The sequence below is a fragment of the Cynocephalus volans genome, chromosome 4, assembly GCF_027409185.1.
Source record: "Cynocephalus volans isolate mCynVol1 chromosome 4, mCynVol1.pri, whole genome shotgun sequence".
Classification (NCBI taxonomy): Eukaryota; Metazoa; Chordata; class Mammalia; order Dermoptera; family Cynocephalidae; genus Cynocephalus; species Cynocephalus volans.
In genome coordinates this window covers 20,927,584-21,071,762 of record NC_084463.1, presented here as the reverse complement: position 1 = coordinate 21,071,762, position 144,179 = coordinate 20,927,584, and the positions used below count along the sequence as shown (strand labels likewise).

The following is a 144,179-nucleotide window of genomic DNA, read 5'->3' as shown; positions in this document are numbered from 1 at the left end:
TAGTATTTTGAATATATCATCCCATTCCTATCTGGCTTTTAGGGTTTGTGATGAAAAGTCTGATGTTAGTCTGATTGGGGCTCTCTTACAGGTGATTTGATGCTTCTCTCTTGCAGCTTTTAAGATTCTTTGTCTTTGAGTTTTGCCAATTGGACTAGAACATGTCTTGGAGAAGACCTTTTTGAGTTGAATACAGTTGGGGATCTGAGCTTCCTGAATCTGGAGATCTGTGCCTTTTCCTATACCTGGGATGTTTTCTGCCACTATTTTGTTGAATATGTTTTCAATGCAATCTGCTTTTTCCTCCCCTTCTGGAATACCCATGACTCGGATATTTGAGCGTTTAAGGTTGTCTGATATCTCTCTTAGATTTTCCTCAATGTTTTTAATTCTTTTTTCTTTTTTTTGTCTGCCTGTGTTATTTCAAACAGCCCATCTTCAAGATCAGAAGTTCTCTCTTCTGCTTCTGCAAGCCTGCTGGTTAAACTCTCTGTTGTGTTTTTTGTTTCATTGAATGAATTCTTTGGCTCGGCAAGCTCTGCTACATTCTTTTTCAGGGCATTGATTTCCTTGTACATTTCTTCTTTCAGGTCCTGTATACTTTTCCACATTTCATTGTGTTGTCTAGCTGAGTTTTCTTGTATCTCACTTAGTTTCCTTAGAATTATCACTCAAAATTCCTTGTCAGACATTTTAAGGGCTTCTTGTTCTATAGGATCTAGAGTTTGAGAAATATTACCTTTTGGTGGTGTACTTTCTTGATTTTTCATATTTCTGGTATCTTTCCTTTGATGTTTAGTCATCGTTGCAAGGGATTTCATGGTCCACTAGTTTGACACTGTCGTCTGGCTAAGATGCTACCAGGGCTGCCAATTTGGCATGGCTGCCTCAGTGTCTGTTCGGTCACCCACTGTCGCCTCGGGTGTTTGGTCTCCACAGATCTTGGGCCTCTCCAGAGGGGTGCCTCTCTGGTTGGTACGCACTCGGCCAGGCCTGGAATGGGGTCTGGCGGCGGCAAGGCCTACCTGCTCGGTCGTGTGCTGGCCCTGCGGGGCGCATGGTCTCCGTGGGACTCAGGTCTCTCCAGCGGGGTGCCTGTCTGGTTGGCATGCACTCAGCCAGGCTGGGGATTATATACAATATATATTAACATATGTCTATATATACACATGACTTAAAAAATGACTGGAAGCAAAAACTTCAAGATGTTGAAAATGTTTATCTCATGATGGCAGGTTTAAAATTATATTTTTAAAGATGTCTTTGCATAATTTTCTGAAATATTATAATGCACTTATAATACAAATGTTGATTAAAACGAAAAATTTCAAGTGGTAATATGCTCATCTGTTCAGGAAGGGCCCATCTCTATAACCGTGGGGAGAGGGCCTGAAGTCATGTATCTCAGCTGTGATAATCCATTTGTGTCCCATATGGACCCCCGGGCAGCCTCTAGCCTCCTCCTGTTTAGGAGAATGGATGTCCCACACCCACCTCTATCATCCCTATCACCAAATCTCTAGTTACTCTTGGCTTATTAGATAGGTCTACTGACCCCAATCCACATCTCTTTGGATATTTTTAAGTAGGAAATTTCCTTTGTCTACTCCACATGCACTCCAAATCTGTTTCACCTTCATTAAAGAGAAAATAAAACATCATTTTCTTGTAGTTCTATAAAAGTGTGGTTGCTCAGGTACCCCTTTTCTTTTTTTTCTCGTCATTTTATTCTCTTCCTATGGATTTGTGTCTTTGTGCTTCTCATGTATTTCTCAAGAGGAAGAATGTACTGATTTCCCAGGTCCCAGCCTAACTTCATGGATGGGGATTACTATGGAAAAATTATATCTTTTCCTGGTGACTACCTAGTCTGGAGTGTTTCTTAGCATCATTTCTCAACCGTTCTTGGTTACTCTGATGCTAATGGGAATTTTTTTTAAGTAATTTCATTGTCAGACTTTCAACTACATATAAAACTACTTGCATTGTCCCCCTGTCTTTGGTCCAGGTTCAATGATCAAATGACACCCACATATAAAATGAAGAAATAGAAACTTAGTTACCTACATGTATTTTTCTAGAGGAATTTGGGATGCCAAATGCCTAGACACAATAATGTAACACACAGCTCTTAAGTTTCTGAGTGGGGTGCACTTTGATACCTGAAATGAGCAAAAATATTTCCAAGAAAGTAGTGAAGGCAATGGGGACCCAGAGGCCTGGGGCTCAACATGGTGTGGGTAACTCAGCTCCCTTGTGTGGCTGCTGACTCCTATCTCAATAGGATTTTCTCATTAGCAGACAACTTTTATCTCTACTTCATCCCAACCTTAAAAGCCAGGGATAGGAGTAGTAGCAGATGGAAAAAACAAAAGGAAAAGGTTTTTGAGTAATGTATCCAGCCATTTCCTCAGATAACCCCCCACCCCTAATGGATCCCTTTAAGTACGAAGGGAAAAAAACTCACTTGGTATCTTAGGGACCCCAAGGAAAAGGTTCTGGAAAGCAATCATGTAGGAAAGGAACAACTTGTAGAATTAAGCATTGCAGACATTTACACAAATAAACAATAGTAAGAAAACAGTCATTGATGGGGTCTCTCCTCTGCCATCTCCATCATTGGTTGCATCTCATTTCCACACCTCACATTCTCGAATCCCCCAGGGCTCAGTCTTGATCCTCCTCTTTATCCAAACTCACACCCTTGGTGATGATAGACATTCTGTGGCTTTAAACACAATCTTTATGTCAAAATTCCTAAATTTTTGTCTCTTGCCCAGACCTCTCTCCTGAATCCAGGCTTACGCTGATCTGCCAGCTCGACCCTCCACTTGCATGTATAAAATGCAACACACCTCAAACTCCCCACAAAACATCTGACTCCACTGTCTTCCCTTCTCCGTGTACAGCACACTCCACCATTCCATGCGCTGAGGCCAGACACCGGGGACGACTCTCGAGTCACTACTTGTCCTGACACACCACAGCTGACCCATCAGCGAGCCTTGTCCCTGTGCATTCAGTCTGTAACCAGCAACTAACCAGTTCTCATCATCACTGCCCCTTCCACCTTTCTTCCCCATCTTTTAATAGTCTCAATGCAGAAGCCAGATCTTTTTATAATCTATCAGCCAAATCCTTATAACAGCCTACATAGTCCTGCACAACCTGTCCCCAGCCCCTTCCTCTCTGGCTCACTTACTCCCACCCCTCCTCGCATTCCTTCCTCTATGTCCATTCTGGTTTCCTGGCTGTTTCTTGAATTTACCCGCATGCTCTTCGGGGCCTTTGCATTTTCTGTTTCCTCTGATTGGAATACCCTTCCCCAGAAATCTACATGTGTGAGTCCAGCCTCCTCCAAGTCCACGTTACCCTGTTGAAAACTGTCACTTGCTCTGTCTGTCTTAGCCTCATGGTACCCTCCATACACCACTCTCTTTTCTAAATCACTTGCCACCTTTGAGTACATGGCATAATGTGTTTACTTCTGTTGTATTATTTATCATTTAGTGCATTATTTATTATCTCTACCACCCCACAGAATGTAAGCTTTATGAAGATAGTGATTTCCAGTTTTGTTTTGTTCTGTTCTGTTCCCTGATAAATCCCAAAGCACCTAGAACAAACAGTACCTGGCTCATAGTGGATGCTCAATAGCTGCTTAATGAATGAAAGAAGTTTCTGTAGCTGTGGTCTCTATTTTAAGCGAGTATATTTTCATCACTTTAAGTTGAAAACTTCCAGAAAGGGAGAATATTAATTTTCAAAAACAATCCACCCAGTATGCATAAACTTGGGACTTCTTAAATAAAATGTGTTTGGTGAAAAAGAGGATGTTATTGGACTGAGATGGAAGAGTTTCCCAACAGGGCACCACGTGGCCTTGGGCAACATGTTTACGAGCGTGATACGATGAAGACCAATACACTGCACAAGGATATATGGTTTTGTGCTATATATTTTATGATCTATTGTGATATTGTTACAGGGCATATCAGCTCCTGACCAAGGCTCCCCAAATTGGTACCAAACTCACAGGTCCAGCTGCCTGCCCTCAGAGGAAAAACAAACAATCCAAACCCAAATGTTCGTGAAAATGGAAGTCAGCTTTTACTCAGGAATACCGGTGACCTGAGGAGAGATGTCAGGATAACCCATTTCCCCAGGAAACCTGAAGGAGAACAGCCAGGCTAAAGCCATCTCAAAGCTCAGGTTTACTGAGAAGATTTTAAAGAGGGGGCTGAGGGAATGGAACGTGGGAAAATGAAAAGCAGAAGGGAGGACCACATGAGCAGAAAGGGCTTCATGCAAGCTCTCAGGTGCAAAGTCTCACCAGGACTCCTGGTTTCTGCTCTCATCCTTAGCTCAGGGTCTGTGTAGTACATGCAAGTCAGCAGCTTCAGGCTGGCTGGAGAACAACTTTATGTTCATGTATATAATGTCATCTTGCCCCATAACCAAAGTTCAACATATCAGATAACCACGGGAAAAGAGGAAACTCAGAAAAATGCATGCCAAGGAAAAAAAGAAACAGAAACCAAAAAAAAAAAAAAAAAAAAACACCCAAACCAAAAACCAACTGTGTCTTTTGAAAATTTGCCTACAGAACATATGGTTTTAGGTACCAGTATGGCTTCAGTCCTGCTCACTCCAACAATATTTTTAAGCTCTTGGGTAACTAGGTAAAGCACCTTTCCGTGGAGAATATTAAAATTAATAAAACAAATGTATTTCACAGGACCTAACTTTTTAAAATTACACATGGAAATGTTAAGCTTTCAAAAGACAGGAAACTTTCCCCAGGCTAAAGTCTCTGTTGTAGATAAAGAATTTTAGCACAGCAAAATTGCTGGCTCAAAGGGCAGATGTCCTTGGTACAGGTTAACCTACTGATTGATATGTTGAGAAAGTTGCTTGATTGTTGTTTAAATATACTGAGGAAATTGCTGTAGGAAAAGAAAATATTTGCTAAGAACAAGCTTTTGTTGGTGGGTCAACTTAACCTTTAACAAATTGCATTATGGAATGTCACTTTGTTTATTTCACTCATGTTACTAGTTTCCATTGTTAAAACTATACTTGGGAATGAAACTAGATCCATACCTCTCGCCGTATACTAAAATCAACTCAAAATGGATTAAGGATTTAAATATACACCCTGAAACAATAAAACTTCTTAAAGAAAACATAGGAGAAACACTTCAAGAAATAGGACTGGGCACAGACTTCATGAATACGACCCCAAAAGCACGGGCAACCAAAGGAAAAATAAACAAATGGGATTATATCAAACTAAAAAGCTTCTGCACAGCCAAAGAAACAATTAACAGAGTTAAAAGACAACCAACAGAGTGGGAGAAAATATTTGCAAAATATATATCTGACAAAGGATTAATATCCAGAATATATAAGGAACTCAAACAACTGTACAAGAAGAAAACAAGCAACCCAATTAAAAAATGGGCAAAAGAGCTAAGTAGGCATTTCTCTAAGGAAGATATACAAATGGCCAACAGACATATGAAAAAGTGCTCAACATCACTCAGCATCCGGGAAATGCAAATCAAAACCACATTGAGATACCATCTAACCCCAGTTAGGATGGCTAAAATCCAAAAGACTATGAACGATAAATGCTGGCGAGGCTGTGGAGAAAAAGGAACTCTCATACATTGTTGGTGGGACTGCAAAATGGTGCAGCCTCTATGGAAAATGGTATGGAGGTTCCTCAAACAATTGCAGATAGATCTACCATACGACCCAGCTATCCCACTGTTGGGAATATACCCAGAGGAATGGAAATCATCAAGTCGAAGGTATACCTGTTCCCCAATGTTCATCGCAGCACTCTTTACAATAGCCAAGAGTTGGAACCAGCCCAAATGCCCATCATCGGATGAGTGGATACGGAAAATGTGGTACATCTACACAATGGAATACTACTCAGCTATAAAAACGAATGAAATACTGCCATTTGCAACAACATGGATGGACCTTGAGAGAATTATATTAAGTGAAACAAGTCAGGCACAGAAAGAGAAATACCACATGTTCTCACTTATTGGTGGGAGCTAAAAATTAATATATAAATTCACACACACACACACACACAAACCGGGGGGGGGGAAGAAGATATAACAACTACAATTATTTGAAGTTGATACGACAAGCAAACAGAAAGGACATTGTTGGGGGGGAGGGGGGGAGGGAGGAGGGAGGGAGGTTTTGGTGATGGGGAGCAATAATCAGCCACAATGTATATCGACAAAATAAAATTAAAAAAAAAAAAAACAACTATACTTGGCCATAACTCTGCTCATGCCCTTGTGTTCTTCATAATGATTAAATCAACCTGAATTTTCTTGTGAAACTTTCTTGCTTTACAATAAAAGGGAGAAGCTAACTTTGAATCAGGACTGTCACATTCAGCTTTCTCCTCCTAATGGGGAAATTATTGAAGTGCAATCATTCTGGGCTTCTCAATGCATTCATAGTGCTTTGAGTAATCGAGTAATTCTTTTTTACATCTCTGTTACACAAGGGGAAGCGTAACACCTTTCCTGTTGTATTTTCTATCTCAATGTTCTGTTCTCCTTAGAAAATCATTATATTCGTCTTTTGTTTTCACTTGTGTGTTTCCTTCTTTAGCCTTTTACAATGTTAAAGCAGAACGGACCAGGTGTAGTCAGCCAACATTACAGTTATTTTACTAGCACCTGGTCATGTGGGCTGATGTGGACACCTAACTTCTAATTAAACTCTTTATTTATCTTTCAGTCATCAGACAGAAAACATTTTGATTCTTCTTGCATGGCCCAGACACTAGGCTAATTGTCAGGGACACAAAGAGGGATAAAGTGATAGAGTCTGTCCCCAAAATGTGGATTAGCTCATTTCTAGAACACAACATATGTGGGACAGGAAATGCTAAGCACAGAGAGAATGTGGGAAGTTCCTTGACCTTAGTAAGATATGATAGAAAAAATCCATAAAAAGCAGACCCAAGAAATAAGAAATATTGGCTGTCTAGTGTCATTAAGTGCTGGGTAAACAGCTGCACATACTTCTGTAGGTCATCACTGTATTTTATAATATCCATAATCATAACCCCAAACCTATATTCTCTACTCTTTCTAGAATACATTTTAGAAACTATTTCACGTAAAATTATCTTTAAATTTTATATATCTGGAAATTTCACAATGCCATCACATTAGGAAAGAACATATCAAATGTTTGAACTCCCTTTTTTCTGTTCACATGTTTGATATCCTGAAGACAAAGTTTCTCAATTATTTTTTTTCTTGAAAATCAGCTCTAAAAAGTTTCAAAATTTTCTTTTTGTTAAAGCTTTTGAGCAAGCAGTTTAAGGAGATTATTTGAGTTCAATATTTTTCGTTGCCCAGAAACATCTTTCTAATTCACAAGCATTCACAGTGTAAATTCACCACAAGGCTATATACTTTTATGTTTTGAAGATGCAAAATGTTGACATCAAATACTCTCTATCTTGGATGAGATACTTGGATGACTTACTCCTCTATCTTGGATGACCTGTGGAATGTTCCACCCCATGTGTTTTGGATATTTATTTTTGAGACTCTACTAGAAATTTATCATTTGAACACAAGCTTCTCATAAAAAGGCATGATAGCTAGTAGGACATGTGCGCTTGAAGCTTCGAGACTCGGGATTGCAGCTGACTTTGTTGAAATTGGAGCAGCTACTGAAGGTCTTCTTGCTGGGCCTGGCCACGTCCTCCCTTGTCCTGCTCTTGGTTGTGGTCTGCCTGGTGTCACTCCATAGGGCATATAACTCATGAGACATCACCTTCTTCCACGGGGAAACAAACATTAGCAGCACTGAAGGTATTCAAACTGGCCAAAAGTTTAAAGTTGGGATAATTATAGTTATCTGATGCTGTAGGCTCACATTCCCAGATGAACCACAACTAACACGATGGGATGCAAATACCTCACGTTATTCTCATGTTTGCTAGCTTGCATTGTCATTCCACATGGCAAGTGCAAAAATAGCATGAAAAATTTCCTCCCGAAGTGCACTCTTTGAAAGTGTTCTGTTAGCCAATAACAGATACTCCAAGATGCTCCAACGTTCATTCTAATGTACCTAAGTGATATCACCTCCTCCCCTTTTATAAAAAGTTTGGATATTAAAATGCTTCATTTCAGCAAATTGCTGGTTGTTATTAATGTCATTATTGGTTGCTTGCAAAGGACTCTCTCCTGCCCCTTAAGGAATACCTGGGTGTTTTACTCCTAGAATCTGCATTCATTATAGTAGGAGGATTTCCAGAGTGACAGAAACGTGAAGGACTCAGTTAATATGAAAGTGGAACTGCTCACATCTGATTACCATGTTTGATAAAGTGTTGCATTTATTTGCAAGATGACATGATGAATCACAGTACAATTTCCATAAATCAGCTCATAAAAGTGGACAAATGGTTTAATAAAGTGATACATTTACAAAATTAAGACAAAGAGATTAGAACTCATTCTAATATTTCCTGCTTTTTAAAAAATGCTATTTTGAGTTCAGCCCAGGAATTAAACTTGATGATTTGTTTCTTAAAATCTTTCAATTTCTTCTACCTCTGGGAGCCTGAATCCTGTCTTGGCCTCAACTTGCATCTTGCAGTGACTGGAAATCTCATTCCCTTCAACCTTCTCAGCATCTGCACCTGCAAACATAGCTCCATCACTGTACAAGCAAACCCACTCCCCAGGCTCCCGAGCTTCCACAGAGAAGGCAGAAAATCACTGTGATGTCTAACAGGACAGAACTGCTGGGGCCACTGGCTACTCCTGTCTTCGCTTTTCAAAAAATCTGCCTGACAGAAAACTGTGAATAACTTCTCAGATCACAGGGTGAATAGCCACTTCTACTTGGCGTGAGTTCATACCTATATTCTCCATGGGGAAAGTGAAGTTTCTTATGTGTAGATCGAGCGAATGTGGAATTAGAGGTTGAGACTGAGCCTGGGCGATGTTGTCTCTTGTCACCACTGGTGAAGGAAATTCCCTTCCATTTCCTCCTCTGTCCAGTTGCCTATGACTACAGCTGTGGGGCAATGGAAAGAAACTGAGTAGGTGACACTGGCTTGGATCCAGGTGAGCATTAGCAGCTATGTCACGTCCACCACCTCCTTTGATCTCTGAATCTCGACTCCTTCAGGAGTGGATTGGGGTGGATGAGGAGGCAGCAATATTATCTGTCCAACCTAACTAAGCTGAAAGAATAAAAATGCTCATATAATGACAGCACTGCAGAGTGGATAGCAGGGGATTTGCAGAATAGGACCTCTTCTTTTGTACTCATGAAAGACATGCTGCATGGAGATGATGGAAGAAAAATAGCAAAAATTCATTCGCTGGTAATTATGATTTGCCACAACCAACAGTGAACAGCAAGTGTTTGATGCTTTTCAAGTTCATTTCCCCCTAGTAGGCTAGGCCTGTGTTAATCTGATATAGTGAAAATGGATTGCAGGTTTGGGTTAGAAGACTTGGTTTCATAATCGAGCTCTATTGTTTACTAACTGCGTAGTGAGGACAAATGACTAGTCTTCTCATCTACAAATTGGGGATACTGACACCTAACTTCCCAAGGTCATCCTGAGGTTAAATGAGACAAGGAAACTGCAGAGGGCTGATACAGGCAATCATTGGTGAAGGATAACCACTTCCTCCCTTGTTCTCTCCCTTCTTCCCTTCATCGCTTCTCCCTGGTCTCTTTTCTGCCAGCATACCAGGAGAACACACACACACACCAAACCCATACACTACCCCCACAACACATACATTTTTGTGTATAGTGTTTACAGTATGCTCAAAACTACTCTCTGTGAATCTTAATTGGCTATATACTTGAAGCACATTTCTTTTTTGACCTGTAAGGGGATTGCAGCCCTCGGCACGGTGTGGTCTGCACCACGCTCAGCCAGTGAGCTAACCGGCCATCCCCATATAGGATCCGAACCCATGGCCTCGGGGCTACCAGCACCGCACTCTCCTGAGTGAGCCACAGGGCCGGCCCTAAAGCACTTTTTGAGTTTGGCTCATGGAAAAAAAATGGGGGAGGTACTTAAGTTTAATTCTACAGGAATATAGTTTACAGAGGTTTTGATTTCAGTCACGAAAGGTAAATAGAAGCATTTTTGATTCTGTCCTTCTGGATTTTCTTACCAGGCAAACAGATAACTTAAATCTCAGGTCCCTGGGGCCTGGATAGAGTTTTTAAAAAGGGGGGAGGGGGGTGAAGTGGAAGAAATTTGAAGCTATTTTGACCTTTTAAATAGTACCCAAACCAACATCTTAAGGAGCAAGTTATATAGGAAATTGGTGGAAAGAGCCTCTGGGAAGAATCGGTGTGGACTGATGGTCTAAAAGTCGAAAAATCTGAATATTTTGTATATATTAGTGATAAAAATACTATGAGCAGCACGATTTCAATCTCACACTCTGGGGTCTCTAGAGCACGTGGAAGGTGGTGTGTGTCAGATCCCCTCCCCCCGACAGTATCTCCTGAGAGCAGCATCTGCCTGCCCGCCCCTGCCATCCCCCAACGCCCAGCCAGAGGGGAAAAACGACTAGATTTCCAAGCCCTGTTCGGTGCTTTGAATCCACAATGGAACTTCTTTCTTTAACAAGAAGCCTTGGAGGTGTTTTCTTTATCTCTTTGATAACGTTGAAATAATCACCCGCTGAGGTCTAGGAAGGTCCCCAACTTAGAAATCCACCCTTCAATCTCGTGCCTAATAGTATATCGTTTACTTCGGCTGGAAGGAAATGATTGCGATTGGAGCTCCAGTTCTGCAAGGGAGCCCTCTCAGCAGCTTCGTCTCCCGGCAGCTGGTTCCTGCTCTCTGCTGGCCCTGCCGACGTGCTGGCAGAGCTGCCAGCATTGACACGAGGGGCTTTCACGCACATGTGGCCACCACAGCCGTCCCTTGTGGTGGCGGGAGGGGCTCTGGGACGCATCTCTGTGTGCAGGGCGCCGGGTGGGGGTGGGGAAAGGAGGGAACGTCGGCGTGCCCGCCACATCTGCAGGCGGCGCCACTTGACAGGGGCACACGATGCTGCATCTGCTGCCAACGTGTGGCGAGACCATGGTAACAGCCACTCATCTCCAGGAGGCGAGGCCGCTTCGTTCTTCACGATCACACATGAAAGAAATAATTTCAGGTGCCAGAAAAGGATCTCTGAAAAAAGAAAACATTTCATTCAGCTTTCGTGGCACTGGAGTCTGCCCTGAAGCAATAGCTTTAATATATATATTTTTAAGTCTCTTTCTTTATGTACAATTGATCCATGATTATCTCTAAACAAACTTTTGTAACCTATTGGATCAAAGGTGAATTGGGGGAATATTTCAGATGAATATGGGCAAATCCCACTCCGCTTTCCTCTCTCCTTCCCTCCCTGAATTCACCCATAACCGCGGAGGTTTCTCCCTGCAGGTGTCAAGAGCCAGGTACACAGTCACGATAAAGCTTCCGGGAGCCCATAAAGATTCACTAATTGTGTCCCCAGGAGAACTAATATTTCTCTTAAGCTTCGTTGGCTCCTGAGAGGATGTTTTCATTATTCTCACTCCTCCTGGGAATGAGCCCAGCCTGTTCCCTGGTCAGGCTGGTTTGTCCCCAGGGAGCACTTGAGGTTACAAGGCCGGAGGAATGGAATTTGGGAGGAGTCAGGACGTGGGTCTCTCGCCTTCGCCTCCAGGACCAAGCCTTCCGTGGGGCCAGGTCCCTGTCATTGCCCCTGAGTATGTCCCTGCAAGAAAACAGGCGGGATCTGCTGTGAAGTGCAATATTTTGTCGAGCATGTTTTACTCTGCTCATGCCAAGATCGAGTCCGATTTAGCCTGGCTGCCCAGCACGTCCAGCGGGTGTGCAGACAGGCAGAGCTGGGTGCCGCCGCCTCATGGAGGACACGACGGCCGCGGGCCTGGCTGAGCGTGGGCTCCCACCCCATGCCCAAGCGGCTCCTCCTCCAGAAATGGGGCCTTGATTAGTCCTGTAGCTGGAGTCCAGTGGAGGGTCCCTGTTTCTGGCGCCAGTGTCACCTGTCGCTCTCCTTCCCGGCTCTCTCCACGCTGGGGCGAGGGCATGTGGATTTAGCTCCGTCGTCTTCATCCCTCTCGGCCTCTTCTGGCTGCCCTCGGCCTCGGCGGGCTCCTCGCCTGGCTCCCTCCCTGGCCCTTCTTCCTCTGGGTCCACTTTGCCTCTCTGTCTTTTCCTGGGACTCTCACTATTAACCACCCCTTCAATTTCCAGCCAACTTTTTTTAACCTTGTAGTTATTAGAGCAAGATAGGACTTCAAAAATTAAAATTTAAACAAAAATGTTAAAAAATCTGTTTTGCCTCAAAAACATTGCCTAATGGAGCTGTACACAATGGGGATGAAGGACAGCCTGTGTGGGAACAAACCTACTGTGTGACCCTGGGCAATGACTTCTCTGTGCCTCAGTTTCTCCATTTGTAAGCTGGGGACAAAAACAGTAACCACCTCATAGGGCTGATGGGCAGCTCGTCTCTGACAACGGGCTGGTATGGTGAGTGCTCTGGAGACATTTGCTCCTATTGTTTTGGATGTTGACCCTTCTGCTGGCTTGTGCTTAGAAAAATCTGGACAAGCGTTGACACTACCTCAGTGGACAGCACTGCACAGTAGACCAGGCTTAGGCCCCGCTCAGAAGGAGCCCACCCAATAATCTGGGGCTGTAGACCACATTCTATATGCTGAGTAGGTTGCATATATTGACTTGAAAGAATTAGTATATAAAGGAAACACATTATATACACGGGGAAAGTCCTAATTTCTCAGTAACACGCCCTTCATGTTTTTAGATTTTTGCAGCTTTATATCATTCTCCCCTCAGGTGGCAAAAGTTCAGTTTTGCACACCTTGTTGCTTTTATTTAACTAAAAGGAAAAGAAACCATGAAGTGCAAAGTAATTCTTTCTTCCTTTCTTTTTTCCCCTTGTTTATTCCTTCAGGAAACTTCCTCTCACCAAGACGCATTTTGGAAATTTCCTTTCCAGGAATTATTTATGAAGTCACAAGAGGCAAATTAGGTGATTTGAATAAGTCAACATTGTATTTGCCGCTTTGAAGATCACAGTACAGAGTGTAAGTAATATATGCTACTTCACTTGTGAGTGCTACAAAACTTTATTAGTTGAGATTTTGTAAAATATTTGCAGATCCTTAATCAAGACACCATTCTCGAAGAACAGGCAGTATGGTAAGTAACACTTAGCTGATAGTAAATATGTAAATTTATTTATTTATTTATTTATTTATTTATTTATTTATTTTTGTTTTCACTTGTTGATTGTGTATTTCTTTTTTTTTTTTAATTTTATTTTGTCTATATACATTGTGGCTGATTATTGCTCCCCATCACCAAAACCTCCCTCCCTTCTCCCTCCCCCCCTCCCCACCAACAATGTCCTTTCTGTTTGCTTGTTGTACCAACTTCAAGTAATTGTGGTTGTGATATCTTCTCCCCCCCCGTTTTTTTTTTGTGTGTGTGTGTGTGTATTTATATATTAATTTTTAGCTCCCACCAATAAGTGAGAACATGTGGTATTTCTCTTTCTGTGCCTGACTTGTTTCACTTAATATAATTCTCTCAAGGTCCATCCATGTTGTTGCAAATGGCAGTATTTCATTCGTTTTTATAGCTGAGTAGTATTCCATTGTGTAGATGTATCACATTTTCCGTATCCACTCATCCGATGATGGGCATTTGGGCTGGTTCCAACTCTTGGCTATTGTAAAGAGTGCTGCGATGAACATTGGGGAACAGGTATACCTTCGACTTGATGATTTCCATTCCTCTGGGTATATTCCCAACAGTGGGATAGCTGGGTCGTATGGTAGATCTATCTGCAATTGTTTGAGGAACCTCCATACCATTTTCCATAGAGGCTGCACCATTTTGCAGTCCCACCAACAGTGTATGAGAGTTCCTTTTTCTCCGCAACCTCGCCAGCATTTATCGTTCAGAGTCTTTTGGATTTTAGCCATCCTAACTGGGGTTAGATGGTATCTCAATGTGGTTTTGATTTGCATTTCCCGGATGCTGAGTGATGTTGAGCATTTTTTCATATGTCTGTTGGCCATTTGTTTTTTTTTTTTTTTTTTTTATTTTTTTTTTTATTTTTTATTTTTTTTATTTTTTTAATTTTATTTTGTCGATATACATTGTAGCTGATTAATGCTCCCCATCACCAAAACCTCCCTCCCTTCTCCCTCCCCCCCCTCCCCCCCAACAATGTCCTTTCTGTTTGCTTGTCGTATCAACTTCAAGTAATTGTGGTTGTTATATCTTCTTCCCTCCCCCCCCTCCCCCCCAACAATGTCCTTTCTGTTTGCTTGTCGTATCAACTTCAAGTAATTGTGGTTGTTATATCTTCTTCCCTCCCCCCCCCGATTTGTGTGTGTGTGTGTGTGTGTGTGAATTTATATATTAATGTTTAGCTCCCTCCAATAAGTGAGAACATGTGGTATTTCTCTTTCTCTGCCTGACTTGTTTCACTTAATATAATTCTCTCAAGGTCCATCCATGTTGTTGCAAATGGCAGTATTTCATTCGTTTTTATAGCTGAGTAGTATTCCATCGTGTATATGTACCACATTTTCCGTATCCACTCATCTGATGATGGGCATTTGGGCTGGTTCCAACTCTTGGCTATTGTAAAGAGTGCTGCGATGAACATTGGGGAACAGGTATACCTTCGACTTGATGATTTCCATTCCTCTGGGTATATTCCCAACAGTGGGATGGCTGGGTCGTATGGTAGATCTATTTGCAATTGTTTAAGGAACCTCCATACCATTTTCCATAGAGGCTGCACCATTTTGCAGTCCCACCAACAATGTATGAGAGTTCCTTTTTCTCCGCAGCCTCGCCAGCATTTATCGTTCATAGTCTTTTGGATTTTAGCCATCCTAACTGGGGTTAGATGGTATCTCAATGTGGTTTTGATTTGCATTTCCCGGATGCTGAGTGATGTTGAGCATTTTTTCATATGTCTGTTGGCCATTTGGATATCTTCCTTAGAGAAATGCCTACTTAGCTCTTTTGCCCATTTTTTAATTGGGTTGCTTGTTTTCTTCTTGTAAAGTTGTTTGAGTTCCTTATATATTCTGGATATTAATCCTTTGTCAGATGTATATTTTGCAAATATTTTCTCCCACTCTGTTGGTTGTCTTTTAACTCTTTTAATTGTTTCTTTTGCTGTGCAGAAGCTTTTTAGTTTGATATAATCCCATTTGTTTATTTTTCCTTTGGTTGCCCGTGCTTTTGGGGTCGTATTCATGAAGTCTGTGCCCAGTCCTATTTCCTGAAGTGTTTCCCCTATGTTTTCTTTAAGAAGTTTTATTGTCTCAGGGTGTATATTTAAATCCTTAATCCATTTTGAGTTGATTTTAGTATACGGTGAGAGGTATGGATCTAGTTTCATTCTCCTGCATATCGATATCCAGTTATCCCAACACCACTTGCTGAAGAGGCAGTCCCTTCCCCAGTGAATAGGCTTGGTGCCTTTGTCAAAGATCAGATGGCAGTAAGTGTGTGGGTTGATTTCTGGATTCTCTATTCTATTCCATTGGTCAGTGTGTCTGTTTTTATGCCAGTACCATACTGTTTTGGTTATTATAGCTTTGTAGTATAGCTTAAAGTCAGGTAGTGTTATGCCTCCAGCTTTATTTTTTTTGCTGAGCATTGCTTTGGCTATTCGTGGTCTTTTATTGTTCCATATAAATGTCTGAATAGTTTTTTCCATTTCTGAGAAAAATGTCTTTGGAATTTTGATGGGGATTGCATTGAATTTGTATATCACTTTGGGTAGTATGGACATTTTCACTATGTTGATTCTTCCAATCCAAGAGCATGGAATATCTTTCCATCTTCTTGTATCCTCTCTAATTTCTCTCAGCAGTGGTTTGTAGTTCTCATTATAGAGATTTTTCACCTCCTTGGTTAACTCAATTCCTAAGTATTTTATTTTCTTGGTGGCTATTGTAAATGGGCAGGCTTTCTTGATTTCTCCTTCTGCATGTTCACTATTGGAGAAAAGAAATGCTACTGATTTTTGTGTGTTGATTTTGTATCCTGCTACTGTGCTGAAATCATTTATCAATTCCAACAGTTTTTTTGTAGAGGTTTTAGGCTGTTCGATATATAGGATCATGTCATCTGCAAACAGGGACAGTTTGACTTCATCTTTTCCAATCTGGATGCCCTTTATTTCCTTCTCTTCTCTGATTGCTCTGGCTAGTACTTCCAACACTATGTTGAATAGGAGTGGTGAGAGTGGGCATCCTTGTCTAGTTCCTGTTCTTAAAGGAAAAGCTTTCAGCTTTTCCCCATTCAGGATGATATTGGCAGTGGGTTTGTCATATATGGCTTTAATTATGTTGAGATACTTTCCCTCTATACCTAACTTATAGAGGGTCTTTGTCATGAATGAGTGCTGAACTTTATCAAATGCTTTTTCAGCATCTATAGAGATGATCATATGGTCCTGGTGTTTGAGTTTATTAATATGGTGTATCACATTTATTGATTTGCGTATGTTGAACCAACCTTGCATCCCTGGGATGAATCCCACTTGATCATGATGAATAATTTTTCGTATGTGTTGCTGTATTCTGTTTGCTAGTATTTTAGTGAGGATTTTTGCATCTATATTCATCAAGGATATCGGCCTGTAGTTTTCTTTTTTGGTTATATCTTTACCTGGTTTTGGTATCAGGATGATGTTTGCTTCATAGAATGAGTTTGGGAGATTTGCGTCCGTTTCAATCTTTTGGAATAGTTTGTAAAGAATCGGTGTCAATTCCTCTTTGAATGTTTGGTAAAATTCTGCTGTGAATCCATCTGGTCCTGGGCTTTTCTTTGTTGGGAGCCTTCTGATAACAGCTTCAATCTCCTTTATTGTTATTGGTCTGTTCAAATTTTCTACGTCTTCACGGTTCAGTTTTGGGAGCTTGTGTGTGTCCAGAAATTTATCCATTTCCTCCAGATTTTCAAATTTGTTGGCGTATAGTTGTTTATAGTAGTCTCTGATGATTCTTTGTATTTCAGATGAATCAGTTGTAATATCACCTTTTTCATTTCTAATTTTTGTTATTTGAGTCTTCTCTGTTCTTTTTTTTGTTAGCCATGCTAATGGTTTGTCAATTTTATTTATCTTTTCAAAAAACCAACTTTTTGATTCGTTGATCTTTTGAATTGTTTTTTGGTTTTCAATTTCATTCAGTTCTGCTCTGATCTTAATGATTTCTTTCCGTCTGCTAACTTTAGGTTTGGATTGTTCTTGTTTTTCTAGTTCTTTAAGGTGAAGTGTTAGGTTGTTCACTTGCCATCTTTCCATTCTTCTGAAGTGAGCATTTAATGCAATAAATTTTCCCCTCGATACTGCTTTTGCAGTATCCCACAGGTTTTGGTATGATGTATCATTGTTTTCATTAGTTTCAATAAATTTTTTGATTTCCTGCTTGATTTCTTCTTGGACCCATATGTCATTAAGTAGAATGCTGTTTAATTTCCATGTGTTTGAATAGTTTCCAGAGTTTCGTTTGTTATTAATTTCTAGTTTTAATCCATTGTGGTCTGAGAAGATACATGGGATAATTCCAATTTTTTTGAATTTATTGAGACTTGATTTGTGACCTAATATGTGATCTATCCTGGAGAATGATCCATGTGCTGATGAGAAGAATGAATATTCTGAGGTTGTTGGGTGGAATGTTCTGTAGATATCTGCCAATTCCAATTGGTCTAGAGTCTTGTTGAGATCTTGTGTTTCTCTGCTGATTCTTTGCCTAGATGATCTGTCTAATATTGACAGTGGGGTGTTCAGGTCCCCTGCTATTATGGTATTAGTGTCTATTTCCTTCTTTAGGTCTAATAGAGTTTGTTTTATAAATCTGGCTGCTCCAACATTGGGTGCATACATATTTATGATTGTTATGTCTTCTTGATGGATCAGTCCTTTTATCATTAAGTAGTGTCCCTCATTGTCTCTTTTTATGGTTTTTAGTTTAAAGTCTATTTTGTCAGATATAAGAATAGCTACTCCAGCTCGTTTTTCTTTTCTGTTTGCATGGTATATCTTTTTCCATCCTTTCACTCTGTGTGAATCTTTATGGGTGAGGTGGGTCTCTTGTAGGCAGCATATAGTTGGGTCCTCCTTTTTGATCCAGTCAGCCAGTCTGTGTCTTTTGATTGGGGAATTTAAGCCTTTTACATTAAGAGTTGTTATTGAAAGGTGTTGATTTATTCCTAGCATTTTCTTGGTTGTTTGGTTGTCTTAGGTGTCTTTTGTTCCTTGCTTTCTGATTTACTGTTTGTTTTCTGTGTTTGTTGGTTCCTTAGGTTGTAGATAGTGTTTTTGTTAGCTTGTTTTCTCTTCATGAATGCCATTTTTATTATACTAGCGGGTTTAGATTTTTCTTGGGTTTTTATGGCAGTGGTAGTTATTTTTCAGGAACCAAACCCAGTACTCCCTTGAGGATTTCTTGTAAGGGTGGTCGTGTGGTAGTGAACTCCCGCAGTTTTTGTTTGTCTGAGAAATATACTATTTGCCCTTCATTTCAGAAGGATAGCCTTGCAGGGTAGAGTATTCTTGGCTGGCAATCTTTGTCTTTTAGTATTTTGAAAATATCATTCCATTCCTTTCTAGCTTTTAGGGTTTGTGATGAGAATTCTGATGTTAGCCTGATTGGGGCTCCCTTATATGTTATTTGATGCCTCTCTCTTGCAGCTTTTAAGATTCTCTCTTTGTCTCTGAGTTTTGCCAATTTGACTATGACATGTCTTGGAGAAGGCCTTTTTGGGTTGAATACATTTGGAGATCGTTGAGCTTCCTGGATCTGAAGATCTGTGATTTTTCCTATACCTGGGAAGTTTTCTGCCACTGTTTTGTTGAATATGTTTTCAATGGAATCTCCATTTTCCTCCCCTTCTGGAATACCCATGACTCGGATATTTGAGCGCTTGAGGTTGTCTGATATCTCTCTCAGATTTTCTTCAATGTCCTTGATTCTTTTTTGTTTCTTTTTGTCTGCTTGTGTTATTTCAAACAGCCCATCTTCAAGTTCAGAGGTTCTCTCTTCAACTTCGACAAGCCTGCTGGTTAAACTCTCCATTGTGTTTTTTATTTCGCTGAATAACTTCTTCAGTTCAGCAAGTTCTGCTACATTTTTTTTCAGGACATTGATTTCCTTGTACATTTCCTCTTTCAGATCCTGTATACTTTTCCTCCTTTCATCATGATGTCTAGCTGAGTTTTCTTGTATCTCATTCAGTTTCCTTAGAATTATCACTCGAAATTCCTTGTCAGTTATTTCAGTGGCTTCTTGTTCTATAGGATCTAGAGTTTGAAATTTATTAACTTTTGGTGGTGTACTTTCTTGATTTTTTGTATTTCTGGTATATTTTTTTTGGTGTTTATTCATTGTGGCAGGGGGTTTCACAGACCACCGGTTTGAGACTAATGACTAACTAGGATGTTGCTGTGGTTGCCAATTTCGTATGGCTCCCTCTGTGACTGCTCAGTTGGCCTCTAGCGCCTTGTGTGTGTGGTTGCCTTGGGTCTTGGGCTTCTCCGGGGAGCCACCTTTCTGGTCTGCTTGGACTCTGCTGGGCTCGTGGATCACGTACCACAGGGTGTGTGATCTCTGTTGAGCTTTCACTTCCTGTGCAGGACTTCTCCCTGTTCCGTTTGCTCTGGCCCAGGCTGTTGGATCGTGCAGTGGCGACCCCACAGGGTGTGTGCTTTCTGTCGAGTCTCCGCCTCCCAGGCCGCACGTCTCCCCCCTCTGTGCACACTGTGCTGGGCTGGGGCGTGTCTTCTGTGCCCCTCTTCTATCAGCTGGGCCTTCAAGACCCTGCTCGGCACCGCCTTGCCCAGGAAGTCTACCAGGTTTCTGGTAGGCACAGACGACTGGTCTCTCTGAGTGCCTTTGTAGCACTGTGTAGATCTTTCTCGGGTCTTGTTCACCTTTGTATCCCCCCGGCATAGACCAAATCTAGCGCCCACCTGCAGCCTGCTCTCCGGCAGGTTCAAGTGGACCTGGGAACTCTCCTACCACACTATTCCCAACCAGACATTAGTTAGGCTTTTTTCCGAACTGGTGGCTGCAGAAATGGTATCTGCCTCCCAGTAACAGGAAGTTTACTGGGGGCCGGAGTCCAGGGTGTGGGGGAGTGACAGTCGGCCCGCAGTACTTCCTTGCCCTCCCGACACTGGCCGGGGATGCCCCCAGCCACCAGCCCCGCCAGAGAACCGCGGAGGGAGTGGGAGGGGAGGCCAGCCCGCAGGCTCCAGAAAGCCCCGCCTTATCTGGAACTTTTTAAGCAAGTCTATGTCATCAGTCAATTTGTACTGGGGAGTATTAGGGACATTCCAGGGAGAGAAATAGTGAGTCCTGGTCATGTGATTGACAGTGACTCTTTATGTCAGTGCTTGGCAGATAAAGTGGGGAGACTGATGGTACTTTTGTCCTGACACCTCATGGCTATGACACTGAGCCATATCTAGCGTATGATCCATATTACATATATTATATATACATGACTGTGTGTGTGTGGTGGTGGTGGGGTTTGTAGTAAAGATTAAATGGCGTAATGCTTGGCACTTCAACATGGTTTATTAATGATTATTATCAGTTGAAGGCTACCCTTAGCTTCATGATAGAAAGACAGTTATCACATGTTTTGGCTGTCTAAGGGGAGCAGGTTCAGACTGTCCAGTGGAGGAGCCTGAGACTGCTAAAAAATGTTTCTCTAAAACCCCCTTATTGCTCTGATAACACCAAGGTCCATTTTTAACACATGTGGAGGGTATTACTGTTATTAACATTAAGGCAACTGAGCAAATGCTAATCCTAGAAATAATATTATGGGACCCTGAATTTTTATTAAACTCAAAATAGCAGGAAAGTACCTGAAACCAAGGAATTTGGGGGGAAACTAAGGCGAGGCACAGGTTTTCGGTTCTGGTTTTGTTTCCTACTCCTTCTGTGGGGGAGGCGCAGGTCTCACCTCTGGTCTTGCACGAAGCTGGCCTTGGGCGTGGATCCACCTCACAGTCGGTGCTCCCCTGGTTCGTTATCCTGCTCCTCTGATGCAGACTCAGGGAGCCGCCCAGGGCTGCAGGAGGGCTCCCCAGGCCGAGGATTCAGTTAAGTCTGGGGGAGGGACACTGCATCTGAGGTCAGGTTTCTCCCAGATGGGACGTGGAGCTGGGGGAACTGAAGCCTTGTTTCTGAGCAACGCGGGCAAAGGAAGCGGCGGGTGCAGGGAGGGGTCGAACGAGCGCTGAGGTCAGACGGGGAAAGGAGGAGAAAGAAAGAGGCGAATAGAAATCACAGGGCGCCTGTGCCGAGCTGTAATCTAACACGACTTCCCCTCTGCTGGCAAAGGGGGGCACACGATGTTAACATTCATTATCATGTCATATTCGATTGACTGCCAGAATTTATTATACTTTCTGCTGCTACACACTGAATACTGACAAAACCCATTCCCTTGGCCAAGAAAGGTCTCTGCTTTCTAATCTTCCCAGAATAACAGGGAGGTGGGAGGCCATCAATACCAGCGTAATGAGTGTCAGAGTGAGGGCAGGGCTGCAGCACCTTAGTTCCAGAAACAGCAGGAAAAGGAGGGAAGAAGAGGCGCTGGAGGTGGTGCGCCCGCCTCAGGGTTAGAGGCGCCGAGGCGCGGGGCGTCCAGCGAGGCGCAGCGGTGCCGCCGGCGGGGTCCTTCCCTGTGGGGTGTCAGGGCTGACGGTCGGCCACGGGGCTTCAGACCATCTTCTACTAAGTACCGAGGACAGCGATACTGGAAGGAGGGGAAGCCATTTCCCCCAGCATCCAGCTTACAGGTGAAGGTGCATGTTGCTGTCAATTCATTAATTCCAGAATTATTTATTGAGCGCCCCCTATGGGCCAGGCACTGTGCTGAGCTGCCAGGGATACAGGAATAACTAACAATTCTCCAGAATACAGATGGCTTTTTTTTTTTTAGGAAAACAAAGCATTTTATTAAAATAAAAATAAAAATAAAACCCAGTATATGTATCTATGAGCAGCATTCTTTTGTTTTCCTCTCTTTTGGTGACACATCTAACTGGTGTCTAACTGGTGTTTAAATCTATATCATCCTTTCTAGGCCAGCACTGTGAAGAACGTGTTGTATTTTTCAAACAGTTTTTTGGAGACCAAGCTCTAATGAAGCCTACAACGTTCTAAATTAACTTGTTTTGTGTGTGTGTGTGTGTGTGTGTGTGTGTGTGTGTGTTTGTGTGTGTGTGTGTGTGTTTATATATGTGTGTGTGTGTACAAAGTTAATTTACTGCATTAATAAAGCTCTTTAGACTACAAAATGTTATAATAAAATATATCTAAAACATCTTCAAATGTTACCAAAAATATTTTATAGAACTTGTGTGATGGCTTATTCCTTTAAAAAAGGGAGAAACAGTACATTGATTAGTCTTTAAAAGGTGTCTAGTTGGAGAGACAATCTAACAGCTATTGGACAATGTGCTAAATTCTGTAATGGAGGTTCATTTAGTCGCTGGATTATTTACTAAAACTGTTTGTTTAAGACATTGATCTAAATGCTGGAAATGTGAAGATACATAACAGGATCACTGTCCTTTGGGACTTCTCAGAGGGGGTTTAGGGGAGCACAGAGCAGGGGGACGATGGCAGGGAGAGCCCTGGAGCTGACCCTTGTAGGGGAGCTGGCAGTCAGGCAGATGCGGGGAAACAAGGGTTCAGGAGCAGGGACCAGCGTGTGAAGAGGCTCAGATCCAGAAAGAGAAAGTCGAGGAGCTGCAGTGAGCACTGGATGTGCTGAGACATAGGGTTCTGTGAGTGGAGAGGGTGTGGAGAAGCCACCAGTCCCATTCTGCAAAGTGCCAAGAGTGGAATGCATGTGGCGTAGGGAAGTCGTTGTTCCAGGCAGCATTTGCCTGTAGCCTGTCCATTTCCCCCTTTAGGGTCTCTTTCCCATTTCTACCTCCCTTCCACTTTATCGTAAAGTGTACTTGCATAAGCATTTTCCTCTGAGTAAAGTATTGAGGGTTAGCAGCTGATGAGCCCAAGGGGACTTACGTTTTAATGGAGACTCCTAAAGATTGGATGGACTTCAGACCTCATATCCCAGAGAACCAGGTAGGAGGTAGGGGGAGGCTATGGATTTTCCTGGCATCTCTCAAAGTAAGATATCTGTTCATAATACTCATCTGTTTGTGGGAGGTGAGAACAGAGAAAGTGAATTCTGGGTGTTCTGAATGCAGGCAGATGCGTGATTAGAGAAATCAGACTGCTAAAGGCCAGAGCTGAGTCCTGGCTTAAATCTCTGAGGATATTTGTAGAGAGAAAATTCCAGAGAGAGGTTTTGTTTTTTACATTTATCTCAACCCTGAAGAACATCATGAGGAGTCTAAAATATCTTTGATGGTGGTCCAGAGACTTCAGAATGTTTTAAATTCTGAAGGAATAGCTCTCATATGTAAAGCTGAGTTTTTATTTATATTATAATGATTCAGATTTGCCAAGTCCTAAGGATGGGTTGATTGAGGTAAAGTTATCCCACCAGTTTCCTATGAACTGAAGGATGCATTTGCATCTTTGTTTGTATAAACTAAAATAGTAATTTAAATGCACATTTGCATACTGTACCAAATCTGTGTACATAGATTAAATTAATTAGTAGCTCTGCTATGTAAGCTGTATGTAACAAGTTCCAACAATGTCATATTGTGGAAAGGACTCAGGTTATGAAATCTTTGAGGTAGAATTGCGTCTAAATCCTACATCTACCACTTAATAGCTATATGACTTTGGTTTGAATCTCAGCTTCTTCACATATAAAAATTGGCATAACAATATTTACCTCAACTATCCATTGTTTAATCATCAGATAGTTAGACACAACGGGCCTAGGGAGATGTCTGGCACAAAGAAGGTGTGCAGCGTAAATGTGAGCTTTTTGCAGCTCAGGGCCGCACCCAAAGCGAGAGGAGCATGGAGAACGACCCTCAGCAGGGCCTCTGCCTTGCTCAGCGTAGTTCTCCCAAGAAGGGGATGGGGATATACTGGCCAGTTGTGAGATAAAAACAAGCTGGCCTGGGTGCACAGCCTACCCCTTGCAACTTTCCAGGGTCCATCAGCATTCTCAGGGTCTCACTCCTCTGCCTAGATGGCTTGGATTCCATGTTCAGAGTTATGTGTGTATCTGGGAGCTCTCCATCCCTTTGCCCTCTGTCACTCCTCCACGTGCACTGGTCAAAGCCCAGCTCTCTGCTTTGCTCATGTGTGGACCATGACTGGAACTGAAAGTGACTGGAGAAAGGAGACTCATAACCATGTTGTGTTAGTTGGAATCTCTAGGAAGCAGAAACCAAAATGCAGTTTGAAGGGGACTGGGACAGGGTGTAATCCCTCTGAAAGATAAAGTTGGGGAGTGAACAGGAATAGGCAAAGAAAACTTGCAGAATACAGGGCAGGTATAACACATGTGAAAAGGAGAGACAGCTTTGGATGATGCTGCAATTCTGAAAAAGTCTTGGCCAACCCAGCGAGAAGACCCAGTGTGATGACTGTCCACGGAGCAGCTCCGTGCTGAGACCCTTCCATGTTCAATCGTGGACACATGTCATTGGATTTAGGGCCTACATGGATAATCAGGATGAATCTCATGTTGAGATCCTCAGTTAACATCTGCAAAAACTCTTTTTCCATGTCAGGTCCTATTCATAGGTTCTAGGTTTTAGGATGTAGATGTATCTTTTGGGGGCTTCATCATTAACCCACTACAATTTGTCCAGTAAGAATTTGGGTCTAAAACTCAGGGGAACAGTTGGATCCCAGCAGCAGTTGCAGTAGCTCTCGTCCTCTCCTGAGGTTTTCCCCCACGGATTGCAATGCTCTATGTGATTGATCTGTGGTTACCACCCTAACTGCATTTCCTCTGCTGTTTTGTTCCAGTCATTCTATCTTTCTTGCTGTTTTTGAATGTTTTTTCAATGCAAGGCATTTGCACTTGCTGGATAATTCCCCAAACATTCTTGCAAATCTGCCCCTCTTCACTCTCGCATCTGCTCAAAGGCTGCTGCTCAGAGACGCCTTCTCTCCCCTGGCCTGGCCTATCTCCACTCCTGCACCCCACATCATTTCTCTTTGTAGTCCTCTCATCAGCTGGCCTTGTGTTACTATGATTTGTTATGCCTCGTCTTTCCATTAGAATGGTTGTTTTTCTATTTTGCTCACCACTGAATCTTCAGCTCCTAGAAGGGTGGAGGGTGCTTAGCAGACCCTTGGAAATGTTTGATCACATTGAGGAAATGAAGTGCCTCCTCTGTCTTCAAGGGACTTAGCAATGACTCTGGAGACTAGGTAAAATAATAAATTCTATTGGGGGTTACATAGGTGGTTTCTGTTGAATTTAAATGCGAAACTTGACTCTGGTGACTACAACTCTGGCCATCCCTAAGGACCACTTATAGGGTGGTCTGGAGGCTGAAGGGTAAAGGGGAGTCCTGGAGAAGTCTTCCAGCCCACCCTGCCTATACATCTGTAAGACAGTTAAGGCTGCTTTGATTGCAAGCAGCAGAGACTCCATGTGGGTTGGCTGGAGCAAGACACCACCTCATAGGTAGTCCTCTGGGCCATCGTACAGAATCCATGGGTCTGAATTCCAAGGCTGGCCAGGAAGGCTAGGGAAGCCAGCTGGGTCTCAGGAAGAAGGCTGCTGGTGCTTGACATGCTGGCAGGACCTCCTTCCTCCTGCCCTTCCATTTTCCTTGCTGTGGGTTAACGTCTTTCTCTCATACTAGATACACATTTTGTACATGTGGCAAAAAATGTGGCCACAAACAAAATTCAAGATTTATGGCTTCAGTGAAAAGAGGTAGGCTCACGTGACCCTCCTGGACTACTTCAGGAAATGAGGAGAAGGGTGCTGTCAGTCCAGCTGCTTAGAGCTGTCACACCCTGAACAAATCCACTGTGGTCAGAGAAGGGGTGGTGGAAGGACACAGTAGTATGAATCATGGGATGGAAAGGTGGGTCCCCAAGAAAGCAGGACACTGTCAAGCAGGCAGTCCCATAGTTGTCTGCTGCAGCGTCTTTCTAGCTGGAGCTAATCCACACATAGTCCCTCCTGAGGGTCAGGAGCTGTGATTTTCTCCACATTGCCACACCTTCCATCTACAGAGGTTTGCACTTTTGCCCAAAGGCCAGCACGTCCCTCTTCTTCATAACTGATGGGCTACTCCAAAAGGAAGTGATGAGACCGATCAGATTATTTTCTAGAAAATCTGGAGTTGGTGAACTGGGAGATTGAGAGTTAGTGGGGCAGAAGCTGAAAGGTTGCATGGGAGATGTCACAAGGTAGATTTGGGCTCAACAGGACAGCCAAAGCCACGTGCGGCTCAAAGTCACGAGGAAGCAGAAGCCACACGTAAGCAAAGGCAGGTTTTCAGTGGCTCGAGCCCCACCGGTGGAAACAGACAGCAGCCGGTTGCCATGATAAAAAGCAGGGGCGAGAGATGTGATGCCTAAGACGGGGACCAGCAGCTGTTTCCCAGCGCTTCCTGGGTTCCTGCTGGCGTTCTAGTTTCAGATCAGTCCACCTGCACCCTCTGAATAAACTTTACACGAGTGATCCTGGGCAAGTGTCCATGTAACCAAACACCCTTTAAGGAAAAGTTTGTTCTTATCATTTTCTGTCTCCACATCCCGTATTGTGTGCTCTTTCCCTGCTCAGACCAAGTTCTGGAGCACTGATTAGAAAATCAAAGGGGCTGGGAGTTCAAGGTAAAAGTTAAGGAGGTGAAGAGGATTTTCCCCCATTTTACAAGTTAGCAAACTGGTGGTCAGGTCGTGAGACATATGGCTGAATGCCAGTGAAAGAGTCCAGGTCACATCCTTTGACTCCAGTGACTCTTTATTCCATCACAGTACCCTCACCTTTGGTTACCTACACCAAAACTGATAGGATCCTAGGACTCCAACAGATTGAAAAAAGTAGCACTTACTGTATATAAGGACTCTACAGAAAGAAAGTATGCTTTTACTTAGGCACTAGTGAAGGTGGCACCTTGCATTACAAAGTTTAAATTTACCAGTTATGTGTCAAACATACACATACATGCACACACACACACACAGAACTCAAGAACAGAAAACATATGCAACTATATACTAAATCATTATTCTCTCTGAAAAATTTTATTGCAATAAATTATCCTACAGTGATTTATTGGCCAACTTTAATACTATTGATATGGGATGTGTTCAGTTTCCCTGGGCTCCAGTTTCAGGACATGCCTCTGAATTTCCAGCCACTCCCTGGGGTCTCAGGCCCCCTTCTCTGAGCTCTCCCCTAGAGGAAAGTTACCATTGCCAGTTAGACCTATTTTCAACACCAACACCAGGAAAACGAGACCACAGGGGCTGACTTATACAATCCAGTGGCTGGGTGTGCTCAATAAAGAGCGCTGAACATTCTGGTGCATATAACTGGTAGCCACCTCCTTAACTGAATATTCATTTGATAGAGAAACTATAAAAGCCAAATTACAGCTGAAGGTGGGGTCGCAGCTCACTGTCCTGGAGGCCACCTGTACTTTGCAGGCTGAGGTGTGTATATTTCACTTTGTATCGAACTTACTTTCAGCAAGCGGCTGCTCATTCTCTGGAGCCAGCCTGCACTTTGTACTGAACGTTAAGGTGTTTTTCTTCCTTTTGTGTTAGACTTGATGTCTGTACTGAGCTTACTTCTGTGTTAGACTTGGTGTGGGCCCTGCTCAGTGTCTGGAGCATGCCACACTCTCTGTGCAACCTGCATTTCTTATCTGTCACAATAAACTAGTTCTCACCATCTACTGTGACTCTGCCCTTGAATTCTTTCCTGGGGCAGAGTCACGAGCCTGGACAGAGGACTGGGTGTGTTGAGGCCAACTACCGGGCCCCCTGGACCCTACCTCTGACATCAAGACCATGCGGTGTTTGTCCTTCTGGGCCTGACTCCCTTCACTGCACATCAAGAACCCCCTTCATACCCAATCAGTAAGAGGAGGAAGATGGATAAAAAGAATTGACGAGATGAGAAAATACTAATAGGACAAGAACATGTCACCCTTCTGATTTGTGTGAGAGGAGACCCTCAGGGAGTGCGTTTGTTTATGTAATGGTGACATCGTGAGGATGGCATCACCAAGTCCAGTATTCACCAGCTGGGAGCCCTGATAGGTCTCTGCAGATGTCAGCAAGGGTACAGGTGGGGTCACTTGGGGTCATGGACAGGGTCTTAGAGCAGAAACCAGGGACGACAGGTGCACACACACACACGTGCACACAAGCACACATGTGCACATGCACATGTGCGAGGTTTCAGTCTGCTCCTGGGTCAGCGCCCCCACCTCCACCAGCCAGATGAGCTGCCGACTCTGACTCCACCACGCTTCCCTCCCTGTCCTTTTCCTTGGCCAGTGGTCAGCAGCATCCATGGTGACCTGCCCCCACACAGGCTCAGGATGCGAGGGTACCAGATGCCAGAAGCAGGAATAGAGAGGAAGAGGAGGAGGAAAAGAGGGAAGGAAGTTCCTCCAGAACTTCCAGAAATAGAGGTGACTGTGGATCATCCCAGGGACGCTTTACACAGATTGTCGTTCCCTGTCCCATATCACCTGGCACCATAATCCTTTACTTCCCCACCAGTCCTCCCTGGGCCCTTGCCAGGCAAAGGTTGAATCACAGTAAATCACTTGATGGCCTTGACCCTGGTGTCAGCTGAGAGTGGGAGGCTGTGGGCCTGTGGCCTCTAATGAGGTATGTGGGAACCTGGGCTCTGGGTGGCCATCGGTCTGCTGAGGCCCTTGCCAGGGGGAGGCCAGGAGAAGCTGGTCTGTGGCCTGGGCTGCAAGACCCTGACCTTTCTCCTGCCCCAGAGTGTCCTGTGCTTCCTACAGAGCTCTGGGAGCCACAGAAACAGGCACATTGTAACTGACAACAATTTATTTTATGGGTTCCTACAAAATAGGAGAGGTGGGCTCAAGCCCTCAGTGAGCCTTCAGTAGGCAAGACAGGACCTGGTAATGGGGCTACCGTGGGGGTGAAGGACTGGGCCTGTTCTATGGCCCTAGGGGTGGCCACAGCTGATGGACAAGTGGCACGGACCCAGCACTCCTGTTGAAAGCTGACGTTGGGGAACCATGGGGCCCCAAAGTCCACATCGCTGGGGAGGTTTGGCAGCGAGCTCCACTGCAGGAGTTTCCATATTACTGGTGGCCTGTCCTGGACTGGGGACAGGCCAGCCACACCCTGATTTCCCCGGGCACCCAGTGAGAGACCCGCAGACCTGGGCTCTGCACAGGCCCCCTCATGCCGCTGGGCCTCGGCCTCCCAAAGCCGCTGGACCTGGCCTGGTGGGCCAGAGACGGCCAGTCCGACATCTCTGGGGTGAATCTCCATGCTTCGGGAGGCCAGCCGAGGCCCGGGTCCTGAGGACACCAGATCCAGGCCCAGGATCTCCCTTGGAAATTCATCTCTTCTCGCTGGAAGAAAAGCAGACATGGTCAGCTTCCACACGGAGCCTATCCGGCCCTTCCAGGACAGGTCCCATGGACCCGGCTCCCTGCAGTGCTCCTGGTTGCTGTGTGGCCTCCCTGGCCTGACACTGAGGACATTCCTGCAGGCTGATGACCCCAAAGCAAAGGGTGTGCTCAGCCTGAGGCTTGGGAACCGGCAGGGCACCTCTAGCTGCTCCTGGGACATCCACGTGGTGTTTGGTTCGGGCTGGCTCAGGCTTTCTGCATCAGGCCCTCACCCCATAGGAGCTGGGCCTGGGCATCAGTTTTGACTCAGAACTCAAGCGTGAGACACCCTGTCACCTGACCCCCTTGCATGGGGGCCTCTCCCCATACTGGCTGAGTACTCTCCCCGTACTTGGCCCCTCTGCTCTCTAGGGCCATCTGCTCCTTGCCAGGACTGGACCATTCCCACACTCAGCAGAACTCTAGGTACTGCCTCAGGCCTGAGGGTCCCATGTGTGCCCTCGCCCTGAGTCCTTTTGAGCTTTGGTACACGATTCTTTTCAGTGTCTGGCTCGGGGCTTGTTGTCCTGACGACGTTGTGTGGGAGTTCAGGATGGGAGGGGTGCCCTGCTGCTCTCTGGGGGGCAGTTGCTGCTCTCAGGTGGGGTCTTCTGCTTGAACACATAGGTCTGAAGGCTGCTGTGGCCACTAGGGGGTCTTGGAGAACAAGAAGTAGAGGGTGTGGGGGAGGAGCTGGTGGCAGATGGAGACATCCCCCTCCTCGCCTCTGAGGCTTCTGAGGACAGCACCTGCCCTGAGGCCCTGCTGGCCTTGCTTTCAGAAGCTTCTTAGAGCAGAGGAGGGGAAAGGAGGCAGAAAGCCCCGAGGGCAGGGCTGGTGGTTCCCGGGACTCCTGATTATTTACTGCCCCCAATGGCGAGTCACCAGGGCACCTACTGCTGCACTCACCTAAGGGGGCCAGGCCACACTTGGCTCCATGCACTTTTTTCATAGAAACGCGAAGTTGCCTCAGCACCTCATCGTCACTGAGAGCCCAGTCCCTGCCGAGGTCTTCGGTGAAAAATTGCACGATGCCCTGTTGGGGCAGCTTCTGGAGGAGTTCTAAACATGGGGGTGGGAGTCAGGCTAGAATAGGTCCCCCCCGGGTGATTCAGTGCCCAGACCTTGCTCTCTTTCAGGGCACCTCCTCCTGGGTGGCTGCGGGGTCCTGCCTCGGCCATACCTGGGTTCCAGGTGCACATGGGACGCCAGGGCCAGAAGCAGACCAGGCCAGGAAAGTGCCCTCCCCGCTCCTGCCCTCTGTCAGTGTCATGTCAGGGGGTGGGCTCGGTGTCTGGAAACACCCACGGTGCCCTGCCCCACCCCCCATGTTTGGCCTGGCTCGACCCCTCCCCCATCCATGACTGGCTCACTTTGGGCTGAGGTGGCCTTGTGGTCAGTGTAAACAGTTGCCCTTGGCAGGCCAGGTCCTGTCCTGCCTGCTTGCCACCCTGAGTTCCCTGGGGAACAGGCGTACTTACTGGCATAGATTTTCATCGTTGTGAATGCCATGCCTGTAAGCACTGGCTCACCCTCCAACATGTACACATCGAAAATCCTCAGGGAGAGGTGGAAAGGGATCTGCAGGAAGAGCAGGTGTGGGAGATGCAGGCCTGGCTGGGCTGAGCCCTGGTGGTTTGAAGTCGGCCCACTGGGGCCTCACTTTGTAGTGTGGAGCCCCAAGCAGGGAGGAGATTCTCCATGAGGCTGCCTGAGACACGGTCCTGCAGCTTCTCAAGGGGTGAACTCAGAGCAGAGAGGCGTGTCTCCCGGACAGAGGGGCTGCTGGGGGCTCAGGGCTTCCTAGGGCTCTTCCAGGATAGGTCATGGCTGGGTTGGCCCGTGATTCTGACCCAGAGGCCTGGCTTCCCACATGGGACAGGCCTCTGCAAGGCCTGGCTTCCCACATGGGACAGGCCTCTGCAAGGCCTGGCCTGTCTGTCTAGCAGGGATGTGTCTATGCATCCTGTGAGGTGGGATCATCTGGGTTCGACCAAGGGAGCCACATGCCCAGGCTGGGGGAGCCAGGTGCTGAGTGGAAGGAGGGTGTCCAGCCCGGGGTGTCCCTGCGCGGCCTTACCTCTTCGATGAAACACTGGCTGAACCAGTAGGTGTATACATCTGCTCTCACTCCCTGGTCGCCCTGACAGAAGGAACACAGGTGCTCAGGGACCCCTGGGTTGGCCTGAGAAGCTGCCAGTTGCAGGGCCCTCTGGCAGGCAGTTTCTCAAGGGGCAACATACCTGGGGGTGGTGGCCAGGGCTCCCTCCAGTCTGGCCCCTGCCCCCTGCACAGATCCTCGGATGACCAAATGTCCTTAGCCCTGGTCAGCCTGAGTCTGCCCCTAGTCCCCGTGCTTTTGTCCCTCCAGGTGAAGGAAAAGGAAACCAAACTTTAAACCCATTGACAGTCACATATTCCAGAAAAGGCTCTGGTGACTATGCCCCTCACCGTGGCAGGAGGGGCTCGGGCTTTCCCTGTCCCCCTGACCTGGCGGGACCCAGGCCCTCCAGGGAGGAGGCGAGGGGAAGGTTCACTCACCAAGTGCTTGTGTAGCTGCGGAAGCATTGTTCTGAGCAACTGCCCATGAAAGGACTGCAGTCTGCGCAGCTTTGGGGCTCCTGGTATGTAGAATCCTGAGAAACACAAGGTCCCCCCACATGAGCACCTGCTTCCCCAGCCAGGTGGAGCCAGCCATGCAAGGCCGTACACTGACGCAGTTTAGGTAACCTGGGAAGGCTGAGGTCCAAGGCTGGAGGAGTTGGGCATTGCAGGGTGCCCCCCAAACTCAAGGTTTCTTCCTCTTCCCACCCAGTGACCCCACTATGTGTCCTCAGCCTTGAGGACAATGGGTGGGGATGTCCTCTCAAGCATGGGTAGAATCGCTGCCCAGCTGTGTCCTGGGATGAGGCCCCAGTAGAACTGGGCCGACTTCTAGGCAGTAAGGAAGGATGATGGCGGATTGAAGGGCCATGTCAGCCACGTTGGAGCTGTGTGCGGCCATCGGGGTGACAGGTGTGAGTGATGGGGTGTGTGTGGCTGTCTCTTAGACTCCAGGTGTGGCTGGGGGACACCAGTTGGGGAGACGCTGCCAACTGAGCTCTGTCTGGTTATTGGAAGGGTGGCTGGCAGGGATGGCCAGTGTGAGGCAGAAGGACCAGCAGAAAGGAAAAAAAGGCCTGGACAAGGACGAGGCCACAGGGCCGTGGCCACAGGAAACAGAAAGCAGGTCACAGCGAGGCTGCGGGTCCCTTCTCTGATGGAGACACAAGGGGTCCAACTCAGGGTTACAGGTCCCTGTCCAGACTTGGGCTGCTGTGGGACTGTCCTTAGCGGACTGTCCTGGAGACTCATAAACCGTTAGAGAGGGACGGTGCCGTGGCTGTAAGCCGCCATCACTTGGCCCGTGTGGCCATCCCCGGCTTCGCTGCACAAGGCACTGTGGGCAGCTGTTCACCTACCGTGCATGTTGTGACGCTGATTTGTCATGAGCTGGACCAGTGCCCAGAAGGCGTCCTCCTCGTTTAGGTGCATGAGCAGGATGGCAGCAATGTGGCTCATTCCCTCACAGTAACCCACCTCCTGCAAGAGCCAAAGTCACCATGCAAGGTTGTGCCCTGAGACAGCTGAGGTCACCTGGGATGGCTGAGGTCAAATGGGAGGACTGAGGTTGCCAGGGAGTACTTTGGTCAGCTGTGAGGGCTGAGGTCACCTGGGAGAACTGATGTCACCTGGGAGGGCCCAGGTCAGCTGGGAAGGCTGAGAATACCTGAGAACACTGAATAAAAGTAACCTGAAAGAGCTGAAGTCACATGGGAGGCTAAGGTCACCTAGGAAGTCTGATGTGAACCAGGGGGACTGAGGGCACCTGAGAATGCTGAGGTCACTGGGGAGGGCCGATGTCACCTGGGAGAGCTAAGATCAATCAGGAGAGCTGGTGAAATCTAGAGGGACTGAAGTCACCTGGAAGGACTGAGGTGACCTGGGAGAGCTAAGGTCACCAGGGAGGCCAACCACAGACTTCCGAGAATGTGGGGTCCAGCCTCTGTGCCCCTCCTGCGACACTGGGCATCAAAACTGAGCATGTCCCACACCTGTCAGGTCACATGGAGCTCCTAGAGGGACTCCTGCAGCGCAGTGGCCAAGCTCTTCTGGCCAGAAAGGTCAGATCAAGAACTGGCGAGAGCCCCCCTCCCACAGGCCGGGCCAGGGAGGCCTCTGCGCCAGGCTCAGGCCAGCACCCACTGTCTGGATTCGCCATGAGGGAAGGCTGTCACTGAGCGCCCCCCGCACAGAGTCCAGAGACGGCCCACAGGCTGCCTGGCACAGGAGGACAGCTAAGTTCAGGCCCCACGTGGGCAGCCTGGGGAGTCCTCTTGGCGGCTTTCTCTTGAAAGAACGGTCTGGAAATCGGGGCAGAGCGACGAGCAGCTGCTCAGGAGCCCCTCCCAGGCTGCCGCACTCTGTGGGGTGCGGGGAAGGGGGACTTTGATCTCTGCCCAGTTTCTCATGAATCATATGGCATTTGTCAATGCATACTCATTTGATGAAAGCCCATGAGGCACCTCGCTCCCCTGGAGAAGATCACTCCAGACACGAGCATCCTGTGACACTGCCAAGCTCTTGGAATTTTGGACACCCCAGCAGGAAGGTGTCTGTCCTTGTTCTAAAGAGCAGTGGTCAGGTCCGCTTGAGGGAGGAGCCTGGACCCACCCTCTCCATCTCAGCTTGAGCTTAGAGACCTTCCTCTCCTTGCTGGGACCTCTGTGAGAGCAGTGACCTCGCACCCTAACTAGGATGTCCTGGGTGCTCATGAATTCCTGGGACACCCAAGCCAGTGACTATGGGAACGGGCCTGGGATGTCGTTGGCCAGGGATACTCACCATGTCATAGGCAGAAAAGGCTACCAGCACATGGAAGAGTTCCTGCTGCCTAGGAAAGGGCGAATAGAGGGTTCTGTTGGCTCCGTGCCCATGCTGTTAGTTTCCTGTGGCCTAACACACCCTGAGATGCACCTGCCCTTCCCAGTCTCCCCTCCCTGGGCACTGGGCCTCCCCTTGTGGCAGTCTGGTAAGGGCAGGAGCACAGCCAGCTGCTCAGACCTGGCCACAGCCTCACCTCGGCACCTGCCTTCTGCCTCCCTCTGGCTGCAGCTGGGTGGCTCCTTTCCTACCCCCGTCCCTGCCTCTCCACACCACACTTGTCCCCTCACTGCTCACTCAGCCTGCTCCCTGTCACCCTTTAGGTCTCCAGTCACAAGCGAAAGGCCAGGAGTCCCTGGTCCTGCCGCCCTCCCATAGGTCCCTAACCCTGATCCTCCTGGCTCACAGAGAACAGTTTTCACCACGTGGCATTACTGTGTTTGCTGCCATCATTCTCGGGAGCCAGCTGGGTTCTGGCCCCACGTGCCTCAGCTCCTGGTTTAGGACTCAGTGCCTGGTAGGCGCTGGGTACATGGTGCAGGCCGCTCCCTGTGCCAGGAGCGAGCTCGGCAGCTGTTCCACCTTCTTCCTCTGGGAACCCTGCCCCTCCCCGGGGAACTCTCCATGTTCCTGGGGCTCCCATGTCCCTCTGGATTTCCTCATCTCCCCTGGGGCCTCCACTCTCCGAGATCCTCACCCCCCCAAGGGGCTTACTTGAGGCCATAGCGGTCCCGAAACATCACATGGTTGGTGAAGGTGCAGCTGACTTCAAGGTCAATTTTCTGTATTTGCTGGCAGAGCATCTTGCCCTGCTCCTTCATTCTCTGCAGGACAGGGCCAAGAGAAGAAAGGGTGTCAGAGCATGTCTGAGACTCGCTGCCATGGGCACCAATCATACAGGGTCAGTGCACGTGGCCAGAATGGGAGTTTTTGCTGCAGAAATGTCCTCATGATTGTTCCCACAGCCAGGGGCAGTCGCCAGAACACAGCATGACCTCAGTACCCATGTCACAGCCTGTGCTCAGCAGTCCTGGTGGGGGCATCACTGAGGACGGCCCACTGCTGATGGGCAGGCCCCAGACCCCTGCCCCTCAAACCCCTTTTAGATACATGGGAACCAGGCCACCCTAGCCCGGACCTCCTGCTCCATCTCCCTGGGGACTCAGTCCTCACCTGGGGTTGCCCCCTCCTGAACATCTGTCACTTTCCTTCTCTCCTTAAGAGGCCTCTCCCCATGGATGAAAGCAAGTGCCCCCCGGGCCCTGAGCTTGCTTCCCCTGGAATGTTTTACTCAGGACCTGTTCCCGGGGTTGCCTGGCCCCTACCCCTCAGGGCTTTCCAGGAGTCCAGGAGGGCAGCTCGTGCCTGGGCTTCCACTTCCTGATGCCAGCCTGTCAGGGTGATAGTATGGAGCTGATGCCAACCCCTGTGTAGGCTCCCGTGCTCAGCTCATTCACTTCTCAGGAGCTCCCGAGAGGAAAGTCTGACAGAGGGACAGGGGCTGCCTGGGGCTCCTGGAGAGCTGCGCCTGGGGACTGTGCTTCTAGGCCTGTGAGCTGTGATGGCTCCAACACTCCCTGCTGCTAAAAATGTCCTGAAGGAGCCCACGCCCCACAGCCCTGACACCCCCAATTTGGGGCTTCGGGCTCTAGATCGGCCCCACTGCTGTGCACATTCCCTCATTTCCACTACTGTTTCCTTACGAAGGTTCCAGATCCCTGCACCTTCTCTTGCAGCCCCCCAACCTGCTAGATTAGATTTTGGAGAATCTTTTGAGTTGTCTTCTATGATCATGTACTTAGAATGCACTGTACTGCAGGTACAGATAAATCCTTCTTGTTTGTTTTTTTATTTGTTTAATTTGTGTAGGTTTCCTTTATTTTCCCCCAAATATTCTGAAATCAAGGAGGGTAAGAAAGTCCTGTGTTTCCTTCTATTTGATTTTCACAGGAATGGCTTTGGGAGTTCATGGCCCTCTAAGGTATTTTCTACTGTTTTTTTCCAAATAGTTTAAAAATAATACTTAGTTTATTTCTACTCAGATATTAGTTAATGCTTTGTAAATGGCTGCTGAGTTTGATGTACCAGCTTTCTGGAATCTCCTGATATCATTTCTGCCTTTTATTTCTTACAGTGTCCATGGGTTACTGAGCACCCATTGCATCCTGCTGAACCTCCTGTGGTTTCTGGAATGTGTCCTCCTTGGTCAGGATATATCCTTTTTTTTTTTTTTGACATCTCCCTACATTCCAGCTGGGAAGAACATATTTAGAATGCCCCTTCTATAAAGTTCCATAGGAAATTCATCCCTGGGTCTTTCTTTCTGGGGACAGGTTTACAAGGTTTGGGTTCTTAGGCTCACAGCTTCAGTGAGCATTTGGGAGCTTTCCCCTTTCATCAGGTCTGGAAGATCCAGGCTGAGGAGCTGCCTGTGTTTAGAAGAGCGTGTGCACCTCAGCCATGACCAGCCCAGCCCTTGACCGATGGTGGCCCCTGTCTTTTCAATCAGTACTTTGGTCATCGTTCTAGGAAGGCTTTTCTTTTTCTTTTGCCTGGTTCAGTGTTGCTTGGGAACTCATGGTTTTCTTGACTTTTAAAAGTGTGCCCAGCAAGTTGCAGGCAGCTTTCCCTCCTAATTCCCTTTATCCTCACCTTGCCTATGCTCAGTGCCCCCTTTCTACAAATTCCTCACATTTTATTCTCCCTCCTTTTCCTGCATTATGCTTGGGAGAAGTTTCGTGCTGAAACTGGCCTTTTCAGGAAACTACTTTTATGTTCTTGTTTTCTTCTCCTAGCTCTTTTGGTTTTCCATCTCATCTTGCATTTTTAAACTCCTTCTTTTTACTGTTTTGATCCACCTGAAATTCAGGTGTCCAGGCATGGCCGGGGCAGGTGCCACGTGGTCTGGGTGCATCCTGGTCCTATCACTGTCAGGTGTGCCCAGAGTGCCCACCACGTGCAGCCTCCGTGCTGGAGGGTCGGGGCTGCCCCACATCCTGGGCACCGCTCGCTCTCACAACGTGTGTGAATCCTGCCGGATGGAGATGACCTGCGTCCACCACCGCTGCCTTCTAGGGCTCCTGCTCTTCTCCCTAACCTGTCAGCTTTCTGACCCTTTCAACATTGGGACGCTTTGATGATACGCCCAAAATGCTGTGACACACCTTGCTGGAAAAGGTGCAGCCTAACTCCCGTTCCTTTGAGTGTTGGCCAGACTTGGCGACATACTACTCATAAAGAGAATGTGCCAGAAGAGAGAGAGAGAAACTTCAAGGCCAGGTTGTAGGAGACATGGCTGTGAAAAAGCAGGATGGGCATGGAGTCCCAGATCCCTGGGATGTGCACCTGAGCACCCTGCAGGCACCACTTTTCCCACATAGGGCACGTGGGCCCCTGACCACACCAGGCCTGTGTGTGCTGTGTGTGCTTGAGTGGAAAAGGGCCACACCTGGTATTTGCCTGGGTTCTGCATCTTGACCTTGTCCACACCCAGTAGAAGAGACCAGGCCCGACCCCGCACTTGGGGGGGAATCCCCTTGTACACCCGGCGAGACATCTGTGGAGAGAAGAATGCTCTGGAGAGAGTCCACAGGGTAACCGTGGAGGGGGAAGGGGGGAATCACAGAGTGATGGTTCTGGAAGATTCCAGTGTTTGTCTTCATGGTTCCTCGGGAGAGGCTAAGTCTACCTAGAACTGGGCCTTTTGTCTTGTGGGTACAGACTGGATGGGGGTTGTGAACTGTGATCGCCATGTCTTCCTCCCTCTGGGGCCAACAGGAGGCATCCCTGTCCCTGACCTACATGTGGCCCAAACTCTGGCATCAGATTCTCTCCCAGCAAGGTGACCTTTGTAGGGATGTGCAGGAAAGCTGGTGACCCAGGCCTGTGGCCCTTCGGCATCAGGACAGTTTGGTGCCCAGCAGCTGAGAGGCAGGCAGTGCCAGGGATCATGTGTGAACACCACTCACCCTCCCTGTGCACAGGGTGGGCACAGAGGCCTCCACTCCCCACATTACCTTTTGGCTGCTTTTATATTTATCCCAATGTTGAAACATCTTCAGCCATTTGTGGCATCGGGCAATTTCCTTCTTTGTTTGCTGTAAAATGAGAGATGATGGACTTAGCTGACCTGCCGCGCTTTTTGGAGTGGCCCATGGATGCCACGTCACTCTTGTGCTTGGGGTCCTAATGGGACGGAACTGGAAAGAGCCAAACAAGGTGCAGAGCCTGGGGCTGAGACCATCTGGCTGGGTGAGCACGAGTGGCCTGGCCTGGTGAACACAGGACATGGTGCCCTCAGGCCACAAACACCCATGCCTTGATGGGGTCCCAACCTCAATGTGGGGTTCTGCTGGCCAGTGGCAGTCACTCCTGAGCTGCGTGTGCAAATCTGGGATGGGCACGTTTGGTAATCATCCCCTGGGATGGAGTCTTTGGATTAGGAGCTCAGAATCTCGGCCCATCCTTGTGACTATGTGTCCTTCCTGTGGACACCTGCCCGTGGCCACAGGCAGGCCAGGCTTGCCGAACAGGTGACCAACCAAGCCCTGGCAGAATGAACAGCTCTTACCTTCACCTCCTGGATGGTGACACGGGGAAGCTCCTTCTCACTAAAAGGCAATGGAGTCAGAGCTGAGTACTTGCTGCAGGCCAGGAGCCATTTCCTTCCCTGAGCGGACCCTATGGAAGGACGGGCTCCCTTCCCATCCACCTGCAAGTTGCAGCCCCAGAGACCACATAGGAAAGGGAGGACAGGGCCTTTTTGCTGGCTGCCAGCCAGGATGGTTTGAGACACAAAAGCAAAGGAGCAGCAGGGCCAGCCAGGGCCGCTCAGGGGCCGTGGGCGCTGGGGATGCAGCGTGCACCTGCCCCTCCTGGGCTGCAGGCAGCGCCCTCTGGAAGAGGCGAGAGAGTCCAGAGCTGCTGAAAAACAGCACTGCCTGAGGGTCGGTTGGCTGGTCTCTGACAGCTGCCCCCAAGGAAGTTACCCCATCACCCTCATGGGGTCCAAGGTGTCTGGGTTGAGACCTTCCGAGTGTGTCAAGGGTGCACCCTGGAGCTGTCCCACGTAGCACCACACCCCGGCCAAGCTCTGAGCATCCAACACCCCCTGCCCGTGTCTGCACCCTGGCCGACGGTCATGCACGTTCCTTGAATTCACCCCATCCCGTCTGGCCCCCAGACCCTGCCGTCACCTCAGCCACTTTGACCCTGCTATTTCCCTTGCCCTGTGAGAGCCTCTGAATGTGGCCCCTCAGCCCCGCGATCAGCCCAAACTCCTGCCTTGTGCCTGTTCTGCCTGTGCTGGGAGACACCACCGAGCGATAACTGAGGGCCCTTCAGGTGGCCGGGATCGCCCTGGGCCAGATCTCCAGCCTCAGCTGGCTCTTGGAGATGTCAGCGCTGTGTCCTCCTGCCTCCCCCTGCAGTGGCTTTCCTCCTCATGCCTTCTTGCCCTGTCTTGGCCCATGGCATCCTCTCCCCGCCCGCAGTGTTCCCGAGCAAGCAGAGAGCGGAGTCTCCAGTGGGCACTGCAGGCCTTGGGAGTGACCAAGGCCCCTGAGGCTCAGGGGTCCCAGGTGGAGCTGCTGTCCCTGGCCCCACCTCATCCAGCCTGTCCACCCCCAGTGCCTTCACTCTATCCCCAGGCTCGCTCAGTCAGACACATCCCCTAGTCACCCGTCACATCTGGTCCCCCGCAGCCCAGCTCCCCCAGGCTCCATCCCTCTCTCCATCCTGTGACCTCAGGAAAGACAGACTCCAGGCTGGCCTCCTCCCCACCAGGCCTCACATGACCTCCCAGCACCAGACCAATGGTTCAGGTGGCCTTCATCTGCCACTCCTGCCTGCCTCCATGGCCTTCCCACTTCCATTCCATGACTGGGGCCCTGTCCCTGCCCCTCATCTCACTACATGGCCACATTCTTCCGTACACTTTGTGACTCTTTTTGCCCCTCTGAGCCTGGCGGGACCTGATGGACAACTGTCCTCAGGCTGGACCAAGTGCCCTCATGCCCTCTAGTCCCACCCTGCTGAGCTGACAGCAGGACAGGCTCCTTCTGGGGACAGGGCTCAGCCCTCAGGTTGCCTCTTTCTTTTGCAGACATAAAGGCCACACTTCTGAGCACCCGAGGGCCTTGCCCAAACACAGCTTGGTACCCGCCCTCTCCCCAGAGCTGCCTGGATGAAGCACTGAACTGCAGCCATGTGCTGACCGGGGTGGACCTCTAGGAGAGCAAGGGACTCTTACCCCCCTGGGAAAAAGGTCAGCACAAGCCTGGGAGACACGCCCTGCCTCATGCTGGCCCTTTCAAGGATGGATCCTGATGGAGTTTGGATGTGTTGTCCCCTCCAAAACTCATGTGTAAATTTGATCTCTGGGCCAGCTGGTGGCTCACTCGGGAGAGTGTGGTGCAGATAACACCAAGACCATGAGTTCGGATCCCATATAGGGATGGCCGGTTGGCTTACTTCGGAGAGTGTGGTGCTGACAACACCAAGTCAAGGGTTAAGATCCCCTTACCGGGCATCTTTAAAAAAAAAAAGAAAGAAAAAAAGAAAGAAATGAAATTTGATCTCCAATGTGGCAGTGTTGGAAACTGATTGAGTCATGGGGGTGGATCCCTCATGAATGGATTAATGCTCTCCCTAGGGGAGGGGGGAGTAATGAGTGAGTTCTTGCTCTATTACTTCCCACGAGAGCTGGTTGTTTATAGGACCCCTGTCACCTCCTCTCTCTCTCTCTCTCTCTCTTGCTTCCTCTCTCGCCATGTGATCTGCTTGTACCCACCGGCTACCTGCCACTTTCCACCATGAGTAGAAAGAGCCTGAGGCCTGTGCCAGATGCAGCTGTCCTAGAGTCATAAGCCAAACAAACCTCCTTTCCTTATAAATTACCCAGTCTCAGGTATTTCTGTTATAGCAACACAAACGAACTGAAACAGAGCCCAACTCCGAGATAAGATGGGGGATGTCAGAGAACTCACTGCAGAAACCCGAGCCGGTCGATGCATCTGTAGATTTTGAACTCCTCATCCCAGTTTTTCACCATTGTCCCAGCTCGGTGTCCCTGCAACCCCGAGAAGGCCTGGAGTGAGGGGGCCATGGTGATGGGTTGGGGGCATGGGTGGCTTTGGATGGCTCCTCCCTCGCATGTGTCCCCAGGGAGCCCAGGCGCCTCTGACCTCAGGCACAGCAGAAGAGGCCAGGACTTGCCTGCCTCAAGGGAGCAGCCAACCCTATACCTGCTGGTACTTCTCTATGATGTCTATCACCTCCTGGGCCCGCAGGGTCTCCATACCCGTCTTCATGTTTAATCTGCAAGACAAAAGTAATTCAAAGCTAGCACTGACCCTGAGAGCTTCAGAGAGTACCGCTAACTGCTCAGGTTGGGGATCCAAAATTCCACCAGCAACACCCCCACCCTCCACCCCCACCCCCCATTACAAAGGGACCAGACTCTGTCTCCACCCCACAGTGGTCTCGAGGGTTTCTTCCCCTGGCCAAGGTTAAGCTCCTGCCTGAGGACCTGAGAACCAGGGACCTGGAAGGTGAGGCCTGTTGTCCCCAAGGTCCCTGCGCAGACACACACATGTGTTACCTGCTCAGCATGAAGGGCCCTGATGGGCCTTCTGGGCACCAGGAAGCAGAATGTGATTTAGAGACCACAGGTCTCTATACGATTAGCCTCCCAGATGATCTCAGGAAACACACAGTCGTCCAATTCTTTAGAGGCAAAAAGAAATCTCATGAGTGCTGCATTCTACTTATATCTTAGCACCAGCCAAGCAGGAAGGTTCTGGGTTTGGGCAAAAGGGTGACCTATGTGACTTTGAAGTAGCCTCTGTGCTTGTTGAGGCCATGCCTTAGGCAAGAGGGACACTGGAGTTTACAGTTCTGAGCGTGGCAGTATCAGAAGGGGCTCCGTCTTTTTCCCAGGCACAGATCAGAAACTAGTGAGCTCTGGGGATGTGTCCTGGAGCACAGTCAGAGACATGGTCCTACTTTGGAGACGGTCCCAAGGGATTACCCATGAGGGGAGGGGTGGATGAGGCCTCTAGAGGACGAGACAGAGGGTGAGCCCCTTTCCCCACACCCTGGCCTGCAGGGCAGACACTTGTCACCTGCCTGGCCTCCCTCAGTGGTTTCTTCCCTGTCCACGACTGCCCCAAGACAGAGGGCTCCCCACCTTGCTCCCAGCCTAGGGACCTCACAATTGGGTGGGCCTTACATAGGCCATAAGTGATGCTCTATGATGTCAGAGGTGACCAGATGCCCACCTGGGGTGACCCATCTCCCATCACAGACCAGCGCGCAGGCCGCCCCTCCACCCCACTCTCCATCTTCACAGCCCACGGAGACCCCACTTCAGTGGCTCTTCCAGGGGCAGGCTCTGCCTCGTCATGGTTTGGAATCTCAGGAAGAACCTGAATCTAGGGAGGGAGGCTGCAGAGGCCAGAAGTTGTGTCTAACATGACACAAGGCAGGGCGGAGGGCACAGCCAAGGGTCACCTCTGGGTCCCAGGCCCAGTTACCTCCTGTCTGACCCCAGGCTTCTCACCTGCCAAATGGACACATTAGCCTTAACCCCACGGAGTGTCTGTGAGGATGAATGGGACAACTGTATATGCGGTTAGCACAGAACAGGCACCTGGTGAGGCCCAGTGGGCATCACCCTCGGCAGCCACCCAGCGAGGCCCGGGCCACCCTCCTGGTAGCACCTGTGTGGAAATCAGCAGGAAGGGAAGAGAGCAGGTCACACTCACCTGAATCTGTTCACCTGTGCAGAGATGTACCTGTAGCCTACAAAAGGGACCTGCACCAACAGCTCACAGACTCCAGAATGAGCCTCCTGCTGCCACGGAACTCAGAGGCAGCGGTGCTTGGCAACAGTGACATCATGGGGTTCCATCACCCCATCACAGTAGGCCCCTCCCCGGGTCAGCAGAGCCCAATGCCACATCCTCCACCCTCTTAACTGTCCACCTGTGTGGGTGCGTGTGTGTTTGTGCGTGTGAGCGTGCACATGTGCGTGCATGAACACATTTGTGCCCACTTCTGTGCCAGGCCTTGGTGCTCTTCTCACGTGTGCAGGCAGGTCTTCATCACTGTCACCCCCAGGGCGCATGGCTCTCATCACAGAGGCCACGGGTGCTGTCCCATCTTTGCTGTGCCCACCTGGGGTAGGCTCTTGGATGCAGAAGGGGGACGGTAGAGGGCTGGCCCCCCAGCAGGTGGGGCTCAGGTCATATGTGACATACCTGCCCTGCCCGGCAGGTCAGTAATCACCACTTTTCTCCCAGCAGTTCTCAGGGGTGCTGTGACTTGTCCCCCCCCACAGATGGAGATAACGAGTCCTCACAGTCACACCCCCAGCACCAAGTCCCACGGTGGCCAGCTGAGCAGACCCCACTGACCATATTCTCTGCTGACTGGGCACGGGGCTGGGGTGAGCCCAGGAGAGAGGCAGGTGGATTCAGCTCTCAGACCTCAGCGTCTGTCTCTCCTGTGTCAGCTGGGCTCTTCCATCTGTCATCTCCATCTATAAAATCTGCTGTGGCCCCCGACAATGAAACTGGAAGGAAATGGGGTCACTTATTCCTGCAATCTTCCATCCCCTCAGAAGTCTTCCCGTGGCTCCAAGGCCATCCCCTCCTGCCTCCTCCTGCTCTCATTCTTGTAGCCTGTAACCTCACTTGGACAAGGGGTCACAGTGGCCTGGAGAGCTCTTCTGCCACATGTCCACTGGGTCCTACCCCTGCTCAGGATGCGCCATCTGCCGCCCCATCCGAATGGATCTTCTGACAGACACGATCCCCCCATAGCTCCCACTCAACCACACAACAACCACCTACATTTTAACTGAGGGATAAATCATTAAAGAAACAGGTTTTATCTGTACCATGGAACATGGTTCAACCTTCAAAAAGAAGGAAAACCTGTCCTTTGCAACAACATGGATCAACCTTGGGGACATCATGCTAAGTGATATCGGGCAGTCACAAAATGACAAATACTGTAGGATTCCACTGACATGGGCCTAAACTAGTCACAGTCATCAAAGCAGAATGGAATGGTAGTCTTTAGGGGTAGGGAGGGTCACGAGGGAGCTGCTGTGGAAAAGGTATGACATTTTGATTATGGTAGAGGAGTAGGTTCTAGAGATCTGCCACACAGCATCCTGCCTGTATTTAATGCTGAACTGTACATTTAAACATTTCTACTAACACTGGGAGATCCATACGTGAGTGCGCGTGTGTGTGTGAGCATGCATGTGTGTGCTTTTGTGCGTATTTATCAGGTCTATTTTTCTTTGAGTTGTATTTCATTACATGATGTATCACAGTATTTTATCCATTCATTTCTTAAAACATATTTCGGTTGCTTCTAGGTTTGCCTATTATGACTGAGGACTCTATAAGCATCTGTGTACAGGTGTCTGTGTGGACATAAACTTTTCTTTTTCATTTATTTTGTTTTTTTTGCAGCTTGGGATTTACTTAACTTTTTGCATATGTGCAAAGTCTGAAGTCACATAGTTTTGTTGGGAAATTGGGGTTATTCATCTCATTTTACAGTGGGGGTTGGGGTCGGTGCCACGGCTCAGCATCTCCTCCCTGGCCCTGTCGACAGGGGGTCAGAGTGGACCCCAAGCATCGCCCCCTCGTCCTGGTGCACCTGCCCAAGCTTTTTTTTTTTTTTTTTTTTTTTTTTTTTTTAAGGGTAAAGACCAGGGGTGTGATGGCTGAGACCTACGGTGAGCCTGAGCTGACCTTTATATAAAAAACTTAAAGTTCTTTCCAGCGTGGCTGTGCCATGTCTCTTTCCCACCAGTGATGGCTTAGAGTTTCTGTCGCTCCACATCCCTGCCAGCCCTTGAGATTTTCATTCATTTTTATTTAGACAATCTAATAGGTGTGCAGTGGGATTTGATTGTGGTTTCAGTTTGCCTGACAGTGCTGAGCATCCTGTCATGGCTTTATTTAAAAATTCCATTTTATTTGTACTTGTTTTTGTGGGGTTCAGTGTGCTGTTTCCATACATGTATAAGCTGCAGAATGAGTCACTTCGGGTAGATAGCAGTTTTGTACCCATTAGTCTACACCTCCTCCTCCCCACCTCCCTCCCCTCCCACCCTCTGGTAACCATTACTCTACTTCTATGAGAACCACTTTTTTATTTCTCTTTGCTTACCCATATGGCTGCGACTGATACAGGAGTTGCTCAGTTACCTGGGCTTGGGTTTCAGGACATGCCTCTGGGTTTCCTGCCACTCCCTGAGGTCTCAGGCCCCCTCCTCTGAGTTCTCCCCTGGGGGAAAGTTACTGTTGCCAGTTAGACCTGTTTTCAGCACCAAATGTGACTGAAAGGGGCTGGCTTTTGCAATCCAGTGGCTAGGCCTGCTCAATAGAGAGCACAGAACATTCTTGCATATGCCTGATGCATATAACCAGGAGCTAAACCTGAACTGAATATTCATGAGAGAAACTATAAAAGCCAAATCCCAGTGAAGGCAGGGCCATTGCTCACTTTCCTGCAGGCAGTCCGCACTTGGCTGGCTGAGGTGTGCATTATGTTACTTTGTATCTAACTTACTTTCAGCAAGCTGCTGCTCACTCTCTTGAGCCAGCCTGCACTCTGTACTGACCTTTAAGCATATTTTTGTTGTTTAGTTTAGTTGTTTAGACTTGATGTCTGCACTGAACTTTTGTGTTAGACTTGGTGTGGGCCCTGCTCAGTCTCTGGAGCATGCCGCACTCTCTCTGTGGAACCAGCATTTCTTATCTGTTATATGAAACCTGTTCTCACTTTCCACTGTGACTCTGCCCTTGAATTCTTTCCTGTGGTGGAGTCAAGAACCTGGTAAGAGGACTGGGTGGGTTGAGGCCAACATCAGGCCCCCCCCCGGAACCTACCTTCAACATAACTATTGGGAGTATAATTTTAAAAATGATCTTCTTAACTAAATTTTACTATTTAATTTAAACTTAGCAATTATTGCTTAATCAACACCTGTAGTGGATTGATCGATGGCACCCATGTTCCAATCCTCAGAACCTCTGAATATGACCTTGTTTGGAAAAAGAGTCTTTTCAGATGCAATTAAGTTAAGGATCTTGAGGTTGGACCATCCTAATTATTTGGGCAGGCCTTAAATCCAATGGCAAGTGCCCCTGGAAGAGATGGAAAAGGAGAAGACGCAGACACAAAGAGAAGGCCACATGGCGACAGAGGCAGAGACTGGAGCACAGCCCCAGGCCAAGCAACACCTGGAGCCCCCAGAAGTTGGAAGAGACAAGGAAGGGTTTTCTCCTAGAGCCGTCAGAGGGAGCTCATACCTGTCAACATCTTGATTTTGGATTTTTAAAAATATATATATATTTATTATTAGGGCACCATTGATTGTCCATATCTGTGGGGGACAGCATTGAATATCAATATTGTGTGCAATATGTGGTGATTCAATCAGGGTAATTAGTATACTCTCCATTATACAATGGAATCTATTTCGTGGCCTTTTACCAATTCCTCCCTTCCCTCCTCCCCCTTTCCCACCTCTGGTAAACTCCATTCTGTTTTCTTCTCTTAAAAGTTCAATGTATTGGGCTGAGCCCGTGGCGCACTCGGGAGAGTGTGGCGCTGGGAGCGCAGCGACACTCCCGCCGCGGGTTCGGATCCTATATAGGAATGGCCGGTGCACTCACTGGCTGAGCGCTTGTCACGAAAAAGACAAAAAAAAAAAAAAAAAAAAAGTTCAATATATTATTGCGATCAAGGTGTCTTTCGGGGAAATGTCGCTTCTGGCGGAGAGGCTGGAATGGGGCCGCGCAGTCGCTGAGGCAGGTGCGCAGCGGGCAGGCCCGGAGAGGGCAGTTCTGTCCGGGCCTCCAGCCGCCGCCCTGACGAGCCGAGGGAGGTCCCCGCCCCAAGCTGCGGCCGCCACCGCCGCTTCTGTGAGGTCTGAGTGCTGGGCTGCGGCCATGGCCTACTGCTGGCAGGAGGGGAAGGAGAGAATCGAGTTTGTCACCAAAGAAGACCACGAAACGCCAAGCAGTGCAGAGCTGGTGGCCGATGACCCCACGATCCATATGAGGTACATGGATTGATACTGGCAAATGGAGACATTCACTGGAACTGCCCTGCCTTGGGGGTATGGCCGGTGGCTGCTGTGGGGAACAGTTCAAGTCAGCCTTTTCCTGCTTCCACTAGAGCACGGAGGATGTCAGGGGCTCAGATTGTGGAGACCAGCTCCGGGCCATGCAGGGATGCATGCAGAAGTACCCAGACCTCCACCCCCAGGAGGACAAGGAGGAAGAGGAGGAGGAGCCGCAGAACGAGGAGAGGAAATGGCGCCCCCTGAGGCTGCTGCAACCGAAGAGGAGGAGGAGGGGTCGAGCCCATGAAAGCACAGGGCACTGGGCTCCAGTCCTTCCTCCTCAGAGTGATATGGACCTTTTGCAAAATGCCTTTCAGCCATCCCCCAAGAAAGCGCTTTCCCTCTGTTGTTCTGTGCACTGTAATGTACAAAGTAACTTATTTTGATAGTCAGGGGTCTTGGCCCCTTGACATACACACTGAAGAAAATGAGGGTTGTCTGTAATGTGTGTGTCCTGTGCAAACCTGTCAGCGAATGTAGCTGCCACTTTTGAATTCTCTTTTCTCAGATTGCCCTGAATTTTCCTTCTTTGAAATAATGTGCTGAATATTCTCAGCAGCCAAAAATCATTATACAGGAATGTTTCTTGTGAGTGAGCTAATTTATTCTGATTCATTATATCACTCTTAGTAGATTTTATACTCCTTTGGGAAAATGAAGTAGAAGTAAAATCATCTTCCTTTAAGTATGCTGGAGTGGGGCTATTCCTAATAGAAGAGGCCAGAGGGTCAGATACTTATTTCTCAAAAACCATCTTGACCTTGAGTATATGAGGGGTTACTATGCTTCATTCCTGATAGATTTTGGTTTCCTTTTGTGCATTGAACTCCAGGTTTTTTACGTCTGGAAGGTAGAGATTTGGACCCAATGATTTACATTTCCTTCGAAGTGAAAGGAAAGGCTGGTTTTACTGTTCCTTGTTATTTTGAAGGCCCTGGTTTGGCGCCTGCATTCACACTAGCTCTCAGTCTGGTCAGATGCAGTGTTTTTGAGAGATGAAGACTTAATTATTACCAGAGTAACAGCCAAGAGAGGAAACTGAATTAAGTACCCAATTAAAAGGAAACATGATTTCTATCTGAAAAAAAAAGATGTCTTTCTTTTTTTGTTTGTTTGTTTATTTATTTCTTTATTGTTTATTATTAGTTCCCACATATAAGTGAGGACATGCGGTATTTCTTTCTGTGCCTGGCTTATTTCATTTAACATAATTTTCTCTAGATTCATTCATGTTGCTGAAAATGGCAGTATTTCATTCTTTTTTTTTTACGGTAGAGTAGTATTCCATTGTATAAATATACCACATTTTCTTTATCTAGTTGTCTGATAATGGACATTTAGGTTGGTTCCAACTCTTGGCTATTGTAAATAGAGCTTCAATAAACATGGGAGTGCAGGTGTCCCTTCGACATGATGATTTCCATTCCTCTGGGTATATACCCAGCAGTGGGATTGCTGGATCATGTGGTAGTTCTATCTGTAGTTGTTTGAGGAACCTCCATACTGTTTTCCATAATGGCTGCACTAATTTAACAGCCCCACCAACAGTGTAGGAGAGTTCCCCTTTCTCCAATTCCTCACCAGCAAAGCATTTGTTATTCTCTTTTTGATAATAGCCAGTCCAGAACTGCAAAATAATACATTTCTATTCTTTAAAGCCATTAAGTTTGTTCTAATTTGTCATGGCAGCCACAGGAAATGAATACAATACCCTTCCTTTTTCTTTTAGGAAAATCTTTACTCTTTTTGTCTCTGTTGCCTCAAGCTAATTCATAATATTTACTTTGTGATTCAGTCATGTCTTCGGAAACATTTATTGAATATTTTATGTTTCAAGCATGACGTTGAGTGCTTCATAGGATTATCTTGTTTAAACTTCAGTACAGATTTATGGGCTTGTAACATTTTTATTCTCTTTGTACGTGCAGGAAACCTTAGTTAGAGAGGTTTCACGATTTTCCAGCCATCAAAGCTGGAAAGTGGAGTGATTGGGATTTGAACTTGGGATGCCTGAGTCGAGAGCTCATAGTTTCATGCTGCAGGCTTTGGTTGTGAATGAAGAGCCCTGCTCTAGCTGCCTAAAGCTTTAAAGACTTAGTCACTTCTGAAAACCAAAGTTTGCTTCTTAGGTTAGTTACTTGCTTCCCTGAACTAATCTATTGGATGTGACCTGTTTCCTGTCCCTTGTATCTGGAGCCTTCCTTGCCCAAAAGAGCTGCCATTGTCTGTGCCCCTCTTCTGGGCATCTCACCTTCTGTTTGGCTCACATCTGAGTCCCAGGCAGAAATGTCATGAAACGTTTGACATGACAGGCAAGTGTAAAGATGGTTGTAATGTGACGCACTCTGGGCATCTCTCTCCAGTTAGGTTAAGGTTATAATGTAGCAACCGGCCTCATAACCTCTCCGTGAAGTCCCTCCTCTCAACTGCACAGTGAATTATTACTTTTTGCATGAAATCCTAGGACTGATCCTCCAGTTAAAGGCTTCTGGCGATTGTATTAAAGGGTGAGGGTTAGGCTTTCTCTTCGTCTCCCTCACCTCTACTGAACTTGAATTTGAGTAAAGAAAAGCATTTGTCAAACACACTCACAGAGGTTTAATTGTGTCTAACTCGGCTGGTTAGGATTAGTTCTTAACTGGTTGTTTTCTTGGCATAAGCTTTTTATTTTTCGGTCTAAGTAGACAGGAAACTAAACAGAGCCATTAAACTTTACCACCCCTTCCCTTTGACTCTACCAGATTTGTTGGTGTATTTGTGCTGTCTAGCAGTCCTTGTCATTAACAGTCCCTTTCTGAAAGTGATACGAGATATCTGAAGACAGTCTGACAATCTCCTAAAACATTGAGGCAGAAGAGTAAAGTAGGCATCACGGCTAACGCTAGCTTTAAATTATACACACCATTTCTAACACACACACGCACACCCTATTTTTTTAAATTAAAAAATATATAGTGCATATCTAGTTGGGAATATTTATGTAAATGCTTTAAAGAATGGGCCTAAAGGTTTTTTTTTTCTGTAGCCTTTTGAGCAGTTTCTATCTTTTTCATCTGTTTTCATCTAAGCTGTACTTTAATGTCTTTTAACTGTATAGTTTTATGTGTCACCACTGATGCTAGTTGCCAGATAAGTACAGCAGAGAGCTGGCGTAGATCTTCTTTATGGGGTACATATATATACAAAGCTGCTTCTGCATTTGTTCATGTGCTCCATATTTTTGGAACCTGAAGCTGACAGGAGAAATAATAAACCAACTTTTAAAAGTAACATATTCCCAATAGGTTAAGGCATTGAAGAAATCTTGACAACCCTCTTTATTATGATGTATGGACAGCATTCATTCAGCAGCAAACATTTCTTTTGTCACTACCAAGTTCTAGGCACCCTTCTAGGCATGGGGGAATACCACCATGACTAAAATATGGGCTGTGCTTGAGACTTTTAAGGTCCTGAGAGGCAAGGCTGGGTGTAAATGAACTGAAACAAAACAATGCAATAATTTAAATCTCAGAGTGTCTTGGGAGCATCAAGGGAAAGCAACATTTTCTAGGAGCAGGGTCAGAAAAGGTTTTGGAGCATAACCAAATTCAGCAGCTTTCCAAGAAACAGAGCTCACCTAGGGAGATTCAGAGCTGGAAATAGCATTTATTCTACCTAAAAAAATAGGACAGTAAGTGGGTGACAAATTGCTCCATGTTTTTTTTTTTTCCTTAAGAAAAGGAAATATTACAAGCCACTGTGAACAGTTTTTCCTGCTTGCCAAGCTCTGCCCCTTGCTCAGGTGGGAGAACAAAACAATGAAAAGTGGCTGTGATTGCTGCCTTCAAATATTTGAGGTGCTGTCATGTGGAGAAAGAATAACTCTTGCTTGCAGGTACTCCAGAGGGTCATGGCTGGGACCCAAAGGCACCAGTTGCAAGAAAGCCGATATGAGATTTTAGGTTCACGTGAGAAAGGGTGCCATCTCCCATGGAACTGGCCACCTTGCAGGGCAGTGGACACTTCATCACCAGGAGGAATAACCAGGCTTAGGTATCTTCTAAGCCAATGGGCTCTTCATCGGATACATGCATTTGTGCTGGATTGAGGAGCACAAGGATGCTTTAGGGAAAGGTTGAGGCAGTAGGATAGAGCAGTGGTGCTTACAACAAAGGATCCCCACTTCTCCCTTGGGATCTCCAAGTGGAATAATTCTACCCTGTTATCCACTCAAACTTCTTTAAGCTGTGAGAGGGAAAGAGGTATGAATATTATCACTCCAATCCTATAGAGCAGGAAGGCTCTAAAACACAGCAAGGATACATCTGCCTTCCATCAACGTGGGAGCACAGGCTCATTTCATTATGAGATGGTGGGGGATGGCACATTCTCAGAATAAAGGGAGACAGAAGGGCAAAGCAGTGTTTATCTATAAAGTCAGATTTTACATACAGTGCCTGCTAAGGATTTAGTGCTGTGCTTCAAGTGAATAAATCCCTCCAGTGTCAGAGACATAAGACATTGTCAAGTTGCCTGTGAGGCAATGTGATCATAAAGTCTTAGAACCGAAATACCTCCAGTCACCTTGGTAAGAAAATAATCCTCTCTCAAGTGATGCTTTGAAGTTTAATGGAGTTGCTCCCCATCCAGTAAATGAAATCCAGTGTGTGCTGCTGCAGGAGCTCAGGAGGGATGCCTCCTTCTCTCTCATTCCCAGTCCTCCCCAGGATGACCCCAATTGGCTTTTATAGCCCTGTTTCCCGTAACTGTCCTACATGAAACATATGCCTCAGCCAAACTGTCTACTCAGCCTGCCTGGGAAGGCCATGGAGAAGAGTTTAAGCCAGGGCACCTGCCAAGGCGGGTTACGGAGTGCCCCCTCACTTGGATCAGCCAGGCTGGATTTGGCTAGATAGCCAGAGTTGAACTCAAATAATCAGATGTGCATCTGGCCAGGTGAGCAGGGGTAGAAGCCTAGTAGAAATGTTGTCCTAATAGTGAGACCTTGGTAATATCGCAGTGGTGTCCTTGAGGGTAAGGGGAACAGGATAAGAGGGACATGGTGGTTATTATTCTAAGGTCAGGGAAGGAGTCTCAGAGGCTGGAGCTGGGATATCAGCCAGCCCGGGGTCCATGGAAGCAGCAGGACTTACCCTCAGAGAGAGGGTTGCAGCTGAATGCCATTTCAACATGGGATCAACCTAGACAGGACTAAGTCTCATCAAGACAGCCTTCTGTGAGGAAGGGAAGGACACAACGGGTCCTGTCATTGCTATGTGCCAGATTCTTGATCCCAATCATCAGGGGGGATCTGACCTTGAGGACCCAACATTTAGGTACTATGATGGCCAGAGAGATTCTTCAGTGTGGAGCTTTGTGAAAGTGACAAGAAGATTAGTGTGACAGAGCTCACAACGTGGAATGAGAACTATCCGCAGTTCATTTTCCATTGCAGTATAGAGCAAAGGAAGTGCCACGAATTCCAAGATTGGGGTTCAGCCTCTTTTCACTGAGGAATTGATGGCAACCATTACTGTGGTTCTATCCATTTGGTTCTGACACGGTCTGGATCTCTCTTGAGTGTTACCCATATTGCCCTTAACTCAAACTATCTGTGCTAGTATAAATATTCCTTGCGGGCAGAGCTTATCTGAAAATCTGTCTTTTCCAAAGGCCAGGTTATAAGACTTGGATCATTATTAGTTGAATTCTATGGATGGAAAGCTGTACTTTCCCCAGATATATTTCTCAAAAAGCTGGCTGTGACTGACGTTTCCCTGAGGTACATTTTGACCAGTCCCTGAGGTAGATAAGGTGAGGGGCATAGGCAGGAATCAAATCAGAAAGGGTCTGAGAAACCAGGGGGAGGACGTGGCCCACTGGACCAGGGCCTGGCCCTAGCTCTAGACAGCAGGCAGGGGAAGCCTCTGAAGGCTGGCGAGCAGGGCAGTGCGTCAGTGGGGAAGCAGAGCATTGTGGGTGCATGGTGAGAACCTGCATCCCAGGAGCTGATGGGCTTGCTGTCTGGTTGGTCTCTCTTGAGGCTGGGCCATTCCATCCTCTAACAGACTAGTGGATGCCAGTAGTGTAACGCCACTGTGTCCATGGTCCATGGACCTAAGGAGATTATCCAGTGCTTGAATTTGGAGGATCAGAGTAGACATTAACAGAGCAGAGATAGACTTTGAAGGTGTAGGTGTTCTTGGTGATGGGAATGAAGTCAGTCTTATTTTAGGAAATTTGGATAAAAAGAAACCATTACATAGAGAATCAAATTTTGCCCTTAGTTTGCCTGGCAACTGATGCTTTCTGACTTGAATCTAATACAATTCTTCGGCATTCTGGAGCCTTAATATGTCTAGAAAGAGTATGTCCATGGCTGGCCCAGTGGTGAGGCGAGATGGAGAAAGTGACTTAAATGCAAAACTTGGGCCCAGATGACCTTTTATGAGGGATAAGCTTCGCGATGGGTGGAAGAACAGCAGAGAGATCCTCGAGGCATTTATTCCTCTCTTCCTGGCTGTTAGCCTAGGGTGATGTGATAGGACAGGGGCAATTGAGGTTGCAAAGTGAAGACAAATTTCTGCAAAAATTGGGAAACATACGGATGCCCTCAGTCAAAGACAATCTGATGGGGTAGGTTAAAAAAGTGGAAAGTTTCTCAGATTAACGAGTCCCTTGATTAGAAGAAAGTAGCACATTTATGAATATGTCAATAACTATAAAACTGATATTGTCTGGCCAGCTGCCCCCCCAAAACAAAAAAACCCCCAATATTGTTACCCCTGTTATGGGTGGTGTCAATGATAAAACACTCTATCCAGGAAATGGGGTCCATCATTAGGATTTGGCAAAGATTGCAGGGGATTTTTAGATTTTCTAGATCCTCTTCTGGAACAAATGGACCCTTCACAGATATCTGAATACTTGGGAGTCTTCATAAATGATCACTAAATTCTGTCACTAAGATATAAAAGATGAGATGAAACTAGCACAGCAAGAGATGGGTGGTAATAATGAGTTAGGTCTAAAATATCCCTAAAAAGAGAACATTATGTTCCAACACCCAAGAGGAAAAAAGTGTGCATTGCCTACAGCACATTAAAGGTAATTTAGTATCACATGGTAAAAGAAGAGGAATCATAAGAAATTGGTCCATGAAAATCCTTGGAGGTCATTTTAAAGAATTTATGCAATAAAGACCTCTAATGAGTTTTAAAATGGGGAATAAAGTGCCTTGCTCAGATTTGGAATTCAGGTAGCTAATCACAGAAGAAGGATTGAGAAAGGGTGATCTGCTGAGAGACTATGGAATGATACAGGCAAGAAATGAGGAATATCTGAATTAAGGCCTGGGCTGCAAGCATGCAGGTGATAAGAAAGATTCAAAAAATAGAAAGCACAATTGGCCTGCCTTGGTGATGCATGAATATGAAAAGCTTGTGAGAGGAGGAGCCAGGGATGACCACCACATTTCTGGTTTGGATGGTGGAACAATCAATTACTGTAGGAACATTAGACAGAGGAGAAGGTTTTGGGGAAGGAGGGTGGCCCATTTTTAGTCATACTGAGCATGAGGTATTGTAAGACAAGCAGGAAAGTTCTGAATGTCAGACTGGAGATTTGGATTTAGGAGGCATTAATTTATGGGTGCAGTGGAGATAATGAAAGTGGACATGCTGGCTAAGGAAAGCCTCAGGCACACCTGACAGAACACATGGGCTGACAGTGTGCAGGTATTCAGAGCTGGGAGACTCATGCCCTCTCCATGTGGTAGCTCAAGCAAGAGGCCAACCTGGAATGCATGGGGAGGTGGCATATGACTTACTTTACTCAACATGATGGTTTCCAGTTCCATACATGCTGCTGCAAATGAATCATTTTTTATAGCTGCACAGTATTCCACTTTGTATATATTACACAGGTTTTTTTTAAATTCAGCATTATTTATTTTTGTTTTGTTTTTTATTTTTTCTTAATTTTATTTTGTCGATATACAATGTGGTTGATTATTGTGGCCCATTACCGAAACCTCCGTCCCTCCTCCCTCTCCTCCCTCCCTCCCAACAATGTCCTTTCTGTTTGCTTGTCGTATCAACTTCAAGGAATTATAGTTGTTATGTCTCCCCCCGCCCCGGTTTGTGTGTGTGTGTGTGTGTGTGTGTGTGTGTGTGTGTGTGTGTGTGTGAATTTATTTATTTATTTTTAGCTCCCACCAATAAGTGAGAACATGTGGTATTTCTCTTTCTGTGCCTGACTTGTTTCACTTAATATAATTCTCTCAAGGTCCATCCATGTTGTTGCAAATGGCAGTATTTCACTCGTTTTTATAGCTGAGTAGCATTCCGTTGTGTAGATATACCATATTTTTCGTATCCACTCATCCAATGATGGACATTTGGGCTGGTTCCAACTCTTGGCTATTGTAAAGAGTGCTGTGATGAACATTGGGGAACAGGTATACCTTCGACTTGATGATTTCCATTCCTCTGGGTATATTCCCAGCAGTGGGATAGCTGGGTCATATGGCAGATCTATCTGCAATTGTTTGAGGAACCTCCATACCATTTTCCATAGAGGCTGCACCATTTTGCAGTCCCACCAACAATGTATGAGAGTTCCTTTTTCTCTGCAATCTCGCCAGCATTTATTGTATAACACAGTTTTTTTATCCACTCATTCATTAAACCGGCATTTAGATTTATTCCATCTCTTGGCTATTGTGAATAGTGCTGTGATGAACATGGAAGGCAGTGCAGGCATCTTTTTGATATATTGATTTCATTTCCTTTGGGTATATACCCAGTAGTGGGATAGCTGGATCATAAGGTAGATCTGTTTTTAGTTCTTTCAGCAGCCTCCAAACTGTTTTCCACAGTGGTTGCACCAATTCACATTCCCACCAACAATATAGGATGGGTCCCTTTTCCCTGCATGCTTGCCAGCATTTGTTATTTTCTGTCTTGTTGATAATAGCCATTCTAACTGGAATGAGATGATATCTCATTGTGGTTTTAATCTGCATTTCCCTGATGATTAGTGATGTTGAGCATTTTTTCATTTGCCCATTTTTCAGTTGGTTTATTTGTTTTTCTTGCTGTTGAGTTGTTTGAGTTCCTTATATATACTGAATATTAGCCCCTTGTCTGATGTGTGGTTGGCAAACACTTCCTCCGATTGTTTCATGAGAAACTAACACCTTTCTTTTGTTGTACCATTGCCTTTAACATGCTTTCAGTTATTTTTCAAAGTCTCATTACACCATCTATACTCACGAGTCCTCGTGTTTTCCTACAGACCTCTATCCTGGAGCTCCGTTCTCTTCCTCCAATCTCTGTGGGTCACTTCTTAGGTTGCACACATAGCAGGCATCATCAACACTCTCTGCTGCTCCCTTACACAGAATCCTCTGTTTCTTGGATCACACACTTTCCTATTCTTGGGTTATCCCTACGATAGAGTCCATTTTCAAACAATTTCCCAAGAAAGCTTGCTTGGGAGGTAACATTTTTTTCAGCCCTTACAATTTAAAAGTGTCTTTATTCTACTCTTAAATTTATCTCATCTTCCTTAGAGAATTTGATAAAATTGGAAACTATATACTTGTTTCCCCTTCAAGCTGCTCTGTTCTTCCCTGTCCCCACTACTGCCCTTGTTTTCTAAATTTCCGTTCATTCCTCAGCTCAGCTGCCAGGCTGTGCCCTCACCATTATTTAATTGAAGGCACCCTCTTAAACTTGTCAGTGGCCTCTGGTCACCTGTCCAACAGTTTTTGCTCAAGTGTTCTGTATTCTTCAGCACTGTTGGCTATCCTTTTCCCTGAAATTGTCACATCCCTTCATTTTCTTGGTTCTCCTACTTCTCTGTTCTTTTTCTACATTTTAAAGGGTGAAAATGGTAGGGAGGAGATACACTAGTTTTTGGCATGTGCATGGAAGTTGAGCAAGGCAAATCTCATGAAGAACATGGGAGTGGAGGGCAAAAGGCCTTGGTTCTAACCCTGCACCTGTCAGTATGTACAGTAAATGTTCATTTACCCAAGAGTTTAAATCTAGGCTAATTTAGCCAACAGAATTGTTCAAAAAGAATTGTTTTGAAGCTGTCCTATTTTCAAAACCACAGCATTTTGGGGCCTGCCCCGTGGCTCACTTGGGAGGGTGTGGTGCTGGTAGCGTGGAGGCCGCGGGTTCAGATCCTATATAGGGATGGCCGGTGCACTCACTAGCTGAGTGTGGTGCAGACGACACCAAGCCAAGGGTCGCGATCCCCTTACCAGTCAAAAAAACAAAAACTAAAACAAACAAACAAAAAATCCCTAGCATTTTGATAGTTGAAAAACACTTTGTGTCTATAAATGACACTTATATCTCCATTTATATATATCCATTTTCCTAATTTGGTAAATAGGAATCATTCAGGTTCAACATAGTCCTATATGTGAAAATATGATACTTTGTTCTTAGCTTGTTCTGATTTTTAAGAAAAGGTTTTCCCATAAATTACTACAGTTAGCTTTCTTTTAAAGTTTTAATTCAGGACCTAAAATAGAATACTGAGTTCCTTTTAAAATGCAAATTATATATTAAATAGGTATAATTAGATCCTTAATTAGTACTGATTGAGCATATTATAATGTTCATGTGGATTTTATGCTATTGCCTGTGTCATTTTTGAATTCATTAAGCAAATGAGTTTTTCTTTGATGTGTTTTCCTTGAAAGCATTTTCTTTTATCTGCAGTATTCTTATGAAAATGGTGGTACCAACTATTTGCTATGGTATGGAATGAAAACAGCTATACCTCTTTCAGTGTGGACGATATAATTTGAAATTATTTGGCTTCCAAAATAGATTGCTGTAAATGTACATATTTTGAGACTGAGCATTTTTACTTCAGTTAACCTTACCTCAAAACTTCTATTTTACTCACCATCCATTTTGTTTTGGCCTTTACATTACATTTATTTTTTATTTACTAGAAAAATTTGCCAAACTATTTTGAAAGTTAACAGCTAAACATAAACTCTTTAAATCTCAAAATCTGTTCCAGAAACAATCTTTTCCTAATTGCACTTGCAAATGTTTTAGCTTGCCTGTTTCCTGAATATAGTTTATTTAAAAACTAATCCTGAATTTAGCTTGTTTTTCAAATACTGTGCTTTCAGCATGAATTTTTAAAATTCTTTGTTTCATTTATTTCACTGAAGGAAACATCTGAAGTTTGAAGGAAAACGTTTCAAAAGAAAAGCTTGGCGTATGCTGGTTTGTGATATCAGTTCTATATATGTCAGTAATCGTGGTGATGACAATGTTGATGACTGATAACAGCAGGAGCGACTTCCTAGTTTTTAGGATTTTTGTGAATTTCTTTCTCCAAGGGGATCTTAAGTCACTTTAAGAAAAGAAACATATGTTACATCTTCTAGGGAAAATAATTTTTAAATGTTTGGCATAGTGCCTTGCAGAGTGTAAGTTCACCATAAATATTCACTGCTTACTTTTTTGATAGACAGGAGTCACAGAATGATTTAGGTATCTGTAGGGTATTTCAATTATCGGTTGATATGTAATGTTTTCAGTTTTCCTTTGGTGTTATAAGGAGACAAAATTACCTCAGTAAAGAGTCTTGAGTATTCCTCTTTCAGTGGAGAAATGAGAGCCATCTCAATTTTAAGAAGAAAAATAAAACTAATGTTGAATTAAATGAGAATGTACTATTTTCCAGGATTGGAAATTAGGAAATTTTCTACCTGTGCTTGTCTTCATTGTTGTCTACATCTTCATAATCATTACAGCTAACAATTATTAGCTGTTACCTCTTGCTATGTTTAGTTACTTTTCTAAGCCTCATAGTGGTTTAAGCTCATGGGCCCTGAAGTAAGGATTTCTGAATTTGAATCCTGGCTCAACTCCTAAGTAATTGTGTGATCTTGAGCAAGTTGCCTAACTTCTTGAGTCTCCATTTTCTAGTCTTTAATGATGATGAAATGATAGTACTTACCCCAAACGGTTGATGTGAGAATTAAGTAAGGTCATCACCATCACCTTAACAGCTGGCATTATTAAACATTTTCTCTGTGTCAGACAGATACTGTGCTTTATGTACATATCTTACTATCATCATATCTGCTTAATGGATGAGGAAGATGAACCTGAGAGAATTTAAGTGACTTCCCAAATCACTTAGACTTGTGCCAATTGCAAATAGTGGAAAACTTGACTTCTTGTGGCTTAAACATATAGAGACTTTGTTCTCGCATAAGAATTCTTGACGTTCGTGGCTTTTGGAGTTGCTTCAGCAGCTCGACAACATCAGCCCTTCATGCTTCAACATCAACATTAGGCTCAGGCTTCTGGGTCATGGGTGCAATAAGGCTGCTGGTTCCACAGGCACCACATCTGTGTTCAAGCTGGAGGAGAATGGGGTCGTCAGGCTTAGCTTCTTTGTCCCTTTTATCAGGGAAACAAAAGCTTTTTAGAAACCCCTCCCAGACTTCAGTTCACATTTCAGACCTGTATAACAGGACGACTCCCTCACTGCAGCTAAGGCTCCGAAAACCAGCACTGAACTTTTTCTTTGTGGAGTGTTGCAGGGAAGAAGGGGATTGAGAATAACTCTTGTGTTAGGTAGCCAGTGAGCTCTGCCCCTTTGCCTGAGCTCCAACAACTGTTAAATGGCAAAGCTGGGATTCTAACCTAGGTGCATCTCCCTCCAAAGACATAATTCTCCAATTCTGCTTCTCAAAGAATAAAGACATTCATATTATAAACCTTTCAAATGAACATTATCTACCATCTACATAGGCACAGTTTTTCTTCTTGAAATTTTGTATTTTTCAGGATAAAAAGTTATGGACCCTTTTTGGCTGACTGAATTTTGAAGGAATAGGTTATGTGTTCCTTCCTGTCTTCAAATAAAAGTATAAAACAAAAGAAAAAATTAGTGACTCAATACTTTTTATATTAGAAATGACTACTAAGATATGTTTGTTTCAGGGAATTTCTGAGAACAATTTTTAACTTTTTATGGTGAAAAAACCGTAATACATAATCAAAGTAATGAGTTTTTGCCTTTTTCCATTCTAATTTTCATGTTTTAACTCATATCAAATGAGTTTGCTGTATGCTCATTTCTTAAGGGGTGATTATCCACAGATTTCATTTTCTGGAAAATAAAATTATGTCACAATTCTTGGAAACTGCATATTTATTTATTTGTTTTGTTTTCTCAGAGACAGGAATGGGCTGAAGAATGGGTGAAATTAAGGTCAGAGTCCAAATTTTCTATTTGGTACTCAAACATATAACCAAAGATTATTCTTCTATTTTGTCTTTTATTTACATATTTATTTGAGGTAAATTGTATTGAATTTTGTAGAGAAAAGAAGGATAAATACAGTAACATTCTAAGTTGGACAACAGTAATGTTCTCAGTTAGACAACATTATCCACACTTTTTGTGCAAGGAGACAGACCTAGAGAAATTGTGAAATTTATTCAGTAAGCTGGTACATGGCAGAGTTTGTATTGAAGCCTGACCCAGTCCACAGTGCGTCGTGAGGATAACATCTTGAACAGTCTGTTCACTTAGGACAGATTCTGATCTTTGTAATTCTTGAAAAATATTTAAATCCCATGCTTATTAGGAAAGAAAGCATACCTCTAAGTATTACCTTTTTTATTTCAACAACTTTTTTTCACAATAATCCTTTGTAAAAGAATTTAAAAACATTAAGCAGAAGCCATAGTTTACCTTAGCCCACACTTTATTTCTCTTTTACTAAATCACTTTATCAGTGATGTTATCAAGTAATATTCAGCTAGGTTCAGCTAAATACAGCCTACTGTTACCCAATAAGCTGTCAGTAACTAATACATAGGTGTTATGTTGACATTTCTAGGATGAATTTCAAAGTACCGTGTATATTTTTAACTAATTACATTGCGATGTAGTCTATCTACATTTCTGTGTGTATAGCTGTATTTTCAGGTTCATTTTTTTAAAATTGGATAATTAGCCAAGCAAATATTTATAGTTGCATTTTTATAAGAAAAAGAAAAGTAGGAAAAAAAAGTATTTATATATTTATCGTAAAATATCAAATACTGGGCCGAGCCCGTGGCGCACTTGGTAGAGTGCTGCGCTGGCAGCGCGGCGACGCTCCCGCCGCGGGTTCGGATCCTATATAGGACTGACCGGCGTACTCACCAGCTGAGTGCCGGTCACGAAAAAACGACAAAAAAAAAAAAAAAAAAAAATATCAAATACTGTGTTCTTTTACATTAACATTTTATGATTTACTGAAAATGCATAAATTTCAATTGATGTAAGTATTCTTTTTTCTATATACTCTTTTGTTTATTTTAAAAATATATTTTATTGACCAAACCAAACCTATTTAATTTCATTTGTCTCTTCATTTTAGATTAAACCTTAAAATCATTTATTTATCCTACATACTGATCACTCTGATGTCAAAGTTAATATTCTTAAGTGATGAAGTCAAATTAATAAAATTGTATTTAACATTAATTTTTTTGTTTCAACTTGATAAAGTAATGCATTTTCGTAAAGAAGCTATAGGAAATTCCTTAAATATTTACATTTAAAAATTTTATTACTCCATGAGTCATTTTGTTGCATTTCCTTCCAGTCTTTTCAGCTAGACACAGATTTTTGTTTTGTTGGTATATGGTTTTAATTGTACTCTATAATTTTGAATATTGAGCTTTTCACTTAATTTTATAGCATAGCATTTTTTTGTTGTGAAGGATGCATTGTATAGCATTGAGTATATCATAATTTCTTCAGGCATTCCTTTTATTAGACAGGTTGTTTCTACTTTTACACTCTCATAAATGACACAGCTGTGAATATCTTTGTCAATAAGACTTCTAGGATTATGTTCTTAGGAAATATTAAGTGAAGTAACTAGGCTTAAAGGTTATTAACATTTTTCAAGCTTATGTAAACAGATTGAACATTTCATCTATTTATTTAATAGTATTTCCTTTTTTGTAAATTGTCAGTTTCTTAGTTTCTTTACTGGAATTATAGTGTCTTACTGTTCTATGTACACGAGCTCTTGATATTAAAATTCCTCATCCTTTTAAAAAAAAATACCATTTTAATCAAAAGTAAATCAAGCTGATTGCAAAATATAAGTACATATAAATTAAAGGAAGAAAATAAAGATCACCTAGTGAAAACATTTTTTCTTTTTTTGTGACCAGTAAGGGGATCGCAACCCTTGGCTTGGTGTCGCCTGCACTGCGCTCAGCCAGTGAGTGCACCTGCCATCCCTGTATAGGATCCGACCCCGCGGTGGGAGCGCCGCACTCTCCCAAGTGAACCACGGGGCCAGCCCTAGTGAAAACATTTTAATATATATGTAAAAAAAGATTCTTAACAAAAAAACGTGTATTTTTGAGTACTATTTTATAACTAGGTTCTCCCCCCACCTCCGCCAAACCTTCCCCCCACCCCATAGACAGAGATCAGGGCCATTTAACTATATCATAAAAAAAATTGTTAAAGACCGCCTAGCATTCCATTAGTATAATTTATTTAACTAGTGCCCTGTTGATATATATTGATATTGTTACCGGTTTTCAGCATATAAACAGCACTTTGGTGACAATTCTGTGTATAAATCTTGGTGTGATTATCTAGTTATTTCCTTGGGATAAATTCTCTGAAGTTGGAGAACTGGAAAGTATAACATTCTTTTAGGATTTATTCATATTTCCAAAGTGCCACAAAGTAACTGGTTTCTCTCCAATACTATGTGGTATCAGTTCATTTTCCATCTTACCAATCTAATAGACAAAAATATTATGTTGTTTTAATTCACATTTTTGATGACTACCAATGCTGAACATTTTGCCATTTATTTATTTCTTAAGTGAGTTTTGTATTCCAGTTTCCTTGGCCTGTTCTAGTTGCTTATTAGTCTTTTAGATTTATCACTTTCTTGTTTATAACCTTTGTTGTCACTGTTAAAATTACTTCAGTTTATTGTTAGTTACTTTTGCCATACAGAATTTTTATATTATATGATCAATTCTACAATTTTTTTTATAGTTTCTAGCTCAAATGTCATATTTAGAAAGGCCATTGCTACCATGAAAATATTGGCTTATGTTTCTTTCCAGTATTTTATATTTTTATATTTCATTCTTAATTTATTTTAAACTATTTAAAATTTATTTTGGAATTAAGTCAGGACTCCGATTGCTCTTCCCCCCCCAAAATAATAATAATAATTGCTAATTAATATTCATTCATAGCTCTTATTATCTTATTTTGTTTGTAAAACAAATATTTCTGTGCATTTTAACTGATTCTGCCTCTTTGTAATTGCTATATGATGCTTGTGATGTATTTGTCATTGCCTGCCCATATCCAAAGTTAGTTTTGGCTGTTTATATTGTCATCATTTCTTCTGAGATATATCTTAGATAAACTGTGCATCACAATCTTCAGGGTATTCTTAGTTTATTTTTTTAGTGAAGTAAAACAGGAAATATTAGAATGTACTGCACATAGCAAGACTAGTTACACTGTATTGCTTTTTGGGAAACTTATTAACAGTTGTGTGTGTATGTAGAAAGAAGTCTTTTTGTGCAGGTGCTTGATGTAAACTGTGTTTCTTACTTTGGGATACGGTCAGAAAAATTTATCAGCCATGGTTGTCCAGAGATTGTAATGGTGAAGCTAAAGATAATTATGGAAGATTGTAACCACTACTAGCAAGAAAAGACAAAATGTCTGATGCAGAAATGTGATAAAAGTTCAGATTTCTGTGTACCACCAACTGTGTCTTCTTGGGATCTTTACTTTCTTTTTCAATTCCTAGTCACACTTTTCCCTTGGCTTCTTGTCTACCTGCTGCTGTTCCCAAAGTTCTGGACTCTCTTCTTGGCAGAAGCACCTATGGGAGTTAGTTATGGTTGACCAAACTCTCCTCTAATCTCCGCTTCATACTTACTAATCACAGACACTAACTTGCCCCAGTCTTCTTACATAGGAAGCGCACAAATAAATAGAAGCAGAGCCCCTTGCCCTCCAGAATATACAGTGTATTACACAGTTTATAAAGTTGTTGTTCCCCAAATTGCTTACCATAAATAGTTATTTGGACAATAACTAATATATTTACCGTATGATTGTAGAAGCTGCTTTCATTTTCTGTTCCAAACTGGTATACTGAGGGCTGGCCAGTTAGCTTACTTGGATAGAGCATGGTGCTGATAACACCAAGATCAAGGGTTTGGATCCCTGTACTGTAGCCACCAAAACAAATAAAAGATTCCAAACCAATATACTGCACTTACTTTGCTCTGTTGAATACATGTCAATTTTCTACTGTAAAAATATCTTTTTTCCTTCTAGTGACAGAAAGTATTATAGACATCACCTGTTGATAGATTCTAATTTTAGTTTTTGAGAAAATTCAATTTGTCCTCCTATTTAAGATTTTCCAGTGTTGTTAAATGTTTGACATATATCTGTAGCCCATCTGTAATATTTTGATATGATTTAAATACTAAAGGGAATATTTACTACACTGTAACTTTTTAAAATAGCAATTTAAAGCTATTTTTCTGTGTTCTGAGCTCTGATTCTGAGTTTCATGAATTCATAGTATGTGATTTTTAAAAAACATTATCAATACTTGGGTTTTTTTCTTCAGTTACTTACAGGCAGAAATTAAGGAATTTGTGTTCATGATCTGATTAATTGTTATGATTTTAAAAGCAGGAATTTTCCGATGGGTGGGAATGTAAAATGGTACAACTACTTCGGAAAACAGTTTGGCAGTCCCTAATGTGCTTAAACAGTTATCATATGACCCAATAATTCCACTCCTAGGTGTATCCCCAAGAGAAATGAAATCATATGTCCACTCAAAGACTTGTGCACACATGTTCAAAACAGCATTATTCATGGTAATCAAAAGGTGGAGACAATCCAAATGTCCATCAACTGATGGGTTGGTAAACAAATGTGGTGTGTCCTTAACAGTGGAATTTCTTCAGCCATAAAAAGGAATAAAAATACTGTGACTTGGTACAACATGGCTGAATTTTGAAAACATTATGCCAAGTGAAAGAAGCTGGTCACAAAGGACTTCATGTTGTATGATCCCATTTACATGAAATGTCCAGAATAGGCAAGTATGTACAGCAGGAAGTAGGTTGCTGTTGGCCTAGGATGGGAGGATGGGGGGCAGGAGGGGTACTTAAGGGAGTAATGGCTAAGGGATTCAGTTTCTTTTGGGGGTGATATAAATATTAAAAATTTGTGATGATGGATGTACAAGTGTATTTAGTGAATATAGTAAAAACCATTGAATTGTTTACTTTAAGGTGGTGAATTATAATTTGTGAATTATATTTCAATTTTAAAAAACTTTTCTGTAAGAAAGCAGCATGACAAGAGAATCAAAAGACTTAATTTCTTTCCATTATGTTTCGTGAACTTGAGTAAGTCATGCACCCTCTTTGATCCTCAGTCCCTATTGTCTGGTTGGTCTTTAAGAGCCTCCCCAACCTCTAAAATCTATGTAAAATCGTAGCACTTTGAAATATATTTAAGTCAAAATATTTTGTAGAAAATGATCTGATTAACTGTCAACAACTATGCGTTTAGACCCACTGATTGCTCTTATTCACTGGTTTCCCAAATTGCAGCCATGCTGATTTAGTAGTACTAATCCTGCTGCCCTCCTCTCCCTATCATGGCTTCTATTGGAAAGTCCATTGTTTGTTTCTATTAAAGGCAGCATTTCCCCAAAGTTACTGTACAGTGCAGTTTACCTCATTTCTTAGCTCAAACAATACATGTGGTGCCACTGAGTCTACTGTCAAATAGCCTTAGTTACTCCTTTATAAAACATGCTAAGAGTAGCCCTTGTCATTGCAATGTTAGTCAGAGTCTCTTGACAAATAACCACTGACTTTATTTACAGCAATGTATGTTTTGGATTTATAACATTTTATCTCTTAGAGACATAGTATATTATTTGCCTGGTTACTTTATAATTGGGATTGTTTCATGCCACCCACTGCAGGTTGTTCTGCCTGGTTATTCTAACCACAAATTAAGGAGTTATTTTTCTGTGGTTTGGTAATACACAAGGATTATATTCCAAGAGTTGCTGGAGCCCAAGTTCTATAAACAGTTTTTTTGGAAGTTTTTGTCTAACAGACTGACTACATTGTTTATACTCAAGATATTAGAGGTCAGAATTTACATGAGCAAAACGTAACTTGCTGATAATAAAATTGTTGAATTATTGTCTATAAAATGTCAAATAAAGAATTTATCAAGTGCCCTCTGTAGTGGTGTGTGGCAGCAGCCTTTTCAGTTGGACAGAATTGCTAAGGAATTTTCTACACTTAGAGCAGTGACTGTTTATGCTTTTGGGGGTTACTTGAGAATACGAGGGTACTTCAAAAACTTGATGGAAAGATTCATATTATCTTTTTTTTTGGTGGCTGGCTGGTGTGGGGATCCTAAAAGATTCATATTATCTTTTAACTCTATTTTCCACCAAACTTTTTGTAGTATCCTCGCACAGTGAAAGCACACTGTCTAGGAAAATTTATATATGTATGTACATACATGCATTTTACATACAGTATTAGGGGGTTCACAGATTTCCCCCAACACGCCTATTAACTATTAGGCATCCGTGAACCTAGGTTAAATACCCGTAATCTGGAGGTCTGATGATGTGGAAGCAAGATAGATTTTATCTTCTGGAGTCACTAATGGTGATAATTCGCAGGTGGAGCCATATGCTTATGGCAGTGGGTAAAGTGTGCAAAGTGTTGCTGAACTTGTTGGAATATAGAGGTGGTTCACATGACAGGCATTACAGGAATGGCATTACATGTGACTGGCTCTTTTGTTCACTGCTGTATCCAGGCATGTATAATAATAGGTGCTCAGTAAATATTTGTTTAATGAGTGGGTCCAAGGAGAAATGTATTCTGCAGAAGAGCTGACTCCTGTTACCAGTTACTATACCTTGTTTCAAGCATTTCTTAATAACTGATATTTCAGAAACAAAATAGGAAAAATCGGTAAGAGTGCATTTAGTAATGATGTGACATTACAGAAGATGCTCACTTTGCATCTGAGCACAGATTTAGTTTTCCCATTTACTTTTCACCTTGTATAACCATAATTTGTTTTCCATTTGTTGCAGATGAACAGGTTTTTCTATTACTGTCTTTTCCATTTCAGGTGTTACTTTAGTAATTAGAGAAAAGGCAGGATTCATAAAATGTTTTGTACTGTTTCTTACTGAAAGCCTACAGGATTTCTTGAATTATAAAAATTCTGGCTTTGTAATGGAAATTTTGTTCTGTAAATTTCTTTGTAGATTTTTCAGTTCGTTCTCTATACATTTTTTAATAGCCCAAAATGAGGCTCAGTATTTTCTTTCTTCTTTGAATTTGAATAGATACCTGAGATATCCAGATTGTTTCTTCCTTTCTAGCGAATGACTTAAGAAGGCAATCTAAGTCCTTTTCACATAAATGACTTTTTGTTCCTAAATAGGTTTAGGTCTTCATCCTCAGCCATCTTCTGAGAAGGAAATGAAAAAAAAATTGCGTTGTCAAATTATTTATTTATTTTTGTGCCACAACTAAGAAGGTGAATTCTTAAATCGATTGGCTTAATATAATACTGGTTCATAGTCTAAAGGACAGGAATAACTTTTAAACAGGAAGCTAATATTTAAGGACCACTTGCTAGGGTCCAGACAAATGCTTTATGTGCATTAACTCATTAACCCTTAAAATTATGTTGGGGCTGACCCCGTGGCTCACTCGGGAGAGTGCGGCTGCGCTCCAGCCATGGGTTCGGATCCTATATAGGGATGGCCCATGTGCTCACTGGCTGAGAGCGGTGCGGACGACACCAAGCCAAGGGTTGCAATCCCCTTACTGGTCACAAAAAAGAAAAAAAAATATGTTGGATACACGCTATTATTATTCACATTTTACAGTGAAGGCAACTAAGGGCACAGAGAGGTTGAATTACTTGTCCAAGGCCCTGTGTTACTCACTTATTCATTAGCAATTTGCAGAGCTTAGATTCAAACATTGGCAGTCTGGTTACAGAGCCTGTGCTCTTAACTACCACAGTAGACTTCCTCTTAAACTCTATAATCGAGATTGAATAAATGATAGAGGCAGTCAAGGAGGGTTTCACAGAGGAGGTGACAATTGAACTGATTCTTAAAGAATGAGTAGAAGTTCCTTAAGTAGAGAGGGGAGAAAGCATATATATATAGATGCCCAGCAGTCTGGAAGGGCATAGTGTGTTGTGAGAAAGGTTGAGAAGAAGAAACTGGAGGGGATGAGACAAGAATGAGATAGGTTGGAAACAGATTGTGAATTGACCTGTGTTCCATTCAGGGAGCCTGGACATCGTATTGTAGAGCATTGGTTCTGTAACACAGCTGTGGCTTCTGCCAGTTCCTGCTCCATGCACGCAGCAGTTGCAGCCTTAAAGTGGCTGCAGCCCGAAACACTCCAAGCAGTTTTTCTTTCTCTTATCGTGGTTTTTCCCGCCTTCATAAACTCCGTAGGTCTCTCTTCCTCTTCCCCTAAGCTCCAGCGGCCCCAGCTTGGCTGATGTTACATTTTTATCGTTGTAAATTGGTTGATTTGTGGGAGAGAGTGACGCTGGGGACCGTCTATTCCGCCATCTTGACCGGAACTCCACACAGATCCAAATATTGATGCTGAGTTGATTACCTTAGAATCAAGTGGGGAGTTTGTTTAAAAGGCAAATTCCTAAGCCCCACACTGTAGAAGATTCTGATTCAGAAAGTCTAGGATGAGGGCCAGGAATCTAGATGGTTCTGATGTATAGGCATGTTTGAGACCTTTGCTATAGGCTGTGAGGAACTTAGTAAAGCAGGGGCATGATAAAGACAGGATTTTGCTTTTAAATGGAAATTATGGTGATTGAAGCTCGTACAAAATATATTGGCAATTTGGAGGCAGGGAGATCAATTAGGAGGCTGTTGCAAAAATCTAGAAAAGATAATAAAATCTTGAATTAAGCCTGTGGCATTGTTGATGGTGCAAGGGACTGGTTCAAAAGTAATTCAGAGTAAGAATCCATAGGAGAATAAGCAGGAAGGAGATAGGGAAGAGATAAAGGATTATGTTAGGATTGGTGCATAATCATGCTTTACCTGAGAAAAGAGCAAAATCATCTTGCCATACTAACTTTAACTTATTTACATCTGTGCATTCAAGATAATATAAACAGTATGTATCCAATTATATGAGAGTTAGAATTGGCAACTCAAAGGTGACCTGTCAGCTTCTTGAGGCAGCTCTGGCCACACATTTCTCTGCTGTACAGTCTTCTGCTACTTGAGAAAATCCACCTTCCATCCCTTCGCCCAAGGCCAAATGGCATTCTGTCTCCTACCTGAAGCCCAGGCAATGCCCTCCACCTTGGTTATCCCACATGACACCTGCCTGCTAGGCACAAGAGGTACAAGGATTCCATCAGAGAGCATGTGTTGCTTGCTGATATGCCTGTGCTGTTTCCTGCTTGCAGCAGCACCTTTAGCTACCGTTTGCCACAAAGTGGCAGTCTGTGGGCAGTCATGTTGAAACTATGTCGCCTTTTCTACCTGGCCACAACTGATTAGATCAGAGTAGACACCCGAACCAAGCTGGAAGCACCCCCTGGAGCTGGAAATTGGGAAGAAGAAAAAGAGAATTAGTCTTTTCACAAGTTGAGGGCTTTCACTTGTACATTCAAGGGCTTTGAGTAACCAGTTTATATGCCATGCAGACTGGAGAACAGAGAAAGCTGATCCAAGGAAAGAAGAATCACAGAATCACACAGACATGTAGAGAGAAGAGAGGTCAGAAGAGAGAGAGAGAAAGAGATCACACTGCCTGTGTCTCTCATGGCTTTTCAATGTCTGGGAGCCAAGAGTCAGTGCCCACACACCAGCACTTCCTGCTCTCGTTCTCTTTCTTGCCTGTAGTCAAAGATATGCTGCCGGGATTTGCTACCAGGCATACCAGGCCTACCGTTTTTGAAAAGTGTTTGATGTTTAGACAGCATACTTGTATGTAATGATTTAAAATACAGGTCAGGGCTTCATGTTTTTGGTCCAGCTTAGGCCTTTGGATTGAAAACTACCAGAATTAGCATTTTAGAGTGGGATGTGTTCTAACACAATTTTTTTTTTTTTTGGTACAAAAATGTTTATAATAGCATTACTCATAAAATCCAGAAATGTGAAACAACCCAAATGTCTATCAACTGATGAATGAAAATGTGGTATATTCATACAATGGAATTCTGTTACATGAATGGACATTGAAAATATCATGCTAAGTGAGAGAAGCCACTCTCCATGCTTGTAGTCACAAAAGACTACATGATTCGATGTGTATGAAATGTCAAGAATAGGCAAATATATAGATAGAATCCGAAAGTAGAGTAGTCCTTGTCAGGGGCTGGGGGGAGGGGAAGGAGGAATGGAGAGTGACTGTAAATGAAATTTCTCTTGGGGGTTATGAAATGTTCTAAAATTACATGGTTGAACCATCCTGTGAAAGTACTAAGGATGCTTGTACACTTGTCTGCTAGCTCTCTTAGATTTTCTTCAGTTTTTAGAATTCTTTTATCCTTTTTTCGTCTGCTTAGGTTATTTCAAAAAGACTGTCTTCAAGATCAGAAATTCTTTCTTCTGCTTGTTCTAGCCTGCTACTGAAGCTCTCGGTTGTGTTTTTTTATTTAATTGAGTGAATCTTTCAGTTCCATGCATTTTGCTACATTCCTTTTTAAGGTATTAATCTCTTTGTAAATTGCCTCCTTAATGTCCTGGATTGTTTTTTTCTTGTTTCATTATGTTGTCTAACTGAGTCTTCTCCTATCTCAGTGAGTTTCCTTAAGATTGTTGCTTGGAATTCCTTTTCAGTCATATCAAGGGTTTCCTGCTCTGTAGGGTCTGGCATTTGAGAATTACTGTGTTCTTTTGATGGTGACATATTTTTTTGGATTTTCATATTTCTAGTATCTCTACATTGATGTCTGGTCATCGGGTAGAGCAGTTGATTCTTCTTTTACCCTGGAGTGGGCTTTGAGGAGAGAGATGTCCTCTTTTTCTGGTTTCTTCTGGTGACTCTCCTTGGGTCACTGCATTTGAGTATCTGGCAGGCTACCTGCATGGTGGCAGTGGTTACTGCGGTGGCATCGATCTGCTATTGCAGCAGCCATGGCTGTGGCAGTGGCTGTGGTTGGCCACATGAGTGGAAGTGGTATTTTTGACATGCTCCTTGCCTGCTTCAGGGTGGGGGATGCTGCCCTAGGCTCCTGCCTTGGGCCCTTGTTGTGCTCTGTTTCTTGCCTGCTTCTGGGCAGCCCAACACAAAATTTTAAATCTAAGCGAGTATCCAATACATCTCTAAGCAATTCAGCATTCTTGTTTTTACTGTTCTACCTCTTTGCAAGTAATTTTTGTCAAGTTTAGTAACCAGCTTATGAATATGGAGGAAATGGAACTTATTCAGGAATCAAGATTGCTTTTAAATGCATGTATGCAATTGGTCAGCAGTTTTTTTAAAAAGCTATATATAGTGCAGTCAAAGCATCATAAATATATACTTTCAAGATGGAAAATTCTGAGATGTTAAACTAACTCAAAAAAGTTATACCTTGGGATAGCCCAGGCAAGGAAGATTTCTAATAAGTATCAAGTGAGATAGAACAGAATTTATTATAATGGAAAAATATTTTTATACATAGCACACATGTTTATGAACTGTACAATTAATTCTTTTTATGTTTGAGAAAAGCACTGAAGCCAGACAAACTGCAGGCTGTTAAATAAATTAATTCATAAGAATTAAAGTGCTTATTTAGTATGTATCATGTTGTTGTATAGTCCATTTGACCAAGTCTCCTAATTTTTCATGTGCTTTTTCATGCTGCTTTCTGTCTCATTATAACTTCTTTGACTCATGAGTTTTATAGAAATATATTTTAAATTTCCAAACAAATGAGAATTTTTATTATTGTTTTCTAGCATAATTGTATTGAGATCAGAGAAAGTGACTTCAATTTTTGAAATATGTTCCAACTTCTTTTTTTTGCCCAGTATTTGGTCAATTTGTTTAAATGTTCCGTTTATGAAACCACTGTGATGGTGGACTTTACTTTTCTGCTAGTAATCCTTTTAATTTTTGCTTTTATATGTTTGAGGCTGTTTTACTACTTTCATACAAGTTTGGAATTTTCATGTTCTGGGGATTTTTTTTTTCATTATGTAGCAACTCTTTGTATCTATAATAATGTTAAAAGAAGGTCAAATTAGTAAAACCCAGCTTCAGTGCTCTGTTTATTCTTTGAATTCCAGCTCTGTTTTCTTTTTCTGCCTTTCTGTAATCAATTCTAAACTGCTGACTCAATACAATTAAAGAAAATGTTTTCAGTATTTTAACTACTATGTTTATTTCTTTTTAGCAGAAGCTTTGGTCAGTTTACTTGTTCTGACATACAGCTGGATGTAGAAGTCTGTTATCTTTACTTTTAATTTACTTGTAATCAAGATCCTTCCTAAATATTTGTATACATTTACAAGTTCAGACACTGAAGAATAAATGAAATCAGAGCCATATGGAATGAACTTTTAAATAAGTGCGAAACTTTACTAAACTTCTGACAGTGTTCTTGCTTTATTGATGTCCCGTTGACCAGTAGTTTGGGAGATTTAAACTTAGGAAGGCATTTTCAGTTATTGAAACAGTGGGCATTTTTTTTTCTTGTAATTGCTTATATGCTTAAAGCATCTATCCTCAAGGCAGTTATTTTTCATTAATTAACTTCTTTGTATTCTCAGAACCATTGCAGACATAATTAACATATAAGATAAAATTCATAAGCATGAATCTAATTATGGCTGTGAAGTGATAAGGATTTATGAAAGCATTAAACAAAGTGTTTTACTTTTTGACTCCCGCTAGACTAGATGTGGTCAGCAAGTGCCTATTCAAAAAGGATAAAAGGATATACTGTAAGCATATTTTAATTCATGGTATATTATCATTTATGAGGCAACTGTGGATATATGGTTGGATTCCATGCTAGACCTTCTAAGACAATGACTTTTTTCCTTTGCTAAGTATGAGAATAAGGATAGTACTACATAGCAAATACATTCTTATAAATCCTTTCATAGGAATATTGAGACAGTATAGTGTAATATTTATGACAAGATCTGAAGTCAAATTGCCTGGGTTTGCTTAATTATCAGTGTAATCTTAAGCAAGTTACTTAATACTCTGTTCCTCAGTTTCTTCACTGTAAAAATAATAGTACTTTAGATAAATCACTCTGAAGAATATCTGGCCCCTAAAATAGCAAACTGTTAATTAATAGCAGTTTGCTATTGTTTTTCTCCCCTAAGAAAAATTATTAGGCTGTACATTTAGATTTGGGAAAAATTCTAAATCAAAACATTTTTTAAAGTTTTAATATTAATAGGTTTGTGTGAATTATATATAGCTATGCCACGTATACAGCATCCATAAAGCTTGAGTTCATCTGTTTACTAGAGATCACTAAAAACAGCCTTTAGGTAAATGGGATAATATCCTCATGGACTCAAGAACCAGTGATCTTGATTATCTGGTAAGAATTTTCCTTTAGAGTTGTGAATATAGCAGTTCTGTCTTTGTAGGGGTGGTGGTGGTGGTTGTGATGTTATTAACAGTTGTAGAATCGTGCAGTGGTCATAGCAGCAATAGAGGCTAACACTTATACCTAACATATATTGAATACTTACATGATGTCAGGTTCTCTTCTAGGTACCTCACATGTATTAACCTACTTTATCCTTTCAGCAGCCAGTGAAGTAGATAGTAATATTGTCTGAGTAATTATTTTTCAAATAAAGAAATAGGTGGATATCCCTTTTACAGATGAGAAAATTAAGATGCAGAGGGTTCATACAAGGTGACATAGCTTGTAATTAGTAGCACATAGCTTGTAATTAGTAGCACCAGAATGTGAACACAGCCTAATTCTAAAACATGTACACTTAAATACAGATACAATTCTTCCAAGATGTTTTTGGCTTAGGGAAATGACATTTCATTCAGCACTTGAGCTTGTACCTTGCTCTAGCTAGGTTTTTTTAGTCAGTATTAAGCAGACCATTTGAAGCCAATGGAAGCTGTCCATTGTATTAGTCCATTTTGAGTTGCTATAACAGAATACCTGAGACTGGGTGATTTATAAAGAACAGAGGTTTATTTGGCTTATGATTCTGAGACAGCTGCATCTGGCATGGGTCTCAGGCTGCTTCTACTCATGGCAGAAAGTGGCAGGCAGATGGCAGCAGGTACAAGCAGATCACATGGTGAGAGGAAGCAAAAGAGAGAGGAAGCAAGAGAGAGGGAGAGGAGGTGCCAAGGCCTGTAAACAACCAGCTCTCGTGGGAACTAGTAGAGTGAGAACTCACTCTTTAATCCCCCCTCCCCCAGGGAGAGCATTAATCTATTCATGAGGGATACACCCCCATGACTCAATCAGTTTCCAACACTGCCATTGGGGATCATATTTCCACATGAGTTTTGGAGGGGACAACACATCCAAACTCCATCATTCTGCTCTTGGCCCCCCAAAACTCATGTCCCTCTCACATACAAAATACAATCATTCCATCTCAACAGTCCCAAAAGTCTTAGCTTGTTCCAGCACCAACTTAAAAGTCCAAAGTCCAAAGTCCCATCTGAGACCAAAAGCAAAAGTCTTTCCATCTGTGAATCTGTAAAAATCAAAAACAAATTATCTACTTCCAAGATACAATGGTAGAACAGACATTGGGTACACATTCCCATTCAAAAAGGGAGGAATAGGCCTGAAAAAAGGAGAAACAGGCTCTAAGCAAGTCCGAAACCCAGCAGGGCAGACATTGTGTCTTAAAGCTCCAAAATAATCTTCTTTGACTCCAAGTCTTGCATCCTGGACACAATTGGGCATCTGGGCCCCCAAAGCCTCAGGCAGCCTCATTCCCACAGCTCTGTGAGGTGTAGGCTTGCCTGCAGCTTTTCCAGGCCTATGTTGCACATTACCAGTGGCCCTGCAGTTCTGGGGTCCTGGCGGCAGCCCCACTGTCTTGACTCTACTAGACATTTCCCTAGTGGGAGCTCTCTTTGGGAGCTCTGACCCCACTTTCCTGCTCAGCATTGCTCTAGTAGATGACGTCTGTGGTGGCTCCACCCCTGCAGTAGGTCTCTGCCTGGGTCCCCAGGCTTTCCCATACATCCTCTGAAATCTGGGTCGAGGCTGCCACGCCTCCACTTCTCTCACGTCCTGCTGGCCTGCAGACTTAACACAACATGGATGCCACTGAGGTTTCAGGCTTCTATTCTCCAGGGCTACTGCATGAACCACATTTGGGGCTGCTCCATATAGAGCAGCTGGGATGCTGGGAGCTGGTTCCTGAGGGCAGCTGCACCCTGGGTCTGTCCTCCGGGACAACTCAGTCTTTCTAGGCCTCAGGGCCTCTGATGGGTGGGGCACCCTTCCAGACTTCTCAAATGCCTTTAGGGCATTTTTCCCATTGTCCTTGTTTTTAGCATCTGGCTGCCTCATCACCAAGATAATGTCTTTAGTAACCAGTTTATCTGCTCCACCCTTGCATTTTTCTCCAGCTCTCCACTTCTCTATTGCATGGCCAGGCTGCAAATTTTCCAAATCTTTACACTCTGCTTCCCTTTTAAATTCTGGCTTTACATCATGCCTTTGCCACCATAATTCAGTGTAGGCTGTTACAAGCAGTAGCCATGCAGCTTTCTTAATGCTTTGCTGCTTAGAAATTTCCTCCACCAGATATTCTGGTTCACAACTCCTAAATTCCAACTTCCACATAGTCCTAGGGCACGGACCCAATTCAGCCAAGTTTCTTGCCAGTTTACAGCAAGGGTGATCTTTGCCCCAGTTTCCAATAAACTCCTTCTTATTTCTATCTAAGATCTCCTTAGAATGGTCTTTACAGTCATATTTCTATCAGCATTCTTGTCACAACCATTTAACCAATCTCTAAAATCTTCTCCTCATCTTTTTCTTTTCTTCTACGTCCTCCAAACTCCTCCAACCTTTGCCTAATACCCAGTTCCAAAGGTGCGTCCACATTTTCAGGTATCTGTATAGCAACACCTTACTCCTTGGAACCAATTTCCTGTTTTAGTCTGTTTATGTTTCTTTTAACAAACTACCCGAAACTGGATGATTTATAAAGAAAATGAAACTTATTGCTTACAGTTTGTGGGGCTGGGAAGTCTGAAGTCCAGCTGGTGGTGGCAACAGTGACCCAGGGGTCTCACATTGCAAAATGGTGGAAGCAGAGAGAGAGAAAGACAGACTCTCCTCTTCTTTTAAAGCCCTCAGAAGCACGCCCCTCACCACTATTTTTAATCCATTCACTGCTGCATGGTCCTACAACCCAATCACCTCTTCAAGGCCCCACCTTACAATTACCATAATAGGAGTTCCCACCCTGTTAACAGTCACAGTGGGGGCTAAGTTTCTAATACATAAAACTTGGGGGATACAATTCAAGCTTCATTGAGTTTTGGGGGGACATAATTCAATCCACTACATCCATAGTCTTCACTGAATTGTCTTGGAATTCTATTTTATCCCTGGCTTGAGCTCTGTATTGTTGTGCCCCCATTACCTTGGAAAGTAAGACATAAGAGAGATGTGTATGTGCTTGGAACAATATATTAATACACATGTTAAAAAAAAAAAGTCACTGCCAGCCCTTGCTGATGCCTCAGGCCCCCCACCTGGATCTTGCCTCCTTGACTGCTTTCAGGCCCTATTCCAACAATCTCTGTTGAGGAATGGCCTATATTACTTTAGTTCTCTACTCTGAGCCAATCCTGATTTCTGTTTACATCTAACATAAGCCTCTGAAAGAGGTTAGATAAGCGGCCATAAGAGAAATATGACAAAAAAGAAAAAACCAAAAGAACAATAATTCAGTCAGTAACTCTATTAATATCAAACTAATGGTGACTTTTCTGTTTTGCCTTATTTGTATTTTAACTCAAAAGTTATTTTGCTCATAAAAGCTGGGGTAGAAGGAGTTTTATCTAGTGACTTTTCAGTTCTCACTTGACCTGTCCTGTGCATGTGGATACAACTGCTGGCCACAGGGAAGAGTGTGGCGCATTCTTCTGCCCTTACTTCCTGGGCTCTTTAGCCCCCACTGAGCTGTGAACAGTGGCTGAGGACAAAAGCTGTATACACTGAACAAACACAGCACCAGAGCAGCAGTACACCGAGTCATTCTTCGTCCTGTGTGAGAACTGAGGGGGACTCTGTTCATTTCCTTTGTGCTGGTGTCTGTCAACAGCACTGTTTGAGGCAAGGCCTATTGTGCTGGCCAGTGTTTCTTATTGACCTAAGCCTGTGCCTGCTATGTTCCCAGGGTCGAAGTTGCGAGTGAGAGAATGTTTGGAAAGGGGTAATCATAGGCTCATTGCATTTTGCTACATTGTCATCTAACCTATTAAATCTAAACTGTGGTCTACGTTAATGCAAACAGGTAATTATATAGTCACAGCTGCAGCTATTGACATCTGGTTACTGCCCCCATGGAAAAAAAAAATAGGTGTTTTTGTCCTGTGTCTAGGTTCTTATATGCTGGACTTTAATGATTTTTAACTGAAAATAGATAATGGATTAGGAAGACTAAAATATCAACAAGGTGGATTACTCTGAAACAGCCTCTGCCACAGGTGTTTGAGTATGTTTTCCTTTGATAACACAGTACTTTTCCATGACTCCAGCACGAATGATCTTGATTTCAGTTTTAGTTTTTAAGTAGTGTAAGGTAAAGATAATTTTTATATGTCTGTCCTGTAGGATCATATCATCATACTAAGTCACTTTGAAAGGGCTTCCTCTTATAACTTAATTTTGCTTGCTTGCCTGTGCGTTTTATCCACGGTTTCATTGCCGTGCTGTCCCAGTGCAGTATGGTATTTGCAAGAAGTCCCTGTTCCCCAGTTGTGGCAAGTACATCAGAGTGAATTGAGGCTTATAGTTATCAATTATGTTAATAAGGTCTATCCTTTCTAGTTTCAGTATTCTAAGAAGCAAAAGTTATGAATAAATTAGCCCTAGTACATCATATCCTCGATGTCCTATGGAGAGGAACCACTTTTACATCAGTAAGAGAAAAAAAATGTTTAGAAATATGTTCCAGCCAACTGTGAAAGTCCTTTTACCACTTGAGTACTTTACATTTATATTTTCATTCACCTCTACAATTCATTATTTAACAATATTTATTAAAAGCCTAGTAGGGGATACACTCTGTACAATTTAAAAATAAAAATCTAGGGCCGACCCTGTGGCTCACTCAGGAGAGTGCAGCGCTGCGAGTGCAGCAGCGCCGTGAGCCACGGCCGCGGGTTTGGATCCTATATAGGGATGGCCGGTGCGCTCACTGGCTGAGCGCGGTGAGGGCGACACCAAGCCAAGGGTTACGATCCCCTTACCGGTCACATAAAAATAAAAATCTATTGTCTTACTTTTTCTAATTCACACTGTCACTAGTGGCATTATGAGTGATATGGGGAATGGAATTGGTACAGGATATAGAGGGAAACAGTTTTTTTGTGTTTTTTTTTGTGTGTGTGACCGGTAAGGGGATTGCAACCCTTGGCTTGGTGTCGCCCGAACCGTGCTCAGCCAGTGAGCGCACCAGCCATCCCCATATAGGATATGAACCGGCGGCGGCAGCGCCGCTGCACTCCCAGTGCCGCACTTTCCCGAGTGAGCCACGGGTTCAGCCCGAGGGAGACAGTTTTAAGACCCTGTGACTTCAAGGTTTTTCTCATGTTTTAACACTTTCTGTCTCTTGAATGTTTGGATGCAGTGTCTCTCTAAGAGGATAGTTACAAATCCCATTGGGACCTTGATGAGAAAGCACTCAGGCTGCCCAGGGGCCTGGATCATCCTGCCTTTTGAAACAGAGTCCTGTAAGCAGGGCCTAGCCCTGCCCTTTTGCCCATGCATCTCAGAATGAGCTGGGGCTGGTTGCGCTGGGCTCTTATTTAAAAAAATTTTTTTTTTTTTTTTTAAAATCATTACACAACATAAACATTTTTTGTAGCCCTTTACCAATTTCTCCGTAACCCTCTTCCCTCTCCCCCTTGCACTGGACTCTTTGGACTTGTCCTGGTTATTCAAAGGCTGGCAATTCAACATCACCTTCTGCTTCCTAGGTACCGGAGATACAGTGATGAATAATAAGAAACTCTTACCCTCAGGGAGTTTAGGTTAAATACCTTCTTCTTTTTTTTTTTTAAACATCTTTACTACAAGCACAATTTTGAAAAAATGGCATAGTGATTGAATTTAATAAAATAAAGGAGTGATAAAAAATTAAATACTAAATATGTTCTTACTATGAAAATGTGGGCCGATAATGAAGAACTATTCCTTCTGCTTTAAAATAATATTTCACATTAATGTTCCAAGTAAAGATGGCATCTTCTACATGGAACACTATATGGAATTAAAATAATATTTACTCAAATGGCATACCAGTCACTATATTAATCCTTAGAAATGAAAACTATTTTCAAATTCTTATAGTGAAATCTTTTTTTTACAAATAATATTTCTTTCATTTTTCAGGGCTGCTGTTTCATATACAGAATTATTTTGACAGATACCAAGTGTAATCACTTCAAAAGGCTTTTCATATTTGGAAGAAATAACAAACCATATGCCATCTTGCAGAAGCCCTGATTTGGAAAGAATGTGGCTCTTGGCCAGCAGTTACTTAAGCCACTCTTTTGTTTTGGCCATATTGTGGTGTTCTATAGGTGTGAAATTTTCTGTCTTTACTAGATAGGAATATTCCTGTACATTGTGTTAGTTTTAGGGAAAGCAGTTAATTTTGGTGTTATTTGCCTATAAAGTAATATGAGTTGTAAGTGCAAGTAATTGAGGCACAGGAATGTAGAAAAGCTTACTGGTATAAAATGGGAGTATGAATTTGGCACTTGGATAGCTGAAAAGTGATTCTTACTCTTTTGGTCCATTGAAAATTGCATCAATGTTAACAGGAAGTTGGAAACTGAACATCTGTAGCAGATGTCTGTTGCTAGAAAATATAGAATGAGAGAGGATTACTTAATGATGTGCTGTGCATAGTGGGATACCCCATGGTCAAAAGGAGAAAATAATTAGCCTGACTAATCGATTTCCTGCATTTCTCCTGAATTCCAATTTAGATATTCTTAAATTATCTTTAAATCTTCTCTGATATCAGATTATATGGGCTCAATTATGTTACTCAGTGTTCCTCTCATTGTGTAACATCGGTTGCTTCTCATTAAAGTAGAATTAACTTTTTATTCAGGATATAGTAGTTAAACAGAGTTATGGGCCTTGGGTCTACAGATTGCAGTCAGGGAAGGCTGGCCTCAACAAAGGCTTCCTTTCACCCACTTTGACCATTGTCACTGCTTCCCCTCATTCATCCTCATTGCTGTTGATCTTAGCAAGAGACCCAAAGACACCATTGCCTTGCTTACAAATAAGGTCTTATGTTTGATCTTTTCATTTTCTAAAAGATAAAGCACCTAAATCTTAAAGGGGTGCTTTCTTTTTTTAATGAACAGCAGTGGCTCTGGGAATTTCAAAAGCTCTATAATGTTTTGTTCATATGGTAAAAGGATTCACAACAGACATTGTGATCCAAATACTTTTCTTCTTCTTCTTTTAATGGAAAATTATTTCCCTAAGATTAAGCGTGATTAAAATGTAGAATTCTTTTGCACTTTTCTTCAAACCCTAACTAATAAAACCAAACCACTCATATTTTGGAGAGTTAGAAATCAAGCTTCTCTTTCTTTACAGTAAGTACTTGTATTGAGTACTACTAGCCTGTGGGTACCTACACCCACCTGCCCACACTCACCCTGCCATACATTTGAACAGTTTGATATATATCATTATTGATGGAAAAATGAAAGCATATTGAAGTACTTTGCAAATAAGTTTAGGTGGGTGCAGGAGGATTAACCACCTGGAATTCTCAGTGGCTTAATTAGGCTCTGGCACATAACCAGTATCAGTAGAAAATGGATCTACTTGGACAACCGCAGAAACCAGTGGGTTTCAGCATCTTGGCAAGATCAGGAGCCTGCAGCAGCAGTCTGTGCTTATGCCTACCTGTGTGGGAAAGTGAGAGGCTATCCAGACAAGGCACAAAGCAGCCAGGCGCTTTCCCATCCAGCTTTCCTGTTGTATGTGTCTCTTTAAAAAGGAGGCAAGCGTACCTGTCATCGAGCAGGCCTTCTGTAGTGATTCAGTGCACTATTCAAGGAGGAATGCTTAAACCCACTAGCTTAAACCCGCTGAGGAAAGCCTTGTGGTCTTTCTCAGACTGCACCATGTGGAAAGCAGTCTTCCCTGTAAAACAGGATGTTGTCAGGATTTGACATTTGGGAGTGATCCATGGGAGATTTGGCAGTGTTGAGTTTCAGTCAGTCAATGTTTAGCCTCTCTGTTTTTTCAAGAAAGGAAAGTTACTATAGTTTTATTGTTGCTTCATTGATAAAATTAATATTGGCTCGTAAGATTATGAGGCTTTGAAATAAAACATTATAAATGTATTATTGTTTTAGAAACATATATACTAGGTTTGTGAAGTGTACAAATCTGAAAGATCAAGGATTGTAATCTAATATTTTGTTTTATTAGCTAAAATAAATAGCTTTGCTATGTGAATGGTTCATACCTCAGTCTTTTCGTACTAAAACCACTATGGCAATCTTTCCGTCATACCAAAAACCCATAATGTAAATGTGCTTGAATTTCTGTTGGCTGAAAAGTTTTTCTGTATAAAATTATTTCAGATAGGGGAAATCGTTTTGCATTAGAAACTTCTTTCTGTCCCATTTATCTATAGTTCTACTGTTTAATCTTTCAGAACAAAATTCAACTTTTAAAAACTATGTATATAACAATAAAAATAAAACGTAAAATCTTATAGTTCTAAGAAAAAGCTTCATTATAGTCTTTTTATTTAGAAAAGCTGATTTTCCTGTAACTATTAAAAATAGGTAGAATGCCTCCCTGGGAATAATAATTTGAAATTATTTTCATATCTTATAGCCTTTGTATAACAAAGATCTTCAGCTCACAGCCTGTGACTTTTTCTTTGAAGCATTACTTAATGTAGCACTATTTCACTACCATAAGAAAGTTATTAATAGTATTGGAGTTGACTTATGCTATAATTAGAATCGGATAACAGTAGAATGTCATTAGTTCAATAATCTTTGCTATAGTTAAAATAACTTCTCTACACTCTAATGCTTTATGAGTTTACATATGAAAGAGGGAAGAATTTCATTTCAAAAATTTCAAAATCTGTTGTATAGCTCCAGCTGTATCTAAGAATATTTACCCTGATTCCTTATACCAGCATAATCCAGTGTTTGTAGTATTGCGCACACATCACATTGGTTAGTATTTTAGCTGTGTGGATAGAGTAAAGTAATAGGACAGTTGTCATTCACTAAATCACTTTGTGTTGATATATGCCCGTCAGCAAAGTCTTGGACCTCCCTTTTTGCATTAAAGAAAAACTCAACAAAATCAATTAGTGACTTGCTTTCTTAGTGAATGTCTTTCAAAAAATTGTTGGTATACTGATAGAGTTTAGACATGCTGTCCCTCCAAAACTGATGTGGAAATCTGATCCCCAATATGGCAGTGCTGGAAGCTGTTTGAGTCATGGGGATGGATCCATCATGAATAGATTAATGTTCTCCCTGGGGTGTTGGAGTAGTGAGTAAGTTCTTGCTCTCTTAGTTCCTGCAAGAGCTGGTTGTTTAAAAGACCCTAGTACCTCTCTCAATCTCTCTCTCTCTCTTTCTCTCTCCTGCTCCCCCCTCACCTCCTCCCTCCCTCTCTTTCTCCTTTCCTCATGTGCTTCCTCTCATCATGTGATCTGCTTGTACCCTCTGGCTGCCTGCCTCTTTCTGCCATGAGTAGAAGCAGCCCGAGGCCCACACCAGATGCAGCTGTCTCCAAACCATAAGCCAAATAAACCTCTGTTCTTTATAAATTACCCAGTTTCAGGCATTCTGTTATAGCAACACAAAACGTACTAATAAATAAAATTAGTTAACAATAAAAATAACTTTTTAGTAGCCCTGAGTTCCTCTGAATCTCAGTATTTTCTCCTTTAATCAGGGATTCCTTTTCATGTTATGCTGTTTGGAAGAGATTTTCAGAAGTGATGATAATGTGTTTTTCTTCTAGCTCTTTTGAGAAAATTGTAAGACAACATGGATGAACCCTGAAAACATTATGCCGAATTAAAGAAGTCAGTCACAAAAGCCAGTCATATGATTCCATTTACATGAAATGTCCAGAATAGACAAATCCAGAGGGACAGAAAGTAAAGTTGTCATTGCCAGGGGCTAGGAGAGCGGACAATAGGGAGTGACTGCTAATAGGGAGAGGGTTTCTTTTTGAGGGTGATGAAAATGTTCTGTAATTCGATTGTTGTAAAAGCTATACAACTCTGAGAATGTATTAAAAATCACCAAATTGTACAATTTAAATGGGTAGATTTTATGATATATGAATTATATTACAATAAAGTTGTTAACAAAGTATTAGTGATGGGAAAGATTATAGATTTTTAAAAAAATATTAATAATTTATGCTTATAGTTAACCTCTCCCAGAGCACCCCACTTTAGAGTAGTAAATATGTTACATGTAGACCAAATTATTAGCCTAGCTCCATTTTAGTACCTTGTAATAATACTCATACTATAACATGTTAATCTGTATAGTCCTAAAAGATGACTGTTCAACAGACATTTGTGTCTCCATGGGCCACATTATCGGCAGAGTTAAGATGCATTTATTCAGCAAATATATGTGGGTTTTCTAGTGTATACCAGGTACTGTCCCATATGTTAAGCATACAGAGCTGACCAGATTATAGTTCCTGCCCTCCAGAGTCTCACCATTAGTAGGGTAGACAGACAAAAACCGAAGCATGCCAGAAAATGTGGCAGTATAATATGTGACATCATGAAGGTCTGACCATTCTTTTACAGCAGACCAGAATTTGCGAGATGGGGAAAGAAAATGCTGTGCTCTACTTCAAGATGTTAGGGCAGATTCTTTGAGAATGGGACTTTTGGTCTAAATTTGAAAAGGAAGACAGTGTGCCAGGGAGATGAGGGCCTTGTGGCCAGAGAATATGAATAGCTTATACCAAGTCACCGGGACAAGGGGGAAAACAAAACAAGCATAGATCACTCAAGAACTGCAAGTGGCTCAGGTTATGACTGAGTTCAGAATTCATGTGGTGGGAGCAGCAGAAGGAGATGACACGAGAGCTGGACCAGAAAGTTGCCAGGAAGGGCCTTGTAGGCTTTCTAAATTCGTTAATGAACAGCTGTAAAAGAACTCTTCATTTATTATTTAATCTCATTAATTTATGATCATCCAGTGTAGGTACAGAAAAGGAATTAGGAAATATTCAGTCCAGCCTTTCATTTTTTTAGACGAGGAAACTAGGGTCTAGAGAACGTTGTCCGAAAGACTAGAGCTCCTGAATCCTTTTCCAACAGCTTTGGTCCTATGTTGCTTGCCTTTGGAAAATCAGAGACTGAACGGTTTAGTAGCACTTAGTAAAAGTTAGCAGTTCTTAATTTTCAGAAGCATTTCTAATACTATTCAGTGATAACTAAGAAGTACTAAAAAATTGCTACTCTTACCCATAGAATGTCAATTTTATACATAGAACAAATGTTTCAACCAAAACTTTTGTATTGAAATTTTGTTAGAATCATGATTTATAAACTATGTGATTATTTTTGTTTTAAGTCACTAAATTTGGAGTAGTTTCTTATATAGTATCAATAACTGGCACAGATTTTAGTTCTTGGAAGTGAAATATTGCTATAAAATAACCTAAAAATATGACATTTGCTTTGGGACCAGGCAGTGGATGGAATCTTAAGTCTGTTAGCAGAAGCCTAAAGGGTATTGAGGAGACCGTCAGTGAGGGCGTAAATGTTATTGGAAGCTGAAGGAAGGTATATTCTTGTTATACAGTGGAGAAAATTTCACAACATCATTGCTTACAATAATATGGAAAATGGAAAATGTGTCTCATGAACCAGATGATCTACCTAAGGGGATTTGCAGGCAGAGGTCAAAGGTACTACCTGGCTTCTACCTGCCTAAATCAAATGAGGAGAGAAAAGAGATGGGCTGAATTAGGAGATGTTAAATCTAAATCAACCAGTACTTACTGGGTTCAAAAATAAATTTATTTTCTCATTCTCTGTCTCTCTAAATGGCAGATGATTCTAAAATTAAGCAATGGCTTGTGGGCAAAGATGAAATCCAAGGGTGCAGTCAGGAAAACACAGTCTACAGATGAAGTCAAAACCTCAGAATGATTGACAGTGGTGCCTTATAGATTCTTTCAAACAGACAAAAGGCCCCATAAAGATTTTAATGGTGTGCCTCACAGATCTTCTTTCATTAGATAGGAATTAAATAGAGATTCCAATATTCTTAAGAGCATTATTCCACAGCAGATTTAAAGGTAGAGAAGGGGGGTTTATCTCAAGATTTATGGGTGATGCTTTGCTCTAATGGCATGAACTCTAATATGATTCATAGAAAATCCACAAAGTTTTTAAGACTGTAGTGGAGGAAACCACTGCCAGCTGGACTAAAAGGGACAGAGACAGCCTAAAATGAAGAGGTATTTGGACCCCTAGATTTCTATGGGGAGAAAGCAGGTTGAGAAAACTACTACTCAGTTGCAGATGCAGGCTACATTTTATGGAAAAGGAAAGAAAGTTCAGAGACTGGAAGGAAGAACCCACAGGGCAGAGAAAAGCCCCAGGGTATCATTCCCAGACAGTAGGACTAAGCCCTAATCAAGTAACTAGTAGCATTGACTGGATTTCAAAGTTGTTATGGAACGGGATCTTTTATGTACCTACTGTTTCCCCCTTTTTGGGACAGTGTTTATAGCAATTACCCTATGCCTATTCCACCATTGTATGGTGCATATATGTACGTGTAGAGGCATACAATTTGTTTTTTAATTTATAGCTCTTTATATCATGAGGAATGGGTACTCAAGGATCCGTTCTTGTGGAACCACACTCAAGGAGTCCTATCTGTATCTGGACCTTCTTTAGATGATGACGTCCTGGACCTGGAGCCTTAGCCTGATGCTGTAATAAATGAGACTTTGTGGCGATCTTGGGATGAGGGAATGAGTGTATTTTGCTTATAAGAACAATGTAAATAATTTGTGGGCAGGGTCAGACTGTGGTGATTTTAAAACACATCTACAAATTCTTCTGATACTCTTCCCATCTAGAGGTAGAGTCTAATTTCCTTCCTTTTGAATATAAACTTGCCTTAGTCACTCACGTTTAACAAATAGAGTGCAGTGGAAGTGACTGAGAAAGTGACATGATTTCTGAGGCTAGGTTATAAGGTGATACAGTTTCTGCCTTGCTCTTTCTCTTTAGAAATTTAGCCACCATGCTGTGAGGAAACCCAGACCACATGGAGAGGCCAAATGTATGTATTATGGGTGACAGCCCCGGCTGAGGTATTAGTCAGCATCCACTATCACCTTCCATGCCTGTGTCTTAGGAAGCCTTTGAAATGACTGTAGCTCCAAACCACTGTCCAACAGCAACCATGGCAGAAACCCTGAAAGAGAACTACTTGCTAGTTTTTGGTTGATAAATTGCTTGGTCAGAATAGTTATTGGTTTTGTTTCATTTTGTTTGGCAGTTCATCTTTTTTTTTTTTTTCTTTTTTAAAACTTTTAATTGAGAAATACTGTACATACAGGAAAGTGCACTAATCCTAAGTATACAGTTCAGTAAATTGTCCCGAAGTGAACACACATACCTACCACCATCCAGTTCAAGAAGCAGGAAATTACTAGTAAGGCAGGTGCTTCCCATGTGCCCCTCTTTTCTCCTTTGCTGAGGTTGTCCCTATGCTGACATCTAATGCCATAGATTAATTTTGCCATATCGCTGTGTGCGACAATAGTCTATCTTTTGTCACTGGGTACTATTCAATTGTATATGTGGGTTATTTCTTATTTTGATTATTTTCACTGTTAGTGTTCTCGTACCTGTTTTTTGGTGTATCTGTACACACATCTGTGTGTGTGTGTAAAACTGCTGGGTCACAGGGTATGCATATGTTTAGAAGATAATGCCAAACAGTTTTCCAAAGAGGAGGCTATGGCAATTGCATTCCTACTGGGAGTGAATGAGAGTTCCAGTTATTTCACACAGTTGTTAATGTCAGTCTTTAAAAAAATTTTTAGTCATCTTGGTGGAGAGTGGTTTTAGTTTGCATTTCCTTGAGGTTGAGAACTTTTCATATGTTTATTGGCCATCTTGAAATCCCTTTTTTGTGTATGCGTACATACAGGAAAGTTGAAGCCATTGTTCATTTTTCTGTAGGATTTTCTGTCTTTTTAAAAAATATATTAATTTTAGGATTTTAAAAAATATATTCTAATTGCTGCCCTTTATTTGCTATATATGTTGAAAATATTTTTTCCACTATGTGGCTTGCCTTTTTATTTTTTTCATGGTATCTTGATGGACATTACATCAATGTATCCATCTTTTCCTTTACACAGTACTTTTTGTGTTCAGTTTAAGAAATCTTTCCTTACTCTGAAGTTATAGGATATGATCCTATTACATATTCTAGAATTGTTTAACCATTTACATTCACCTCTCAAATCTACCTGGAATCGATTTTATTTTATGTCATGAGGTAGAAGTCAAATTTCATTTTTTCATGTGATTTTCCAGCTAACCTAGCACGGCTTATGAAAAAGACTGTCCTTTCCCCAGTGCTACGCCGTGCTACCTCTTTCAGAATTTAAATGCCTGAAGATGAGTGTGTCTGTTTCTGGATTCTCTATTCTCTACCATTGTTTTGTTAATATGCCCTTGCAACAATACCACACTATCTTAAACATTATAGTTTTATGGGTTGAAACTTACTTTATGGCCTTGCTGTGGCGAGCTTTGGTAAATGTTTCATGTATATTTGGAAAATAACTGTGTACGCTTCATGTGTTGGGTGTGTTATCTTGTATATGCCAATTGGTTCAGTATTCAGATCTTCACATCCTCAAAAACTATTACTTTTTTCACTGCTTGTTGTGTTAGTTACTGATAAAAATATCCCTTTGTGATTGTGTAGTTGCCCATTTCTCCTTGTAGTTCTGTCAGGTTTTGATTTACATATTTTGAGATTATGTTACTAGATGCCTAAAGTTAGAATGATTTTTTTCTTCCTGGTGAAACTGATCCATTTGTCATAATGAAGTTTTGTCTCTTATTAATATGGCTACACCAGTGTTATTTCAATTGGTTTTCATATGGTATTTCTTGACCCGTCTTTTTACTTTCAATGTTTCCATGTCTTATATTTATTGAAAGTGTGACTCTTGAAAGCAGCATTTAGTTAGGTTTTGTTTATCTATCCAGTCTGCCAATCTTTGACTTTTAATTGGAGTACTTAGTCCTTTTACATTTCATGTAATTACTGATATATTTGTGTTTAAAGCAACCATCTTAATATTTGCTTTATTTCTCTATTTTTAAATATGCTTTTTTAAAAAAAATTATTTTTTTTAAAAATTTTATTTTGTCGATATACATTGTGGCTGATTATTGCTCCCCATCACCAAAACCTCCCTCCCTTCTCCCTCCCCTCCTCCCCCCCAACAATGTCCTTTCTGTTTGCTTGTCGTATCAACTTCAAATAATTGTGGTTGTTATATCTTCTTCCCCCCCCCCCGGTTTAGTGTGTGTGTGTGTGAATTTATATATTAATTTTTAGCTCCCACCAATAAGTGAGAACATGTGGTATTTCTCTTTCTGTGCCTGACTTGTTTCCCTTAATATAATTCTCTCGAGGTCCATCCATGTTGCTGCAAATGGCAGTATTTCATTCGTTTTTATAGCTGAGTAGTATTCCATTGTGTAGATGTACCACATTTTCCGTATCCACTCATCTGATGATGGACATTTGGGCTGTTTCCAACTCTTGGCTATTGTAAAGAGTGCTGCGATGAACATTGGGGAACAGGTATACCTTCGACTTGATGATTTCCATTCCTCTGAGTATATTTCCAACAGTGGGATAGCTGGGTCGTATGGTAGATCTATCTGCAATTGTTTGAGGAACCTCCATACCATTTTCCATAGAGGCTGCACCATTTTGCAGTCCCACCAACAATGTATGAGAGTTCCTTTTTCTCCGCAACCTCGCCAGCATTTATCGTTCAGAGTCCTTTGGATTTTAGCCATCCTAACTGGGGTTAGATGGTATCTCAGTGTGGTTTTGATTTGCATTTCCCGGATGCTGAGTGATGTTGAGCATTTTTTCATATGTCTGTTGGCCATTTGTATATCTTCCTGAGAGAAATGCCTGCTTAGCTATTTTGCCCATTTTTTAATTGGGTTGCTTGTTTTCTTCTTGTAAAGTTGTTTGAGTTCCTTATATATTCTGGATATTAATCCTTTGTCAGATGTATATTTTGCAAATATTTTCTCCCACTCTGTTGGTTGTCTTTTAACTCTGTTAATTGTTTCTTTTACTGTGCAGAAGCTTTTTAGTTTGATATAATCCCATTTGTTTATTTTTCCTTTGGTTGCCCATGCTTTTGCAGTCGTATTCATGAAGTCTGTGTCCAGTCCTATTTCCTGAAGTGTTTCTCGTATGTTTTCTTTAAGAAGTTTTATTGTTTCAGGGTGTATATTTAAATCCTTAATCCATTTTGAGTTGATTTTAGTATACAGTGAGAGGTATGGATCTAGTTTCATTCTCCTGCATATGGATATCCAGTTATCCCAGCACCATTTGCTGAAGAGGCAGTCCCTTCCCCAGTGAATAGGCTTGGTGCCTTTGTCAAAGATCAGATGACAGTAACTGTGTGGGTTGATTTCTGGATTCTCTATTCTATTCCATTGGTCAGTGTGTCTGGTTTTATGCCAGTGCCATACTGTTTTGGTTATTATAGCTTTGTAGTATAGCTTAAAGTCAGGTAGTGTTATGCCTCCAGCTTTATTTTTTTTGCTCAGCATTGCTTTGGCTATGCGTGGTCTTTTATTGTTCCATATAAATGTCTGGATAGTTTTTTCCATTTCTGAGAAAAATGTCTTTGGAATTTTGATGGGGATTGCATTGAATTTGTATATCACTTTGGGTAGTATGGACATTTTCACTATGTTGATTCTCCCAATCCAAGAGCATGGGATATCTTTCCATCTTCTTGTATCCTCTCTAATTTCTCTCAGCAGTGGTTTGTAGTTCTCATTATAGAGATTTTTCACCTCCTTGGTTAACTCCATTCCTAACTATTTTATTTTTTTGGTGGCTATTGTAAATGGGCGAGCTTTCTTGATTTCTCGTTCTGCATGTTCACTATTGGAGAAAAGAAATGCTACTGATTTTTGCGTGTTGATTTTGTATCCTGCTACTGTGCTGAAATCATTTATCAATTCCAAGAGTTTTTTTGTAGAGGTTTTAGGCTGTTCGATATATAGGATCATGTCATCTGCAAACAGGGACAGTTTGACTTCATCTTTTCCAATCTGGATGCCCTTTATTTCCTTCTCTTCTCTGATTGCTCTGGCTAGTACTTCCAACACTATGTTGAATAGGAGTGGTGAGAGTGGGCATCCTTGTCTAGTTCCTGTTCTTAAAGGAAAAGCTTTCAGCTTTTCCCCATTCAAGATGATATTGGCTGTGGGTTTGGCATATATGGCTTTAATTATGTTGAGATACTTTCCCTCTATACCTAACTTATAGAGGGTCTTTGTCAAGAATGAGTGCTGAACTTTATCAAATGCTTTTTCAGCATCTATAGAGATGATCACATGGTCCTTATGTTTGAGTTTATTAATATGGTGTATCACATTTATTGATTTGCGTATGTTGAACCAACCTTGCATCCCTGGGATGAATCCCACTTGATCGTGATGAATAATTTTACGTATGTGTTGCTGTATTCTGTTTGCTAGTATTTTAGTGAGGATTTTTGCATCTATATTCATCAAGGATATCAGCCTGTAGTTTTCTTTTTTGGTTATATCTTTACCTGGTTTTGGTATCAGGATGATGTTTGCTTCATAGAATGAGTTTGGGAGATTAGCGTCCGTTTCAATCTTTTGGAATAGTTTGTAAAGAATCGGTGTCAATTCCTCTTTGAATGTTTGGTAAAATTCTGCTGTGAATCCATCTGGTCCTGGGCTTTTCTTTGTTGGGAGCCTTCTGATAAGAGCTTCAATCTCCTTTATTGTTATTGGTCTGTTCAAATTTTCTACGTCTTCACGGTTCAGTTTTGGGAGCTTGTGTGTGTCCAGAAATTTATCCATTTCCTCCAGATTTTCAAATTTGTTGGCGTATAGTTGTTTATAGTAGTCTCGAATGATTCCTTGTATTTCAGATGAATCAGTTGTAATATCGCCTTTTTCATTTCTAATTTTTGTTATTTGAGTCTTCTCTCTTCTTTTTTTTGTTAGCCATGCTAATGGTTTGTCAATTTTATTTATCTTTTCAAAAAACCAACTTTTTGATTCATTGATCTTTTGAATTGTTTTTTGGTTTTCAATTTCATTCAGTTCTGCTCTGATCTTAATGATTTCTTTCCATCTGCTAACTTTAGGTTTGGATTGTTCTTGTTTTTCTAGTTCTTTAAGGTGAAGTGTTAAGTTGTTCACTTGTCATCTTTCCATTCTTCTGAAGTGAGCGTTTAATGCAATAAATTTCCCCCTCAATACTGCTTTTGCAGTATCCCACAGGTTTTGGTATGATGTATCATTGTTTTCATTAGTTTCAATAAATTTTTTGATTTCCTGCTTGATTTCTTCTTGGACCCATATGTCATTAAGTAGAATGCTGTTTAATTTCCATGTGTTTGTATAGTTTCCAGAGTTTCGCTTGTTATTAATTTCTAGTTTTAATCCATTGTGGTCTGAGAAAATACATGGGATAATTCCAATTGTTTTGAATTTATTGAGACTTGATTTGTGACCTAATATGTGATCTATCCTGGAGAATGATCCATGTGCTGATGAGAAGAATGAATATTCTGAGGTTGTTGGGTGGAATGTTCTGTAGTTATCTGCCAATTCCAATTGGTCTCGAGTCTTGTTTAGATCTTGTGTTTCTCTACTGATTCTTTACCTAGATGATCTGTCTAATATTGACAGTGGGGTGTTCAGGTCCCCTGCTACTATGGTATTAGTGTCTATTTCCTTCTTTAGGTCTAATAGAGTTTGTTTTATAAATCTGGCTGCTCCAACATTGGGTGCGTACATATTTATGATTGTTATGTCTTCTTGATGGATCAGTCCTTTTATCATTAAATAGTGTCCCTCATTGTCTCTTTTTATGGTTTTTAGTTTAAAGTCTATTTTGTCAGATATAAGAATAGCTACTCCAGCTCGTTTTTCTTTTTTGTTTGCTTGGTAAATCTTTTTCCATCCTTTCACTCTTAGTCTGTGTGAATCTTTATGGGTGAGGTGGGTCTCTTGTAGGCAGCATATAGTTGGGTCCTCCTTTTTGATCCAGTCAGCCAGTCTGTGTCTTTTGATTGGGGAATTTAAGCCTTTTACATTAAGAGTTGTTATTGAAAGGTGTTGATTTATTCCTAGCATTTTGTTGGTTGTTTGGTTGTCTTAGGTGTCTTTTGTTCCTTGCTTTCTGATTTACTGTTTGTTTTCTGTGTTTGTTGGTTCCTTAGGTTGTAGATAGCGTTTTTGTTTGCTTGTTTTCTCTTCATGAATGCCATTTTTATTATACTAGTGGGTATTGATTTTTCTTGGGTTTTTATGGCAGTGGTAGTTATTTTTCAGGAACCAAACCCAGTACTCCCTTGAGGATTTCTTGTAAGGGTGGTCGTGTGGTAGTGAACTCCCGCAGTTTTTGTTTGTCTGAGAAATATACTATTTGCCCTTCATTTCGGAAGGATAGCCTTGCAGGGTAGAGTATTCTTGACTGGCAATCTTTGTCTTTTAGTATTTTGAAAATATCATCCCATTCCTTTCTAGCTTTTAGGGTTTGTGATGAGAAGTCTGATGTTAGCCTGATTGGGGCTCCCTTATAGGCGATTTGACGCTTCTCTCTTGCAGCTTTTAAGATTCTCTCTTTGTCTCTGAGTTTTGCCAATTTGACTATGACATGTCTTGGAGAAGGCCTTTTTGGGTTGAATACGTTTGGAGATCGTTGAGCTTCCTGGATCTGAAGATCTGTGACTTTTCCTATACCTGGGAAGTTTTCTGCCACTATTTTTTTGAATATGTTTTCAATGGAATCTCCATTTTCCTCCCCTTCTGGAATACCCATGACTCGGATGTTTGAGCGCTTGAGGTTGTCTGATATCTCTCTCAGATTTTCTTCAATGTCCTTGATTCTTTTTTCTTTCTTTTTGTCTGTGTGTGTTATTTCACACAGCCCATCTTCAAGTTCAGAGGTTCTCTCTTCAACTTCGACAAGCCTGCTGGTTAAACTCTCCGTTGTGTTCTTTATTTCACTGAATAACTTCTTCAGTTCAGCAAGTTCTGCTACATTTTTTTTCAGGACATTGATTTCTTTGTACATTTCCTCTTTCAGATCCTGTATACTTTTCCTCATTTCCTCATGATGTCTAGCTGTGTTTTCTTGTATCTCATTCAGTTTCCTTAGAATTATCACTCGAAATTCCTTGTCAGTCATTTCAAGGGCTTCTTGTTATATAGGATCTAGAGTTTGAGATTTATTAACTTTTGGTGGTGTACTTTCTTGATTTTTTGTATTTCTGGTATCTTTTTTTTGATGTTTGTTCATTGTGGCAGTGAGTTTCACAGTCCTCCGGTTTGAGACTAATGACTAACTAGGATGTTGCTGTGGTTGCCAATTTCGTATGGCTACCTCCCTGGCTGCTCAGTTGGCCTCTAGTGCCTTGTGTGTGTGGTTGCCTCGGGTCTTGGGCTTCTCCGGGGAGCCACCTTTCTGGTCAGCTTGGACTCTGCTGGGCTGGTGGATCACGTACCACAGGGTGTGTGATCGCTGTTGAGCTTTCACTTCCTGTGCAGGACTTCTCCCTGTTCCGTGTGCTCTGGCCCAGGCTGTTGGATCGTGCAGTGGCGAACCCACAGGGTGTGTGGTTTCTGTCGAGTCTCTGCCTCCCTGGCCGCACGTCTCCCCACTCTGTGCGCACTGTGCTGGGCTGGGGCGTGTCTTCTGCAACCCTCGTCTATCAGCTGGGCCTTCAAGACCCTGCTCGGCACCGCCTCGCCCAGGAAGTCTACCAGGTTTCTGCTAGGCACAGACGACCGGTCGCTCTGGGTGCCTTTGTACCACTGTGTAGATCTTTCTCGGGACTTGTTTACCTTTGTATCCCCCTGGTGTAAACCGAGTCTAGCGCCCGCCTGCAGCCAGCTCTCTGGCAGGTTCAAGCGGACCTGGGAACTCTCCTATGACACTATTCCCAACTAGAAATTGGTTAGGCTTTTTTCCGAACTGGTGGCCACAGAGAGGGTAACTGCCTCCCAGTAACAGGAAGTTTACCGGGGGCCAGAGTCCAGGGTGTGGTGGAGTGAGAGTCAGCCCGCCCGTACTTCCTTGCCCTCCCGACACTGGCCGGGGACGCCCCCCCGCCACCAACCTGCCAGAGAACCACGGAGGGAGTGGGAGGGGAGGCCGGCCCGCAGGCTCCGGAAAGCCCCGTGCCGGGCCAAGCAAGTGGGAAGGCTCAGTGACGGCCTAGCCCGGCGGAGCTGCCAGCACCTGGGAAAATGGAGGCATCCTGGGGGCGGTGAGTGACCCGGTGATGCAGGCGGGAGCTGGGTGGGCGTCAGCCCCCCGAACAGAGCTGTGCCAGGGGTCACTCACAGTGCTGTGCCAGGTCGGGCGCTCACTCTCTGCCTCTGGTTTGCCGCCTTCCCTGTTCTCGGCCGCTGCCGCCTCGGGCTGTTCAGTCGTGGCACGGCTCGGGCGCTCCCACGAATCTTCTTTAATGCCGGCCTGAAACCTCGAATCCTGAATAGGGCAGCTGGCCGCCTTCAGCGCGGCCCCAGCCTCCGGGATCCTGTCTGCATCCACAGCAGCCCTGGCGCCGTGTTCCCTGTTTCGAGACTCGCTTTTGCAGCTAAGAAACAGTTCTTTTCCTGCTCCACACTTCAAAGCTGTTGCCTGTAAATGAGGCAGCCTCTCCTGCCGAGGGCAAAGTGGCGGTCAGCCCCCACGACCGGTCAGCAGCAGCGGTCCTCCCTTAAGAGATGGCAAGAGGAAGGTCCACAAGTTTCCCGGCTGCCTAAGGCCCAGTGGCCGCCTTTTCCACCTCAGCTACTCCGCGCCAGCCGCTGCAGCCGCCGCCATCTTGAAACCAATCAGATCATATTCAACTTCTGTGCAAGTTGATTCTCTAATGTGAAGGAGAACTCAGCAGTCTTACCTCTGAACTAGGGTCCCGAAGATAACACGAAGGAATTTCTGCATGTTTTTGGTACACAGCCATTTCCACTGTTCTGTTAGCAGCAAGAGAAGCAGATCCAGGGCTGTGTCAGCTAACTCTGTCTCCGTCCCTAGGGAATAAAATGGCATCAAAAGTGACTCAGAAGAGACCCATACTGAGGAACACCTTTCAATGCACTGAGTGGCACCTGGTCTTCTCTACCTTCATATAAATCATCTTGTACTTTTATAATCCCTTTGGACTCAAATCAAGATATGTTTATTTCCTATCTAAAAAGCTCAGTGATAGGCTTTGTATTTCTTTACACTTCTCTTCTGTTTCTGAAATACTGCCTAGTAAATGTTTTTATCTTTTAAAAATATTTTGCATATATAGTCAGCCCTCTGTATTCATGGGTTTCACATCTGTGAATTCGACCAACTGTGGTTCAAAAATATCTGGGAAAAAAAAAATTCCACAAAGTTTCAAAAAGCAAAATTTGAATTTGCCACATGCTGAGTACTATGTTGAATCCATGCAAATGAAGTGATGTGTAGGCATTGTATTTGGTATTATAAGTAATGTAGAGGTGACAAAGTATATGGGAGGATGTGTGTAGGTTATATGCAAATACTATGCCATTTTATATCAGGAAGTTGAGTATGCACAGCTTTTAATATCCACAGGGGCAGGGGAGAGGAGGAATGTATTTTGGAACCAATCCCCATGTATACTAGGGGACAACTGTAATTATTTTGCCTATCTAGCTTCTGTTTCTTCCATATTTCCCCAGGATGCTGAATACATTCTATTCCAGGTAAAACTCACAACTAGAGTCTCACTAGAAGTGGCAAGGCCTAGTCTCTCCCACCCTTGCATTCTACCCACCCCCACAAAGCATCATGGAAATGTTGTGGGCAGATCTAGGGAAAGATTTGGGCTTCCTCCTCCTGCAAAACCTTGCTTTGAATTTGCCTTGTCCTTTCTTTTTGTTGTTGGGTGGCTGGCCAGTAAGGCGATCTGAACCCTTGATCTTGGTGTTATAACACTGCACTCTAACCAATCGAGATAAGCAGCCAGCCCCCAAACATTGCTTGGAAAGCACCTCTATCACACAGAGCTGTTGAGCTGAGATTCAGGCTTCAGTTTGATTTTGAGATAACATGTGGTTGTAGGAAGAGCACCATACCTCTGGTAAAATGTCATGACAACTACTGATTTCTTTCCTGTTTCAAAGACTAGAAGCACCACAAATGAGCTTATATCCATGCCAAGCTGAAATTTGCAGAACACATGTATTTTATGGAAGAAAGAAACTATTCTTTAAAGGTATTTTGGGAGTCCCATGTCACTTCTGATTTGCTTCCTAAGAGACTTCCCCAGGAATACATAATGTTCCAAAAAGAATCTGAGATATCTGATGCTACTGCTGGTTAATATTATAATTAATTATCAACAATAACTTTGTAAGTCTATGACCAATGTGCATTCTTTGATCTAGCTTGCCCAAGCTCTCTTGCTTCAACAGTTCTTTAGAATATGAATGATTTCAGATTTGGATGAATCTGCTAGAACTGAATCGTACTTCCTTCTTAACCCCATCCAATACATATTTTTTTTTCTGTAGTGTATTTCAAGAGGGCATGGAAGCTGATGTGATGTTTGCTTTCTAGTCATATGTTCAAAGATGGGATATTCCGTTCCTTGGGAAACAGCATCACCCTGAGCCTCAGTCATTTTCCTCAATTCTATTTTCTCAGGTTCAGCATTTGCCTTGAGCTGCCACCATGTGGTAACAATTAGTCATAGCAATAAAAAATAAAGCAACCAAGGTACCATCAAGTCCTCTTGAAGAAAATGAAAATTTTCCATCATATGAACATTTCCAGTCTCTCGGGGCTAGGAGGGCTGCAGTATAAACTATCACTTGAGAGACATGATGGTCAAAATGTATAGGGTTGATTTTGGCCAGAATGGTATTGTTTCACTAATCTCATCTTATTCACAATCTAGTTTTCTGATGCTTTGGCTGTCATACCACTTCATTTACTTGACCAGCGAGACACATGTTGAAGGGATGGGGTCGTAAACCCAATTTTTCACATACTTAAATTGAGGTCCATAGAACAAAGGTCAAATTATTTGTTCAAGGACACCTGAGTCCCTTCTGAACCCAAGATTTTGTGATTTTTTATTCTTAGCAGAGGCCCTTTTCTTGATGAAATTGATAAAGTTTCTTCCTTTAAGTTCTAGTTCAGCAAACATACTAATCAATATATAGAAGCTCCAAATTTTTCCTCTGTAGAATACATCTGCCTTTCTTCTCCTGGAAAGCAAACTCACCCACCTCAAATGCTTATAAGGAGGGAGTGAAGCCTTCACCTCCTCTCCTCCCCTGCCCTACCTTGGGTAACTAGGGAGTATCGTCTGCCATGGCAGAAAATAAAACAGAGGGAATATATCTGGAAAAAAAGATAAATTCCATTTTGGATATGTTGTATTTCAGTTGCCCTATGGTGTATCCAAGTGGAGATATACAATATCCAGTGTTTAGGCATCATCAGCACAGGTGTTAGAGTTGAAGCCAACAATCCCTGGAAATCACCCAGGGAGAGGGTGCAGAGTAAAAACAGGGAGCCAAAATCAACCTGCGGAAGATGGACAAGGAAGCCAACACAGTGGACTGAGAAGGGACCACAAGAGAGGCAGAAAGAGAATCAGGAAAGTGGTGTCACACCCTAGGGAAGAAAGTTTCTAGCAAAAGGCAGCAGTCTAATATACCAAAGCATGCCAAAAATAACTTCAATAAGATACTGATATTGTAAGCACGGGTCTGCTGGATTAGAACTCCCTGCGTTCGTGCCCTGTTCTCTTGCTCGACTCAGCTGTGGGGACTGTGTCCCACTCATCTTTGTACCTCACACTCTGTACACAAGCTCCAACTGAAGCTCAGCACGTGGCTTGCTCAGCAGAACAGAACAGCAATTAAATCTGCAACTATCCCAAGTCCCAAGTGGACTTCACCCTGGCTCCTTTCTCTGTGGGAGCAGAGACATTGCCACTTACCTGGATCACTGTTACTTAGATCTTGGGCTGGCATGGCTGCATCTGACAAGCAACTGTCCACATTTTCTCTGGGGATTTCTTCAGTAGCTTTTTCTGGGGCTTCTGCTGGCTGTGTTTCCAGTAACTTTGTCTGTTTGTCAATAAAGGACTCCATCCCAGACATGGATAGAATCTCTGATTCCTGAAGAAATAGCCAGTGGCATATCACATAAAGAAAGCAGAAAGCAGGGGAGCAAATGCGGTACCCTACCTCTCCCCAATTCTACCCTGCCAAAAGTAGCACGGGTACACTCGTAGAACCCACTGACTCTGTGACTACTTATGCAAGTTTTTATTTTTTACCTGTGTTTCAAGTAAAACAAGCCTGCCTGGGATTATCACTTCTGCACACATTTTTGAGTCATCTGTTCTCTTCCAGGAACTGGCTTGCTTTCTCATCCTGTCATCCATTATCTCAAACCCAATGCTCTTGAGAAGCCAATCTGCCAACCCAGAACTGGTAGGAACTCCAAACCACCAAGAGAAAATATTTGTAGCATAAAAATAGAGATCTAAATGTTAGTTAAGTCCTTTAGCAGGACACCTATCAACATCCCAGATTTTTTGTTTAAGAGAACATATTCATTTTTTTATTATTATTTTTATTTATACATATTTAGGGGTACAGAGTTCACTACCAGTATTTGTATATAGTATGTGACGATCAAATCAATATTATTAGCGTGTTCATCATTACAAATCATAATTACTTTCTGTGTCTCTTACCCAATTACTCCCTATCTTTCCTCCCCCTCCCCCACCTCTAATAACTATAGGTCCAACATCCCGGATCTTAATTCTCTGGGCTTTGGTTCTTACCTCATTTCCTTCCTGGAGACAATAGAGAATCCTGTCATGTGCTTCAGTCACACTCAGTGCTGGAGCAATTTTACTGGATGAGAACCTCAGTCTGGACCTGGTACAGAAACAAAGAGCAGAAATAGAATGTAATTCATGGCCTTTCTCCCCATACAAAGGGCTGGCAAGAATAGGTAATGCATCAAAAGAAGAACACCCATACCTACCCCTAGGAGCTGCCAGAAAAGACTTGGCCCTGAAATCCCCCAAACAATGTATATTCTGGCAGTTCTTAATAGATACTGCAACTTGTACACTGAACTACATCTACAATGCTTTTTCATAAGCGTCCAGATACAGATGACATTTCCAGTAAGGGTTAAGTGTAGTGCCCTTGTCTTCCACATGTTGGCTTTGAGAGCTGCCAGGGAGCAACTGGGACCCTAGCGCAGGAGAGAGTAGCAGCAGTCATCCAGTTACTAAAATAGACGCTGCAGGTTTCCACTGTAGCTCTTTCCTATTCGTTGCTAGTATACGCAACTTCTGAGCCAAGATTTCCAGAAATGATGGCAAACAGAGATCAGTAATAAGCCTTAATTCTTAGCAGGAAAGAAACATCTCAATTTTCCAGAAAATGAGAAAAGAGAATATTCATATTTTAGTTTTCCTTCTAGTCAAAATTCCTGGTCAGATGGGCCCTGGGTTCCCATGGCAGGAGCAAACATTCAGCAGTGTTGCCGCTACAGCATCTCGGGCTCCTCTGGGTGGAACACTGAGGAGCCTGGTCTGGCTTTGCCTAAAAACTAGTATGTATGACCCACCTTCTCTCTTCTAGGGCTTGAAAATGGAGGTGGTAAAAATTAGTGAACAACTTGAGAATTGGGGGAGGGTCCCTGGGAGGCTGAAGGGTTTCTCACTTGCTAGCCTTCTTGCCTTCTGTCTGGGGTTTGCTTTCGGTCTCGGCCTCACTCAACTCCTCTGTGGGGCTCTGGGGTTCAGAGCGAGGAAATGCAGTTTTCAAGGTATCCACAATAGCACTCACCACCATCTGCAGGGGTCAGAGGTGCAGGTCAGTAACATCTCCAGACAGAAGCTGCCAAACAAGCAGTCATCTCACGAGTAGAGAGCCAAGCTATGTAGCAGAGCCTCATCCATCAAGAAAGTCCAACACCAGCTAATGACTTAGTGATAACTAACCTCCCTTTTCTCTATGGTCACCAAAATCTTCTTCCTCACAGAGTAAGACAAACAATGCCACGGGAAAAGAAGCCAAAGCCAACAGCGGAATAACAAAAACCTGGGAGTTCTGAAGGCTGGTGAAGTGTTTGTCAATTTTTTTCTTTTTATATGAAAAAGGGATGTCTAGTTTCCAAAATGATAACACCTTCATCGAGATGTGAATAAGTAGAAGTATTACAGATAGAAGTATAAGGAGAAAAGGAAGACTGAAAATGATGATCAAAAATAAACAGTCTAGGGGCATTTATAATATAAACATGCTCAGAGTAATTCATACAGAGCAAAGAATTGGGTTTTCCAGTAAATTCAAACAATTTCTCTTTTTTAGGTGCAGAAAGAATAACAAAAACCACTCAGGTCAAAATTAAGGTATCTGGAATTGAATCATTTACTTTCCTTGGGTGCCTCCTGCTGCTTAGCACTGCTGGCTCAGAGCAGCACCATGCCTTCCTTCGCTCCCTCCTATGGTAATCCTGCACAAGGAGCCAGCTGGCACAGCTGAGGCAAGGCTGAAGTGGTCAGTAAGCCTGTAGTAGAGACTAGGGCAGAATGAACCAGGGACAGAGCACAGAGGATGGCGTGAACGTAGATGACGTAGATTAACTTTGAAAATGCAACTTGCTCTCTAGGCTCACGGAACTGTAGTCTGTGGGAGGATCCTCATTTGTACTGTCCACTGTTGTATCATCAACCAGTATAGTGCCTGGCTCAAAAGACGCATCCGACAAGTAGATGTCGAAAGAGTTAATGAATGAACACATCTGCAGGGAACTCTCGGGATTTTACCTAGTTGATTCCTTTCTAGTTTGCAGCTTTTCCCACATAACAGTGGATGTCTCCTAATATCTACCACCTGAAATTCCATTTTAGTTTGTCCCCCCAAGCCTAGATGAAAAGAGGCAGTCCCCTCTTCTGCCAACGATTCAGCGTTTCCCAACCTTGTAAAACACATGCCATCTTTTGATAAACATAAACCTCAGACTTCTGCCCTGGAGACCCAGTTGGTAATCACTGCTTGTTTACAGGCTCTGCTGTGTTACACAAATGTCCTTCTTCTACTATCCCCACAGTTGCTGAGACACCCTCTTGCAGAAGGCACAACTCTCTCCACACTGTTCTCCAGCAGAGAATAACTACACCAATCTAAATCTAGCTTAGTGTCCTGTTTTAGGGATTTTTTTCCTGAGTGACCAACACTGGAAACTGCCTTCACTTTTCAGAAAGCTCCCCGCCTCTCACCAGCAATTAATGGAGGCACAGATCTACACTTACATGTCTCTACTAGAATAACGATATCATGATACCCCCAGGAGATATGTGTACACGTATACACTTACAGTGTCAGGGGTACTGTTTTCCAACAGCCAATCATTGTGATTCAAATTGATGATCCAACCAATACTTGGCAACTGGTCTTGAAAATTCCAGTCCATGTTTTATTGACTCCTCCGTGCTGCCTTCCTGTACCCCTCCCCTTATTTTTCAAGCTTCAAGCACTGCCTCCATTCTGATGAATACTCTACATTTACAGATAGAAAATAAAGCTGAGCATAGTGGCCCTGCTCATACCTTGTCTATTCTAGAGACCATGAATGGCTTCTTGACAAAGACAATACGAGCACCTGTGTTCAGAGCAAGAAACTCCTGCACCTCCTCACTGTTAGCGATTTCAGGAATGGCACAGAGTTGCTGCAAAAGTAAAACATAGGAAGAATTTTAAAGAGAAATTCCAGTCCCCAGATCCTTCCACCTTGGCATAAATGTCTGGCAGTTAAAATGAGAGCAAGGCCCAAACAGAAGGATGCTGACCTTTAGGAATGATCCCAGGAGGCTCTTACGGGCTTCTACTCTGTCACTATCCATGTTTCCAAATGGAAGGTCTGGGAAGAGTTTTTTTAGGACCCTTCACGTCTTCCCCCCCAAAAGTTCATTCATTTAAAATTCACAGAGCTATTCTACATAAAACATCAAACATATAAAGAGAACAGAACTACTGAATATATTTCCCTGGGACTTTTTTTTTAAATTTCAGGAGTTCCAAATATATCCCAGGGATATAATACATACAACCTACTCTCATTATTAATTTTAACAGGCTATATACTAAGGTGGTTACAAGCAAAGGCTCTGAAGTCCCATGGCCCAAGTTTAAATTTTGGCTCCAATCCCTACTATGATAACCTTAGGCAAGTTGTATAATCTTTCTGAGACTTTGTTCCTATTCTTTAAAATGAGAATAATGATAGTACCTAACACATAAGCTATTATAAGGATTAAACGAGCTATCATGGGTAAAGTGCTTGGAAGAGGACCTGGCACATATTTTCAAGCTTGTCTCAGTATTAGCTATTGCTAATTGAACTCCTCACACTACTTTATGGGCATAAGTGGAAATGTGACCACTTCTTTTACAGGCTTAAACTAGATGGGGCTCCAGAACAAAAAAACTTAGCAGCGAAGAACTACCTCAGAGAGAACGTGATCAGTGCTGTCCAGCAATAAAACCCAAAACTCCTGAAGCAAACTTGGGGAGCAGAGAACCTCAATGCTGCATTCTCCTCCTCCACCCCTCCCCATAATCCACAGGCCACCAAGCTCTCCGATCAGGGTGGCTAGAAATGAAAAGCAAGCAAAGAGGCAGTCGTGGTTGGGGAAACTCCTGACTTTTGATGAACTTTCGTAGATCTGGCTTCTCCTCCAGACCGGTCTGCAGATTCAAGAACTCCCGGTAGCGGCGGTTCACGGTGTGGTAGGCCAACCGCTGCAGGCCGCTGCTGTTCTCACTGTTAAGGGCTGTCTCATACTGTTGAATGAACAAATTTATCAACTGAATTAGCCAGGTTTAGTCAGTCTTCTGTTCTGGTTTTAATGACTACTTCTTCAATAAGAGTAGAGTAGGTAGGGATAAAGGCAGAGAGATATTACTATTCTGTTGCAAACTTCCTATATCTGATTGCTACTGAGTTGTAATGAATAACTCAAACTCCAAAGGTGGCTGAATTAAGTAATGATGTACCCTTCCTAATATATATGGTCCAGAAAATCAGAAAAAAGTTTCACTGCTCCCCACTACTATTTCCACTGGAAAGCCTCCTCCCCCAGACACTTTCTTTACTTATAAAAATTGCTACAGAACTATTTTTCAAATCTCAAAGACTGAGTGAAAAACAGAAGGCATAACACCTATAAAAACGATAGTGCCTCTATTATTCCTAAACTACAGGGCTGGATAATGTAAGGAGAAAACCATTTTGCCATTACACTCAACCAGTGATTATCTAGATTAGTTGTGGGAAAAACAAATAATCCCAAACAGCAGATGAACAAAAATCATTTGTTTGCCTGGAATAAATTAAAGAGACATGTGTTTTTGTTTTGCTTTGGGCAGATTAATCTTCCTAATTGTTATTCCTACAGCAAAACTAAAAACTTTTTCCTAAATAAGTATATATCACTTGTATCATTAGAAATCATGTCAAGATTGGAGATGTTGGAAGGGGTCAAAGTCGGCTGCCTTCATATGCTTGCAGGGCTACTATGTGGGAAAAGATGATTTGTATTTCATGTTTCCCAAAGAGTGAACACCCTGAACAGCATGGAAGCTGCACCTTGGTAGAGAGGAAGACTTTTTCACAGAGCAGTTAAGCTACAATGCAATACTCTGGAAGAGCTAGATATGTGCTTGTTCTTACAAGAGTAGGTTATTGTTATTGTTTGGCTGAAGTATTAGGCTTTGTGCAAATGATGGAAAAAACTACCTCCTTGTTGGCAGGACTTGAGGCTGCTGCTTAAAAATTTTCTAGAACCAGAGAGGGAGAGATATTCATCATGAGCTGATGTGAGCAAAGTAGTCCCTCAGATCAAACTGAGAAGGAAAGACCGAGGTAAGAGAGACAGGCGGAATTCAGTACAGGACTCTCAAACCTGGAGCACCTGGGAGTTATAATGCTTTCTGTGGAATACCCCACTCCTTGAGGGACAACATTCAATACTGATGTTGACTTCTATCATATAAACTGACAACTGTTTTACTATCACAAAGTATAATAATATACAATTTAAATCATTGTTACACATCTATATAAAAATCTAAACCCAATCTCAAACTACAAACAATTGGCTAATTTCATTGTTCATTTTTCACTTTACCTTTCCCTAATGCTTACTCAGAGTAAACAGTAGGAAGTGTTGAAATTTAGCAACAAAAAAAAGAATAAATAATGGAGAAAGACTATGAATTTGAAAATTCTATCCATCAACTTAATTTTTCTGCTAATGAGGAAAAAGCTTGCTTAATATCAGTGTTGGAGTATGTCATAAATAGAAGATGAAATAACCAGAAGCCAACACTTACATGTGAGAAAGACATATGTCATAGGGACACCAGAATTAGGGGAGCAAAAAGGCAGGCAAAATGTTAATGTTATACCAATCCTTTGAGGCTAGCCTTAGCTATATGACCAGACATCTGTACTTCTAAACTTGCCTATATTATAAGAAGAGAGAGAGACAGAGAGAGTGTGTGTGTTTCTAATTATTTCCATCCTGTCTCACTTGAAAATGTCATAAAGTAACTTTTGAAAATGCTAGGTCATGCTGCAGCTGCGTTCAGTAGATCAGGGAAAGCCTGCTCCCACTTATTTGGAGATAGGAAGAGGACTCAAACTGTCCCTATTTGCAGAAGGCATGATCTTATATATAGGAAAAAACCTAAAGACTCTACCAAAAATCTCTTAGAGCTGATTAAGATTTCATGTGGAAGAGTGCAGGACTCAGGCTTATGCCTGGTGGTAGTTTTTTGACTCAGAATGAGAGAAATTCAAGGAGAAGGCAAGTAAAATCCAATGGATAGGGTCTTCCCTAAGAACTCTCTTTCCAAACTTGTTCCCTGCTAATTTCTTACTTTCTTTTTAAAAATACTAACATCTTGTTTACTTGGTTTTAGGAAGGTAGGTTACTTACCTCCAGAAGGGAACAAGTAGTATTCCTGGAGGTGTTTAAGCACAGACTTGGGAACCACTTGGTAGATGATAGGAAGAGGACTCAAACTGTCCCTATTTGCAGAAGGCATGATCTTATATATAGGAAAAAACCTAAAGACTCTACCAAAAATCTCTTAGAGCTGATTAATGATTTCAGTAATGTTGCAGGACAGAAAATTAACACACCAAAATTAGTAGCTATATTATTCTCCAATAATGAACTAGGAGAAAAAAAAATTAAGAAAGCAAGCCAATTTACAATAATTTCCAAATAAAAAACAAACCAAAACCAGAACCAAAAAAACCTAGAAATCAATTTAAATAAGGAGAAAGATCTCTACAATGAGAATTACAAAACACTACTGAAAATAATTAAAGAGTACACAAAAAAGTGGAAAAATATCCCATGCTCTTGGATTGGAAGAATTAACGTGGTGAAAATGCTCATATTGCCCAAAGTGATCTATAGATTTAATGCAATCTCCATCAAAATGCCAGTGATATTATTCACAGAAATAGAAAAAGCAATCCTAACATTCATATGGAACAACAAGCAACTCCCAATAGCCAAAGCAACCCTGAGCAAATAAATAAATAAATAAATAAATAAAGCCAGAGACATAACACTACCTGACTTCAAATTATATTACAAAGCTATAGTAACCAGAACAACATGGTACTGTCATACAAACAGACACTCAGACCAATGGAACAAAACAGAATACCCAAAAATCCACCCACATATTTACAGACAACTGATCTTTGACATAGGAAACAAGTACATATATTGGGTAAAAGACTGCCTCTTCAATAAATGGTGCTGGGCAAATTGGACATCCATATGCAGAAGAATGAAACTGGACCTGTACCTCTCACCATATACCAAAATCAACTCAAAACAGATCAAAGACTTAAATATGTGACCTGAAACTATAAAATTGCTAAAAGAAAACATAAGGGAAACACTCCAGGGAGTAGGACTGGGCAAAGACTGAATGAATAAGACTCCAAAAGCACAAGCAACAAAAGAAAAAACAAACACACGGGATTATAGCTAACTAAAAAGCTTCTGCACAGCAAAGGAAATAATGAACAGAGTGGAATAACAACTGACAAAATTGGAGAAAATATTTGCATATTACACATCTGACAAGGGATTAATACCCCAAATATATAAGGAATACAAAAAACTACACCATAAAACAACAACAACAACAACAAGTAACCCAATTAAAAAATAGGCAACAAAGAAGAATAGACATTTTTCCAAGGCAGACATACAAATGGCCAACAAGCACATGAAAACATGCTCAACATCACTAATCATCAGAGAAATGAAAATCAAAACCACATTGAGATATCCTCACCCTGGTTAGACTGGCCATTATTTAAAAGACCAAGAATAACAAATGCTGGTGAGGATGTGGGGAAAGGGGAACTCTTCTACACTGTTGGTGGGACTGTAAATTAGTATAGCCATTATGGAAAACAGTATGGAGGTTCCTCAAACAACTACAGATAGAACTACCATATGACCCAGCAATCCTTCTGCTGGGTATATATCCAGAGGAATGGAAATCATCATGTTGAAGGGACACCTACACTCCCATTTTAACCACAGCTCTATTTACAATAGCCCAAATATGGAACCAACCTAAGTGTCCACCAACAGATGACTCGATAAAGAAAATGTGGTACATATACACAATGGAATACTACTTAGATAGAAAAAAGCATGAAATTCTGCCATTTGTAGCAACATGGATGAGCCTGGGGAAAATTACGTTAAGTGAAATAAGCCAGACAGAGAATGAGAAATATTGCATGTTCTTGCTCATAACTGTGTGCAAAGAAAGAAAGAAAGAAGGAAGAAGGAAGGAAGGAAGGAAGGAAGGAAGGAAGGAAGGAAGGAAGGAAGGAAGGAAGGAAGGAAGGAAGGACCACAATAATACCTTGAACTTTCAAAAGGAGAGAACAAACCTAAGGATACTAGAGATGTAGGGGAGGTATGGGGGTTCAGGAGTGATTGGTCAGGTAAGAGGCATAGAGAATAATTATGATTTGTAATAATGAATATGCTAATAATATAAATAAATAAACTAAGAGTCAAAAGGAAATGCTAAGAATTTAAAACAGTGTAAGGGAAATGAAGAATGCCTTCATGAGCTCAAGATTTGTCCTATTTTTCGACAAGTCTCAGTTAAGTTTAAAGTCATGTCAGCTGGACAGAAGTGGACCTGGAATGGCAAAGAATTCTTGCAGTCTACCATGAACATCTCTGAACACAGGGAAAGTGTATCAGTAATCCCTGTTGTACTCTTAGTGCTGTGCAGAACTTAGTATGGCTTCCATCGGTGATGCTTAATTAATATACAACAGGCTGCCTATTATGGTATTGATGTGTATTGATCTTTAGAACTTCGCCCACCTGTGACTGGGTTGGCACACTTCATTAATGCTTTGAAATACTCTAACACATATCCTTAAACATGTGGATATACAGCTAGTGGGCTGCTTTTACAGGAGTAATAGAAAGTCTCATGCCTTATCATTAATCTCTGTCTTCTAATTACATCTACTGACCCTGAGTGTTGTCATAAGGACATCGGGCTGCTCCAGACTTTCTGCACGCATCTCAAACACATTTTCAAAATTCCGTTATGGCTGTCCACTGCTTCTGCTAACTGGGAATTACTTGTATGGATAAGGTGATGGTGAATCTTTAGGGCTTCAAGAATGCCCTTTTCGATTTAGTAGGCATGTGCCCTGGTCACATTTTGATAGTATGGGTGTCCAAAATCTGAAAATAAAGTTTGTTAAAAATATTTTGCAAACAATAACTGATAATAACACCCATTTTGAAAATTTCCCCCTTTTCTATCCAGGAGGGGAAGGAGATATACTTTTGTCAACAATTTTGCCCACGGTGTGAGAAAAATTGAATCACGATGTAAACTTTGAGTAAATACCTATGTAGCATATAAACATAAATTTTGATAATTTTTATTCTTTTTTTGTTTTCCCCTTTTGAAAAACTGTGCAATGTGGAGCACATAAGTAAACAGATGGGCTGATATAGTCTGATGAAGTATTGTGTTTAGAATCTAAATCAGGTGGAGATAGAAGAGTGGATGAGATGCCTTTCATATTCTATGGAAAATGTAGTTTTCTTTAAAAAATCCTACATTGATATATAAAACAGATATAACTATGCAAAAATATGTGCTTTGTTATTTCAACTATTATTGATAATGTCCTGCCCCCGAAGACATACAAAGTTCCTGAATTTTTTTTTTTTAATTTTATTTTGTCGATATACATTGTGGCTGATTATTGCTCCCCATCACCAAAACCTCCCTCCCTTCTCCCTCCCCCCCCAACAATGTCCTTTCTGTTTGCTTGTCGTATCAACTTCAAATAATTGTGGTTGTTATATCTTCTCCCCCCCCGTTTGTGTGTGTGTGTGTGTGTGTGTGTGTGTGTGTGTGTGAATTTATATATTAATTTTTAGTTCCCACCAATAAGTGAGAACATGTGGTATTTCTCTTTCTGTGCCTGACTTGTTTCACTTAATATAATTCTCTCAAGGTCCATCCATGTTGTTGCAAATGGCAGTATTTCATTCGTTTTTATAGCTGAGTAGTATTCCATTGTGTAGATGTACCACATTTTCCGTATCCACTCATCCGATGATGGACATTTGGGCTGGTTCCAACTCTTGGCTATTGTAAAGAGTGCTGCGATGAACATTGGGGAACAGGTATACCTTCGACTTGATGATTTCCATTCCTCTGGGTATATTCCCAACAGTGGGATAGCTGGGTCGTATGGTAGATCTATCTGCAATTGTTTGAGGAACCTCCATACCATTTTCCATAGAGGCTGCACCATTTTGCAGTCCCACCAGCAATGTATGAGAGTTCCTTTTTCTCCGCAACCTCGCCAGCATTTATCGTTCAGAGTCTCATGTTCTCACTTATTGGTGGGAGCTAAAAATTAATATATAAATTCACACACACAGATACACACATACACACACAAACCGGGGGGGGGGGGAAGAAGATATAACAACCAGAATTATTTGAAGTTGATACAACAAACAAACAGAAAGGACATGGTTGGGGGGGAGGGGGGGAGGGAGAAGGGAGGGAGGTTTTGGTGATGGGGAGCATTAATCAGCTACAATGTATATCGACAAAATAAAATTTAAAAAAAAAATAAATAAATAAATAAATTCACACACACACACACACACACACACACACACACACACACACACAAAACCGGGGTGGGGGAAGAAGATATAACAACCACAATTACTTGAAGTTGATACGACAAGCAAACAGAAAGGACATTGTTGGGGGGGAGGGGGGGAGGGAGAAGGGAGGGAGGTTTTGGTGATGGGGAGCAATAATCAGCCACAATGTATATCGACAAAATAAAATTTAAAAAAAAATTAAATTAAAAAATAAATAAATAAATAAATAAAATAAAAAATAAATTGAAAACTCCATTGACTCCACCTTGTAATGTGGGCCGTCCCTGCCCTGGAGCAGGTTGTAGTTTGGTGTAGTTGAATTTCCAGCACTGCAAGATGGTAGCAGAAGGCGTTATCTGGACAGCATAACTGGCTGCCATTCTCTGTAGAAAAAGGACCCAGGGCAGTCCTGTGCTAAATGTGGGCATCTGGTTAGATAGAACAGGGAAATTCAAGGTTAGAGTGTGTAGTGGAGAGTAGAGATACTACTGTTAACTTCTTCCTGAACCCACTAACCAACCTAAAACATTTGCAGGACTTGCACAAGAACTAGTCCTGGTTAGAGAGATAAAAGGCTGCTGGAGAGAAAATCAGGACTTTTTCAATGTGAGATCAATTAACAGGATCAAGATGCACTGGGGAGATGGATTAGCCACCTTGAAACCCTCACATATGTAAACAGACACGCACACACACAGCCACTACAAGAGTTAATAAGGCATCTGCACAGCTGCAGCCGTGAATAAATGACCTCTGATATTTGTTGGTGTCCTTGAACATTATCTCCATGATTGTGACTTCTGAAGTTTGTACACACATGAAACCAACAGTAAAAGCTTATTATCAGCTTCCTTATATAAACTACTAATGCTCTGCATCTGAGGTACAACTGGAATATGTAGTTTTTCAAAAGGTAAAACAGACCTATAGCAAAGAAATGAGTCGATAGATCAGAACATACACATGTTCATCATAAATAAAAAAATCTAATTGTGACTTTAATTTTTTAAATCAATCAATTATTTATTTTTATTCAAACATAATTGATTATACATATCTGTGGGGTACACAGTTGAATATTAATACCTGTATACAATGTGTGATAATTAACATACTCACATTACAAAACTTAATTATTTCTTTCTTATGAGGGCATTCCATCTCCACTCTTCTAGCCATTTGATAACATGCAGAAATTACTGCTAATTCTAGATGGCTAGCTCAAATGTACACCAAAAGGAACTTATTTTTTCTAACTAGCTGTTTTGTGTCCAATAACCAAAATCTCATCATCCCCCCTCTCCCTTTCCCACCTCTAGTAACCACGGTCCATAAAAATAAAATTCTTAAAAACATATGTGAGAGAAATATTCCTAAGCAGGTGGTTTTGAATAATGTTTAACATTGAGAACTATATATGTAACAAATTTCATGTTAATAACTAAATAACTAAATGTTATTACCAATTTTGAAAAAATAAGCATATCTACTTCATGGTGTTTCTTTGCCCTGAGAATATGCTACTTTGTCTTTAAGTTTCAATAGAGCTTTCTGCACCTCCTTGTTCCTCAGTGTGTACACAACAGGGTTGAGAAGTGGGGTCAGCACAGTGTAGAAAACTGCCACAACCCCACCCACAGCATCCTTGGAGCCTGGCCTCAGGTAAATGAAAACACAGGGGACAAAGAAACAAAGGACCACGATACAGTGGGAGGCACAGGTCTGGGAGGCCCTGCATCTCCCCTCTGAGGTGCGGATCCTCAGGATGGAGCAGACGATGGACACATAGGACAGCACTATCAGGACAAAGCAGCCTGAGGCCACCACACCAATGTTGACAAAGATGACCATCTCGTTGGCCGAGGTGTCTGCACAGGCCAGCTTGAGGATGGGTGGTGCATCACAGAAGTAGTGCTGGATCTGGTTGGGCCCACAGTAGGACAGATGGAAGGTCAATGTGGTCTGCACAGCAGAGTGCAGAGAGCCACTGAGCCAAGTGCTAGTGGCCAGGAGGGCACAGGTTCTCCCACTCATCATGCTGGTGTACCTGAGCGGGTAACTGATGGCCAGGTAGCGGTCATAGGCCATGACTGTGTAGAGGAAACACTCGCTGCTCCCCAGAAAGTGGGAGCAATAAAGCTGGGCTATGCAACTGTGAAAGGAGATGGCCCTGCCCTCAGGGGACACCAAGGTCATCAGCATTTTGGGCACTGTGACAGTGGAGAACCACATGTCAATGAAGGAGAGGTTGGCGAGGAAGTAGTACATGGGGGTGTGGAGGTGAGAATCCACCCTGATCAGCAGCAGGATGAGGAGGTTCCCCAGCACGGTGAGCACATAAATCACCAGGAAGATCCCAAAGAGGGGGGTGTCCAGCGCTGGTGCATGGGGAAGGCCCGTGAGGAAGAACGTTGTCACGAGGCTCACGTTTGTCATTCTTCTCAACCCTGGTCCCTCTCCCTATGGGGATATAAAAAGCAGGCAACATTTAACATTTCATTGAGAATTTCAAATTCATTTTCTGTGTGGCAACTGCATCATCCATGGTTATATTTGTAAGTTTCTTCAGTAAAGGGATGGAGTGACTTCAGCATCTCTCTCTCTCTGTCTCTGTCTCTCTCTCTCACACACGCACACACACACACACACACACACACATACACAAATAGACACACACATGTATATGCTGAAGAAAGTAGGAGAAACCCATTGTAATAGTTTTCTGTTGGTGTATTGTAAATTACCAGAAAAAGTGGCACAAAATAGGCAAATTTATAATCTCACCCTTTCTGTGGGTCAGGTCAGCTGGGCCCACTGCTCAAGGTCTCACCAGGTTTAATCAAGTTGTCAGCTGAGGCTGCAGTCTCATCTGAGGCTCAGGACCCTCTGCTATGCTTATCAAGGTTGTTGGCAGAATTCAGTTTCTTGTGGTTGTAGGACTGATGTTTGTGTTTTCTTGCTGGTTGTTGGCAAGGGTTATCACTCTCAACTCCTAGAAGCCACTGTCTAGTCCCAGCCACCTGGCCTTCTCACAGCATGGCAGCTCACTTCTTCAAAGCCATCAGGAGAATCTCTCTCCAGTTTGTTGTGACAAAGTATTATGTGTTGACAATGTAATCAAGGGAGTGATGTCCCATCATATTCACAGCTCCCACCCACACTCAAGGGGAAGTGATTATACAGGGAATGTACACATGCAGGGGAAATCTTGGAGACTATTTGGAATTCTATCTAGAACATTATATTAATTCCAAGAATTTATTTGTCAGTAGCAATGAATACAGTCATCTCTCAGCATTCACGGAGGACCCCCAGGGATACCAAAATCCATAGATGCTTAACTCCCTTGTAAAAATGGCATAGCATTTGCATAACCTACATGTCTTCATGTATACTATAGATCCTCTCTATATTATTTATAATACCTAATACAATGTAAAAATTATGCAAATAGCTATGCTCTATTTTTTATTGTTGCTTCATATATTTTTGATTCCCCTTTGGTTGAATACCTGGATGTGGAACCTATGGATACAGAGGAGCGACTGTGTTTCAAAAGTCCACAGTGCACCTACGTCATTCTCCAACTTCCTCGTGTGTTACTTGACATTACTAACATCACCTGCTCACTGAGAAGTTATAAGTACTAAATGAGATATACATGTATAGTATGTAGCACAGTGCTGAGCATGTGATAACGGCTCAATAAATGATAGTGAATCACACAAGAGTGTGCCCTGCAGACTTTTACAGAATTGCCTTTTTTCATGGTACAGAGAGAGAGAATAAGTAAATTCTCTTCGTGTTTCTAGAGGCTTCTTCTCTATCTCAAAGCCTGATCTTTGTGGAAAATTTCATCTCTAGTACTCTTCCTGGTGCCCCCACTACTACCTGCTTTTAAAAGCACTTCTTTTGGGTCTTCCAGAGCAGGTAAGAATCTCAGCAAAACTGCACAGTGGGATTCTCTGCAACCTCCCGCACGATCCTGAGAACACCAAGCCTCATGCGTGCTGCCCCTGCTTCTCTTACACTTGACCATCCCTTATGGGGCTCGAGGAACATGAAGATCATAGGAGCCCTCCCAGCCACAGTCTGCTGGGGAGGGGCCAGGTTTCTGTCATATGCCCTTCTCTACGTGTTATCTAAATATTTTCCAATATTGGCTTTAGATCATGTTTTTCTCCCCACCACCTTCTCCTACTCCTTATACTCGGAAACCCAGACAATGCTCTTATTGGAGAAGACAACACCGTCAAGTCTACGTTTCTTATTTAGCACCCGTAACTTGAGACAGGACAAATGGAACCAGTGACGAGGCTTGATGTCAAGGGACGTTGGGATTCTGGACAATTGAAATTGAGGCAAAAATGCAATTTTTGACTTGCTAGAAAGTACTGTCAAGTGCAGGATAGTCATTAATTGTTCTGTGGGAAAGTCTGTGAAGGTGATTGGCTAGTAGACGAGAAACCAGGATCTCTGCTATTAGCAGAGCCCAGATAAAATGTGTCTCATCTCTAGGGAACGTGGCTTACACTCTATTTTTCAAATATGCGGATAAATACCAGAGACAGGATTGTAATCACCAACATGGATGTAAGATCTCCAAAATGGAAAAAAATATAAGTGACATTTTGAGTTTGCAAGACTCAATCACCAGTGTGATGTCACACGCAGATTTGATAAACTATGAAAATCTTCGTCAGGTGAATTCCAAGGTAGCCTGAGACATCAGGCAGGAGTTTCAACAGGAGATGTCATTGATTGATTGAATGTCTGTGGTGTGGCTTTTATTCCCTATTTGTAGCCCCTCAATTATTATCCATCTATTTACTGAGAGACAAGCTAACCAATTTCAAAGTCTAACAATTCCCAAGCATCTTAGCTATGAATGGACATTTAAGATAAAGGAAGGAAGGAAAGCGTGGGAAAGTAGGAGAAATTTACCTTTCTAAGAACCCACCTTACAGTATGTGATTCATTTCAGTAGTAAAAATCCACTGCATTATTTCCCCAAATTGTTCATATTCCACATGCTCTGTAGAGATATTAGTTTTCAAGACATCACTGAAAGAACACATACACCGTGCTGAGAGAGAGTGTCCCATTTCTATTCGAGGACCAAACTAGGTGAGGTACAGGGAATGGAAACTCACATGGCTAGGTGGGTAGGAGCTTGACTTGCTGTCTCAGGGGATGGGATTGCTCTTGGGTTCTCAGGTTCCCTGGATGAGTGCAAAAACAGCAGCAAGAGATGACTGGAAGGTTTTTCATAAGTATGCACATATTTCCCTATGGGTTTTTGATCTGAACCCTCCTAAAAAGAGCCCATGTCTTCCTGGAACTGATATTTACACCCAGGAAGATAGAAGGAGGACTTAGTGACCCTTTTCCCTCACCAGTAATTGGGAGACTGTCATCACCTCTCTCAGGGTGACAGAGACACAAAGGATTACTCAGAGCCCATTTCTCCAGAGCACTGAGAGTCCCGAAGGTGACTGCACCCAGGGAAAGTTCCTTCAAGGGAGAAGGACCCCAGGCACAGCACCGAGCCAGGTTTTCTCTTCATTTTTATTGAACAGGCAAGAAAGTTACAGGAGAAACACAGGTGGTTAATCAGTCATAGTGAAAACATAAACAAACTGGCTACATGACAATTGTTCATTAAAGCAGTTGTAACCTAAAATAGTTCAAGCAATTTACCATCAAAAGGAGTCACAAAACTAAGCTATGTGACATACAAAAAGGAACAATGAGATAATCACTATGGCAGTGCTTAGTTCCCCAAGAAACTCAAAGCAGCAGCTGAGGGTAAGATGTGGAACACCCCCCAACCACTAACTAGCAGAGTAACCGTGAAGCTTTTAGCTCAAATACTTTCCCATCATTTAGGTTTAGCTGCACCAAGGGCAACTGCCTCCAGAGCAATCACTTTTGCTGTGCTTCAATTCTCTTATCTACATCAAGGTCTTCAGTCCTGTGAGAGTTTTCCGGTCTTTTTTAATCTTAGCATTTCTATGTGTTTTACTAAAATGTTGGGCTATTCCTTAAACTATAGGACTTTGGTCCTGTTAAAGCTAAGGAATATGATCCTACTATGCTACAGCCTATGCTAAGGACTTTGGTCCTACTAAGCTAAGGACTAAGGCCCTGTGAAATACACGTGTTTTATTAATATCGGTATCCTCCACAGGAGACACTCACAACAGCTTGCTCTCAACTTAAAATTGTCCAGAATCCATGACTGGTCATCACTTGTTGTGCTCCTCTGCTCAATGTCACTCTGTCACCATCTCTATATTGTGGTTTAAAACATCCAGGTTCCCCCGCCCCATTTTTTTTGTTGTTGTTGTTGTTTAGAATTTTAGAGGGGCATTTTCCCAAAGAAGTATCTATGAATATGTAATTATTTCCCAAGTGTATAATTATTAATCATATTTTGTTGCTTTACAAACATGAGTAAATGATTCACTTCAAAATACTGACTGGGACTGAAACAGAAGACAATTTTTCTGTGACAAAAGTTCTTCCAGGTGTGCTGACAGACTTCAGTCTTTCCTCCTGTGATATGAAAGCTCAAGGAAAGGACCAGAGGTAATTGTCTTCTTCTTTGGTGAAAGAAGATTTTCCTTGGCCCCTATATCTATCCTGTACTTGGGAGGAAATATTCACGGTCTAAATAAACAATTTTCTCCCATAGCTAATTGCGTTCATCCTTATTTCCTGAAGAATTCTACCCAGTCACCTTTTACAGTCTCTTAAGGAAAGACCCAAACAACTGCATCCTGTGTTTTGAAGAGTGGCAGAGGGCTGAGAAGCAGGAGGGAGTGGGGGAAGGTCAGAGAGACCTGAGGCTGCTGCTTTATTCCAGCATGTCAAAGCACCGTGTTTTGGGGTAACAGCCTCTAATTCCCAACATAGATAACTGATGAGGAGAAAAGAAGGCTCTGTGAGGAAGATGATGGTAAAATATTAGTTTGTGGGCAGAATAAATATGTTAATGACACATAGTTTTACCAAGTATCCCTTATATTCACCTCCAACTGTGTGTGTGTGTGTGTGTGTGTGTGTGTGTGTGTGTGGGGTGCATGTGTGCACAGAAGTATTTTAGGCTGCAGTAAAGTTCAGAGGAAATATATTGCAATGGGAAAAGAAATGGACAGGACTGGAACAGAGGGAAGAGCCTAAGTGGTGAGGTGCCATAAAAGACGTGAATTGGCTTTTAGGTAGCAATGACCTTAACTCCTGTGTGCCTCCCTACCCCCACTGAAAACACGTCCTCTTTCTGAACCAGACAGGTCTCACATTAACTTCTTTCATAACTATAAAATATGTTATGCAATGATTTAATGGCCAAAAAGTAAAGAAAAGGGAGAAACTGGGGAAGAAAAGCTGGGCATGTTGGCAGTTGTCTCATTTCTTTTGAAAGCTTTTTTTCACTTCTTTATTCACTGCAGATAAACTGAAAATCTCTTTGAAAATGTTTTTGGATTTTGCAGATCCTATGGCATAAGAATGTCATACTTAGCAATGCCGTTACTGAAACAAAATTTCATGGCTAAAAATAGTTGGGAATTTTTATAATGTACATCCATCTGCACTGAAATTCAGATGGAGGTGGGATATTTATTACACATGTTTATCTTCTCAGTGAAGCGAGTATCTATGCAGGCCACCTATTCCAAAAAAATGAAACACAGGCTGTGCTCCCAAACTCATTCTCTGAGGCCAGCATTATCCTGTTTTGAAAATTAGACAAAGACACAATAAAAAATGAAAGCTACAGGCCAGTATCCTCGATGAACACAGACACAAAACTCCTCAACAAAATATAAACAAAGAATACAGCAGCACATCAGTTAGATTATACACCATGCCTGGGATGCAAAGATAAGTCAACATACACAAATCGATAAACATGATACACTGAATAGACAAAATCAAGAACAAAAGCCATATGATTATATAAATAAATAAAATGTTAATTCTGAACAAAAAGTTGTGGAATAAGGAACTCCCTCAAAGATTAACAATGAATCCACAGTGGAATCAAAACTAAAATGAAAAGCTGTCTTATAAGAAACAGAAAAAGTCATATGAAATGTATAAGACATGGCACACTCAGTGCCCAGAGAAAAATACATAGCCTTAAATTCTGGCAAATTAAAGAAGAATTTTAAACTATTTTAAGATGTTTAAAGAACAAGAACAAAAAATAAAATAAAATAAAATAAAATAAAAAGGAAAAGGGAAATAATGAAGATAAAAGCTTAAGATAGTGAAACACGTTATTGAAAATAACACTTTCAAATGGATAAATACGTAAGTAAATGGACCCTGAAAAGACCAACAAAACTAATGTCTCTAATAAGCCAGATAAAGAAGGGAAAGTAAATTAATGGCAAACAAAATGAAATAGAGCAATCCTTATTTTTTAGAAACGCAAGCAAGTATTTAAAGATGAAATTATGTCTGCGATTTGTTTCAGAATAATTCAGGGGATGATCATTTAAACTGAATGAAGGGCACATGGGGATTCATTTTACTATTCTGTACTTTTTTTTACCCCCAAAGTACACATTTCCCCTTGAAGCTGAAATTCTACTTTTCTTTTTCTTTTTATTGTTATTTATTAAATCTAGTCACCTGTTTTTAAAACAACAAAAATCCCTTCTACTTCTCCTTCCACTTCTCCCACCACTCTGCTGAAAATGTTATGGCCCCAAACACCAGTGACATTCTAATTGCCAAATTCAGTGACCTGTGTTCTGCTTCTACCTAATCTGATTTTGCTGCAGCATTAGAAATCACGGCTCAGTAGCTCCTCAAAACCATGGTCTCTTTTTAATTCCTTAGCAACATTAGCTTCCTTCACCATCTCTCCGGCCATTCCTTTTATGCACTTTCTCATAAATGCTGACGTTCTCCAGAATGTCCTTCTCTATCTCTTGTCACATTCTATGTGATATTCCTGCATGGGGACATGCACACTTAGCTTTCAACTGCCCTCCCCAGGCTGACAACCTTCCAATCTGTTGTCAAGTTCAAGAACTAATTTTTTTCTGTCGGTTGTGTGTCCTACAGACGCCCTAATCTTAACTGGAACCAGTGCTTGCTGCTTCTTCCTCACACGCTTGTGCTTCCTCCCATGTTGTAGATCCTATTAAATGGCACCTTGACCACTGCTCTCCCAGCAGGAAACTATATCTTCTTTGACTGTGTCTCACGTGTCCTCATGTCCCGTCTCTTTCTCTAATATGGCTGCGTCTTTGCATATTTCCTGCACTACCTACTAACAGGTGACGTAAATCTTTCAACACAAGAATCGTACTTCTAAGGTCTATGGCATAGAAACAAAATTATCAACATGTAAGAACATAATGAGTTGCCTCCTATATCCCCTCCTGGTCCTTCTACTGAACTAGGCCCAGGGTCAAGGGTCAAAAGTCAACAGAAAATTCCATGGCAGTTGGCAGCACTAACGGCGAGCTGCCCTGACACAGGAGTGGTGTAGGGTGGGAGCTCAGTCCCTCCGTGACCAGGAGTGTCGACTGCTTGGGCTTGCAGTTCCTGGGAGATTTAGGAATTGCCCTTGAGACAGAAGGGGGATGCCACTCAGGGGCAGCCTGAATTCAGTGACAAACTGCTGCCCAGTGTAAAGACTGAACCTTGTCTCTTCAGGATGACTCTGAAGGACCCCCCAGATCCAGAGCTCCTGGTGGGGTCAGCTCAGGTTTATTCTGTTGCAGCTACATCTCAGTTCAGCATCTGCTCAAACCTGTTTCCCTTAAACACTTATGGGTGTGGTTCCCGATAAACTCCCTCCCCACACGAATCTCTTTTCCAAATAACCTAAATTAATACTATAGTAATAACTTATATGTCATTTACTGTGTGCCAGGAACTCTTTCAAGTGCTTTATGTCTCTAAACTTACTTAATCTTTACAAAACCCTTATGTAGTAGGAAACATTATTATCTCGAAGACCACACAGCTGCTGAGTGGTAGAGCCAGGATTTAAACCCCTGTAAGATTAAATCTATCGTTTAGCATTGTTTTAAAAAATGAAAAAGACAAAGAAAACATAACATTAAAAGATGTGTAGAGTGGTCTGGAAGAGAGACAGCATAGCATGTTGGAGGCAATGACAGAAGCCCATTTTGACCCAAGAGAAGTGGCCTGGGTGAGGTTAAAGAAATAGGCAGAGAGAGGCCTTCGGAGGTGATTTTCATCTTAGTTCAGTAAAAGGCATTTTTTTGGATTTCAGAACAAGTTCTCTGGCTCTGAGCCTAGTGTATGCCATGGTTGCCTATTCAAGGAATCTTAAAATGTTTTCTCTACAAAGTTTCAAAGGCAATTCTTACAAGAAATGATCGCCTGTGCCTTATAAATTATACTGGACAGCAACAGCTCTGTATATGAGGCCATTTCTTTGGTTTCCGGGCACTGGTCTATTTCCTGGATGACTGCCTAAATAAACATCACAGGGCTCTTCCAATGAGGACCCAAGTTTTTTGAAACATCTTATATTTTGATGGTCATTCCCTATTGTGAAGTTAGCTGGATGACTCCTCATCTCAGGAATCCTAAAATCCTTCTGCCGTTCAGTAACCCTGCCTAATGTCAACCAATCCTGGAACGTATGATTCTAACCCTAAAACTGGACCTCTTTAGTCATGCATGTCCAACTTCTTTCAAGGCCTGTAGTTACCTCCATATCTGATAGCTCTCTCAGGACCTCTGACCCCTTGGTGCTTCCACCGCACTAGGCCCAGGGTCAAGGGTCAAGCCAACAGATAATTCCGTGGCAGTTGACAGTCCTGACAGCAGGCTGGCCCCGATATAGGAGTGGCAAAAGGTGGGAGTTATCTTCTCTGTTCCATAGGCTACTTCAGCTTCTGCCATTGCCAATGCCTCAACAATCACTAAAAGTCAGTTTTGCCCTTTCTCTGTGATTACTCAAATTTCAGGGGAGACATGAAGTACTGGCGGGGATTTCTAGTGATCTCAGCTACAAATCCCCACTCTTAATGGTGCATATGTCAAGTAGAAATATTCAGGCCATGAACTTGCTCTTCTCCTTTTGGGCCATAGCCTTGTTGGTGATAGGAGTCATTGTGGATGAATGGATTGAACTGATTCCACACACACACAAAAACAAGATGGGCCACAGTCCATGGATGGTGTGTTGCACTACTACTTGGCCAGAAGGTCAGAACTGTACTATGGAAAGAGATGGGGTGGAGAGGAAGGGTTCGTCTTTCCTTGACTTTCACCTCTCTCATCATCTTACTCATTATTCTCTGAAGCAACATTCTCAGACTGTATTGTGCCCACTTACATGGAGGCTGGGAGAAGCTGGTCTGTGGCCTGGGCTGTGCCACCCTGTCCATTCTCCTGCCCCAGAGTGTCCTGCGCTTCCTACAGAGCTCTGGGAACTGCAAAAACAGGCACATTGTAACCACTACCAATTTGTTTTGTAGTAACCAACAAGGAAAGGTGGGCATGAGGCCAAAGGGCTTCTCTTGTCCCAGGAGAGAGTCCTTCCTAGGTGACTGTGAAGCTGACTTGGGACTCGGATCCCCACCTTGCAGTCTTCTAGCTCTGCGTGGGGCAGCATTTCCTGAGTTTTTGGGCACTTGCATTGCAGCTGCCCAGGAAGGCAGACCTAGGGACCGGGACCCCTGGGTGCAAGACTGCACAGTTTCTTGGAGAATGAGTTCTCAAATTTTGGAAGCAGGGGCCCAGTGCCCTGGGCTTGGCCTCAGGCCTCTTCCCCTTTGGTGCCCAGGTGACCACCCAGGCCTCTGAAGCCTGGCCTTCCGGGCCTCCTTGTGTGATGGAGGCTGGTGACTAAAACACCTCCTCCTGCCGTGCCCTCTCGGAGTGGGGCGGTTGCTCCTCCGGTCCCCTGTAGACACTGTCTTGGCCTCACGGGGTATAAGCAGGCCCCAGGTACGCATGCAGTGCTCTTGCAGACTTTGCCCTTCCTTGGCCCAATTTCCAGCAATGGTCAGGGCCACAGGGGGCTCAGTCCCCTTGTCATCCTGGCTGCTGGGGGCCCATAGTAATCCTTGTGCCCTTCCCCTGCCAGGTGTCCCAGCTGGGCCCTTCTGGGATACTTGTGCCCTTTAAGGGGGAATCTGTCCCTCAGGTCAACCAGCATGACAATGTGGGGATCATTACCAGGTGGCTGGGGCTGGGAAGACACCAGGCTCTACCTCCTCTTCAGTGGCCCATAAATGTCCAGCCTCCCCAATGACATTGAATTTAGTTCATTGAGGAGCCATCTGGGGCTGCAGATCAGCTTGTCAGGTGCTGCCCTAGCTTCTTGGGGACTGCGTGTGTCCCTGCCTTCAGAAGGAGGTAGAATGCAGAAACCACCGTGCTGGGGTGGTGACTTGAGCCTTGCTTGTGTGCCTTCAGTGGACCAGGCAGGGCCTGGTAATTGGGCTTCTATAGGGTGCAGGACTGGGCCTGTTCTGTGGTCCTGGGGGTGGCTATGGCTGATGTGGAAGTGACAGGTATCTAGCGCTCCTGCTCAAAGTTGTTCCAGGGGAACCACAGCCCCGCAAAGTCCAGGTCCATGGAGGTGGTTAGGAAACAAGCTCCACCAAAGGAGCAACCATACTATTGGTGGCCTGTCCTGGAGCAGGGACAGGCCGGTCAGACCCTGATTTCCCAAAGCCCCCAGTGAGAGACCTGCAGCCCTGGGCTCTGCACTGGCCCCCTCCTGCCCCTGGGCCTTGGACTCCTGAAGCTGCTGGACCTGTGCTGGTGGGCCAGAGAGGGCCAGTCCACTATCATTGGGGCAAGTCTCCACGCTGCAGGAGGTCAGCCAAGACCGGGTGCCGAGGACAACAGTTCTGGGCCCAGGACCTTCCTTGGAAACTCCTCAGATGTCGCTGAAAGGAAAGCAGACGTGGTCAGCTTCCATGCACAGCCTATCTGGACCTTCCAGGACAGGCTCCATGGAGTGCTCCTGGTTGCTGTGTGGCCTTCCTGGCCTGACACTGAGGATGCTTCTGCAGACTGATAACCTGAAAGCAAAGGGTCAGCCAGAGGCTTGAGAGCTGGCAGGGTACCTCAGACTCCCTGGGATGTCACCACGGCATTTGATTCAGGCTGGCTTGGGCTTTCTGCATCAAGTCCTCACCCCATAGCTACTTGGCCTGGGCTTTAGCCTTGATTCAGAACTCAAGTGGGTGACACCGTAACTGTCACCTGACCCACAACATATAAAAAGGCATCAAACAACAGCATCAACATCACATGGCCACAAGCAAAGTTGTCATGGAGGTCGAATGGTTTCAGGAAGTCTTTGGGTCAAAGGGTACATATGACACTTTAACAGAAGACAATTATTAGACTTGTTAGAATTATCATGCATATTACTGGTTAAAATAAAAGAAAGTACAGGTACTGTACTGCGATTCAGTGCCTGGACCCTGTTCCTGTCAGGTCACCTTCTCCTGGGTGGCTGTGGGGTCCTGCCTTGGCAATACCTGGGTCCCAGCTGTGCACAGGAGGCCAGGGGCAGAAGCAGACCAGGCCATGGGAGTGCCTGCCCCGCTCCTGCCTTCTCTCAGTGTCATGTCAGGGGGTGGGCTCGGTGTCTGGAAAAACCCACAGTGCCTCGTCCAGCCCAGCCCACCTGGGGAAATTACAGGTACTCTCCCCATACTGGGGGAGATGCTGCCAGGCACTTGGCCCCTCTGCTCTCTAGGGCGATCTGCTCCTTGCCAGGACTGGACCATTCCCACACTCAGCAGAACTCTAGGTACTGCCTCAGGCCTGAGGGTCCCATGTGTGCCCTCGCCCTGAGTCCTTTTGAGCTTTGGTACACGATTCTTTTCAGTGTCTGGCTCGGGGCTTGTCCTGACGATGTTGTGTGGGAGTTCAGGATGGGAGGGGTGCCCTGCTGCTCTCTGGGGGGCAGTTGCTGCTCTCAGGTGGGGTCTTCTGCTTGAACACATAGGTCTGAAGGCTGCTGTGGCCACTAGGGGGTCTTGGAGAACAAGAACTAGAGGGTGTGGGGGAGGAGCTGGTGGCAGATGGCGACATCCCCCTTCTAGTCTCTGAGGCATCTGAGGCCAGCATCTGCCCTGAGGCCCAGCTGGCCTTGCTTTCGGAAGCTGCTTAGAGCAGAGGAGGGGAAGAGGAGGCAGAAAGCCCCCAGGACAGGGCGGGTGGTTCCCGGGACTCCTGACTATTTACTGCCCCCAATGGCTAGTCACCAGGGCACCTACTGCTGTACCCACCTGAGGGGACCAGGCCACACTTGGCTCCATGCAGGAGGTCTGCCATGGAAGCCCGAAGGAAGGTGCCTCAGCACCTCATCATCACTGAGGGCCCAGTCTCTGCACAGGTCTTCAGTAAAAAATTCCAGGATGCCATGTTGGGGCAGTTTCTGGAGGAGTTCTAAACATGGGGGTGGGAGTCAGGCCAGAAAAGGTCCGTCCCCAAGTGATTCAGTGCCTGGATCCTGCTCCCTGTCAGGTCACCTCCTCCTGGTGGCTGTGGGGTCCTGCCTAGGCCATACCTGGGTCCCAGCTGTGCACAGGAGGCCAGAGCCAGAAGCAGACCAGGCCATGGGAGTGCCTGCCCTGCTCCTGCCTTCTCTCGGTGTCATGTCAGGGCGTGAGCTTGGTGTCTGGAAAAACCCACGTTGCTGTCTCCAGCCCACCACGTTTGGCCTGGCCTGACCTCTCCTCCCTCCATGACTGGCTCACTTTGGGGTGGGGTAGTCTTGTGGCCTTGTGGTCAGTGTAAACAGTTGCCCTTGGCACAGCCAGGTCCTGTCCTTTCTGCTTGCCACCCTGAGTTTACTGGGGAACAGGCATACTTACTTCCATGAACCTTCATGGTGGTATAGGCCATGGCTGTAATCACTGGCTCACCCTCCAGGACATAAACATCCCACATCCTGAGGCATAGGTGGAAAGGGATCTTCGCGAAGAGCAGGCATGGGAGATGCAGGCCTGGCTGGGCCGAGCCCTGGTGGCCTGAGGTCGGTCCACTGCGGCCTCACTTCGTACTGTGGGGTCCTCCAGCAGGGGAGGAGATTCTCCATGAGGCTGCCTGAGGCACGGTCCTGCAGCTTCTCAAGGGGTGAACTCATAGCAGAGGGATGTGTCTCCCGGAAAGAGGGGCTCCCTCAGGGCTCAGGGATTCATAGGGCTCTTCCAGGACAGGTCGCGACTAGGTCCACCTGTGATTCTGGCCTAGAGCCCTGACTTCTCCCATGGGACAGGACTCTGCAGGGCCTGGCCTGTCTGCCCAGCGGGGACATGCCTGTGTCTCCTGTGAGGTGGGGGTCATCTGGGTTGGACTGGGGGAGCCAAATGCCCAGGCATAGGGAGCCAGGCGCTGTGCGGAAGGAGGGTCTCCAGTCCGGGGTGTCCCTGCACAGCCTTACCTTCTCAATAAAACACTGGGCGAACCAGTTTGTGTACGCTTCTGTGGTCACTCTGGTCATCCTGACAGAAGGAACACAGGTGCTCAGGGTCCCCTGGGCTGGCCTGAGAAGCTGCCAGTTCCAGGTCCCTGTGGCAGTCCGTTTCCCAAGGGGCAACACACTTGGTGGTGGTGGCCAGGGCTCCCTCCAGCCCCATCCCCTGCCCCCTGCACAGATCCTTGGGTGGCCAAATGTCCTTACCCTGGTCAGCGTGAGTCTGGCCCTAGTCCCCGTGCTTCTGTCCCTCCAGGTGAGGGAAAAGGAAACCAAACTTTAAACCCATCGAGAACCCCACATTCCAGAAAAGGCTCTGGTCAGGACAAGGACCCTCACCATGGCAGGAAGGGCTCAGGCTTTCCCTATCCCCCTGACCCGAGGGCACCCAGGTCCTTTGGGAAGGAGGTAAGGAGAAGGTTCACTCAGTAAGTGCTTCTGCAGTTTGGGAAGCATTTTCCTGACCACGTGCTCCTGATGGAACTGGCGTTTTCACAGTTTTGTGAATTCTGGTGTGTAGAATCCTGAGAAACCCAAAGTCCCCCCAAAATCAGCACCTGCCAGGTGGAGCCATGCAAGTCTGTACACTGAGACAGCTGAGGTACCTGAAGTGTCTCTCTGAGCAAAAAACCAAGGAGTATCCTACACAGACTAAGTTCCAGGCCAACTCCCCACCCACCTCCTCATTTAGGTCCAGTTATGCAAATGCAGGATGCAAACTTGTGTGGTTTGGATTGAATGACTATGGACCACAGTTTACTGTCTGTTCTTGAAGCCAGAAAGGAGCCCTGGAAACTGGTCTGTGCTCAGGAGTTTTTCATTGTTGCTTTTTATTTTTCATGTTGCTTTTTGGAGCATGCTCTTCTCTAGATCTGGCAGTTCTGAAAAATCAAGCTTAGGTAAACACGTCTGAGTGCAATAGGTAATGCTGGCTGCTTGGGCCTCAGCACAAGGCCTTACATTCCTAGCGCTCAGATTGCCCTTCTTTATGTTGGTCACAACATTAGAATTGCTTGTTTCTTCAGCATGAACTAGCCTACTCTGATTGGCATGGAAATCACCACATTAATTTTTACCAAGAATTGTAAGAAGTAGGCATAGCAAAAATACTTGAAAATGCATTTCTTATATAGGGAAACTAACGTTTTGCAAAAAGTCATTCTCACTAAGTCAAAAGATATAAAGCACGTTAATTCTCAGGCTAATGCCCAGTTTTTCTTAAACTGAAGATCCTTGGGTTAAGAATTTAAATTATTACTTTTATATTTTATGACTCTCTAAAAATAAAGTTATATTACAGGTAATTTAGATAATTTTCCTGCGTACTATTTAGAAGGAGGTTGTTCAATTTCCATGAACAACTTTTATTGATTTCTGTTTTAATTTATTTAGTTCTGAGAATATAATTTATGTAATATTAATTCTTTTTAAGTTGCCAGGTTTATTATCATGGTCCTGTATACAGTCTATCTTGGTAAATATTCCGTGTGCTTCTGAAAAGAACATGTATAATCTTATATGAACTATTCTGTTATTGTTCATTAGGTCAGGTTGATTTGATAGTGTTTTCCAAGTCTTCTGTGTTTACTGATTTTCTTTGTACATGTTCTATCAATTACAAATTGTAGATTGTTGATGTCTCAAATTGTAACTGCTGATTTGTGTATTTCTCCTTTTATATTTCTACCAGTTTTGTATTTTGATACTCTGTTTTTATGTGCATACACATTTATGGTTTTATGTATTGGAGAATTGGTCCCTTTGTCATTATACAATGTCTTTTTTATTCCTAGTAACAGTTCTTGTTCTGAAATCTATTTTGTTTGATATTAATACAGTCATTCCAGCTCTCCATGTGTACTATCATTTTACTTCCCAGTTATTTGTATCTCTGCATCTTGTTTTTACACAATTTGACAAATTCTGTCTTGGTATTTGAGTACATACATGCTGTTTTGATCACTGGTTTTTCCTAAATGATAACCGAAACAGTGATGTAAAGCCTTTGAGACTCAAGGCATGCTCCAGGTAGTCTGGCCCACTCTGTTAAGTGTCTGATGCACACCTCAGGTACCCATTTTTAGTTAGGTGTTAGGAATGATAGCAGGCTCAGTGGGAGATAATGCAGTAGGTGAGACTAGGGACAGAGAAACATTGCAAATCTATAGGCTACAAGGCCAAGTTAATCTATAGAATCCATATTTAGAATAAGGGGACCCAGAAGGTCATATATACTTGATGTCAGCCAGGCAGGAGAGGATTTTGGAAGTTATTTCTGTGTGTCCAAGGCTAGAGTGGTGCTCCAGATCTGAGCCAGTACAATAACACAGAAAAGAGAAAAAAAAAAAAACCAAAAAGACACATGAATTGTAAAAGAAAAAGTAAAATTGATTTTGTAGATTACATCATTGTGACCATAGGAAATTCAAAGTATCAAAATAACAATACTAGGGCCAGCCCGTGTCTCACTCGGGAGAATGCAGTGCTGATAACAGCAAGGCCACGGGTTCGGATCCTATATAGGGATGGCCGGTTAGCTCACTGGCTGAGCGTGGTGCTGACAACACCAAGCCAAGGGTTGAGATCCCCTTACCGGTCATTTAAAAAATAAAAATAAATAAATAAAAATAACAATACTACTTGAGTTTAGCATTGTTTCAGGACACCAAGTTAACATACAAAACTCAATTGTATTTGTATATTAAGAAGTGATCTATTAGAAAATAAAATTTAAAACAATATTTTCATAACAATGTAAAAATTACCAAAAAATTAATAAAAGTTGTGCAAATATTCTATACCAAATACTACAAATCATTGCTAAAAGAGGAAAGCTGATTTCAAGAATTACTATAAAGCTATAGTAAACAAGATAGAGTGGTTTGGGCATAAGGTTAGACACATAGATCAATGGAATAAATTAGTATTCAGAAATACGCACAGTGTTATAACTCAGTTAATTTTAATAAAATGTGTCAAAGTAATTCAATAGAGAAAGAAATGTCTTTTTTGAGAAATGGTGCTGGAACAACTAGGTACTTGCATGGAGGGTTAAAGACGGGCATGTACACGTCCCCCGTTTCACTCACAGGAGCACCTGTGTCCCCTCAATCCGGACGAGCTCTGCCGCTGACATAACTAACAGAATATGGTAGAAGGACACTGTGCTTGTTTCCAGGTCCATGCCCTGCAGCTACCTCATCCTCTCCCTTGAAACACTTACTCTTGGGGAATTAAAGCTCCACACAAGAAGTCCAAGTACTTAGAGGTGAGGAAGCCAAAGAAAGCCAATTGGAGTGGCCACTGGATAAAATAAATGCCTGTCCTTTCATCGGAATGTTTCAGGTGTTCCCACCATCTCAACTTGGCTGTAAAACATATGAGGGGGGATAAAAGCATCGTGGACATTTCAGTCACAGCAGACACAATTTAGAAAACAGCTGAGGAAGTCAGTCACGGACCCAGCCCCATGGAGGTAACAAAATTTAAAAATCTGGCAAAAATATTAAAGAGAATGTGGAGCACCAGGAACATTCATACATTGCTAGTGGAAACGTAAAGTTATATAAAACCAAACTGGAAGTTTTGTCTTTTCTAATAAATCAAAACATGTGTCTATCCATTGCTTAGCAACCCCACCCCTACGTATTTTTTCCCAAGAGAAATTAAAACATTTGTTCACATAAAGACACAAGAATGTTCACACTAGCTTTATTCATAACAGCCAAAAAGTGGAACCTAACAAATGATAGTGTATTCCTGCCATAATATCCTATTAAGCAATGAAAAGAATAAACTGGTGATACACACAGCAACACGGATAAATCTTACATTAATGACGCTGAGTTTGACAAGCTGAGCCTAAAAGAATATGTCCTATATGGCCACATATAAGTCGAAGTGCCTGAACAGGCAAAACAAACCTCATGTGAAGCAATCAGAAGCAACAGTGCTTTAGGCACGTGGGTCACTGACTGAGAAAGGGCATGAGGGGATCTTTTGGAGAGACGAGTAAGTCTACATTGTGATAGGGTTGTGAGTACATCCAATTCCCAATATTTTGTAGCCAAGACTTGTGCATTTGTAATAAGTAGAGTTTATTTTTTAAAAACTTTACATTGTAGAAATAATAGGATGGTGGGGTGTGATGTGTAGATGAGACGAGAATGCCAAAATGTCAGATGTTGTTGGTGTCACCTTTTAAATGGCATCGGCCTGGCGTATAACACATTACCTGTCTCAATTTTAGGTCTACAGCACATGGAATCTATATTACAGTGTGGAAATTACGGTGTTCTGTGTTAAATGTAATGATGTATAAAGAGCCTGGAATAAGTAGTTCTGAATAACAGGGACGTGGTATCTCCCTTCCTCATTTACTCCACAGCCATCTCCTCTACTCAACAGATTCTTCCATTTCCCTATTTTGTTAATGAAGGTTGATGCTAAGTTAAGCACCAAAGCAAATCTCAGACCCATATAAATGCAGACCCATAGATTAGTTGTTGGAGTTTCTTGTACATTCTGAATATTAGTCCCTTGTCAGATGCAGAGTTTGCAAATATTTTCTCCCATTCTATAGGTTGTCTTTTTGCTCTGTGAATTGTTTATTTTGCTGTGCAAAAGCTTTTTAGTTTGATATATTCCCATTTATTTTTTCTTTTCTTACCTGTGCTTTTGGGGTCTTATTCATAAAGTCTTTGCCCAGTCCTACATCCTGAAGTGTTTCCTCTGTGTTTTCTTTTGGAAGTTTTAGAGTTTCAGATTTTATAATTAACTCTTTAATTCATTTTAAGTTGATTTTTGTATATGGTGAGAGGTATGGGTCTAGTTTCATTCTTCTACACATGGATGTCCAGTTTTCCCAGAAGTATTTATTGAAGAGACTGTCTTTTCTCCAATATATGTCCTTGTTGTCTTTGTCAAAGAACAGTTTGGCAGTAAGAATGTGGGTTGATTTCTGGGTTCTCTAATCTGTTCCTTTTGTCTGAGTGTTTTTATGCCACTATCATGCTGTTTTGGTTACTATAGCTCATATGGGTGACTGGGCAGGTGGGGCCACGTGTGGCTGGAGCAGCTGGGGCCACAGGGGCAGCTAGAGGGCTGGACACATGCAGGTGGGTGGGGCTGTGCTGGCAACCAGGCAAATGAGGTCACATGGGTGGCCAGGGCCATATGGGCAGCTGGAAGGCTGGATCTGAGCAGCAACCTAGCACCTCACAAACAGCTGGGCTGGAGCATGTGGGCAGCATGGGCTGTGCAGTGCGGAGGGCTGGGTAGTGCAGTGGGCTGTGCAGGATGAACTCTAGAGTAGGGAGAAGGGCCACAGCTCTGGGACTAAACAAGGGCACAGGCAACACAGCAGTGGTGGGGACGGGGTGGACAGGGGCAGGAGGAGGGTTACTGCTGGGAAGTGCTCACAGCCAAGCAGATTATTTCAGCAGCAAGAGAGAATTCCTCATGGCCAATCCTGGTGTAGGAGATGTAGCAGTGGCTGAAGCCCCATGCCTCTTTCTCCTCTGCCCCACCCTGCTTGGCTTTCATGCTGCACAGTGTCCTCACCAGGCTCCCGCTGCCGTCCCATGCTCTCCCACTGAAGCTCAGCCCTGTACTTAGCTGTCCATTCCCTGCTCTGCTCCCTTTCTGCGGGAGGATCATGCATTGGGCACCTCTAGCCAACGTCTTGCACCATCTTGCAATATTTATTAGCTTTAAACATTGCAAAATGTTTTAAAAATATTCTTATTCCTATCCTAGAAACTACTTTCCTGAGAGCTACTCTTAAGGAAAAAGTGTGAATAATGATTTAGTTATTTTAATGACACAATATTTTGAATCATCATAAAGAAAAACTAGAAGAAACATGTGTTTAATAAAAAGAAATGAAATGACAATGAGTATTAGCTACTCTTGCTATCACGGTGTCTTAGAGGTGGCAGTAGTATTCAAATTTATTTAGTCACATTCACCACTTCTTTATGAAAAAATTGAGGCCTGTATAAGACATTATATGCCTAAATAGAAATTTCATAATATTTAAGTATGTATCTATTGAACAGTTTATTGCATCCTCCTCCATGCTATTTTATATAGCATAATTAAAAGCTCATGTATGAAGCAATTTTTAATTTCAATTAAAATAAACAGAGTAGAGAACCAGGCTATACAAAATATTCGTATTCAGAGTTTCTGCTCACATGTGAGGAAGAAGACTAATAATGCTTCATTATTCTCTAGGGCAGAATAGCCCACCAGGCTAAACTTATTTATTCTCTCTTTCTTTGTCTAAAGAGAGTTTGACTTGCTCAAGGCCTGAGAGGACAACTTGGGTTTTCTGATCCCAAGTCCATTGAGGAGAGAAAGAAAATCACGGCCTGTTGACAAGAGATCCTCCTCCCTTTGTGCAGCAGGATCCGGCGTGGGTATGGAGTGATTTCATGCACCTCAGGCCTTGACCATGGAGGCTGCAGGAAAGCCAGTGAGGTCCAGTCTCTTAAGTGTTGCTCACCTGAGCAGGAAGGGTGTCTCTGCCACTCGCTCAATGTTTTTTTTAAGAAGCAGTTCCTGATAATTTACTATAGGCCTAGAACTGTAATAGTTACGTTGGGGAAAATGCTGAGATAATTTTTCCATAAGCCTGCCTTGTTCTTGAAGTAATATCTTGTCCTTGAAACTATGTTTGCGTGCTCTGGCTGTTAATCACTGCTTGCTCTTTTGGCTTTTGTAACAAGAGTTTTATCTGCACAGACCACCTATGCTAGCTGAAATGCTGAGAAAAGAAAAAAAAAAGTGTAAAAGCCCTGGAAGAATCCGCTTATAAAAAGCCTTGTCAGACCTAGGTTCGGGGTCCAGATTTTCAGAGCTCGAGCTCATCTGGGCCCGCTAGTGTAATAAACACCTGGCTCTCCAACCCTCCGAGTGTCCAACTGCTTCCTTGCTGAGTTCACTTCTGCAATATTTACACAGGGGCTGATGATGAATTTCCTGCTCTCAAGATGTCCACAGTCTCATGGAGGAGAAAGGGAGGAAAATATCTAGGAATCAGGATGTCAAGTGCCCTCTGAACAAATCATAAACACAGGAACATGAACAGACAATAGTCAGGCTAAGCCAGACTTGGATAGGAAAGCAGATGAAAAAGCAAAGAAAGAAAACCACAGCATTCAGAAAAATTATATAGCTGGAATTTAGTATTCAAAGTGGACAGTGATAAGAGAAAAAACTATATGTGGGATATAAACTATATTAAGGGGGTTCATATTTGATAAGGCAGTGAGGAGCCATTGGAAGCTTTCAAGCTCATGGAGAATCAGATGCATGTATTTGAGCATGATCACTGCGGCAGCCGTGTAGGGATGGAGTCTGGGTTAAGTAGGGTAACATGGGAGACAGGGCTAGTTAGTTAAGCCCAAAGATTCTGAAAGGACCTTCTCCAGGCTGATGGGGCCTCCTGAACCACTTGTGAAATCCCCACCTGCTCTAGTTAGAAAATGAATAGAGTCTGCTGAGGCTCAGGACTACCTTCCTCCCTTTGGGCCAGTGACTACAACACCCAACCTTTCTGCCATCAATCAATTGATATTGTGAGGGTTTACTTTTGTACTCCGTCCTTGAAGAGATTTAGAGTTAGCACATGGTACAAAACTACTCGTGTTGTTTTGATTTCATATTAACAGGTTTTAACAATGGTCCCTGAGTTCCTATACACAGGTGACATAGTTATCTTTATCTACATTTTATATGTGAGGAACCGAGAGCCAGCACGATTGAATTTGCCAACAATTCCACAAGTAAAGGGAGAATTGTCCTAAGGAAACACTTTATAACACAGTTGTCTGTTTTGTTTGTGTGTTTGTCCCCCTCTCTCACCCTACAACTACTTCAATTACATTTAATTGTACGTCTAATGCACTACAGCATACATACATTTAAAAATAGCGCCAGTCTTTAAAAACTGCATTCTAACTGACTATAAATAAAAGTCGCTGGAATCAAAATCAAATGTTCTGTATTGGAGCTCACAAAACTCACTTAGAGTTCTGAGGTGGACAGGAAGAAAGGTCAGAGGTTGACCTGTCTCGAGACCAACCTGTTCCTTATGTAACCACTTGCTTAAGAATGTGGCCTCCTTCCCTCATTAACTAAGTAGAGAGGTCCTTCCTGGCTTATTCTAAAATTAAGTCAGCTAAAACAAACGTATACAGTAGAGTCCAGAAAAGGCCTTACCAGGTGAGAGAGTGAAAGAAAAGAGGAACACGATTTGAATGGTGAAAAGCTTAGATGCAACCAGATCGTGCCCACTTTTTTATGTTTTGCAATGTTCTTGCACATGCACTGATTCATTTGATTTTCAAAATAACTTCGCCAGGTTGGTAACACAGATATTATTATTTGATCTTAGGAGAAAGGCAGCAGAGCAAGACTGCCACCAACAAATCAGCAAATTAGATTTGCTTCTAAGAGTTAAAATTCCATATCAGTTCACATATTGTTACAGAAAAGACATACAGATACTGTCATGAACAGATTGACTTCCAAAGCAGTAGAAATTAATTATAATTTATTGAATATATCAACTTATTTTTAAAATAATCAGTTTAATGGGGTAGGTGGGAGGTGGGAGATGATCAGTCACTCAACTCTAGTAAAAGAAGTCACAGGGACAAATGCAGGAACCTAAGAAGTAAAGCAGGCTTAACCAGTGAACTTGCAGTACTCTGGTCTCTGTCAAAGCCACTTTTCACAGTATAGAGACGTAGGAATTTAGAGCTAGTGTGTTCCAAGTCTTCTTCCAGTGTCAAGTGATTCATAATGCCTACCATTTGCCTCAGACAATCAAATTATCTTCTTGAGTCATTTCTCAGCTCTGGTGAGTCTGTGATGACATTTCTGGTAAAAATGTTCAATACCCTCTGTCCTTTCACGGCATGAGCTTTTAGAATGAAAATATATGCTCCCCTGTTTTTTTAATGTTTACGTATTTTTTATAATTTTAAAAAATGATATCTTTGTCTTTTGATGCAATAACTTTACAAAATAAAAACTCCTCTACCTATCCCCAATTCTTGTCCTTCTCTTTCTTCAATTTACTGATCCATAAAACCCGAGAGTTTGAGAATAGCTGATTTTTCCCACTTTGTTCCATTTTCAACCTAATCAACTATATTTGTTATTTGGCTTCACACTCAAGCCTCTCTACAGGTAAAGAATGAGTCATGCAGACCGCACTGTGCAAGTTCCTACAACAGTGTTCTCTTTTTAAATCAATATATTGGCCTTCAGGTAATGAATCAATTTTTCACATAGTCCAACTGCATCAGGAGATTGATAATATCTTCAAGTGTCCTGATTTTGTTGCAACTTAACAAAATAATATTCTGCTTGTGTCCCTCAGGTTGTTGAGCTTGGTTATTGTGAAACCCATTTGCAAAAAGATGATTTACTGTCTGTGTGCAGATCAAATTAGTTTTCTAAATGTGCAGGGCTAACAGAAGATTCTAGACTATGGTTAAAATACCAGGGTCCTGACGGTCATTCTGTGGAGCCTCCTGGAACAGCTTGACAGGCCTCTCCTGATGACGCACTTATCCATACATAACGCAGAATCTCTGCACACTTACACTGATAGAACTGTGGAAGACGGAGGCTAGGGCATTTCGTGATGGAGCCAGATTACCAGTACAAGTCTTTTATGTCCTGATCCTTGGCTCTTTTGATAATTTTGAAATTTTTCCACTGAATTAACTATAAAAAGACAAATAAAAGAGAATTCTACTCAGGACAGGGTGAAAGGAAAAGACAGATTAATGCTGCTGCAATTTTTTTCAAAGTCTTTTATTTTATATTCTACTTCCTAGTAGATCTGCAATTTTCAATATAAAAATTGCTGGTTTATCATCATCATATTTTTAAGCAAAATAGGTCTTTAAGAAAATGAGCTCTTTATTCTTTACATGAAGGTTTCCCAAGCCCATCTTGAGTTGTGTGTGTTAGGTCCCTGGAACTGAGAGCCTGACTTTTAGAAAGTCCCTGTCCTTCAGTTTCGTTGCTCTAATTTTCTGCTTCCTTAAGTCTCTGCTCCCAGAGCAGGATGAGCAGGCTGTACCTGGAGTGGAACATTGTAACCGTTTTCCTTGGTAAGGCCAGATGCTGATCTTAACCCTATAAAAGAAGGTACCCAAGTGCCTCGGTGTTGACGCTGTTTTTTGTCTCAGCCCAGCAGGTCTGCTTGCCACTTGCTAATAAAATCTTTTTTCCATCATTTGCCCGGCTAGTGTCTCCTTCCTCAGTGACACTGTCTGCAATTTGAGGGTCACTGTGTTCTTTCCTTTTCAGCCATGCTAAAAGAACCCTGTTGTGTATCTGTGAGGGGTTAATGTTTGTGGATGATGTTATTGCTTGAATATTGAAGCACTACATTCTGCATGCAGAAATGCATGTATATGTCTGATGTTTTGTTACAAATAACTGTCTGTTTCCTAAAGTGATATGTTGAGATTCTTCTTTAAGGAGTTACAGCCATAGAACCAATAACTTCCTGAGAAGTGAATCCTTGTTTGTATTTATTTTAGAAAAGTAAATCCAAGTCCTAATGAGGAAAGAATTGTGTAATTTTCAAGACAGAGAAATAATGAGGTGTCAAAATTATAGAGATTTACTGTTTATCATGTTCATACTTTTGACTCATTTTACTCTCACGATGATTTTATAAGGAAGAAAGGACTGGAGTAGTGTGATCTCTTTATAGATGAGGACATTCAGGGAAATAATTTTAAAATTGAATCTGGAGTCAGATCCGTGTCTCAATTACTTAAGGCTGTTCACTAAGAAAGGTTGAGGAGACCAAACCCACTGCCGGTACTATAACGAGCCTTCGGAATGCAGTATCTTGAACACTCACATCTGTGTAGACGTAAGTTTTCAACTTGTTTGGGTAAATACCAAAGAGACTGATACCCGATCATATTGTAAGAGTATCTTTAGTTTTGTAAAACCTGCCAAACTGCCTTCCACGGTGGCCGCACTTTTTGCACCCCACCAACAATAAATGAGGATGCCTGTTGCTTCACATCCTTGCCAGCATTTGGTGTTGCTGGTGTTTTCACATTTATCCATTTTAATGGCTGTGTGGTGGTATCTCATTCTTGCTCTTTTGTATTATTATTATTATACATACCTGTGGGGTACAATGTTGATTTTCAGTAATTGTGTACCGCGTGTGGTGGTTAGATCAGTACAGTTAGCTCATTCTGTGACATGTGACGCTGAGCGTCTTTTCATGTGCTGTTTGCCAGCTCTGTATCTTCTTTGGTGAGATGTTTGCTCAGGTCTTTTACCTTTTTTAAATTGGGTTATTTGCTTTCTTATTATTCAGTTTTAAGATTTCTTTGTATATTTAGGGTACGAATTCATTATCAGGTATATGTTTTGCAAAGATTTTCTCCCAGTCTGAAGCTTGTCTTTTCATTCTCTTAATAGTGTCTTTTGCATAGCAGAGGTTTTGAATTTTAATGAAGTTCAAATTATCTTTTTTTCCCTCTAAGGGAAATTCTCCTAAACTACCAACACCACAGACACCCGGGGTCTGCACGTGGGCCACACAGCTTCCCACATGTCGTGAAGGCAGATCTGCCCGTGCTTCCCGCTCAGGCTGACCTCTACACCCATCCACTGAGTTCCATCCCATTTGTGTTAATTCCAACAACTCTCCCCTTTCTCTGATGCATCATTGATTTTTCCTTTCTACTAATATTTTCTGTTTGCCTGTAAACATGCTATTATTTCTTCCACTTCAGAAACAGAAAGAAAACAACTATCTTACCTTATGACCCTCTCCACCTGCTATCTCATGACTTTAAAGCTCCTGGAAGGAGATGCTCCTCTAACTGCTGCCAGGGCCTCTCAATGTTTTCTCTTGAACTTACCTTCACCCTAACATCCACACGCTCAAGTCTTAGTTTTCACAGGACCTAACCTTATACAAGATCATTCTTACATTCAGTTGCCTACTGGACACCTCCACAAAAATAATGAGTACTCATTTCAAACTTTATATGCCCCAAACACAACCTCTTATCTTCATGCCAAAGCCTGCCCCTCCCACTTCTCTGGAAATGCCTGTCCCGTTTCAAGTCATCCTTGTGTCTTCCATTTCTCTCATGTCCCTTATGCAATCTGCAAGAAAATCCTGTTGACTCTACTGTCAAAACGTATTAACAATCTGCTAACTTTTAAAAGCTTTACTGCTGTTACCCCTGATCCAAGCCACAACCACGTCTCCCTCAACTGTTAGAATTTTAGTAGCAGTCCAGATGATTCTGTGAAACATAAATGGGTTCATGTCATTTCTGCTCAGACTACTGCCATGGCTCCCTGTCTCTCTTTGAACAAAGCCCAAGTCTTGGCCTTAGCCCGAGAAGCCCAACATGATTTGTCTCTACCCACAATACTTATTTGGTCTCATTTCTTGTCACCTACCCCTCCCTCACACTGCAACAGCCAACAGTGGAGAAGAGCTGCCCCTAAACACACATGGCATGTTGCTCCTCATGATCCAGCACTGGCAGTCCTCTCTGTGGAATGTTCTTCATCAGATATACACATAGTTCATGTCCTCACCATTTCCGCTCTTACCTAAAACGTCACAGTTTCTCAACGAGACCCTTCCTGACAACCTCTTTAAAATTTGAATTGCCACTGCGCCCACATCCCTCCTTCCGTTAGTGTACATGGCTATGAAATACTATGTATTTCATTTGCCCTCATTACCCTGCCTTTCATACGTGCTAGGATTTTGGTCTGTGTGATTTATGCTGTATTCCTAGCTCACCGCCTGCACATGATAGGCGTTCAATGCATATTTGGTAAAAATAAATATGTGAATAAATGAGTGTCTTAATAGCCCGATGTAACATCTAAGAGTCTTCTGAAAGCAACCAGGTTGAGAGATGCAGTGAACAAAACAGTGTCTCCATTAGATACACTGACATACACTAAGCCTAGGGAGATCTCCTTCAAGATGAGTCAAGGGAGAGGATTATGCAAAACAGTTCTCATGCTGCAGAGAGAAAAAGACATTCCCAATAGGGAAACAAAAAAAGTTGGACAATTTCTGTGTGAAAGTTGGACTTTATGATGTAAGAAATAAAAAGGTGATATAAAACATATGTTAAAAGACACCTGGCTAAGAGGAAAGCATCAAACACTATAAAGACAGCAGAACATGCATTTTACTGTGAAGACAGACACGGAATAACAACTCTTTAACATATGTAGCAAAAACTATTACACATATGAGGAAATTGATAAAGTTACGTAATAGTGAGAAATGTAAATACCTCTCTCAGCATGTCAAAGATCAATTCAGACTGGAAGCTTCAGTGAGCCACTTTTGCTTATCTGTGCATTTCTTACTGACTTACATTGTACAACATTGGGACTTAATAATGTTGAAGGAAGAAAGGAAGGAAGGAAAGAAGGAAAGAAGAGAGGAAGGGAGGAGGAAGAGAGGAAGGGAGGAGGAAGAGAGGAAGGGAGGGAGGGAAGGAGGGTAAATAATCATTAATCAATTACATAGAATAGGATATCACAATCAGTAGGGTTGAGCCAAGATACTCTTACTTATCTCAATCTCCATACAGTCTCAATTAAATATTTATGAATATCATGTATTATGCTGTCGTGCCTTAAAAACTACCACCACCTTAAGTGACATTACAAGCGGATTAACGTGGCAACCTAAGACAGCCCTGGGAGGAAGTAGGGTGGGAGTATCTGCAGGAACCTTACCTTAGCCCTTATTGGCCAAATACGCGCTTCTGCGCTCGTGAACACTGCGTGATTGCAATAGCTAGGCATTGAGACAGGATGCATGCTCTCGTAACCTTCAAGCTGATTGGAGGATGTAACAAACTTCCCTTCCCCATTTGCCTTTAAAAGCAAGTGCTTGTGTGATAATAAATGGAACTGCTCGACAGAACCCCCACCGCGTCTGAGTGTCCTTTAAACCAGGCTGGTTGGGGCCGGTGGCTGTGCTCACCTCTCTTCACGGCTCTTTTCCCCCATCTCCTCCCAAAGGGGACAGGAGGGAAAGAGGAATCCAGGCCATTTGCTCACCCACCAAAAGGAACGAGGCTAGGGCTGTTCGGGTCGGCCCGCGGCGGACCCAACAGAGTGGTGCCCCATGTGAGGCGTTTTTTAAAACTCGTGGGTGAAAGGTGAGCGAGTGAGGCCCCCGGCTGCTCGGTCCTGAAAGAAGGTTGATGAAGGGTGATCAACCAATGGAGTGGCCCCCGCAACCGCAGTAGTTGCTGTGAAGTAATCTGCCTGCGTGTCAGGGTGAGTACCATAACAGGGGGAAGTCCCTGCACTTCTCTGCCCTGTTGCTCCCTTTGTCCCTTCCTCACGGGGCGGCATGGTAGGTGTGTGTGGAAAGAGTGACTAGACCACCCTCAAGGCTCTAAAGTACATGTTAAAAAGCAGAGGCCTAGAAATATCTGACTCCACCACCATTAATGCCTGGCGTCATGTGGTGAAGGTGGCCAATGGGGCACCTTTGTCCATCTTGTTCTCGTATGAGACTTGGGACCGGGTTCAGACCCTGGCCAGAAAGAATGAGATTAGTCACGGGCTAGACCTCCCCTTAGGGTTCTACCCAACCATCTCTGCCCTGAAACTTTGCTGCCATCCCGAGCATCAGGAAGGGGCAGAAAGGGATTGGGCGTAGTTCGATGAGGAGAGGAAAAAGGAAACAAAGCTGTCAATGCAAGGCCCTGAGCCACTGAGTGATACCTCTGCCCCTACCCTGTACCCTCCTCTCCCGGCATACTCACCCTGCCAAACTTTAGCCAAAGGAGAAAAAGCGGCACCTGAAGAAGTGGAGGAGGCTTTAAAAACATCCCCGGCAGAGCTGCAGGTTTTCCCTGTTATGGCTCGCTGGGAACCCCCAGCCATCCGCAGCCCGTGGGGGGAAGCGGCCCCTCAGGCCTGTCCAGTCAACGTTGTAAAAGAACTAAAGGCTGTTGCTGAGGCCAGGACTTTATCCTCAGCCTTGCAGGCTCAGACACAAAACTTAACTGAAGCCTTCAAGGCGTTTACTGCCCTGATCCCCTCAGGAAACAATACTTCCCCACCCTTCAAGGGACAATGTTTTGGTTGCGGAAGACAAGGTCATTTTAAAAGCCAATGTCCCAAGGCTAAAGGCAAAAAACCCCCTACCACACCTTGCCCCCGATGTAAAAAAGGATTACATTGGAAAAAGGACTGTAAGTCCAAATTTGACAAAGCCCCCGGTGGAAATAGGCCGGCCGCTTGGTACCCTTGGGAAGCTCATGACCTTAAAGAGCTGAAAAAGGCTGTCACAGAGGATGGGCCCAATTCCCTATGGGCAGAAGCCATCCTCCAGGGCTTAGTGCACCAACCTTTCACAACCCAAGATTGGAAAATGCTCTGTAAGGCTGTCCTGCCTCCAAATTTGTTTATCAAGTTCTGCACCTTCTTTAAAGAAGAGTGCCATGTGCAGGCAGAGATAAATCAAGCAGTAGAATTGCCCAATGCCACCAACCCCGGACTCACCTTCCTGTGGGTCCTTGGCAAACGTTCCTGTGTAGGTGCCAACAAACTCTTTTGCAGCACTGTGGCAAATTTCACCGCCCCCAAAACCCGAAATAAGCAGACCCGAAACAAGCAGGCCACAGGGGCAGCTGTCGTGGCCATCAGCTCCCTCTTGGGAGTTATTGGAGCAGGTACCGGGACTGCCAGAATAGCCTTGGCACATCAACAGGTAGCTTCCCTTAGGGAGGCAGTGGACATAGATTTTGGCCGCTTGGAAGTGTCTGTATCACATTTAAAAAATCGCTAACATCACTTTTTGAAGTTGTTTTACAGAATTGACACGGACTAGACCTGTTGTTCTTACAGCAAGGAGGATTATGCGCTGCCCTCAAAGAAGAGTGCTGCTTCTATGCCAACCACTCTGGAGTGGTCAAGGATTCCCTAGCTAAGCTTAGAGAAGGATTAGTAAAGCGAAAAAAAGAACACGAAGCCAATAGTAATTGGTTCCAAAGCTGGCTTTCAAGTTCCCCATGGCTTACCACTTTGCTATCCTCCCTGCCAGGCCCCCTAGCCATTTTTCTTGTCTTAATCATCTTGGGGCCTTATGGGTAAGGCTCCGCCCCACCCCCGCTTGGCTGGATAGTCAATGACGGGTAAGATTTCCAGAGGGAAACAATGTAAGACAGGCACAGCACCAGAGGGAATGGAGGCTAGGCTGGGAAGGTTAGCTGCCTCCAGCTGCCTTATTAAAACAAAAAGGGGGGGATGTCAGACCTTAAAAACTAACACCACCTTAAGTGACATTACAAGCATATTAACGTGGCAGCCTAAGATGGCGCCGGGAGGAAGTAGGGTGGGAGTATCTGCGGGAACCTTGCCTTAGCCCTTATTGGCCAAATATGCGCTTCCGCTCGTGAACACCGCGTGATTGCAATAGCTAGGCATTGAGACAGGATGCATGCTCTCGTAACCTTTAAGCTGATTGGAGGATGTAAAAAACTTCCCTTCCCCATTTGCCTTTAAAAGCAAGTGCTTGTGTGATAATAAATGGACCTGCTCGACAGAACCCCTGCTGCGTCTGAGTGTCCTTTAAACCGGGCTGGTTGGGGCCGGCGGTGTGCTCACCTCTTTTCATGGCTCTCTTCCCCCATCTCCTCCCAAAGGGGACCGGAGGGAAAGAGGAATCCAGGCCACTTGCTCGCCCACCAAAAGGAACTAGGCTAGGGCTGTTCGGGCTGACCGGTGGCGGACCCGACATTATGCCACACAAAAGTTTGATGAATTTCAAACTACATTGTCAGCTACATTGTCTCACCACATACACACAGGCACACACGCATGCACACACACCAAATAAAACTAGAAGTAAATACTAAACATTAAATGAAACAAAGTCAATTGCTTTTTTTAAAATGTGTTTTAAAATTTATTTTATTTATTGAATCAAAATTGATTATACATATTTTGGGGGTTCAACATTGAGATATGTTGATCAAATCAATATTACTAGCATACGTATTTTTCCAGATCATAATTATTCTTTATGCCCCTTGTCCAATCTCTCCCCATCCCACTCTTCCTCCCCTACCCCCTAATTACCCTAGATTTCTTCTCTCCTCCTGAAAGGATAATGGTTACTCTATTGATTTGTTGCCTAGATGATCTGTCCAATGCTGACAGATATTATCAGGTCCCCCAATATTATCATAGAGCAGATGCTTCTCTGTCACTCTGAAATGGGCCTTGTGGAGAGAGACATCCTCTTCTTTATCTCTGCTCATCACTCTCCTTGTGTCAATGCACTCCAGTAGCTGGTGGACCATTTGTGTGGTGGCTGTGGTGTCTAGCCACTTTCACAGCAACTGTGGTCATTGTGGTGTCTGTGGTGGGCCACCCACATGGAGGTGATGTTTTTGGTGTGCTCCTTGGCACTGGGAGTGTGCCTGGTTGTGGGGTGTGTCTGGTCCCTGGCTCCATACATACCTCAGGACCCTGGGCAGGCCCGGAGGCACTGGCATGGTGTGCCTGGTTGTGGGAGAGGGATCCAGTCCCCTTCTCCATGACTTTGGTCCCCAAGCAGGTCCCGAGGCACTGGCATAGTGTGTCTGGTTGTGGGAGAGGGGTTTGATCCCCTTCTCCAGACTTTGGGACCCTAGGCAGACCCTGAGGTGCTGGTGTGGTATGCCTTATTGTAGGAGGGGGGGTCCGGCCCCCTTCTCCATGCCTTGGGTGCCTAGGTGGGTCACAACACACAGGTGCATTGTGCCTGGTTGTGGGAAGGGGGTCCAGTCCCCAGCTTCATGTCTCAGGTCACTGGGCAGGCCCTGAGGCCCTGTTGTGGTGTGCCTGGTTGTGAGAGGGGGGCCTGGTCCCAGCTCCAAGCCTCTGACTCCCAGGCAAGCCCCAAGGTGCTGGTGGTGTACCTGGACTGGAATTAATTTTTTGTCCTTTGCTTACTTCTAAAATAGGGGAACTTCCTGTGGGAAGCAGTACT

The 144,179-nt window shown here is 43.1% G+C and overlaps 2 protein-coding genes and 1 pseudogene across 2 annotated transcripts; 1 reads left to right on the top strand and 2 right to left on the bottom strand.

Moving 5' to 3' along the window:
* Positions 1 to 47,557: 47,557 nt before the first annotated feature.
* On the top strand, positions 47,558 to 47,980 carry LOC134375891 (mitochondrial intermembrane space import and assembly protein 40-like; annotated as a pseudogene).
* Positions 47,981 to 60,034: 12,054 nt separating this feature from the next.
* On the bottom strand, positions 60,035 to 109,061 carry LOC134375890 (sorting nexin-19-like). The gene is given in 10 exon segments (XM_063094635.1): positions 60,035 to 60,164; positions 96,304 to 96,433; positions 99,370 to 99,550; positions 100,228 to 100,324; positions 101,124 to 101,254; positions 103,015 to 103,134; positions 103,255 to 103,341; positions 103,343 to 103,356; positions 104,110 to 104,248; positions 109,011 to 109,061. Coding segments are annotated over 10 exon segments (1,080 nt in total).
* Positions 109,062 to 112,176: 3,115 nt separating this feature from the next.
* LOC134375889 (olfactory receptor 10G9) lies at positions 112,177 to 113,121 on the bottom strand. Its single transcript, XM_063094634.1, has one exon. The coding sequence runs from the start codon at positions 113,119 to 113,121 to the stop codon at positions 112,177 to 112,179; it is 945 nt and encodes a 314-aa protein (XP_062950704.1).
* Positions 113,122 to 144,179: the final 31,058 nt, after the last annotated feature.

Excerpts from the sequence above, each read along its gene's own strand:
- LOC134375889 (XM_063094634.1), bottom strand. The coding sequence starts at position 113,121 with ATGACAAACGTGAGCCTCGTGACAACGTTCTTCCTCACGGGCCTTCCC.